The sequence below is a fragment of the Apium graveolens genome, chromosome 5, assembly GCF_009905375.1.
Source record: "Apium graveolens cultivar Ventura chromosome 5, ASM990537v1, whole genome shotgun sequence".
NCBI classification, from domain to species: domain Eukaryota; kingdom Viridiplantae; phylum Streptophyta; class Magnoliopsida; order Apiales; family Apiaceae; genus Apium; species Apium graveolens.
Window position 1 is genome coordinate 308,932,344 of NC_133651.1, and position 144,179 is coordinate 309,076,522.

The 144,179-nt window shown below is 34.7% G+C and overlaps 4 protein-coding genes and 1 non-coding gene across 8 annotated transcripts; 2 read left to right on the forward strand and 3 right to left on the reverse strand.

Moving 5' to 3' along the window:
• Window positions 1–15,055: 15,055 nt before the first annotated feature.
• LOC141662801 (small nucleolar RNA R71) lies at window positions 15,056–15,162 on the reverse strand. The gene has a single exon (XR_012550897.1). It is a non-coding gene; the product is annotated as a small nucleolar RNA R71 (small nucleolar RNA).
• A 22,621-nt stretch (window positions 15,163–37,783) lies between these two features.
• LOC141661217 (serine/threonine-protein phosphatase 7 long form homolog) lies at window positions 37,784–38,606 on the forward strand. Its single transcript, XM_074468203.1, has 3 exons — window positions 37,784–37,814; window positions 37,881–38,404; window positions 38,493–38,606. The coding sequence occupies exons 1-3, from the start codon at window positions 37,784–37,786 to the stop codon at window positions 38,604–38,606; spliced, it is 669 nt and encodes a 222-aa protein (XP_074324304.1).
• A 4,510-nt stretch (window positions 38,607–43,116) lies between these two features.
• On the forward strand, window positions 43,117–43,950 carry LOC141661219 (uncharacterized). The gene is made up of 2 exons (XM_074468204.1): window positions 43,117–43,269; window positions 43,390–43,950. The coding sequence occupies exons 1-2, from the start codon at window positions 43,117–43,119 to the stop codon at window positions 43,948–43,950; spliced, it is 714 nt and encodes a 237-aa protein (XP_074324305.1).
• A 4,613-nt stretch (window positions 43,951–48,563) lies between these two features.
• LOC141662083 (myosin-8-like) lies at window positions 48,564–75,624 on the reverse strand. Its single transcript, XM_074469136.1, has 35 exons — window positions 75,490–75,624; window positions 73,665–73,808; window positions 73,264–73,409; window positions 73,018–73,174; window positions 72,817–72,875; window positions 72,544–72,703; window positions 71,161–71,310; window positions 70,953–71,089; window positions 70,734–70,880; window positions 70,541–70,642; window positions 70,165–70,222; window positions 69,973–70,074; window positions 68,246–68,283; window positions 68,019–68,145; window positions 67,709–67,879; window positions 67,488–67,619; window positions 67,285–67,394; window positions 67,115–67,175; window positions 66,100–66,277; window positions 65,849–65,994; window positions 64,604–64,699; window positions 58,909–59,043; window positions 58,695–58,750; window positions 58,379–58,469; window positions 57,540–57,710; window positions 56,858–56,983; window positions 56,447–56,611; window positions 55,694–55,792; window positions 55,542–55,612; window positions 55,344–55,440; window positions 55,205–55,261; window positions 49,678–49,734; window positions 49,268–49,351; window positions 49,055–49,146; window positions 48,564–48,982 (listed from the first exon to the last, which is right to left on the reverse strand). Exons 1-35 carry the CDS (start codon window positions 75,622–75,624, stop codon window positions 48,868–48,870), a joined length of 3,972 nt encoding a protein of 1,323 aa, XP_074325237.1. The 3' UTR covers window positions 48,564–48,867.
• Window positions 75,625–95,108: 19,484 nt separating this feature from the next.
• Window positions 95,109–112,998, reverse strand: LOC141659372 (uncharacterized). 4 transcript variants are annotated; one of them, XM_074466210.1, is made up of 19 exons: window positions 112,601–112,998; window positions 111,873–111,931; window positions 111,153–111,234; window positions 110,942–111,009; window positions 110,388–110,460; window positions 109,227–109,308; window positions 108,803–108,867; window positions 104,423–105,541; window positions 104,205–104,267; window positions 104,081–104,127; window positions 103,250–103,295; window positions 103,042–103,121; window positions 102,080–102,193; window positions 100,818–100,899; window positions 100,140–100,265; window positions 99,599–99,679; window positions 98,067–98,192; window positions 97,910–97,961; window positions 95,109–95,350 (listed from the first exon to the last, which is right to left on the reverse strand). In XM_074466210.1, the coding sequence occupies exons 1-19, from the start codon at window positions 112,889–112,891 to the stop codon at window positions 95,280–95,282; spliced, it is 2,727 nt and encodes a 908-aa protein (XP_074322311.1). In that variant the 5' UTR covers window positions 112,892–112,998; the 3' UTR covers window positions 95,109–95,279. The 4 variants fall into 4 exon arrangements, with proteins under 4 accessions (XP_074322311.1, XP_074322314.1, XP_074322312.1 ...); XM_074466213.1 differs by lacking the exon at window positions 95,109–95,350 and adding an exon at window positions 97,466–97,639; XM_074466211.1 differs by lacking the exon at window positions 95,109–95,350 and adding an exon at window positions 97,466–97,724.
• Between the last annotated feature and the right edge of the window lie 31,181 nt (window positions 112,999–144,179).

Below are 144,179 nucleotides of genomic sequence, written 5' to 3' on the forward strand. Positions count from 1 at the left end.
CTAGATTCTTTATGTTATTGGCTAACCATGTTGCTGAAGGTTTGGTCATAACCAATGAGAATAACAAACTCAAGTGTTGGGCACAAGAGAAAAGAGTTCTTGCAGATTTATTGAGAATGGATCTCAACAGCAGTGTACCATTGGTATATTTACCAATCATGGAAGCACCTCAGGTGAGTGAGGTAATTGTTTCTACAACTCCTACTTCTTCCAACCCCTCTATTTCTTTATCTTCTAGTGTGCCCATGGAATCTGTGACATTGCCCCAACAGATTCCTACCAAGGTCACCAAAATTAAACTTTCAAAATCAAAGACAAAGAAAACCACCTCTGTTGTTTCTCAAAAGACAATAGTTGTAACACCTACCATTAACCCTGAGGGGAGTGAACAGGGTGTGAGTGGTGAGGGGAGGGGTGAACATCAAAGAAACCCCCAGGATAAGGAAGGAGAGATAAGTGTTTCCCAAGCTAGCCAAACCACAGTTTCTCAAAAAGCTGTGGTGGTTGAAAAGGTTACTAGCACATCCCTAGCTGCATTCTCCCAAAAGGATGTAACTATTGAAAATAGTTCCCAACCAGGAACACAGAACAAACGAGGGAGGGACACAGAAGCCAAACACTCACCAACAAAAGCTTTTATTAGAAGAAAGAGGGCTAGAACCCAATCTTCTACACAGGGTGCACACACTGCACAGATACATCCATCTGTATTTATGCCTTCTCAAACTCAGTTTGATGTGGCTCCAACAAATGTGGAGTCACAGCCCCATTCTCTCACAATTAACACACATCAATCACCACACACTTCATCACCATCTCTGGATGTGGATATGTTATTCCCATCAATTCCTGATTCTCCCTCTTTACAACTCAGGGAGGAGCCCCACTCAAATACAGGTAATCATCATCTTTTAGATGATTTGTTGGATCATCCGCAAATTCTTTCAGATGTAATTGAAGGATCTGTGTCACCAAAACTCAAATCAATCCACACAGATTCAACAGTTATATCACTTTCAATTTCTACTTCTTTTCCTTCTTCAACGGATATCACTCATCCGTTGACAAGTGGTTGTTCTTCAACGGATAAGCTTAACAGCAGTTATCCGTTGATACCATCAGTATCACCTTCAACGGCTATTTCATATCCGTTGATAGTCTCTACACACACAACTGAAACAATTCCAAGTGTAGAAGACATGATTACTGTACAATCACTTTTAGGATTGAGGGAAGGGAGTGACAATTTGAGTGAGAGGCTGGGTTGCTCCCAGGCAAAAGGAGAGATTGAGAGCTCAAATAAGCATGCTATTTCTTCCAGCATGGCAAAAGTAAGTGAGAGGAGTACCACCTTAGTAGGTGAAGGTGAGGGTGTGAGGAGTGTGAGCCAGGGGGAGCCCCTGATGCAAGAATATAGAGAAAAAGAGAGAAAGGCAGGTACAGCAGATATAAGGGTGGATCCAGCCATTGCTAGTGAGTCAATGATTGTGGATGATGCTGAAAAGGAAAGACAATTTCAGCAACATTACAAAGCTGTAATTGATAACATTTCCTTGGATGCTGACACTTTTACTCATCCTGTGTCAGCCTATCAGTTGTTGGCTGCTCAGGGTAATGAGGAGGCAGAAAAGACACTACATCTAGTACATACAACAGAATCTCTTCAAAGGGATAAAGCTGCTATTAACAAGATGCCTTCTACAGCTGGTGAGTCATCTGAGGAATTTGGAGTAAATTCTGATGATGATGACTCTGTTTCTTTTGATGGAAGCATGAACTTAAGGGGAGATGAAAGCCCTAGTTCTATTCCAAATTTACTTGAATGGGCCTTGACAAAGGAGTCTACACCAGGGCAATTCAATGTCTCCTTAGTCAAACAAATCAATACTATCCAACAGGCCATTCAGAAAACTTCACATGCTGGTACCAAGGCAATCCTTACAGCTCACCTGGACTCACTGCATCTCATGAAGTTGCAGCAAGTAAGCCAGAATCAGAGTATGGATGAACTCAAGAAGGATATTGCTGACTTGAAATCCTACAATTCTAAAAAATTGGATTCAGTCATGCCCTATGGTACAATGAAGGACTTATTGTTGAGATTGAAAAAGGATTCAAATACTGAAAAGAGGCTGGCTAAGTTAGAAGACAGAGTCCAAGTTATTGAAAATTCTGTGGCCAGCATTCTTCACAACCAACAATCTCAAACAAGTCTACTTATGCAGCTGGCAAAGGCACAAGGCTTGACCCCTCTCCTTGATGATAACAAAAAGGGGGAGAGAAAAAGGGAAGGGGAAGGAGAGCCATCTACAAAAATCCAGATATCTAAAGTGCTAGTTCCTGCCATCACTACTTCTCCAATTATACAAATCAAAGGAAAGCCTGATGGAATTGACCTAATCCAGCTAGCAGCAGCTGAAATTCAAGTCAAAGAGCAAAGGAGGAGAATTGATGAAAGGGTGCAACAAATGTTTGGCTCAACACAAGATAAATCAATATATGTGAAACATAGCACAAAGGTTGAACCAATCATTATGGAGCACAAGCCAGAAAGGAGGAATAAGGTTGGAGAGACTTCTTTCAAGAATCTAAAACCTATAGTTCTCAAGCCCAACACTAGATCCAGCAAGGACTCCACAAAGAACCCCCTAGACTTTGCTCAGATGAAAGAAGTGGACTTTCCTCTTCCAAATCCTGATGAAGACAAAGTTTTGGGTGCTAACATCATAAAGTACAAGGAGACCAAGGACATAGCTGAAAGAATGAAAATGGCCATTATCTTTAGAGAGGGAAAGAGTATCTGTGTGATGCAAGGACATCCCAAATTTCTAAAGGCCAAGAGGGAAGAAACCAAAAGGTTGAAGAAAGAAGCTGAAAAACTCAAGGCTGACAAAAGAGCACAAGCAAAACTTGAACAACAGCTAAAGTCAAGTCAAGTTGAAGGAGAGAAAGGAATTGAAGTCAGGGGTGAAGACAAGATTTTAAACCTAGATGAGGTTTTTGGGAGTATATTTGGTGAGAGTATGGAGGAAAGAGAGGAATGACAGAAGGGAAACAGAAGAAAGGCCAAGGCACATAGAAGGAGTGAAGATAACACTGAAGAAACTAAATCAATATCTAAACCACTACCTTCCATACCTGAACCTTGTGTTGCTGATCCCACTATAAACATCCATGGTGAACTAATCATCCCAAAAGAGGAACCTATTGATTGGGACACCATCAAATTGCCTACCTTTTTAACCACTCTTCCACTACCAAAGAAACAGAAAAGAAAATCCAAATCTATACCTCCCCTAACCTCTAAGAAATTCACTCAAAAATAAAAACCTAAGCCTAAGCCACCCATTTCTAAAGATGATTATGTTCACATCTGTGACATAAAAGAAATTTCAAACATTGAACTCTATCTGGATGAGCTGGAGGATGTAAGGGGAATAGCTGCCTACACACAGCTACTAGAGAGATTGGTGTTCAGATACAAAGGAGCTGGGGAAAGAACATGGCCTCTCTACAAGATTTTGAATGAAGGCTACTCTACCTTGATCAGAGTCTTTTCAGCCATATAAAAGGATTCTGGCTTTACCAGGACTGCCAAGACTGAAATTCTCAACAAGATTGCCAACATAAGGAAAACTTGGAGGGAGCCCAATGCTTTGCCCAGAACTTTACTCATTCAAGAAAGGGGAATTATAATTCACAAATCACCTCATTGGTTGATGGAATTTAGAGATGATAAAGGAGTCAGAAGATTTTTCAGACTTGAAGACCAACTCAAGATTGCCAGCAATGAAACTCTCAAGGAAATGCAATCTAAGTTGGATATCAGTGATGAAGATGAAGCTGAATTCTACAGACAACTCCAACTCCAAATTGAGGAAAATGACAAAGGGCTAGGAAAGAAAACAAGGGAACAAAGAAGAAAAAGATGATTTGCTCAGACTAGAGAAGCACCCTTGGAAATTCTGTAAATCTTCAATTACCTCCTAGTACATACACTTTTGCAGCACTTTTAAACTTCTACTTAGTTTCAATTCATATATTTGTTAAGTGTTTTGTTATCATCAAGTTAACCCTGAATTTATGTCTACAATTCTTATAGACATAAATAGGGGGAGATTGTTAGGAATATATGTGCATTAGTTTGATGATATGTTTAACAAAATACTTAAGTAGAAGTTTAGTGTTTGCAGCCTCAACGGATAAGACCATATTGGCTATCCGTTGATGGTGCAGCTTTACTTAGAAATAAGTCAAGTGTTGTAGCACATTTCAGTCTCTGTATTTAAGATATAATTCTTAGAAGTTGAGAGAAAATATAAGTCATGTTGACTACCAGAAGATATGCAAATAGGAAGGCCAATTGTAAATATTTCATGCCTTGTAATTTTGTATAAATGAAGTGGTATCAACGGATGTCTTAAAGACCTTCAACGGATGAGAAACAAAGCTTCAACGGATGTCTCTAAAGCTTCAACGGATAGAGCTTCAACTGCTAACACATCAACGGATAAAGCCATTAACGGATGAAGGCTTCAACGGATGTTCTGTTAAATAGCAGTTGATAAGTGGTAGATGTAACAGCAAACAGAGGCACATGGGTTGACAGAGATAACTGAAATGTGGAAGCCTAATTTCAGGAACATCAGAAAAAGCAGCCGTTCTACTCTAGTACAAAGAGGCAATAGTCAACAAAGTACTTGAGTGATATGGAGAAGAAACAAGTGGAGAACTTATTTTATTATTGTATTTTTATCTTTGTCTTCACTTGTACACTTGGTGATATATAAACCAAGTAGCAGCTAGTAATTAGAGAGAATTTTTTCCAGTGCTGTTTAGAAAAATCTTGAGAGAAAAATTATCTAGTTTGTACTAGGATGCAGCTGTGATCAACATCTTGAATCACAGATTTTCTGAAATACCATCTCTGGTGGAACAACAATCCACCAGAAAAGTTTTTAAGGTCTGTTGTGTTCTTAACATTAGTGCTTGAATATATATCTTTCTGTATTAGCTTAAAGCAATTCACACACTTGTTTATCTTGAACACAAAGCCTTTAAAACTGCTCAAAACTTGAAAAAGTTTTGAGATTTACATTCAACCCCCCTTCTGTAAATCTCATTATTAGTCCACTAGGAATAACAATAAGTAGTAACGTTGGGTTGAATAAAAGTCTTGTGTAGTTTGAATAAAAGTTGTGTGGTGAGATTGTAGATAGAATAAAGTTTTGTAACAAAGAGAGTTCTTGAGACAGGTTTTATTTATTTGGGTTTGTAATAAACTGTAGTATGTGGTTCTTGTTTTCAACTCAACCCTTAAAAGATCCTGAGTAGTAATAGTTCAGGGTAATTATTATATTTATATTCCGCTTGTGCAGGTTTAGTTGGTAGTTGTTGTTAATAATGCCCCTAATCTATACCCCGGATTTGGAGGGTGTTATAGACAGTTACAAGATTAAATTTAAAAAGAAAGCATTGCTTACATAGAGTGATGATAAATCTGATGTGGAGATCAACTCAGATGATGAAGTTGTTAAACAATGTTTTGTTGGACTCGAAGACGACTCCAGTGCTAATGATGAGGTACAAATGTTTAATATAGTATACATTGGTACTTATCTTCACTTGTACTAACCTTGCAGTCTCAGAATAAAAAGTTAAAAGAAAAGAATGCTTATTTAAAACAAGCATTAATTGAGGTTCTCAGTGAAATGGATGATCCTATGAAAGATGAAGCATTGGCTGCTGAAAATCGATCTTTAGTCGAGAAGGTTTCTAAGATTATAAAAGAAAATGAATTTCTCAAGAATGAGATTAAGATGAAAGACGTCTGTCTTGAAGCCTTAAAGAAAGATTCAACATCAGTTGATTTAGAAACTGTCAAAAGGGACAGTGTACCTGATCCTTTAGTTTTTAAACCGAAGCAGAAAGTTGCACAACTAGAGAAGGATCTCGCTCGGTATTTTAATGGTGAAGGCACTCTGAATGCCTTACTTGCAGAACAAAAATCTTCTCTTGATAAAGCAGGTTTAGGATGTGAATCAGTCAAGAAGCGTGCTTTCCAATGTGGTTACAAGAGGACTCTAATGAAGTACAAGATGTCGTATGAAATATATCGAGATTGTGGCAAACCTGGTCACACTACTTCTGAATCAAGAGTATGTGGTCTGAATCAAGATTATGTGGTATCAAGGGCCATTATTCTAACTCATCTACTATATATAAATCTACTCATGCTTCTGTTAATATTATTCAGATGTGGATTAAGAAATCGGATAGATAATTATATAAGATCTGTGATACTAACCAGCAAGGGACCAAAGTCAAGTAGGTACCTAAGAGATAGTGTAATAACCCCAATTTTTGGAATTTTTGAAACACTGATGAATAGTAACTTTTTGCTGATGATGCTGATTAAGGAAATTTATCAGACCACGCTATATAGGAGTACTGTTATGAAAATTCTAAGATCGTATTAGTATTCCATAAAGTAAATGAGTGTATGTAAAGATCGTCAGAATCAAAATTCGAACACTTTGATTTTTCCCGAAAATCCACCAGATACCGAAAAAATTGAGTATAAGGTAACATTATTAAAAGGATTTAAATTCAAGAATTATAAGAGAGGATCATAAAAGGAATATAAAATATTGAGAAAGGTTTAAGGGAACCCAAGTAATAAGATCTCGGATATGATCCCTCAAACGACGAACGAAAACGAAAGATAAGCGAACCGTATAACAGATCAGCGGTCATTAGCCAAGTAATTAAGGGATTAATCAAAAAGGTAGTGGATGATGATGTCATCACATGACACAAGCTTGCTTGCATAAGCATGACAAAGGAGTTTTTTTTGTTGGGTGATTTTGGGCCATACAAAATTAACCATGGTAAAAAGGTTAAAACAAATTTCAAGACAAAAAGAAGAATCAACAAAGCAAATAACATAAATCAAAAAGAGAAGAGTTGACCTTGCAAGAAGAAGCTCTCGGCCAAAACAAACTCAGAAACTTCAAACTGACATATCTCCTTCAATACTCACTCAAATGTTGTGTTCTATAGCTCGTTGGAAAGGTATTGAGATGGACTACAACTCTTGTTCACAAGTCTCGTCCAAATAAGCATGGTAAAACCCTCATTTGTACAGTTCTTTCAATCGGATTTTTAGAAACTTCAAAGCCTAACTTTGTGTTCTTGATTTCTTTGGAAAGATCAAGCTTGTAGGAGGTTCCCTAAGGCTTCCTAGCAACTTAACACCTCCCAATAAAGGTATAAACTTCAAACCCTAGCCTTTACTTTGATTATTAGTGAGTTTGATGGTTGGTTTTCTAAATGAGAAGCATGATCTTTGATTATTAGTAGTTTGATTTGAATTTGGAAAAATTTGGTGAATGAATCTTGTTATAGTTAATAGAACCTGATTGTGGTTGGTTGAGATGAAGAATATGGAGAATAAGGACTGGTATAGTATTATTTAGTTGAGGTTTTGATGTGTTGATAATTGTAGGTTGTTTGGTGAGGTTTTGGTGTAGTGAGAAACTTGGAAAACTCGTAAACATAGCCGTCGTAATGCCCGTTTTCCTTAGACTGTTGTACATGAATCTCGGACCATATAACTCACTAACCAATCTGTAACTTTGCCATGTTTAGCTAGATTGTGTCGTAATCTTCGTTTTGGTATGTGGTTCGCTTGAATCTGATGTACGATTTAGGAGAAACGACCGTTTTAAGTTACGGCGTTTTGCGAACGAACCTTTACCCCCTCACTTTACTTTGAGACCTTGTTTAAGGCTCTTAAAAGACTAATTGGATTACGAAACAATTATGTAAGGTGGGTTAGGCAGTTGGTAGAGTATTCGTGAAAGAGTTGCCTTAAAATTCGTAACGGTTAATTTTATGAAAATGGTGGAGCCGAGGTTACTCGAGCGACTTATGTGAATCGTTAAGCGCAAAAGCGAACGTTAGGGTCCAATCGGTTAAAGTCTAGTTTCTTAAGCGACCGTGGTTTAATTCTGACTTATGTTATTATTCATAGGTTATTGGACCCACTCTAAGCTTAAGTCTACCCCGAAACGCTCAGGCAAGTTTTCTACCCGTTATACTGTTGTTGTGATGTAATATATTGATGCATTATCTAGAGATAAGTGCATGGTTATTATTATAAAGTCTTGCAATATATTGGAGCATGTGATATGACATTTATATGCATGCCTGTTTCATAATCTTGATATTCTATTATCAATTCAATTGCTTATAAACTGCATAATACCTATGCTAGAGATAAGCAGTAGTTGCGTATACCCTTAGTATAGGGGACCCAAAGGTGAATATTTTTCTAAACCGGGAGTCGATGTTCCCGAGTATAATATATATATATATATGTATGTCTGTATGTATATATATAGTTTTCTATGACTATTAATCGGATAAGGTATATCCGATAGTTTTGAATAATAATCAAACTTATTTTCGATTATTCAAATAAAGATCGTACTTTCGTATAAGTATATCTTTGTTATTATTATTCAATTCAAGTATGAGTTCTTAAAACTTCTACTTCATTTATTTTTATAAAGATTATCCTTTATGGGAATATTATTTAAATAATAATATTCAGATATTTTCCAACATATTGGGACTTATTTATTTTATTAAATCAGCATTACTCCAAACATTCTTAAAAATATTTTCGAGTCTTCAAAATGATTTTAAAAGTTAGAGCGGATCCCAAAACTCATTTTCAAATTTAAGATCTTCCTTTCGAAGGGAATTTGAATACTCGCTCAAAAATCTGAGGGATCCAACTATGTGGTGTATTTTATATTCGCAACGAGGTTGTTGTTTTGAGAAAACAATTTGATTACTTGCCCAGCGTTCGGGAAGTAAGTCCATCTAATTGAGTCGGCATAAGCGACAGGTCGGGGTACGGTCTATGAAGGTGTAAGAGGCTGGGTGACAGTCCATCCACGCTTAAGTGGCCGGGTAACGGTCTAGCGCAAGGTCCTAATACGGCCAGGGTGATGACCGGCGAGGAATTCATCCATCTAAAGTAGAAAAGGTTACTTAACTAGTATCTTTGCCTGATCAACAAGATATCGGGTTTATGCCAAAGCTTTCTTCTTTCCAAATTCATTGGATATTAAAACTCTATTTATAATTTTCATAACAGAGGTTTTCAAGGAGTGTATGAGAGATATATATATAGGTGAATATATATATATATTTGGACTTAATGAAGTATCTCGTAACTTCATTTCTTTCAAATGATATTTCAAAGATTGAATGAAACTGATTATAACTTGAACGGTGGTAGTTCAAGTAGTATTTGGAAAAGATATAAGTATACTGGAGTATCTTGTAACTTCATCTTTTCAACTTATATCTAGTTAATGATTATCTTATGCATGGCAAAGATTTTCAGAAAAACGTTGAGACAAGGTTAGATATATGAGATCACCTTGCAATGATATTTTTATACAGTTATAAACTGGAACCCTGTGTATATTATACATGGAAGAGGATTTCCAAGATTTTGAAAAGTATATATACATATAGACTGATTATTTTGCGATTTGGTCACGTTAAGATATCAAACTTGGTTCATTTCTTCTTGACCAATACTTTCATGAGTACTATGAGAATGCTCATATATTGTAAATTATTATACATATTATTTCGGTGGGCTTGTTACTCACCCTTGCTTTCTTCTTTCATCACACAACCATAGATAGACAAAATGAACAGGACCAAGCTCCCAATTCGTGAGCGGATAGGAAACGTTCCGCAGTTTCCTGTAGGCATTGATGTCGTTGTGGCTGAGGTAGGAACTACCAATAGGCTAGGCTTTCAACTTTTGATGTACCAGACTTATGTATATTTATGAATTGTAATAATGGCAAAAAATATGTAAATTTATTCAGAATCCCTTTTGAGGTGTAATGGCTTATAATTGTGGAATAAAATGACTTGTGTTATTTTTGGATATTCATCTCTGAGACTATAACTTGTGGTGTGTGTGTATATTGTGGGGTCACAGTACGCAGTAGTTGGTTGATTATTAAGATTAAGTATTATTAAGGGAAATGGAACTCGTGACAACCCGGATCCCCGACCCCGGATTTGGGGGTGTTACAGAAATGGTATCAGAGCTAAGTGTTATAAACCTTAGAGATGATGTGACGTTAAAATAATAAGTTCACTAAGATAATAAGAACTCTTGTCAAGTTTATAGTCGGGCTACCTAACGTAGTACTGACAGTTAAACCCCTTATGGGAACCCTTATAAATATCGTGATAGAAGTGTAGTTCGTTATCATATATGGTAGCGGGACTCCGAACCCTGAGGTTGAGGAGCAACAACGTGAAGATATTTTATTACTTATTAGAGATCATATTGTGGATCCGATAGAGCGCCCTAACGCGGGACCGAATGATGTTCATATTGAGGATATAGCGGTTGAGGATGTTGTCCTTGAAGGGATTGTTGCTGAGAAGAATCCCGTGGAGGATCCTGACAAGAATGAATAAAGGACCACTGAGGAATTGATGACCATGGTTAGGGCGACTACCAGAGGTAGGATTGGCCGGTCACTACCGGAGGTTCGTTCAAGTTTGTAAAGATAGTAGCCCCTTTAACGCGGCTTATCATAAGACTGAGAAGTTCGAATGGACAGAGAAATGCGAGAACAGCTTTTAAGAACTGAAGCAAAGATTGGTGACGGCCCCTATGTTGGCATTGTCGGATGGAAAAGGAGATTTTGTGATGTGTAGTGACGCTTCGCATAAGGAATTAGGGTACTTCTTATACAGCACATCAAGGTAATCGCGTACGCGTCAAGACAATTAAGGGAATATAAAATTCGATATCCCCACCCATGAGCTTGGGCTCGTGGCAATAGTTTTGCCCTAAAGATTGGAGGCACTACTTGTATGGAGAGAAGTGCGAGATTTACACAAGCCATAAGTGCTCTAGTGCATTTTCACGCAGAAAGAGCTCAATATGCGCCAGAGGAGGTGGTTAGAGCTAATCAAGGATTACGATTATGAGATTCTTTATCATCCAGGGAAAGCCAAAATGGTGGCTAATGCTCTAAGTATAAAAGAGAGACTCAAGATGAAAATGTCATTGGGAGAGTTGATAAGAGATTTTGAGAAAATGGAAATAGAAGTGAAGGTAACCGGAGCTGGTACCGAAAAGCTGTTTGAGATTGCAATACAGCCCGAATTATTGAAAAAGATCATATTGTGCCAAGAAAAAGTGATGAATGAAGGCAGAGATCCAACAAATAGAGAAGAGATTAATACCGAGAAAGATGATAAGGGAATAATGAGGTATTCCTACAGAATTTGGGCTCCAAACGTTCAAGAGCTTAAGGACGAGATATTAGATGAAAGCCATAGTTCGAGGAATAAGATTTAGGGCAAACCCTGAATGTGATAGTCAGGGAGGTCGCCATCAAGAAAGAAAGAACCCATAACATAAGGAAATGGAAAACAAGGATTTTAACGTATAAGATAACCCCGATTATGGGAGCAGGATGAAACATTTCATACTGAGAAAACAGAAGTCGAGCAAGATAGGGAGAACCGGGATGGTACTCCTATGGGGAAATTTATGGACCTGCCTAAACAAAAAATTATACTTTTATTCCCAAACACCACCCTGAGGAAACAATGCGGTGAGAAATTCTTTCAGGACCTTTAAGTCACTAAGCTCTCAGAGTTCCAAGGAACAAGTTGACCCAGTCAAGGCAAGAGCCTGGCTAAAGGAAATAGAGGAATCATTTGAGATTCTAAATGATTGACGAAGTGCAAAGGACTGTTTTTTCACTTACCTTCCTAAGAGAGAGGCCACCCGCTGGTGAAAGGCCAAGAAAGGCACGGAGCCAGAGGTTATAATAAACGGATTAAAGTTCAGTCAATTATTTTCGGGAAAGTACTTCCCAAGGTTATGGAGGTAGTGTAAAAGCTTTAGAGCCAGAACAAAGGCGGACGAGTATGATGAATTATGAATCTAAATTGTAAAATTTGTCAAGATTCGTTCTGAGGACATGAATCCAGAATGACGGGATGTTTGAAATCAATGTTTATGTTGTGTTGGTTCATGTAATGATTGTAATAGAAACAAAAATAAAAGACCGAAAAGGGAATGAGTATAAAGGGATATAAAGGAAATAAAGTTGAGAAGTGATAAGGGAGTTAGGTATGGGAAACCCTAAGAAGCCCTTGCAATAAATATAGAGAAGTGTGTCATCATCAGCGCGATGTTGACTGATCATGAGATAAATTCAAGGTTTGAAGGCGTAAGCGATACGTATAGTTAATCCCCTTGAAGTTCAGAGTATTTGATAAAACTTTGAGATAGATCGATGGATTAATAAGGAAACACGGATGGACTGAGGAGACATAAAAGCAAGAAATTAGGAAATTGGATGAAGGAAGTGACCTTCAAGAATGTGAAGTGTATGTAAGACATGTGACTTGATACCTAGAAAAGGAGACGCCAGGTATAAAAGATGTCCCAACATTGAGGTGGCTGTTGACATAAATAACAGAAGTAAATGAGGATTTAGTAAAAAGAAGTTCACATTGAACACGACCAATATCTTTCAGAACATCCCTGTTATCATTACCAAATCAGGCAAGAAAAGTGGATAACCGTTGTTATCTTTTGGAGGCCACATGGATTGACCTCATTTTGGATAAGGATATTATTATGAAATTAGGCATAGACTATCGAGGTGAGAATGATTGAATAAGATAATCTATCAAGGATATATGACTTGATTTATCCATGGAAGAGTGTAAGTATCTTTTAAAGGTGGAATTAAGGATAAAACCCCGATAACTTGAGATGAACCCTAGGGTAATGTATAAAGGTTGGCATTTCACCCTTAATAGGGATATTATGAGTTTGGGTAGTGATAAGTGGCATTTTATACCACTTAGAACGTCTTAAAATGGCTTAAATTGGTGTCTTGAAATCAAGTATTTTGTGTATTTGATGCATTTTTCTAGTGTTTATGCATTTTAGGGTATTAGTTGCATTTCGGGGGAGGAATCATCAAGAATAAGCCTTGGCATGTGTTCACCATTGCGGGAGGAAAGGAACGGGCAGATTACGGCGAAGAAACGGAGCAAACTTGGATTTTTTCCAGTAGAGGCCTGCGCGCCCGCGCAGCTATGCTGAGCGGCCGCGCAGTAACCTGCGCACCCGCGCAGCTATGCTGAGCGGCCGCGCAGGGTCGGGAATTTTGCTGAATTATTTTAGACTTCTACTTTTGTTTGGCTTCCAACTTTTATGTAATCTGAGTTTTATGGGACTATTATATAAGTAGATTTGAGACGTTTTCACAGGGGGGATTGAAAAAAAAAAGATTGTGTTTTACGCAAGAAGCGAAGGAGATAAGGAGGAAGACCGATTTAGGACACCGCAACGAAGAGGAAGCATATTTTCTTGTGATTCTTGTTTCGTTGTAACGTTGGATGCTAGTTTTCTTGCTTTGACTTATTTACTCTTGTGACGTACTCTGTTTTAATATAATTAGTTTAGTTATTATTTTCTTGTGTTTGTTTATCATGATTTCATATGAACCCATGATGGCGATAAATTCTATTATGGGCTAATCGTGATCATGGGGTTGCAACGGAATTATTATGGAATTCTTTAGTTAATTGTTTAATACTTTAGTGTGTGATGATTGTTTGATATCTAGTATTGGTTGTGCGTATTCGTCTTATGTGCGTCGCGAACATATAAGATAGGGTGTTAATCTCTTGTGAAGCGACGGTGGATCTTGAGATTTAGAACTTGCCATGCTAGCATAGGTTCATGTACGTTGTGCATGATTAGTGGGTAACTCTAACAGATTTATTTGCCCTATGTAATCAAAAGAATAACTTGTGCTTAAATCGTTGTGTTGTCAATTTCTGTAGACATATGGGAACTCAATATAATTGATGACTATTCAACTTCTATCTTAATTGTGGATGCTTGGTAGAATGGTATTAGTACAATGAAAGTTGGCTTTTATCAGTTTCGTGTTATTCGATTAATATCATCACTGTCACATGCTAAAGGTAATAACAATGGCTATAGAAGGAAGTAATAATGAAGTTGTGATCTCATGAGTGTTTTATTATTGATAAATTGAAGTATTAGTTAAGTGGTTAATTAAGTAGTTAATTATAGTTAATATTTAATCAACAATTTTAAGTGTTATTATCTTAACATTAAGAAGTAATCATACATTGGTGAGTGAGTTTAATTAGACAATAATTTAGTCTGAGTCTCTGAGGGAACGAACTAGAAAGTATTCTATATTACTTGCGAACGCGTATACTTGCATGAATATTAGCGCGTGTTTTCGCCCTAACAAGTTTTTGGCGCCGCTGCCGGGGACTCGGCGTATTTGTTTAGTTTATGTACTTACCATCATTGGTCATTAGGACTCAGTGATTAGGACGTAGTAGTTACTTATTTTTTTCTTCTTTTTTTTCGGTTGTGTTTCAGGTACTTTAGCAAGCGTTTATGCAAACTCGTTCTCGTGCTCGCAAGAGGACTTTAGATATAGCTGAGGAGACAGACGAAGTTCTTGATATTCCGGAGAAGTTAGATTTTGAGGATTCGGATTCAGGAACTGAGCAGAAAGAACCAGTAAACATGGGAGATCGTATTGTTCAAGCTGATCCAGCTCTTATGGATTTTTCTCGGCCTAAAATTGATGACATTCAGTCAAGCATCCTTCATCCGGCTATTCAAGCTAACACCTTTGAAATCAAGCCGGGCAATATTCAGATGGTGCAGAATTCTGTTTCTTTTGGAGGAGCGGCAACTGAAGACCCCAACATGCACATAAGGAATTTTGTCGAGATCTGCAGCACTTTTAAGTATAATGGCGTGACTGATGAGGCTATCAAGTTGAGGCTTTTCCCATTCTCACTAAGGGACAAGGCTAAAGACTGGTTACATTCTGAACCAGCTGGGTCCATCACTACGTGGCAAGATCTTGCGCAAAAGTTTCTGGTGAAGTTTTATCTGATGGCAAAGACTGCTGCTATGAGGAGTGCTCTTACTCAGTTTGCGCAGCAACCTACGGAGTCTATGTGCGAGGCTTGGGAACGCTACAAGGAAATGTTGAGAAAATGTCCACATCATGGAATGCCGGATTGGATGGTGATAACTGGTTTCTATAATGGTTTGGGGGCTCAATCTCGGCCCATGCTCGATGCAGCAGCTGGAGGTGCCTTATGGGCTAAAAGCTATACTGAGGCATATAATCTTATAGAGACGATGGCTGCAAATGAGCATCAAAACCCAACTCAGAGGATGACGTCAGGCAAGGTAGCAGGTATTCTGGAAGTTGATGCAGCCACCGCTATTGCAGCCCAGCTCCAAGCACTATCAATGAAGGTTGATTCTTTGGCTACGTATGGAGTTAATCAAATAGCTATGGTTTGTGAGCTTTGTGCAGGTTCTCATGCTACGGATCAGTGTTCTCTTGTAAACGAATCTGTTCAGTATGTGAATAATTATCAGCGACAACAGCAGCCTGTGCCAGCGACCTATCATCCTAACAACAGAAATCATCCAAATTTCAGCTGGGGGAATAATCAGAATGCTATTCAGCCACCATATCAGCAAGGAGTGAGTAAACAGTTTAACCCACCTGGATTCCAGCAACCACAGCAGTATGCTACAAGGCAATCATATCCTCAACAGGGAAGTGCAGCTGCACCTACTAGTGCTGATTTTGAGGAACTTAAGTTGTTGTGCAAGAGTCAGGCGGTTTCTATCAAGACCTTGGAAAATCAAATCAGTCAATTAGCCAATGCAGTGCTCAATCGTCAACCTGGCACTCTTCCCAGTGACACGGAAGTACCAGGCAGGAAGGAAGCTAAAGAGCAAGTCAAGGCTATTACCTTAAGGTCTGGAAAAGTAGCTGATGCTGAAAAGGCAAAAGAATTAGAAGCTGAAATTAGAGGTGAAGAATCTAAGCAAAAGGAGAAAGCGGCGGAACCAAGAAAGACTACTGTTGAACACACTCTACCTGAGACTAATACAGGGGAGAAACAGCTCTATCCTCCACCACCTTTTCCTAAGAGATTGCAGCAACAAAAGCTGGATAGACAGTTCGGGAAGTTTCTGGAGGTGTTCAAGAAACTTCACATCAATATACCTTTCGCTGAAGCTCTTGAACAAATGCCTAGTTATACGAAGTTTATGAAGACTATTCTTTCAAGGAAGGTGAAACTGGATGACCTTGAAACCGTTGCTCTCACGGAAGAATGCAGCGCTGTTCTGCAACAAAAGTTACCACCAAAACTGAAAGATCCAGGAAGCTTCACCATTCCTTGCACAATTGGCAATCTGACGTTTGACAAGTGCCTTTGTGATTTGGGAGCAAGCATTAATCTGATGCCGTTGTCGATCTTTAAAAAACTGGATCTGCCTGATCCAAAACCCACATACATGTCACTACAATTGGCTGACCGTTCCATTACTTACCCAAGGGGCATAGTTGAGGATGTGCTCGTCAAGGAGGATAAGCTCTTCTTTCCTGCAGATTTTGTTATTCTGGATTTTGAGGAAGATAAGAAGATTCCCATAATCTTGGGAAGGCCTTTCTTGGCTACTGGCCGTACCTTGATAGATGTGCAAAAAGGGGAACTTACTATGCGGGTCCAAGATCAGGATGTGACCTTCAACGTATTCAAGGCAATGAAATTCCCTACAGAAGATGAGGAGTGCTTAAAAGTGGATGTGATTGATTCTGTGGTTACTTCGGAACTCGATCACATGCTAATGTCTGATGCATTGGAAAAGGCCTTAGTGGGGGATTTTGACAGTGATGATGAAGATAGCAACGAGCAATTACAATATCTGAACGCTTCTCCCTGGAAGCGAAAGCTGGACATACCATTTGAATCTCTTGGTACTTCTGACCTCAAGAACGCCGAAGGGAAGCTCAAACCATCAATAGAGGAAGCACCTACCTTGGAGCTCAAGCCATTACCTGAACACTTGAGGTATGCTTTTTTAGGTGATTCATCTACGTTACCTGTTATTATTTCATCTGACCTTTCAGGTAGTGAGGAAGACAAGCTCTTAAGGATTTTGAGAGAATTCAAATCGGCTATAGGATGGACCATAGCAGACATCAAGGGGATAAGTCCTTCATATTGTATGCATAAAATTCTGCTAGAGGAAGGTAGTAAGCCAACTGTGGAACAGCAGCGAAGACCGAATCCCATCATGAAGGAGGTGGTGAAGAAAGAAATTCTGAAATGGCTAGATGCAGGCATCATTTATCCTATTTCTGACAGCTCATGGGTGAGCCCCGTACAATGTGTACCTAAGAAGGGAGGTATCACTGTGGTCGCAAATGAAAAGAATGAGCTCATCCCTACTCGAATAGTTACAGGATGGAGAGTATGCATGGATTATAGAAAATTGAACAAAGCCACAAGGAAGGATCACTTCCCCCTTCCATTTATTGATCAGATGCTTGACAGATTGGCGGGTCATGAGTATTTTTGTCTTCTGGATGGTTATTCCGGGTATAATCAGATTTGTATTGCACCAGAGGATCAGGAAAAGACTACCTTCACTTGTCCATTTGGCACGTTTGCTTTTCGCAGAGTTTCATTTGGGTTATGTGGCGCCCCGGCCACCTTTCAGAGATGTATGATGGCTATATTCTCTGACATGATTGGAAATAACGTCGAAGTGTTCATGGATGACTTCTCCGTCTTTGGACACTCATATGATGAATGTTTGAATAATCTGCGCGCCGTACTCAAAAGATGCGTGGAAACTAATTTGGTGCTTAATTGGGAGAAATGTCACTTTATGGTGCGTGAAGGCATTATCCTTGGGCATAAGGTCTCTAGCAAGGGTCTGGAGGTGGACAAGGCCAAGGTGGGAGTCATTGAAAATCTTCCCCCACCTAATTCTGTGAAAGGAATCCGTAGTTTTTTTGGTCATGCGGGTTTTTATCGGCGATTCATCAAGGACTTTTCAAAGATATCTAAGTCGTTGTGCAATTTGCTTGAGAAAGATGTGCCGTTCAAATTCGATGATGAATGTTTGGCAGCATTCGAGACTCTCAAGAAGAGTTTGATCACGGCACCAGTCATTACAGTACCAGATTGGACAGAACCATTTGAGATGATGTGTGATGCGAGTGATTATGCGGTAGGTGCAGTTCTGGGACAGCGCAAGAAAAATCTCTTCCATGTGGTCTACTATGCGAGTAAGACTTTAAATGGTGCCCAATTGAACTACACCACTACTGAGAAGGAGCTTTTGGCTATAGTCTTTGGCTTTGAGAAATTTCGATCTTATCTGCTTGGTACGAAAGTAACAGTATTCACTGATCATGCAGCTATTTGCTATCTGGTTTCTAAGAAGGATTCGAAGCCGAGACTCATTCGTTGGGTGCTTTTACTTCAGGAATTTGAGTTAGAGATCAAAGATAGAAAAGGTACTGAGAATCAAGTAGCTGACCATCTCTATAGGTTGGAGAATCCCGATTCTACTTCACAAGATAGGACGTTAATCAATGAATCTTTTCCGGATGAGCAGTTGTTTGCAATTCAGGAGGAAGAACCATGGTTTGCAGATATTGTAAACTATCTCGTTAGCAATATAATGCCTCCTAATTTGACATCCGCTCAAAAGAAGAAGTTTCTGCATGAGGTGAAGTGGTATATGTGGGATGAACCATATTTGTTTAGACAGGGAGCTGACCAGATCATCAGGAGATGTATCCCGTTCTGTGAGACGGAGGGGATATTACGAGACTGCCATTCCACGGTTTATGGTGGACACTATGGCGGTGAGAAGACGGCAGCTCGTATTCTGCAAGCAGGTTTTTTCTGGCCTAATTTGTTCAAGGATGCTCATCAGTTTGTTTTAAGGTGTGATCGTTGCCAAAGAGTGGGAAATTTGTCAAGGAAGGATGAAATGCCATTAAATGTGATGCTTGAAGTCGAGGTCTTTGATGTATGGGGAATCGATTTCATGGGGCCTTTTATCTCATCTTACAATAATCAGTACATCTTGCTGGCAGTCGATTATGTCTCAAAATGGGTCGAAGTTAAAGCTTTACCGACAAATGATGCAAAGGCAGTGCTAAATTTTCTTCATAAGCAAATTTTCACAAGGTTTGGAACACCTCGGGTAATCATAAGTGATGAAGGATCACATTTTTGCAACCGTAAGTTCACTTCTATGATGCAGCGTTATAATATGAATCATCGAGTAGCTACTGCCTATCATCCGCAAACAAATGGTCAAGCGGAAGTGTCTAACAGAGAGATAAAGCGCATTCTAGAGAAGGTTGTTTGTCCGTCAAGGAAGGATTGGTCTTTAAAGCTCGATGAAGCTGTTTGGGCTTACAGAACAGCATACAAAACTCCACTTGGGATGTCACCGTTTCAGTTGGTGTACGGAAAGGGATGTCATCTACCTGCGGAGCTTGAGCATAAGGCCTACTGGGCATTGAAGAAGTTGAACCTGGATTTAGATGCAGCTGGTAAGAAAAGAATGCTTCAGCTTAATGAACTGGATGAATTTTGACTTCAAGCGTACGAAAATAACAAAATGTATAAGGAAAAGGTGAAGAGGTGGCACGATAGGAAGCTACATCCAAAGTTATTTGTGCCAGGGCAACAAGTTCTCTTATTCAACTCTCGGCTCCGACTTTTTCCTGGGAAGTTGAAATCAAGGTGGTCTGGACCTTTTATTGTCAAAACTGTGTTTCCACATGGAGCGGTGGAAATTTTTGAGAATGATCCGGACCAAGCATTCAAGGTTAACGGTCAGCGGTTGAAGCACTACTATGGGGACATGGCAAACCGAGAAGTGGTTAGCGCCATTTTGTTGACTACTTGAGCAAGGTACGAAACGTCAAGCTAATGACAAAAAAGAAGCGCTGCATGGGAGGCAACCCATGAATTATTGTTACAGGAACCCTTAGAAGTTAATAACCTATCCAAAAACACAAAAAAATCAGAAAACAGGGGCTGAAAAAAAAAAATTCCAGTGACCCCCTGCGCGCCCGCACAGCTATGCTGAGCGGTCGCGCAGGGGTTGAGTACCAGAAATTTTTTTACAGTTCAGAAAAAAAAAAAAAACACAAAAACAGTTTTAGCCCATAAACCCACGATTTGTTCCCACTACCCCATCATTTTATCCCTTAATTCCCAAACCCTAATCTAATCCACACCCTATATATACATACACCTATCCTACATATCTCCCACAAATCTTCCTACACTTAAACCCTCTCACAAACATCAAATATCAGTTCTTACACGCTTTTATTCACGAATCAATGGCACCCAAGAGAGCACGCACTATTGACAGCAGCAGCACAGTTCCTACTGCTGATTCATCGAGGGGTACTGCTGCAAGGCCTCGGTTAACTGACAGAACCGCGGAGGAGGAGTACACTAGGCTGTTGGGGAAGCCGATTCTGAAGGAGAGGGGGTTTTTGCCATCGGGGAGGGATGGTGAATTGCTACCCATGATTGCAGAAAAAGGGTGGATAGCTTTTTGTGAGTCACCCGAAGCGGTACCGATGAGCGTTGTTCGCGAGTTCTACGCGAACGCGAAGGCCGAAAAGAATGGGTTTTCTGTGGTCCGTGGGCTGACGGTTGATTATCATCCTGCGGCGATTCGCCGTGTGATTGGACAGCGAGAGAGGAAGCCCGAGGAGGAGAACTAGAATGAAAAGACTGCTGAGGATTTTGACTTGGATTTGATTTGTGCGACTCTCTGTCGCCCGGGCACAGTTTGGACCTGCAGTACAGGCAATAATGAGTATCGTCACTTTCCGGCGATCGCCATGAACAGGTATGCCCGTGGATGGAATGCATTTATTTGTGCTAATATTTTGCCTTCTTCACATGCACACGAGGTCACAGTTGAGAGAGCACAGTTGTTGTGGGGAATTCTGAATGAGGAGTACTATGTGGACCTTGGTGAGTTTATCTACCAAGGAATTCTGAAGTTTTTGAGGGGAGCGAAGCATATGAACATCCCTTATGCATCCACAGTTACGAAGCTATGCCGAGCAGTGGGAGTGAACTGGCCGGCTCATGAGCAGTTGCAGTTGCCAGCAGCTCCAATTGATTCTGGCACTCTGAATGGGATGCGGGAGTGGACTGGTGGTGAGCCTGAGGAGCATGGGCTGGGTTATCGTCTTCCAGGAGGGCGTCCAGCACGAGGTGCTACTATGGCCAGGCCAGGGCATGATGAGGCTGGTTCTTCGAGAGCTCAGGAGGGTGCTGGGATGGTTGATGCCCAGTATAGGAGGCTTTCACGGCGGATGGATGCCATGTATGAGACGCAGAGCAGGTTTGCTCAGGAGCTCACCCTTGTGTTAGGGACTGCTTTTAGAGGCCTTGGAGCTGATATCCAGTGGCCAGTTTTTGGTGAGGACTCTGCATACCCGCCGCCTGATACTCCACCCACTGAGGGTGATGATGATGATGACTCCGAGTAGGTATACCCTGTGTTCCTTTCTACTACTTTCACTGAGGACAGTGAAGATTTTTAGTTTGGGGGTGGTAGTTAAGGAATATTGTGTTTGTGTCATTTAGTTGCATATTCATGATAGTTTAGTTCATATAGTTGCATAATTTATGCCATATAGTTTTTTTTTATGAATGTCATGTAGCTCATGCATTTACCATGATCCCTTTTGCAATGATTTATCGACTGAATTGTGATATTGATGCGAGTGTAGTGATAGCATTAAAGTGATATTAAGTTGTGTAGGTTGATATGCATGCTAGAAACAATTGTAAGTCCACTAAGTCTTAGAGAATGCGTAAGGGCTAGATTGTTGTTATGATTTGGTTGTTTTCAAGGTCAATCTACTTATTATGCTTAGAATTCGATTATAGGTTCTTAGTGATAAAGCATGAAAAAGAAAAAAAAATTGGAGAAAAAAAATATGGAAGTTGTTGCTAGTTGTGGCTAGGCGTCAAACGGCTAGTAGCCGGCTCGCATATGTTGCGAGTAGTCTAGGGTTGAGCAAGATGGAGCGAAACGCACTTGCTCAGAGAAAAAAAAAAATTTGCATAATTGATCAAGAGTGGGCTCTTTGGTATTCGAGTTATTAAGTTCTTAGGGGACTTTATGCCTAGTGACCTAAGGCTTTTAGAGTTTGGGATCTGCTAACCTAACGCTCGTTACATGGATACCATTGTATAAGTCTTTTGTGGACCTCACTCATTGCACGGTCAAATAAGCATTTGAGTTGTAAATAAAAAGCACGATTCCGTAGTAAGCTCCAGAGTTCTTGTAGTGTTGAATATCACTTTGTGCCTAGAATTTTTTTATTCTTTGTATAATCGTAGGATTGCCTTGAGGATAGTCTAGTCATAGTAATTGGTCTAGTTCCGAAGCATATCTGTTAAGCATTTGCACACACCACGTTTCTGGCTGTATGTCCGTTTGCATGAGTTTATTGATCTTTAGTTGTCTAACTGCATTCGTTGAGATGTGGCAATTTGGTTGATTAATTGTAGTAAGGGGGATCGCTGCATTTTCATATAGATTGCATTCATGCATATTTTTATTTGTTTTGAGTCTGTGACGCTTGAGGGCAAGCATCGATTTAAGTTTGGGGGTGTGATAAGTGGCATTTTATACCACTTAGAACGTCTTAAAATGGCTTAAATTGGTGTCTTGAAATCAAGTATTTTGTGTATTTGATGTGTTTTTCTAGTGTTTATGTATTTCAGGGTATTAGTTGCATTTCGGGGGAGGAATCATCAAGAATAAGCCTTGGCATGTGTTCACCATTGCGAGAGGAAAGGAACGGGCAGATTACGGCGAAGAAACGGAGCAAACTTGGATTTTTTCCAGCAGTAACCTGCGCGCCCGCGCAGCTATGCTGAGCGGCCGCGCAGGGTCGGGAATTTTGCTGAATTATTTTAGACTTCTACTTTTGTTTGGCTTCCAACTTCTATGTAATCTGAGTTTTATGGGACTATTATATAAGTAGATTTGAGACGTTTTCACAGGGGGGATTGAAAAAAAGAAGATTGTGTTTTACGCAAGAAGCGAAGGAGATAAGGAGGAAGACCGATTTAGCACACCGCAATGAAGAGGAAGCATATTTTCTTGTGATTCTTGTTTCGTTGTAACGTTGGATGCTAGTTTTCTTGCTTTGACTTATTTACTCTTGTGACGTACTCTGTTTTAATATAATTAGTTTAGTTATTATTTTCTTGTGTTTGTTTATCATGATTTCATATGAACCCATGATGGCGATAAGTTCTATTATGGGCTAATCGTGATCATGGGGTTGCAACGGAATTATTATGGAATTCTTTAGTTAATTGTTTAATACTTTAGTGTGTGATGATTGTTTGATATCTAGTATTGGCTGTGCGTATTCGTCTTATGTGCGTCGCGAACATATAAGATAGGGTGTTAATCTCTTGTGAAGCGACGGTGGATCTTGAGATTTAGAACTTGCCATGCTAGCATAGGTTCATGTACGTTGTGCATGATTAGTGGGTAACTCTAACAGATTTATTTGCCCTATGTAATCAAAAGAATAACTTGTGCTTAAATCGTTATGTTGTCAATTTCTGTAGACATATGGGAACTCAACATAATTGATGACTATTCAACTTCTATCTTAATTGTGGATGCTTGGTAAAATGGTATTAGTACAATGAAAGTTGGCTTTTATCAGTTTCGTGTTATTCGATTAATATCATCACTGTCACATGCTAAAGGTAATAATAATGGCTATAGAAGGAAGTAATAATGAAGTTGTGATCTCATGAGTGTTTTATTATTGATAAATTGAAGTATTAGTTAAGTGGTTAATTAAGTAGTTAATTATAGTTAATATTTAATCAACAATTTTAAGTGTTATTATCTTAACATTGAGAAGTAATCATACATTGGTGAGTGAGTTTAATTAGACAATAATTTAGTCTGAGTCTCTGAGGGAACGAACTAGAAAGTATTCTATATTACTTGCGAACGCGTATACTTGCGTGAATATTAGCGCGTGTTTTCGCCCTAACAGGTAGTACGGAATGAAGGATTTAAGGGTAACCTTAGAGGTTTTACAAGGAGAAAGGTAGTATTCATAGTTCTCAAGCATAGAAATTTTGATAAAGGAAATATGACGTAATTATAATAATGCCAGGTGGGGCACGTGTTGAACCATAAGAAAGTATAGATCGATCCAATGAGGGTCGAGATTGGTGAAAACAAGAATGACCCAAGATAAGAGACGTCCTAAGTATGATCGAGAGTCAGACGTGGCAATGTTCACATCTAAAGACCGAGGCAATAATTTATGGAAAAACGGTGATTTTTTTTCACCAAAGCTTAAGGAAGAGCATTTTCACAAAAGCAGTGATTGGAAATGAAGTAGAAAATTTAGTTGGAGATCGTTCAAAAGACATTGATTATAAGGAACTATTACTATCAGGAAAGGCCAATGAGATGGCCGACACTCTAACTGTAAAAGAGAAATTATAGGCGTTCGTGCCATAGGAATATAGTAATGATGGTTAAAGCCATGAAGGTGGTATTATGGTGTGAAAGATTGAAATTCCTTCTGATGATTGTGCGATACTCAACCATAATAGCAGTCTGGTAAAGATTTAATTCATGTTATCGCTGTGAGCGGGCTAACTATCTTAGAAGGTACTATCTTGATAATAAGCTAGGACCATGTTTCAAAAAGGACTTAACAAACCTTTGAGTTAAGTCTTCTATTGAAGGCATATGATTAAGAATGGTATTAACCTGCTATCGTTGCTTTGATTGAAACTCTTCTGCAATTTTATCTGCTTCATGTCATGAATGTACGTCAGGATCTGGAGTGTTCTTCATGAATCATGAATGGTGATTATGTTAACTCCTTAAAAGATTTTTATACGGCAGATATGGACTCCGTATGATTAGATATTAAGATTCCGAGGAAAACAAATGACTACTGTAGGTCCGTGGTGGACTATAGTAATGCATCAATGATTCTATGAATATTAGACGATGACAACTGTGAGAGTTGTAATGTAATGAGCGTTGAGATTGAGTACAACTAATCGGGTCGTGGTGATGTATAAGTTATTAATGATAGACAGACTAAGCCGAACATTTACCTATGATATATTTATTCCTTCTTATCGATAAAGAGTAGTATTACCCATACGAAGAAGGTTGTGGTATAAAAATGGATTCTAGTAACGATGAGGTCTAGAATGAAATCCCAGATTCGATTTTCGTTGTCGAGGGAGTTTCAAGGGTGACTGTGTATAAGCTAGAGCAAGAGCATGGGTCCATAGAATGATGGACAGAATAGCAAAAATATTTAGGCATGTGAAATGTGATGCTATAATACTTGATATTGATATATATACGTATATGTTTTGTTAGTTCAGAGGTAGATTCCAAGCCAGATATTTTGTGGCAGTATATTTTTTATATATATGATTCTCTTCAATTCGTTCTTTTCTCTCCTTTTCATTTCATATAAGCTGAGAAGAACAACCCTTCCAGAAGGGGAGGTATTTCCGAATGACTATCTATCTGTGTGATAGAAGCCTAGTAGGATACCATCTATTGTTTAATTGTTTGTCAAGTACTAAAGGTTGGCCACCTTCTGCACTAACTATGCGATGTAACAAATGTTCATGATCATAGTGATCTCTCAATAAATTCTTTTACTTCTATATGAAGGACCAAGCTTTCGAAAATGGAGGCAGCTAGAGATGAAGTGGTACCAGTGCGGTGATATTCCGATTCTAACGCGTTCGTGATACTAAGGTTGACGCGATTATTAAAAGGTTATAGAACGCTAACGAGCAAAAGTGTAATCAGTATAAAATTTGGTACGGAAGATAGTAACGCTTACGAACAAGAAAAGAAGGAGTATTGAGAAGCAAAAGCTATAGTGCTAGAAGCTATGATGAGAGTTTGTGCAATAGACTTGAAAGAATTTGGAATGATCATTTATCGCGGATTGAGTTTTCTTACGACAATAGATCATATGTCATTATCGAGATGTCACCTTATGAGATCCTTGAGGGAAAATAATGTCGATCTCCCTTATGTTAGGATGAAGTTATAGAGCGCAAGATGCTCGGACCAGCAGTAGTCCAAAGGACCAGGGATATAATAGATCTAATCAGAGGACGGCTGGTAGTAGCCCAAAATGGACATAAGAGGTATGCTGATTTGACTTGAAAGGACAAAGAGTATGGAATAAGGGACCTAGTGTTGTTAAAGGTATCCCCTTGGAAAGGATTGTTGAGGTTTGGAAAGAAAGGAAAGCTATGTCCACGATTTCTTGGACCCTTCGATATATTAAGACGTATTGGGAAATTATCAAATGAACTAACCCTACCCCGAGCCTGTAGCAAATTCATAACGTGTTCCACGTATCAATATTAAGGAAGCATAATCCGAATGTCGGACATATATGAGAATACGAGCGCATGGACATGTAACCAGACTTGACCTATATGGAGCAACCAGTAAGGGTTATGGATTCAAAGGAGCAAGTGCTTATGAACAGGGTTATCAGACTAGTCAGAGTTTTTTGGTAAAACCAAAATATGGAAATAAATTGACTTGAGAGTTAGAAAGCGCAATGCTAGAAAAGCATCCCCAACTATTTTTTATCTGATTCCGGGACGGAATCCTTTTAAGGAGGGGAGACTGTAATAACCCCAATTTTTGGAATTTTTGAAACACTGATGAATAGTAACTTTTTGCTGATGATGCTGATTAAGGAAATTTATCAGACCACGATATATAGAAGTACTGTTATGGAAATTCTAAGATCGTATTAGTATTCCATAAAGTAAATGAGTGTATGTAAAGATCGTCAGAATCAAAATTCGAACACTTTGATTTTTCCCGAAAATCCACCAGATACCGAAAGAATTGAGTATAAGGTAACATGATTAAAAGGATTTAAATTAAAGGATTATAAGAGAGGATCGTAAAAGGAATATAAAATATTGACAAAGGTATAACGGAACCCAAGTAATAAGATCTCGGATATGATCCCTCAAACGACGAACGAAAATGAAAGATAAGCGAACCGTATAACAGATCAGAGGTCATTAGCCAAGTAATTAAGGGATAAATTAAAAAGGTAGTGGATGATGATGTCATCACATGACACAAGCTTGCTTGCATAAACATTACAAAGGAGTTTTGTTTGTTGGGTGATTTTGGGCCATACAAAATTAACCATGGTAAAACGGTTAAACCAAATTTCAAGACAAAAAGAAGAATCAACCAAGCAAATAACATAAATCAAAAAGAGAAGAGTTGACCTTGCAAGAAGAAGCTCTCGGCCAAAACAAACTCAGCAACTTCAAACTTCCATATCTCCTTCAATACTCACTCAAATGTTGTGTTCTATAGCTCGTTGGAAATGTATTGAGATAGCCTACAACTCGTGTTCACAAGTCTCGTCCAAATAAGAATGGTAAGACCCTAATTTTTACAGTTCTTTCAATCGGACTTTTAGAAACTTCAAAGTCTAACTTTGTGTTCTTGATTTCTTTGGAAAGATCAAGCTTGTATGAGGCTCCCTAAGGCTTCCTATCAACTTTACACCTCCCAAGGAAGGTATAAACTTCAAACCTAGCCTTTACTTTGATTATTAGTGAGTTTGATGGTTGGTTTTCTAAATGAGAAGCATGATCTTTGATTATTAGTAGTTTGATTTAAATTTGGAGTGATTTGGTGAATGAATCTTGTTATAGTTAATAGAACTTGATTGTGGTTGGTTGAGATGAAGAATCTGGAGAATAAGGACTGGAATAGTATTATTTAGTTGAGGTTTTGATGTGTTAATAATTGTGGGTTGTTTGGTGAGGTTTTGGTGTAGTGAGAAACTTGGAAAACTCGTAAACATAGCCGTCGTAATGCCCATTTTCCTTAGACTGTTGTACATGAATCTCAGACCAGATAACTCACTGAAAAATCTGTAAATTTGACATATTTAGCTAGATCGTGTCATAAGCTTCGTTTTGGTATGTGGTTCGCGTGAATCCGATGTACAGTTTAGGAGAAACAACCGTTTTAAGTTACGGGGTTTCGCGAACGAACCTTTACCCCCTCACTTTACTTTGAGACCTTGTTTAAGGCCCTTAAAAGACTAATTGGATTACAAAACAATTATGTAAGGTGGGTTAGGTAGTTGATAGAGTATTCATGAAAGAGTCACCTTAAAATTTGTAACCGTTAATTTTATGAAAATGGTGGAGCCGAGGTTACTCGAGCGACTTATCTGAATCGTTAAGCGCAAAAGCGCATGTTAGGGTCCAATCGGTTAAAGTCTAGTTTCTTAAGCGACCGTGGTTTAATTCCGACTTATGTTGTTGTTCATAGGTTATCGGACCCACTCTAAGCTTAAGTCTACCCCGGAACGCTCAGGCAAGTTTTCTACCCGTTATACTATTGTTGTGATGTAATATATTGATGCATTATCTTGAGATAAGTGTATGGTTATTATTAGCAAAGTCTTGTGATATATTGGAGCATGTGATATGACATTTATATGCATGTTTGTTTCATAATCTTGATATTCTATTATCAATTCAATTGCTTATAAACTGTATAATACCTATGCTAGAGATAAGCAGTAGTTGCGTATACCTTTAGTATAGGGGACCCAAAGGTGAACATTTTTCTAAACCGGGAGTCGATATTCCCGAGTATTATATATATATATATATATGTATATATTTATATGTATATATATAGTTTTCTATGACTATTAATCGGATAAGGTATATCCGATAGTTTTGAATAATAATCAAACTTTTTTTAGATTATTCAAATAAAGATCGTACTTTCGTATAAGTATATCTTTGTTATTATTATTCGTTTCAAGTATGAGTTTTTAAAACTTCTACTTCATTTATTTTTATAAAGATTATCCTTTATGGGAATATTATTCAAATAATAATATTCAGATATTTTCCAACATATTAGGACTTATTTATTTTATTAAATCAGCATTACTCCAAACATTCTTAAAAATGTTTTCGAGTCTTTAAAATGATTTTAAAAGTTAGAGCGTATCCCAAAACTCATTTTCAAATTTAAGATCTTCCTTTCGAAGGGGATTTGAATACTCACTCAAAAATCTGAGGGATCCGGCTATTTGGTGTATTTTATATTTGCAACGAGGTTACTGTTTTGAGAAAACAATTTGATTACTTCCCCAACGTTCGGGATGTAAGTCCATCTAATTGAGTCGGCATAAGCGACAGGACGGGGTACGGTCTATGAAGGTGTAAGAGGCTGGGTGACAGTCCATCCACGCGTGAGTGGTCGGGTAACGGTCTAGCGCGAGGTCCTAATGCGGCCAGGGTGATGACCGGCGAGGAATTCATCCATCTACAGTAGAAAAGGTTACTTAATTGGTATCTTTGCCTGATCAGCAAGATATCGGGTTTATTCCAAAGCTTTCTTCTTTCCAAATTCATTGGATATTAAAACTCTGTTTATAATTTTCATAACAAAGGTTTTCAAGGAGTGTATGAGAGAGATATATATATAGGTGAAAATATATATCGGGACTTAATGAAGTATCTCGTAACTTCATTTCTTTCAAATGATATTTCAAAGATTGAATCTATTCAAGTCTTATCTTGTAGTCTCATCTGTGTGATGACCTTTTGAAACTGATTATAACTTGAACGGTGGTAGTTCAAGTAGTATTTGGAAAAGATATAAGTATATTGGAGTATCTTGTAACTTCATCTTTTCAACTTATATCTAGTTAATGATTATCTTATGCATGACAAAGATTTTCAGAAAAACGTTGAGACAAGGTTAGATATATGAGATCACCTTGCAATGATATTTTTATACAGTTATAAACTGGAACCCTATGTATATTATGCATGGAAGAAGATTTCCAAGATTTAGAAAAGTATATATACATATATACTGATTATTTTGCGACTTGGTCGCGTTAAGATATCAAACTTGGTTCATTTCTTCTTGATCAATACTTTCATGAGTACTATGAGAATGCTCATATATTGTAAATTATTATACATATTATTTCGGTGGGCTTGTTGCTCACCCTTGCTTTCTTCTTTCATCACACAACAACAGATAGACAAGATGAACAGGACCAAGCTCCCAATTCGTGAGCGGATAGGAAACGTTCTGCAGTTTCCTGTAGGCATTGATATCGTTGTGGCTGAGGTAGGAACTACCAATAGGCTAGACTTTCAACTTTTGATGTACCAGACTTATGTATATTTATGAATTGTAATAATGGCAAAGAAACCCTTTTGAGGTGTAATGGCTTATAATTGTGGAATAAAATGACTTGTGTTATTTTTGGATATTCATCTCTGAGACTATAACTTGTGGTGTGTGTATATATTGTGGGGTCACAGTACGCAGTAGTTGGTTGATTATTAAGATTAAGTATTATTAAGGGAAATGGAACTCGTGACAACCCAGATCCCCGACCCCGGATTTGGGGGTGTTACAGATGGAGAAATTTTTGTATCTGTGCTTGAAAGTCCACGTTCCTCGCAACAAATGGATAATTGATAGTGGATGCTCTCTTCACATGACTGATGATAAGTCCAAGTTCTCTCAATCGAAGCTAAAGAGGGAGGTCTAATTACACTTGGGGATTCTAATACCTTCCGTATCATCGGTAAAGGTACCATTGATAATGACAGATTTTCTATTAATAATGTTCGGTTAGTTGGTTTAAAATATAATCTTATTATTGTAAGTCAACTTACTAATGCTGGTCATAAGGTTAATTTCGATAAGGATGTTTGTTATTTTGGTACTAAAACTAACGAGTTTGCCTTAGTTTCCAAAAGGAAGGGAAATATCTTTGTCTTAGATTTTGATGAACAACATGAAAAAATATGTCTTGCTTCTATTAAGAATAACAAAATATATGGCGTAGACGTCTTGGTCATGTACATATGGACTTACTTCGCATAATATCATCTCATGATCTTGTTCGACCAAAGCTGAAGTACAAGAAGGTGGAACCTTGCACAGAATGTAAACTTGGTAAACAGGTGAAAAATTCCTTTATAGCTAAGAATAGTGTGTCAACTACTGATCCCTTGCAGTTACTTTATCTAAATCTCTTTGGTCATGAGCGCTATATAAGTCTTGGTAATAAGAATTATACTTTTGTTATAGTTAATGACTATTCTCGTTTTACCTGGGATACTATTCCTACGTACTAAAGATGAAGTGTTTGTTGAGTTTAAAGATCTAATTTCTAATCTTGAGACCAAGTATTCTTTTAAGCTCAAAACAATTCGTAGTGATCATGGAGGAGAATTTGAGAAAGACTTCATTACATATTGCAAATCCAGAGGAATCACTCATGAATTTTCAGCTCCACGTACTCCTCAACAAAAATAGAGTAGTTGAATGCAAGAATATGACACTACAGAAAATTGCTAGAACTCTACTTCATGAGAGTAAGCTTCCTCGTAAATTTTGAGCTGAAGCAGTAAACACTTCCTGTTATGTTTTAAATAAAGTGCTTATTCTTCCTATTTTGTTTAAAAATCCTAATGAATTGCTTAAGAAAAAGACTCCTAACATCAGTTATTTTCGAGTTTTTGGTTCCAAATGCTTTATTTTAGATACTCGGAATAACCGAGGTAAGTTCGATCCAAAGATCGATATAAATAATTTTCTTGGGGTATACAACTACAAGCAAGGCTTATCGTGTTTATAATTCCCTAAAGAACAAATTGGAAGAATCTATCAATACTTCCTTCAATGAATCTACTCGAAATATCTCTCAAATTGATGAAGATGTTATTGATCTACCGTCTCTTTCTCAAACGAGACAGTCTCTTTCTCAAAAGAGTTAGTCTCCTTCAGGCAAATCAGGCAGTCAAGATTCTCCTAGTTTGTCTCTATTTTTTGGCGATTAACCAGGTTCTCCTTATGATTCGGATAATTCTTCTGGTTCCCCAAGGACTCCTGACAAACATTCAAGCGATTTCACTAATTCTCCATCAGATAAATCTTCACAAGCGGAAATGAGACAGTCTCATTCAAATGAGACAACTTTTATTCATTTCCAGGCCGACAATTCTAATAAAGAAGAAATGAGTAATATTCATCTTCCAAAATCTTCCAAAACAGTGAAGAATCATCCTCCAGATAATCTTCTTACATATTTAGATCAAGGAATCTCAACTCGAAGCAGAATTTAAAATTTATGTGCTTTCTGTGCTTTTGTTGCTGAGTTTGAACCAAAGAATGCTTAAGAAGCTGTTGCAGATGAACACTGGTCAGTTTCTATGCAGAAGAAATTAAATCAGTTCGAGCGTTGTGATGTCTAGGAACTTGTCCCATCTTCAAAGGATGCCAAGGTCATTGGTACTCGTTGGGTTTAATAATTATAAGAAGGATGAAGATGGCAATATTATTCGGAATAAAATTTGTTTGGTCGCTCAAGGCTACAATCAACAAGAAGGAAATGATTATGACGAGACTTATACTCAGTAGCTCGTTTAGAAGCTATTCGGATTCTCATGGCATTTACGGCTCACAAGAAGTTCAAGCTTTATCAAATGGACGTCAAAAGCGCAATTCTAAATGGCTATCTCAAGGAAGAAGTCTACGTCAAGCAGTCTCCAGGTTTTGTTCATGAAAAATATCATAACTATGTTTACATGCTTAAAAAATCTGTTTATGGATTAAGACAATCCCCTCGATGTTGGTATGCGCGTCTCAGTCAGTTTCTAGTAAACAACAGTTTCATTCGCGGTACACTTGATACAACTCTTTTATTTTTCTGATAAACATGATCACTTTCTTTTAGTTCAAGTTTATGTAGATAATATTGTGTTTGAATCTACTAACGAATCTTTGTGTAAGTGGTTTTCTGATTGCATGCATAAAGAGTTTGACATGGGTTTAATGGGTGTACTTCAGTATTTCCTAGGGTTGCAAATTAATCAATCTGCTCATCAATGATCTTCTTAAAAAATTTGCTCTTGAACATGTTATTCCTAAGGCTACACTTATGAGTACTTTTGTTAAGCTCACCAAAGATGAACAAGGTACACATGTAGGTGTCACTAAATTTCAAGGTTTGATCGGATCACTTTTATATTTAACTGCCTCTCGTCTAGAAATTATGTATAATGTATTTTTATGTGCTCTCTTTCAATCTCGGCCTAAAGAAACTCATTTGAATGTCGTTAAATATATTTTTAAATATTTAAAAAGTACGAGTAACTTGGGATTGTTTTATTCAAAATCCTCTTCCTTTGATTTAATTGGCTTTTCAGATGCAGACTATGCATGGTCACAAGTTGATAGAAAAAATACAAGGGGTGTTTGCGAATTTTTAGGAGATTGTTTAGTTGCTTGGCATTGTAAAAAGCAAACATGTGTAGCTCTTTTTATCGTTGAAGGTGAATATATTGCAGTTGGTAGTTGTTGTGCTCAGATATTGTGGATGCAACAAACTTTGCAGGATTTTGGTATTTCTTACTCTAATATTCCTATTTATTGTGATAATACCTCTGCAATTAATATCTCTAAAATTCTTGTCATGCATTATTATACTAAGCATATTGATGTTCGTCACCATTTTCTTCGAGATAATGTTTCTAAGGGTAATAGTGAGCTTATTTATATATCTACTGAGAAACAGTGTGCAGACATATTTAATAAACCGTTGGCAGATAATCATTTTTCTTTACTGCGTGTTATGTGTTCTTTGTGATTCTCTTTTGTGTTTTTATTCTCTGTTTTAATTCTGCACTTTGATGTTCACATGTTTTCATATTTTATTTATTTTTGGTTGTTTGTTTAAGATTGTTTCCATTTGTTTTATTTTATTTTTTTTATTTCCTTCTTTTGTGTGTTAACTCCGAGTTGCATGCATCAATACTTAGTGCATATGTTGATGTGACTTATCACTTCCTTTTTTTTTCGTTTCTTGCGCATGTCATTTGGTTTTTATATTCATCTTCTCTTTTTTCTGATAACTCATTACTTCTATTTGACTTCTATTCAACTTCCACCTCTTCTTATTCTATTATTTATATACATATCTTCATTTCCTTTTCATTTTCTTCATAATCTCTTAACCCCAAATCTCAATCTATACCCAATCTCTCTTTACACCCAAATCTCTCTCTTCTTCTCTCACCATGCTTCGCCAAAACACCCACAACACTCGTTCTCGATCGGCTGCTCCAAGACCCTCGACTGTTCTTAATTCTTTACTTGCTAAATTGAATGAAAGTTCTGAAGCCTTATCTTCTTTGAACCAACAGTTTGCCCCAGGCGAGTCTTTATGTTCTCTTACCTCTCAAGTTAGCATGATGCGAGCATCTTATGAGTTGTTTAATAAGCATGTTTGTTAGTTCCTGGATGCTATTAACTCCAAGCTTAACATTCTATATGCTCATGGCAAGATGTTGGCCAAATCAGTTGATTTTGAATTTGGTACTTTACAAGAAGGCATGTATTCTACTGCTAACACGTGGGAGAAAGAGTTTGTTAAGTTGTTCTTTCGGCTTGGTTCTGAGACCAAGTTTTTATCTCAGCAACTATTCGCCATGCAAGATAAGTCGAAGATGTACTTGCATAGGAAGAAAGATTGGATTGGTGACTGTACTTTGGAAGAGATCACTACACCCCTTCCACTCACTATGATCCCTCCACCATCGGTCTTTGGAATGACCCAAGAGGAATACAAGACCAAGATCTTCGAGTGGCTGCAGGAGCGAGATGGAACGACTCCCGACAAAGACGTTTTTGATAAGCTGTTTTCTGAGTATGAAAAAGAGATAGTCTATCCACAGTATACCCCGATCAAGAACAAGAATACGAACAAGGGAAAAGCTCTAGTTGACGTTTCTGATTCAGACTAAAGACCCTTTTATGTTAATGAAGGGAGAGGAAGAGTTTAAGACTTTCTCTTTTGAATAATAATGAGACTATTTATTTAAGACTAGGTTAATTTGGTTTTTTAATGATGGTTTCTATGACTTGGACTATTTAAGACTTGATTAACCCTGGTTTAATGGGTTTATGGTTTTATTTTAATCTGCATTTGTGTATACTTTGGTTTCTAATCTCTGTAACAAGCCTTAAAGTATTTTTTGATAGAGGGAGCATTTGTTCTCTTTGTTATCATCATAAAAGGGGGAGCATGTTGATATACAGGTTTATAATGATAAAGCTTTCTAGATAATCATCCGAGAATAACGCAACAAGAATTCCAAGATTGCAGATTATGAGATATAGTATTTGTAGGTGATAGAGTTAGTTGTAACTTCTTATGTCTGGATAAATATTCTTTCAAAACAAACTCTTTCCAGATAAATATTTTTTGAACTAATCAATACTTATCCTTAATTAGTTTTATCTATCGAAATAAACTAACGGTTTAATCTCAAAGATTTATTCAAATGATTTTCAAACACTCTGTTTAACGAACCCTATCTTATCTCTAGTTTGAAAATTTAAACCGTTAGTACTTGGTCCTATATATACAACTCCATTTTTCAGATTTCGGACTAATGCTTTTCGCGTCATATCCTATAAACATTTTGAAAACCTTTCTTGTTATATATCTTGAATATCTAGTCGGCAATAAGATAGTTTGAGTTGTAATTATTTATCTTTCTACATTGTGTGTATTCATATCAATTTGTGCCCGATTGTAGCAATATTTTGATTTCAAAGGATTAGCCAAGGTAGCCAGTGGGTTAGGTATCTATTTGTAATTAAATAAAAGATTGTAAGTTCTTTTATTGAAGTTGATATAATACATTCTCTATGCTAGTTGGTATGGGGACTTGGATGTAGGCCATAAACTAAGAGTAGGGGCCGAATCAAGTGAAAATATCTTGGTGTTCTGCATTGCATAATTGTTTTAATTACTGTATTTTATAGTTTCAGTAATTTATATTCTGCAGTTCAATTGAGTCTGTCTCATAGTTTGTGTCATTGGTGAAAGGGTCTATCTCATTTACAAAAAAGTCCCTCTCATTCGTCTTAACAGTTTCATTATCGAATATATAGATTGTGTCTTTAAATTTCAATATACAGTATAATTTACCTCCTTAATTTTTTTTTAATTTTTATACAGTGTACACTTCCAACGTATTGACATCATACAATATAATGGATCGATTCTTTGCATTACACTTCCAACGTATTGATCGATGATTTGCATTCACATGTATGTTTTTGAAGGGGATGAATCGATGCTTTGTTTTAAGCTGTAACAAATTATTTCTTGTTACATGGTTCTATTTGTTTCCTCTTTCTAAACTAATTTTTCAAACTCTCGTGCAAAATAGATATAATGTCACTTCGGGATCGGGGAGTGCTATCCTACCCTCGATTCCTGAATTTGAGACCGAACCCTCCCCCCCAACATGGATTGTTTTCCGAAAAAAGGCCCCAAATGTCACTATTTGGGGTCAAATTTTTTCTAACATTTGGCCCCAAATGTCACTCTATAACAGAGCCTCGTGTGCCGTTTTAAAAAACATAAAAAACGTAATCTCGTTTAACATTTTTTATTTAAACCCGACCCAATACTCTTCTCCCTCAAACTCTACTTTACTCAATCTTCTGTGCACGATTAATATAATATAATAATTACTATACTACGATTACTATAATATATATATATATAATATAATACTATCATACGATTACAGTAATCTTCATCGGAGCTGCTATCCTTCCACGATGTCCACGAGGATCCCACCAGAGCGCCTTCTACTTGCACCAGAACTGCTGTCCTCTGTTCATCCGATTCTCCCATCTCAATTCATCTTAGTTTCTATAATTTTCATGGATTTTAATGTATATTTTCCCTCCTATATCTTTTATTAAATATTTTTTCATGTTGTAGCTGATGTGATTATGTGTTTTGTAGTTGTTGTTGTGGTTATGTGTTTAAATTTAGGTTAGTTTTATGTATATTATATATATTTCCCACCATGTGTTTGTCAAAATGCTTAGTATTTTAGTATTGTTAGTCAAAGTTTAGCATACATAACAACTTTCATCAGCACACATTTGCGAATATACATAAGTAATTCATCTATTATTTATCTGATTTAGGAGGAAGAAGAAACCAAAAATATATATGCTTTACAGTTTATTAAATCCACATCTATTACTCTTGCTCGACTCCATTAATTTCCTTTTGCTGTGTACTGATAAAAGGTCAACTTATTTGCCACTGAAGTCACATTAATGTTTACTTGTGTAATTATGTACATGTTTATTTTTACAGTAATTTACAAACAATACAAGTTGGGATATGACTATTCAGGGAAACAAATAAATTTAGCCAGATAATTAACAGTCCCTAAAATCATCAGTCCCTGTTATATAATTAGCAGTCCCTGTTATATAATTAGTGTAAGAGTCTCTGAGGTATAAAATTAGCCGGATAAAGGATTCGTACTCTATGAATTAGAAAAACTTGGAATCCACTTGTGCCAAAACTGTTTCCAGACTTTTAACTTTCTTTGTGCTGTTGCTTGTTACTTGATCTTGGATATATAAAAAATAACAGATATAAAGATATACAGCAATCGCTTGTGATTATATTAGAACCATTTTCCTGACCTTAGACTTTGAGCTATATTTTACTTTATTATATTACGTGTCATTGCAAAACTTCTAATTCTGGTTTCTTTTTTCTCCTTTTTAGTTGCACTAAAAGGCACCACATTTTTATATATAATCTCACTCCATTTTTTATATATGGTCATCATGCTTACGTTGTTTTTGAAATGTATTTACTATGTTTGTGTTTTATTTGTTTGTTAATGTATAATCCGGGACAAATGTCTGTTTGCAGTCTGTTTGCAGTCTATTAATCCAGGACTTATTGATGGTACCCTTCTCCATCTACAGCCGAAGCATAGGTCTGCAGAGATTTGGAGAGTAGGTGGTGGTGATGCTATGAGATTTAGACACTTGAATCCTAACAAGGAAACTATTAACTTGGACTGTCGTATGATACCATTTTTACAGTCTTCAGGGTTTTATGGTGTCGCTAGGCTTTCTACATTACAGCTTGATTGGAGTTTATTATCTACTTTGGTGGAAAGATGGAGGCCGGAGACCCATACATTTCATCTACCTATGGGAGAGGTTACTATTACTCTTCAGGATGTTGGTGTCCTTCTTGGTCTTCCTATTGATGGGCGTGCTCTTATTGCTAATGATATCCCCGGGCCTGGTGATGTTTTGCTTGAGTTAGTTGCTTCTATATTTGGTTGTGCGCCTGAGTCGAGTCGCCTTAATGGAGCCAGGATTCCGTTGTCTTTTTTCACATCTCTTACTCCACATTATCTTTCAGAGGATGCATCATTAGATGAGGTTAGGAACCGGACCAGGTGATACTTCTGGAGGTTGTATTCATCCGATGTATCTACTTTTTCTTCGAGACTTGGACACATGTGGACAGTATGTGTGGGGAGCTGCTATCCTTGCATTTTTGTATAGGGAGCTATGCAAGGGATGCAAGAAAGGAAAAGAGGAGGTCACTGGCTGTCTTTTGTTGCTTCAATTATGGGCATGAGAGAGGTTGCCTACTCTTGCTCCGATTCCTACAACTATGCGTTTACATTATTCTCCTGTTTGGGATGGTCAGCTTGCGCCACCATACGGAGACAGGTATAACTACTTTTGTATTTTATTTGTTCTTTTATTGTTGACAAATACATTAGTTGTATTTTAGGGTTCACCAATCCCTAGGAACCGAACTTTATAATTTGTAACTTTATTTAAGGTATGTTTATTTAAGGTATGTTTACAACCTTAAACCCTAGGAACCGATCTTTAGAATTTGAAATGATAAAGCTACTGTAATTGTTTTAAAGATTTAGGGTTCACTAATCCCTTATTTGGGTTTTAGAAATATTTATATTTAATTAACATGAAGATAGTTGCAAGTTAAATTTACTGATTTAGGGTTTAAGATTTAGTGTTTAGGGCCTTTAGGCCCTGAACAATAGATCTTAAACCCTAATTTAATCTAGGGTTTAGGGCCGTAAGGCCCTAAACCCTAGGAATCGACATTTATAATTTGAAATGATAAAGCCAATGTAGTTGTTTTGAAGATTTAGGGTTCACCAATCCCTTAATTGGGTTTACATGAACAAAAAACTTTTAACCTTTTTTATTTTACCAATACTTTAAACGGTGTTAACATTAATATATTTAATTGCTATTTAGGTGGCTTTTCTATCTTTCTTTTAGAGAGATGGATGGGCGTACATCTGTTTATCGTACTGTTCTAGATGGGCTTGCATCATCCCATTTCAAATGTGAGCCTTATTTTGATATCATTGATGATTTGCCTGCTTATTGTTTGACTGATCGTCATATTTGGCGTTATCGTGGGCCTCTCCTCTGTATTTTTATTGTAGAGACTCATGTGCCTGACAGAGTTGCTCGTCAGTTTGGCATGGTTCAGTCTATTCCACCTGTTTTAAAATATACTACTAAGCTTCATAAAATGACTCTAAAGGGCAATCAGTTGATTAAGTTTAGTCAGAAACATGAGTCTTTTATCACTCTTTGGGACCATCGTTTGGATTATATCTTCCATTCAGATTTGATTGATGGTGGTGATAGTACAGTTCCTGACTACCATGACTGGTACTTGTAGAGGATAGTGAAATTTATTTCTCGTACTGGTGCATTTCATAGTTACATTGTAAGTTTTAACTTTGCATTTGTTTTTTTGTATTGTTTAATTTGCTTATTTCTTTGTTTATTTTGGTAACATATATTTCCTTTATTTATTTTTTAGGGAGATTTGTTGAGGAGTATAGCTGATCAGACGGTATCAGTTCTTCCAGATGTTCATCGTTTAGCTGCTGATGGTTGTAATGCTGTTAGGGATTTCAGATTATATGGTTTTGATGGATTGACATTGGATGAGCGTAAAGTTAGAGAGATGGATGTGAGGCAAGATCTCGGTCGTCGTCGTAGACGTGGTGGTGTTAGTGGAGGTGGAGGTAGTGGACGAGGTCGAGGTCGAGGCCGAGGACAAGGCCGAGCTCGAGGAGCTGATATAGGTGATCAGATTGTTAAAGTAGATGTAGTTGGAGATGTAGTTGGAGATGTAGTTGGAGATGATGTTCGTAGAGATGATCCTGTGATGACGCATCTTGGAGATGATGATGATAGTTTTGTTCATAGTAGCGGAGTAATTCATTCTGATCGGGTTGATACTGTCGTCATTCAGGAGAGACTGAGAGATCCTTTTCCTTCATTTGATCTCCATCTGACACCTACTCCATACATTCCCGAGCAGCCTATTCCACACTCTTCACATGAGCAGCATAGTATTCAGCGTGCTTGTACTGATGATATTCTGGAGAGGCCGGGGGATCCTTATCCTTCATTTGATCTCCATCTGACTCCTACTCCATACCCTCCTCCCGATGATACTATTAGTGATCAGCCTCCCCCTGTACGTCGTTCCGAGATGCCTACTGAGTGTCCAGCTAGAGATCATTCTCTTACTTCTTTTGATCTTGATGATGCTTCTACTATTGTTGGGTCTTCTCAGAGTTCCGATGGTAGTGTTGGAAGACGAAAGTTTGGCATTTGCTATATGTCCCAAAAACGTGAGAAGAGAGCTCGTAGGCATCCAAAGTGTGGGACTAACGGGGAGAAGGGTGCAAAGAATTGACTTATAAGTATTATTTTATTTTACATATTTTTAGTTTTTACATGTTTTATGAGTTTATTTAATTACATGTTTCAAACATCAAATATCAGCAAAAAAATTTATGGATTAAATGAAATAATATGGAAGATGAGTGTTGTTGGATAACTAGCACCTGCAAATGATTTCTTCAGTTAACCAAAAAATTCAGTCCAACAATATTGTATAAACATATATAACTAAGTTTTAGTTATGGATCAATTAGATGCTTTGTATGATTCTGCTATTGTCGGAGATGTTGATGCAATTGCTAAATTGGGAATGGAAGCTGATATTCTCAACGATGATGCATGGGGAATTCAAAAATTGGAAATTTAAATTATAGTGCGAACTACATAAACTGATTTGATCTATTTTCTGCAGATGTAGCACCGCAGCGACAATGGTATAGCATAACAACAACGCAACAACAATGGTTTATCATAGCACCAACGCAGCACCAGAACGCAGCAGCAGAACTTGATATTTTGGAATCGTTGTATATTTCAATTATGTTTTTAACGGTGCTTGTGAACCTGTGGCTGCTTAATATTTTTTGGATTGAAAAACAGAATTTTGTTTTTAGTTTTATAAGCTTTTCTGTCAAAAAGTTCATGTCATTTGCTGTTTTTCTTAACAGTTGAACAATAAAAGTAATTAATAGAACACGAAAGTGCATTTTTATATTATAAAATAGCATTTCGTCTGCCATTTTTAGTAATACTAATATGTAGTGTCAAACAGCAACTCAAAACAGAAAACCAACTTGTGTTTTTATATTATAAAACAGGATCCCATGTGCCGTTTCTACGTAATGCTGATATAAACAAACTCAAAACAACAAATAGAGTAATGTTTTTAAAATGAAAAACAGCTCGTGTACCGTTATATTTAAATCTAATATGTATTCTTGTTCACAAACTCAAAACATTAAAACAACATTTCGTGTGTTGTTTTTAAATTAAAATTTATTTTCGAAATAAAAGAGAAAACTTAACACGAGATGACGTTTTTAATATTGAAAGCAAAAACTGGAATCACGTTTTTGGTGAAATTATAAAGAATTAAAAATGTACAAACAGCACACGATTTCGCGTTTTAACTTTTGAAACAGAACCTCGTCTGTCGTTTTTCTTAAATAATAGAAAAAACAAAACGTAATACGGCTACAAGTTTTTAAATTGCATTAACATCAATTTGTATTGTGTTTTTCAGTTAATATCCCTGGGTGTGTATATCTTCTGCTTTCCTGTACTCTGTATCTGGAACTGCTTCTGTATATGTAATATACAGCTTCAGTAGATACAGAGACAAAAACAAAAACAGAATTGTATATTTTGAACTTTCATCTATAATAATATAACTAATTTGATTTTGATTTCAGAATGGCTTCGGGTTTGGGTTCGGGATCTAAATCGACATCCATAGTTGCGTGGATCTATATCGACGGTAATATCCAACATTCTCAATTAGATGGTTGTGTATATGATAGATCTGTTTCCAAGCATGTTAAACTTGATAGTGACATGAATTACCGTAATTTATGTGATTTATTATTTCTAAAAATGAAAATTGATATAGATAATTATGATTTAAAGTTATATTTTAGAAGTCAAAATCCGAATGATATGAAATTTGGTATTGTGCCTCTTGATGATGATGATGATGTTGAATTAATGTTTGGAGTTGTTCTTTCAAAAGGCCCCCCTTTCTTTGTGGAAATTTATGTAGAAAAAGTTCCAAATCGCCAATTTATTGAAAGTAACTCTAAGAATGTCGAGAAAAGTACTAGGGGATGTTTTGAGAATTATACAAGTAGTAGTAGTAAATATTTGGGGTGGCAAACGAGTAGTAGTCGAGTTGTGGATTCTAATGATGTTGTTGATAGTGGAATGATGATTGGTAAATCCGCATTTAATATTGCTTCTTTTGATGAGTCTATATTAGATACGGGAGATAATGTTTCAAACCCTATGGAGTTGAGGAAAGGGATGATATTTAGTTCAAAAGAAGATTTGATTCATGCGGCGAATCAATTTCATATAGCTAGTCATCAAGAGTATTATGTTACTAGATCAAGTGAGTTGAATTGGTATGTGGCATGTAGGTTGAGGGAAGATGATTGTGAATGAAAGTTAAAGGCTAGGCTTCGGAAGGCATTAGGTAAATTTCAAATTATAAAAACTTCCGGACCACACACATGTATGAGTACCACGATTACTCAAGACCACCATAACTTGTCCTCTTATAAGATTTTGAAGATAATTAAGGATCAAATTGTGGCCGATCCTAGAATTAAAGAAAAAGTCTTAATGGCAACGACAAAATCATTTTTGGTTACCTTCCGGGTAGAAAGAAAATTAGAAATACGATGCAACTTGTAATGGATGAAGTACATGGGTCTTGGGAAGGTTCATATGAAGATCTTCCATATTTGATGGAAACATTGCAATCATTCAATGTTGGTACGAAAGTTGATTGGCTTTTCAAAGAAAGTGAGTTGGGAGGACATGAGAATTTAGAGGTATATAAATTCTCAAATACTAGTACTTTATTCTTGTGTATGTATATTTAATTTCTATGATTTTAGGTTCATTATTTTAGGGATAAAACTAATGAACTGTATCATATATGTTTGAAACAGGAAGTCACGTTCAAGAGACTATTTTGGGCTTTCAAGCCTTGCCTTGATGGATTTGCGCATTGTAGGCCAGTTATTCTAATAGATGGGACTCATCTTTATGGACCATATCCCGGGGTACTATTGAGTGTTGTGGCAGTGGATGAATTTAGTCACATTCTTCCACTTGCTTTTGCTATTGTTGAATCTGAAAATGTTTCTAGTTGGGGGTGGTTCATGGATAGATTAAGAAGATTTGTTGCTGTTAGGAGACATGGGATTTGTGTCATTTCTGATAGACATGCTGGGATTATGGCTGTTATGAAACAGACGGGATGGTGCAAGCCCCATGATCATCATAGATTCTGCATTAGACACTTGACTTCTAATTTTGTTAATGCGCATAGGAGACCGGGATTGAAGGATAGATTAGTTGATTTGGCTTCTCAGGTGCAAGAAAAAGAGTTTCAATATCTATGGGAGCAAATGTTGATAGTTGAGCCTCGGGCGGAGGAATGGTTTATGGATAAACCATTGATGAAATGGTCTTTGACACATGATGGGGGAAATGGTTTGGCATCATGACCACCAACCATGCCGAAAGTTGGAACAATGCGATTCTTGAAGCTAGAAGCCTCCCTATTAGTTCATTGGTAAGATTCATATTTATGAAGACCGTCAAGTATTTTGATGAAAGACGGGTTGAGATTGCAACCCAAATATCTAGAGGTCAAGTGTTCACAAAACATGCACACAAAATATTGAGTCGGTCGAATAAACGTGCTACCGGGCATAATTTGACAGTATTTGATCGAGACTCGATGTTATTTCAAGTTGTTACTAGGATAGTAGGACAAAAAGGAGGAAATAGGCATACCGTCCGATTGCAAGAGGGTGTGTGTTCTTGCGGAAAATGGTAAAATTATCGCATTACATGTTCCCATTTGGTTGCGTGTTGTGCTTATTTGAATATGAGTCACGAAAGGTTTGTGGGAGATTTTTATAGGTTGGACAACGTTTCAAAAGTTTATGACGGCGTTTTTGAACCAATACCGACCAAAGGTGATCCTCGTTGGCCATCGGGTGTCGAGCTTCCAAAGGTGATGCATGATAAAGAACTTGAAAAGAAGAAGGGAAGAAGAAAGTCCACACGATTTAAGAATGCCATGGATTATTTTCAAGTATCCCGTGGAAAGAATTGAAGTAATTTGATGTTATTTATTTGGAGATAGTTTATTAGACATCAAAGATTTTAAATTCATTAGTAATTCGGAGACTTTATTTTAAGGTTTATTGCCGAGATTATAATGGTTATTTTTATTCGAATTTATGTTTTATTTCTAATTTTATTCTTAATTGGTTTCAATTTTTTTTAATTAGTTTTTTTAAAAAAAAATATTTCACAGTAGCTTCTTGTTAAAAATCATCAATTTTATGCATCATGAGTAATACATGATCTGAAACCACGTTTTTCAATATAAACATTATTTGAAACTGCATTTTTTTTGTTTTTTTTCCCGAGTAAAACATGATCTGAAATCACATTTTTTAATATAAACAGAAGACGAAACATTAATTGAAACTACGTTTTTTTTGTTTATTTTCGTAAACAGAAGACGAAACAGAATGTGAAATGTCATTTTTGCTAAAACTCAATCTCATTTGACGTTTTTGATAAATTTAATTAGAACACAGCATTTCATATCCTGACCAAAACATTATCTGAAACTACGTTTTTATTTACAAACATTAACTAAAACTGCGTTTTTATCAAAATTATTAAGCTGAGTTTAAACTAAAACTCAAACTACGTTTTTGCCAAAATCAAATTTTTATTTACAAAAACAGAAGACGATTTGCCGTTTTTTTGCTAAAAATAAAATCTGGAACTACTTTTTCTATCTATACAAACAGAATCAGGAAATACGTTTTTATAGTAAAAACAGGAACCGAAAATGCGTTTTTTGTTTCAATTAAAAAATTCAAATTGCCCGAGAACAGAAAATGATATTACATTTTTGATAAATACAGAAAATGAAACCACATTTTTGTTATTTTCTAAAAAAATAAAAAATATGCAAAACTGAACTTAGAATTGCGTTTTTAGTTTTCCAAAACAAAAAACAAAATCTGCGTTTTTATAGTCGAAAACAAAAACCGAAAGCGCGTTTTTTGTTTTAATTAAATTATACAAACAATCTGAAAACAGGAACAGAAATTTGTTTTTTTGTTAAAAACAGAAAACGAAACAACGTTTTTGCTTTATTTTATAAAAATAAAAAAAAACAAAACTGAAAGCAAATCGAATTCCACAACCCGAAACTGCGTTTTTGTTAAAAACTGAAAATTGTTTTCCTCCCCGAGATTCAGGAAATTCTTGATTTTTTAGAAATAATAAATAAATATTTATTATATAATATATATTCTATTAAAAAATAATCTAATAATTCATAATTTGTAATAAGTACATAAGTTTTATCTCACATTTTTAGCATCAGTTTATGTTAAAATTGATTTTTGATATAAATAAACGATAAAATTTAAATTATTTAAATTATATTATAATTAAAAAAATTAATCAAATAATGCTCTAAATTGTATCTATTTTTAATAATTAATTTGTATGAATTATTAAAATTTAATAATGCTCTAAATTTTTTATTTACTAAAAAAATGTAAATATACTACTCTTTTGATATACGAAGAATTGGAGATCAGATTAGGGAGATACTAATTCCCGACCATTTAAATAACTAGTCAAGAACATATCATTTTTCTGGTGTAAACCGTGTGATTCATGAGTAGAGATGCACAAAAAGCCCGGGCCCGAAAATCCGGTCCGCCCCAATCCGGTCAAAGCCCGGTCAAGCCCGGCCCGGTCAAAGCCCGGCCTGGTCCCGGCCCGAGCTTCGGGCCTCGACGGGCCCTATATTTTTAGGCATAGCCCGGTCCGGCCCGGCCCGGTTAAAAGCCCGGGTTTCGGCCCGGCCCGGCCCGATTAAAAGCCCGAAAAAACCCGGTTATAATCTGATTATTCTAATATATTTTCTTATATATTTATAAATTCACATTTACTATAAATATAAATAATACTTTAAACACATATATATTTACATATTTGTGATTAATAATATTATTTATATACTTCGTTGCATAAATAATGAAAGAAGATATAATAAGTACACTATATATTTTTGGATATCATTGTTATGAATATTTCGATATCATTGTTATCATAACAATAACAATGATAAAAGATATTATATATACATGTTTATTTTTTGCCGAACTTAAATGTTTTCAACGAAGTAATATTTTCATAAAATATTCCATGTAAACTAATACATTTTTACGATGATCTAGTTGCTAACACATTTTTCGGAATCTCTAATAATACTCGATCCGATTTAAATTAGAAAAAAGCCCGGCCCGATCCGATCTGGCCCAAAAAAAGCCCGGTTAGGCCCGCCTCGAGGGCCCAAACGGGCTTTGACATTTCCGGAAAGCCCGGCCCGGCCCGGTCAAAGTCAAAGCCCGAAAAGCCCAGCCCGGTCAAAACCCGGGCTTTTTACGGTCCGGTCAAAGCCCGGCCGGGTGAGCCTTTTGTGCATCTCTATTCATGAGTGATTGTAAGGTACGTATCATATTTTTATTGTACAAAACTGTATGACCACGAATTTTGATGTAATTTAGGACTACATCTTCAAAAACACTGCATCAATCATGTAAAACTTATGTTACCTGCATACTGTTAGGACTTCGGTTCCAAGAAAGATCATGAGTACCCGCAACCGACACGGGACCTTATAAAGCTGCAAATTAATTACGAAAACATGCACAGATACTGCACTGGCAAACAGAGACGAAAGAAAATGAACAACTCTTTTCTAGTTCTAGTCATTGCTATCAACCTAGTCTCTACTAAATGTGTTTCCAAAATAACCGTTGAGATCATCAGTGGCATTCATTCTCATGCTGAGCCTGTTCGCGTTCGTTGTCAATCGAAGGATGATGATCTCGGATATCACACTCTCGATACACGAGAGCATATGGACTGGCAATTCAAGCCAACACTTATTGGAAACACACTCTTCTTTTGTCATTTCTACTGGAATGGCAAAGATAAAAGTATAGTTGTGTACGACAACAACAAGATGTATGGTAAATGTATTAACAGGGTGCAGAGAATTATAAAATGTTGTTGGAAGGTTAAAGAAGATGGACTTTATTTCAGCAACATTAATAGAAGAGGAACTTATGTCAAAATGTATGATTGGTGATCAGTCCATTAAGCTATATATCATACCTAGTTTCGAGCTATAAATCAGGCAAGGAACTTCTTCTTCGCAATAATATATATGTACGTAATCTCATGCAATAAATCAAGCCCCAGGGTCTTTTCCAGTAAAATCTGGTATACCCACTTAGCTCTTATCAGTATCGACACTCTGTTAAACCCCAGGGTTACTACTCAGGGCACCGCCTTAAAATCCTGCTATTTCCCCCTTACATCGACACGTTGGAATTAAATTAAAAACTGCATAGGTGCGGAAACAAACCCCAAAACCTACAGAGTGAATCCTCCAGGTCCAGGACCCTTGAATTAAAATCCGAAAAACCTTAAGTTTATCTGTATCAATCAGTCCAGCATTGAGTACTATAGAAGACAACATCGAGTAAGAGAAAGAAGAAATTTCTGCGCCATGCATGACTTAACTACAAATGGAACATAAAGAACAAACAAACAAGACCTTAATAGATCAAAGCTAACGACTCAGCAGTCATAAACTCAAGCTCATTGGTCACTTAAAACAATGATCAGAAATTGAACACATCCTGCCCCAATACAGCAATAATTTATTAACTAATACAAAGAATTGCAGTAATCAATGAAAGATCGGACCTTCTAAAGTTTATAAAGCATAGGAAGTTAACAGACAGAAAACGATCCATTGCAGGTTTATTACAAAATTTTGCTTGTGTTTGATAAACCATTGTATATTTATCATTTAAAGAATCATCACTTAAATCTCGAAATTGTCATGATGGTAACTAAAGTGATAGAAGGTGAGTAATTATGGTATAGATTCTAGTTCATATTAAATTAACCAAAGAGATAAGACTAACCGAAGATGATCATCATTAACAAAACAAAAAGGATAAGATAAAAGATAGAAGAAAGAAGTTAGGAAGATATTACACTATGTTTTAATTAATATATTTCTCTTGTCAATCGACTACAAAAGAAAATTTAGCTAAACACAAAGAAAACTAACACATCAAAGACAAAACTTTCAACATGCCCTGCTATCTAATGCTAATCATTACATATTTTCCTTCCAACAATCTAAAAGATAACTATAATTTACACTCACGGACCTATATTCTACAACTAGGGTATATATATTTTGATACCTGATATTTGGGGTATATATACACGTGGTACTGGCAAGTAGTGAAGACATCCATCGTGTCATTGACATCCTTGGATCGTTTGAAACCTCACTCCCGTAAAAATTGAAAAGCTTCTTTGTCTAGAAGTTCTGAAGGAGGTTCTACCTTGGAGAAACTTTCCGCTTTGATAGAATCACTGATTTCGAGAACCGTGACAGGAATGCTAGAATTGAAACACACATTAGATAAAAGAACTCGGTATTCATAGCTTAGCTATAATTCTCAAAAGGATTACCTAGAATTATCATCCAATAGAATTGAGTTGACATTAGTATCAGAATCCTCCAAGTCCCCCGTTGTTATTACTACTTTCATACTAGAAAAAACCTGTGTAAAGCAGAGGATCTTAAGGCAAATGCAAAATATATAAATTAAAAAAAAGCAGCTTGTAGATAAAATAATCTGAAGAGACAAATGCGTAAGCATTATATAGCTTATATTAACTCACATCTGTGGATACACATGCAGTACGGTTGTTGATTCTGCTGTTAAAAAGCGTACATATTCGATGCAGTTGTTGAACACTCAAAACCTGCAAACAGAAACATCCCTAAGCAAGAAAAAGTTTCTCTATGTATTTCTAAACGATCAAATATAATATCCATCATGCACTGAAATTTCATGTATAAACATTGAGAAGTGCATCTTAAGCAGCTCATGAGACATACTTCACTCTACTTTCATTTTATTTATTCCACATTAGCCCAACAAGGATAGATAAAATAAACAATACAAGAAATAGATTTAAACATGGTGAATGGCGCGCGCGCAAACACACACACACACACACACACAGAGAGAGAGAGAGAGAGAGAGAGAGAGAGAGAGAGAGAGAGAGAGAGAGAGAGAGAGATTTACTGGGCAGAGATCAGTTGTTAGATAACTGTAAGTGAGCTTCGATTTGTCCTTCACAACCTGCATGTAAAATAGCATATAAATGAGGTGCCTAATGCTTGAAAGACAGTTGGCACAAATCTGTAATACCAATTTTCTAAATGGTTACATTGACTTTGAATGTTCAGAAACCTTAGTTAATAATTTTAAAGGAAAAAAACAGTGTTTGCAATCTATTAATTTTCTTTACACAAATTTTATTGTTGTCACATTCTACCAGAGCATAGTAGTTATACAACTTGAACATAAAATTTAGAAAACACTAGTTTCAAACTCGGGAATACATATCATTATGGTGGCCGGGAGTTGTTAAAAGTGAAAGGCACAATGGGAGCATAAATCACAAAGCAAAGTGCACATTTTACCGAAGAGAAAGCGCAGTGTACAATTAAAATTCAAGGGATGTTCTCAATAGTACCAGTTTAGTCAATGGTACTATAGACTTCTTCCACTGGTTCCACTACCTTTTTGCTTCTTACTTGTCTTACGCTTATACTTGCGGGTTTTTATTTCTACTTTTTACTAACATGTTGGTGAAATACTAATATATTACATTTTATATAGAAATATATCATATCGTTAGTTTATTGATTTTTAACGTAAATATATAAATGCATGTGTGTAGATTACGCTATAAAAAGTAAGTAAAATGACCATTTCATTTGTCAGTTTAGATTAGAATTGGGGAGATTCTAAGGGATAATGACTTTGATATCTTCTTCCATATTACCTCAAGAAACAACCCAACCGCATCTTCTTCTCAATTTCTTATCCTTTAAGGTCGAACCTATGTGAAACCTACGTTATTCCGACTCTTCTGTTTAGGTTGCCGTACCCATGTCGGATACTTGAACACTCGGACACGACACTTATTCCGTGTCGGATCCTTTGACTGAAACATAGACACTTTGACCAATTTATTGAGTACATATTAGTCACACTTAAAATTTAAAATAAATATATAAGAAAAATGAAAGAAGGGAGAATGAGATAAAAATAGAGAAGATGCCAAATTCGTAAAGTTTGTTAGAAAATTAACTTTAATCAAAGTTATTTTGTTACTTTATTCTTATATGTCTAACCTAACATACTTGTTTATTAGTAAAAATGTCGTGTCCTCATACCCGTGTCCAAAAATAGGACAGTGTCCACGTGTCCCCAATTTTTAGACTTCTAAAGTCCGACACTTAGATATGTGTCGTGTCCGACACTCCGTACCCGAGTCAGAGTAACTTAGTGAGAAACAACAACCACTTCTCATTTGCTTCTCTTGTAAACTGAACTTGTGACACACATGTATGCCAGGTATACCTATGATGCATTACATAACACTAATTGTATGTTTGTAAACTGAACTTGGTATGTTTCATTTTCTAAATATAGGGTTTTCTATTCGCAAAATGGTTGAGCACAGATTTAGAATTCCATGGACGCGTAATCAAACATACGAATCAAACATACGAATCCTGACCACACGGAACTTTGGTATCTTGATTTTACACGGGATTTACAAGAAAGAAGCCAAAATCCTTACCACAGGGAAATAGAGTTTCCTTTAGTTAATAAGGAATCTCTTAAATCCACATATGAATTTTTTTGAATCCTCTCAAATTGTAATTAACTCCGGTTTATGATATAATGATTGTAATCCTATTTATAGAACAATGATAAAAAACTGGAAACCAATAAAGATAGGAAAGATTAGACTCTAATAAAAATCCTAAATTTGGTAGAGTAAACAAAAATTCTCATCCATCATACAAAAACACAAGGAAGACTTTTAACAATGGAGTCAAAATATCATTATTTTCGAATGGGCACACAATATACTTCTCCTCATGATTCACGGAATCATGAAATCATTCATTAAATCAATTCCATCAAAATTCGAAGATTTATGTTTTCATATCTAGTTCTAGAATATACCTAAATCATAATCAGATAAAATAATTATTAATTACAATACATAAATATATCTAATCAATCAAATAATATGTAATGACTTATTTATTTATTCCTTTTTCCTTCTAAAACACAGTTTAATATTATAATAAAGAAAAATCAAGAATCCTTGAATAGGACTCCAGATGAGTGGGACATGAATTTGTAAAGCCATCAAAATATATCATCAATCATCATATTCGGCTTCATAAAACCATTCTAGAATAATAAAATCAATATAATAACCAAATTCAAAAACAACAGGCGTAGTTTTGTAAGTTTTTGAATATTTGGGGGCTATTTGATTATTTTGGAATGTGATGGGGTTGATATAAAATATAAAGATCCGGAACACTTCGACGACACTTCGAGGTGCTCAATGTACTATTATAAATTTATTTTTTCAAGACAATGAGATTATATATCTATTTATGTCATGAAATAGATTAGAAACCAAATGGAATACAAAAAGAAATAGGAAAGATCAGACTCTAAAGTACAACCTAAATAGAATTGTAAATATATAATAAATCTTAATCAAATAAGAATACGAACTGTCCTTGGTGAAGATTCATTCTAATTCCCCTAGTGGCAGGAGCCAACGCTCTAAACTGGTGTGAGCCAACAAAAAATACATTCCAGTTACATTGATTTAATTTGGTTTTTGAGGTCTGATTACAAATTATTAGAAAAGTTATGCAATATTTAACAAATTTAAAGAATATGTAAATTTGGCAAAAAAAAGAATATGTAATTCAATATCTTGTTAATCAATTAAAAAATATTAAAATATATATTTTCACTTGTGAAGAAAATCTTAATAACACAATCTAATAGACTAATAGACTAAGGCTGATTATTATAATTAACCTACTTCATACTTAACAAACTACTAGCACCAAATATAAAACTTTCATACAGATAAATATTTATCTCTACACTTTATGTAACTTAAAATTTAAAATAATTAGCAACATGTACAAATATTCTTCTTTATGTTCACAACTATCTCCTATTTATAATGATCTCATTTTTTATAACTTGCACAACATTTTTATTCCATTCAATAACATATAAAACAACAAACATATACACATTGTTAGAATATGGACAAGTTTACTTCAAATTAGAAATTTTAAAAATTAGAAGTAAATAAAAAACTTGTAGCTTAAAAAGAAACAAAAATAGGATGTTAAACAATAATTGTTTGACACTCCCCACCCCCATTTTGCTTACATATTAGAGAAAACAAGCTTAAGTGTAATAAAATAGTATTCTTCAATCCGTCAAACACCAACATCTGTCAATGTAACATATAAAGAATGAAAAAAGGAAAATGCTAGATTTACCAAAATTTTGTTCATTTAAAACTTTAAATGATATGAGTTCATGATAATTATATAAGTAAACGTATATGTTCATAACTTTTTAGAAGATTTAAACTTATTTAAAGTGATAGCATTAGTAAGGGGGAAATATTATTATAATGAAATTATTATTTTATTGAGGGTAAAAATATAACGTCTCCATTATGTTGGTACCTTAAAAAACTATTATTTTAGCATGGTGATTACTTAATCGATTAACTACAACTCTATAAAAGATATTTGAAAAAGGCAATATTACTGATTGAACGATATAGTTTTATTGATAATTCTAAGTGTATTTAAAAAAAAATTATGTTTTAAATAAAAAATTTGATTTTTTTTATTTCACATGAATAAGATACGAATTATACTTAGTCTAATATTAATTTGATTTATCTCGGATCAGTGATTTATATTATTTTATTTTATCCCAATGCCCAATACACCGACCAAATCAAACTAATTATTTTTAGTTTAATTTTATTTTTTTTAAATACCAGATCAATAAGATAATTTTGTTTTAGACTGAATAATTAGTATATATGTTTTTTTGTTGGTCGAATTGTATTTTTATTATTTTATGTTAGTCTGAATCAATTGTATAATGTATTTTTTTATCCTGGATAAATAAAACATATTATTTTGTTTATCCAAGTTGATTAGTATAATTTTTTTAGGAGGATTGATAGTATTATTATTTTATCTTAGCCCGGGTCACATTATATATCAACCAAATCTTAAGAATTATATTTAGTTTGTTTAAATTTAATTTAGCATGAAGTAACAAATTAGAATGATATATAACTCGATATGAATTAAAATTTAATTGGTAGAAGAAGTTGAATTTAACATAAATTATAGTGATATAGAGTTCGATATAAAATAGAATTGAAATAGGTAAATTAATAGAGGGAGTTGACTTCAATATCAATTAGAATTAGAATTGATCGACCCAATAATTAGAATTAGAATAATTAAGTAAGGGTAATTAAGTAATTTTAGCAAGTACCGAACGACCGACTACCAAACTTTTAATGTTTCGTCTATTATAATATAGTATATATATATATATAACATGTTAGGTGTTTGATAAAACTATATCTATAGAGATTAAGTTTACTATCTTTTAATGTGTTGAATAATCAATACTGTGTAGATATTATTGGGATTACTTTATTATTGTTAATTATTATTTTTCTCAAATTTCTAAGCTTAACCTATATCAATTATCGATGACTCTCTTTCCCATGCCATGCATTTGTTAATATATTACCATGCATAAGAATTCTCTAAACTGCTCAAAGACATCAACAAATTTAAGAGGATTTTAAAAATAACTCGTTTACTTTTTTGCAAGGAGAGTGCAAAACTGGGCCAAAAATTAATAGGGTTATCAAACTGCTCACTGAAGTGATGACCATATATCACCGTGTTCACTGATTTCATAGTGTATAATTTGAATCACAAATGCCATAATAAGTATCAAACAAGTACGTCTAAATATGTGCTTGGGAAGTTAAAATAAATTTTTATTGAGTTCTGCAAATTTTGTTTGAATGCTACCAAAATCAAATAAAAAGTTGTGAATTTAAGTATATAAGATAATATATTTAGATTTTAAGAAATACATTTACAATTTTTTTAATTTAAAGTTATTTTTCTTAGATTTATTCTTTTTAAATAAATTAAAGCTTTTGTTTTTTTGCACGGGAACCAAACTTTATATATAAGTTGATTGTTCATATTATTATTTTTATTTTAATAATTTTTAAATATATAACACAATTTTTAAATTTAAATCCGTCCAAATTGATCTTTAGACCAAATAAAGTGATGCAAATGATACCTCATTGGGATCGGTAAACAAAATGATATATGGTATCCATTTATGTTACTAGTTTGATATTTAACCCAAAATTTATATATTGGTATTCTGGTTGGTCACTTGACCTCTTCTTGCATTCTTTTTTGATCATTTTCTCATCTTTCATGTATTAGTAATAATTTGTGATTAAAAAATAACATCGCTCAAATTTAACGTCACTTATTAAACTTCTAAATTCAAATTATATGCTTCTAAAGCATATTGAACTGCTATGTTGGGAAAAACTAGTGGTAAGTTTATTTTTTTTGGCAAGAAAGCTAATTTAAAAGAAGATCCTATCAGAACAACAGAAATGTACCAAAAAACCGACTGCCTGCCTTAAGTGATTTAATTCGTCCCATGACGAGCCTGCATACTGTAACGAGAATTAAAAAGTCAATGTGTGATCATCATCTGGAGAAAATTGATATAGAAAAATGAACATAGTAATTATTTACCAAAGCTGCCCATTCACACCAATTCTCTATTTCATCTAAACCAGCCTTCAAAAATTCCCCATTGCTGGATGTGCAAAATTCTTGATGAAGAAGAAGACTGGAAGGAATATAAGAAAATAAAAATTATTAAACGAAATTCATGACCTAAAAAGTTTCTTGTGTAGGAATATATAGGAGGTTTGAAGATTGAGCAACTACCTATTAAAAATATGTACATTGATATAGGAAAATGTCTGAGTAAAAATTTTCTGTACAAGAACAAGATGCACCTGGAAAATGAACATAAAAAGTTTAAATATGAACCATCATCAGTAAATATTTTGGCAACTGCGTTGCACATACTAACTTACATAATTGTCCTTCAATGCATTTAAAGAATCTCTTAAGCAGTCAACCATCCTGTTCCAGGGACTATCTGGACTACTAACATTAGGAGGGGGTGAACCCGGCTGCAAAACATGTCATTTAGATCTTTTAGTACCCGAAAGATCAAGTAAAAAATATTATAGTTAACATTTTGCAGGGAAGAAGATATAGCAGAAGCAAACTGACATTTGGCCTCGACCATATATACCTAAATATTAAATTTAGTCCCTCAAAATATAGGTGGTACTTCATATGCATATTCGAAAATACAATTTGGTTTTTCCAACAAAGAGATTAACTTATAAAAAGGAAGTAGCCATGAGATATTATTGAGAAGCCAAAATAGTGTTTAATTATCAAAATTGTGCTGTGATTTAGTATCTCATAAAGTCATTCCATGTATTTTAACATTAAAGCAGTAGCAGAATCACTGAATTCTACAAGAGGCTGGTTTATAAATGAAACTATGTAGTCCTCACAGAATGCTTTCTATTTTCTAAATTCTTTCGCAGATATTTATTTCACCTTCGCAAGATAAAGTTCGACGAATAAAGTGCACAAACTTAAAAAATTGTCATGAAAAGTATTGGCCAAAAAATTGCATTAGGCATTAACTGCGGATGCCAAGAGACCAGTTCCTAGTGTCTCAGGATTTTTTTGTTAAAATTATTTAAATTGAAATCAAACCACATGGTGCATAGATCTGTAAGTGGACAATGAAAAACAAGGGGTAGTACCTTAGTAAGAGAATTAAGAGGTGGTGACAATTTCTTCTTCAAATTTTCCCTAACAATTCTATACAACTTTTCAACATAAGCTGTCAGTTGCTGCTTAAAAAGTAAAGCTGGATACTTGGGATCAACTTGTTGCCATCCATCAAGGCTTGAAGAAGTTGCGAATCCCTGGAAAATTGTTTCCATGTTAACAATAATCTTACTTATAGAAGCGTATAATTCTGAGCAATTATAGTACTAATCAACTGTATAATACCAAATCACACCACACATACACAGTATGTCCGACTTGGACGAATACTTCCATACCAATTTATACAATTATAGTTTAAAAGAAGTACAAGAGATAGAATCTGAAGCAGTATCGCAGATATAATAGTTCTAATTATCAAAATCCGTGAGAAATCAGAGCACCTGTGAAAATCTTCCAAAGAAACCTGTCGGTTGTGCAGGCTTTGGCTTATAGGTCCGTTGAAGTAAAAACAACAACGTCGATGTGTTAGAAAGATAATAAACCATTTGCTGAGCATTAGCCTCATTCTGGGGGACAACACAAAAATCAAAATGTCGAGTTACAACAATATTTACACTTGGGACTCCAAACTGAATGTCAAAAACTATTTTGTGCAGGCTTCAATACATATTGTGTGTCCATGCATTTGTGTGTGAAAATTAAATCAATTGGAGATTAAAGCTATCAGAAGTGTGATCCACGGTGAAGCTATAAAATATGTGTTGGTAGACTGTAGAAATAGGCTCTTCCATAAGCAGAGGGCACTATTGACACATCCATTTTCCATATACACGTGAAAAATATGTACATGCCATAGCTACAAGAAGGGTGCAAACCTAAAACATAAGAATGGAAATAATGATGGATGGTAAAGGATGCTCTGCTATCCTACTTCAACTTTCATTCCTTTAAATTTTTGTACAAGTAATAAATACGCTTTGGTGAAGTACCCCAATGCAAAGAAGACATATACTTGAAAAGCTAATCCACATGCTACAAAATATCTATTCTAGGGTTCAACTTTAAATAAAAGATAGTGATCACTGATGCTTTGGGTTTGAGTTGGCTTCCGAGGTAATTTACCTCTACGGAAGAACCAATCGTCTGAATGATACGATCAAATACACTCGTTCTATCTGTTTCAAAAGATTTCCACTGCATGAGGCATCTGAATATGGTAATTGCTGCAACTGGTTTGTTTTGACTAAAACCAACATCTTTTGTGACAGATAATAGAAGATCATCAACAATTTCCTGTAAAAAATAAATATATAAATATTAAATACACACACATATAAATAAATATACAGAGAAATTCTACGTACCCCAAAATTTTCCCCAAATGTTGAGTTGTCGATATATAGATGATGACTTTCTTAATAATAATATGGGACCCAACGTGCATACATATGCGCCCCCTAATTAAAATTTTACATGTGTTATGCCACATCATTTGGTAAAACATTTGGGAAATTTATTTGGGCCACATAGCATTGCTCATATATAAAATACATATTTGAAATATCAAGTAGCATACACAAGATATCTGCATTATTACTAAGAGAAGAGAGGGGGCGAGAGAAAAGAAAATGAGGGGTGCAACAACTTTGGAAATCATCCAAAAAAATTTCAGAAGTGTCCAAAAGAAAAAAAAATAAGTCAATTATCACACAAAATGTAAGAAACTGTTTTTTTAAAACTAGTAGCCTCCTTGCAGATAGTAAACACGCAAATGAAAATTTATAACACATACACGACTATATGTCTATTTATTTGTTTTAGTGGAGCATACATCTATATTGACATGTAGGCTAAACTTTGACACTTACACAATGACCATCCTGTGAAGGCTACAAGTGAAATAAGAATAGTAAGGGAAAATAGGCCAGATAAAGAAGCTAATGATAACGTGAAATGTTAACCTGGTCTGTTGCTGGTGGTGGAGCAGTTGTAAGTGTCTGTTGTCGTAGAACTTGTCCCTCCATCTCAATGTCAGACAGTTTTTCTTCAAGTCTGTCAGATGAATTACGGATATAAATAACCATTAAAAAAGTTAACTATATGTTACCCAGAATCCTAAAATTAACATGATGAAAGATCCTGCTTGTATGTTGAAAATAGTTGTCAAATCAGGAATATTAAATAGCCTTCTGAATTTGTCATAGATATACTGAATTCCTTCTGTAGACAAGTATAACATTAAGGTAACTGAGAAGAGATGAAATTCAATGTAACAACCGTTGCATGTCAGTCTTCAGCTGAATTATTCTTTCCTCCAGTGAATTAACTTGGGACTGCAAAATTAGGCAAGAAAAGAACAATATGAATGTTTATGAGTTATCCAGTAGAATACATGCATTCTATGTCAGTGTCATATAAATGCTGTTTAATACCCAAAATATTGTTAAGAATATTCGAACAAAGGTACTAAGGATCCAGTCAACAACCTAACCTTGAGTTCCTCATTTTCAGCAGTAAGTTTACTAATCAGGTCATGATCAACACTTGCACCACCTTGAAGTCGCATCTTCTCCAGATCAGATTTCAGCTTTGCGTTTTCCAATGTTTTCTCTTTCTCAAGATCTTCCTACAAAGATAAAGAGGAGACAATTACAAAAGCTTCTAATTGGATAGCAAGGTTAGAACAAACATCATTTTGACATTAAAAAAAGTATATATGCATCCCTTAATTATCAGATTATGGACTACTTTTAAAGTCCGACTTCTTTGTACCGCTGTAAAATGAAAATAAATCTACAAATCCAAATAATTTATTAAATATCAGCCAGCTCCACATAGAGCACACCAAGGTAATTAGCTAAACAACAACAGGGGTGTATTAATGGTTGATAAATTAGTACACGAAGGAGATTAACTCATGCCCCAGAATGACATTGTAACCACTTGTGCTTTTTTAAATTTTCAAAATAAGCTATCTAAAGTATCAACCTCAACAAGTTTTAATACACAATCCTTTACAAAACCCCGAATTAAGAAATAAAAATGGTAAATTGTACAGAAGCACAGCTTTAAAAATAAATTGAACAGACAGCTTTTTAAAAACTCTAAACACAAGCCAGCAAGTAACGAAAAAGATCCAACTAATCGAGCCAAATAACATTTATATGCAGAGTGAAAAATTATTGTGTGGATTTTAATGTCAACAGTCAACACTAATATTTGATTGATATGTAAGTACATATCTTAATACATGCACAAATTTTGATTGATGTAACTAGTTAGTCTCTAACAGATGTTACTCTAGTACTTGGAAAGCTGATGAATAACTATGAAGATCTCACAGACCAAGGCATGATTAGAGTCATGGAGACAGACAAAGGATCATCACTCAGACTAGTTGGTAGTATGAGATTAAAGACTAACAGTGTCTTTGGTACATTTGATCTCCCTATACAGAATTGGACGGAGGGGATTCTACAGATGGAAAACTTATCAACTAGAGGAAATCAATATTCAATCTAACTATATACGGTCAACCATGTATTCAAGAGAAAAAATAGAAAGATAATTCGAGAACCTGTTTGACTTGAAATTATCACTTATCAGTTTAGATTCATGTAGAAGCTGCATAAATCTCTTGTAATTAAAATACATGTATCTGGCAATAAAGAGAGATAGAGAGAAAAGCAGCAAAGAATATTTTATCTGATGCAGTGTAGGAGCTCTTACTTAAGCCTTTGTGGTTCTTCAACGAGTTGATAAGTTGCTATAAGACTTTTTAAATCATATTATTGGGACTTAAATGCACGTTGCACCCTCAAACTTTCTTCACACAAAAAATGTGTACAAGATTTATTGAAAACTCAGTTTACACCCCTTAATTTATACTATAGCATTCAACACGCACCCCTTTTCAGAATTTCATGAATTGGGCATGGGCAAAACCGGAAACTCAGCAAAAAAATAATTAGAGTAATTTTCATATTTTTCAAATTATATCAAAAACTGATTTATTTTTTATACCAGTTACAAAATAATAAATTTTAAATTTTCAAATCATATTAGTAATTTCAGTTTCAATTTTCACTTAATAGTATTAATGCCAATATTTTATAATTCAACTAAAAAGAAATTTTTTATCATTAATTTTGATTACATGCTTAAATTTAAACTTAATAGAATTGTAAAATTTTGAAATTATTACTATGAAATGAAATCGAATCTGAATTAATATTATGATTTGATAATTTAGATCTATTATTTTATAGTTGCAATAAATAAAAATTCAACTTTTAATATTATTTGGATATAAATATATATATATATAAAAATATATATATATAGAGAGAGAGAGATAGATAGATAGTAAAATATTTATATACATTATACTAAATTAATTATTAAAAATTAATAGCATTTATGATATATTTAGAATTTAAAATAATCTATAATTTATTGATCAATTTTTTAAATATAATATAATATAATTTATTTTTAAAATTTAAAATTTGTCCTTTATTTGTTTTATAAATCAATTTTAATATTATTTAATATAAAAAATATGAGATAATCTATACTTCTATACTATTATATTAAAGACGAAATATTGAAAGTTTGGTTGTTGGTCCTCTAATCACTCAATCCAGACAGATCAAATTAATAAGAACGGTTAGATATAATCTTAAAAATTATTATTCAACGGACATAAGATTCGAATCCCAAGAGCAACATATTAAAATGATAATTTACAATATATAATGATAAAAAAAATCGTGTCGTTTGGTACATGCTCTATTTACTTGATTACTCTTACTTTATTATTAATGTTATTTTAGTAACAAAATAATATTAAAATATAATTTGTTGATAAGTACAATGGTCTATTAACCAGGGTTAAAACAAAATTATAATTGAAAAGTAATTTGCTGGTCGATTCAATTATATCGAGAAAAAACAAAATAACATATACTACTTTATTTGGGATAAAACAAAATCATATTCAATCTAGACAAAAATACAATTAAAGACGAACTAAATACAATTACTTGAATATACTTAAGATTTAACAAAAAAAGAAGAAGCTATCTATCTATCTATCTATACTATTATATTAAAGACGAAATATTAAAAGTTTGGTTGTTGGTCCTTGGTCATTCTATTATTTAAAATAAGACACTTATATTATATTCCTATATTATATTTAAAAAAGGACACCTAAAAATAAAAAATATCTTTATATTTAGAACAGAAAATAAATTGTTCCCGGACACAAAACACAAGCTGCCGCACAACTCTCACATATCAATTGTCTCCGACCCCTGCTCTTGTTGTGTTCATACAACTTAATCTCCATCCATTATATAATCTCCATCAATTATATTAATTGCTTGCATTAGCTCCTTCCTCAACTCTCTGAAATCAACGAATAACCCAAGTTCACAAACACTTGCATCGACTCTCCGAATTTATCAAAATTGTCCAAGTTCTCAATTTAGTGCCCATTAGATATTTAAGATTCAGTTCATGAGAATAGTCGAATATAATCCTAATAAAAATTGTATAAGGGGATGCAAGGTTCGAATCTCACCAATAACATATTGAATTTATAATATAATCCCAAAATATTTTATACAGTGCAAGGTTCGAATTCCATCAACATGTTAAAATTATAATTTATAATATATAATGATAAATATAATTGTGCATCGCACGGGCTATATACTAGTATCAATATATTTATACAATACGAGTTAGCAGATTATCTTTTTATTAAAAAATATAATAGATAATATTACATTATTATTATTTTTAATTACAAAGCAAATTCCCTGAATCCCGCGGGGATGGGGGTGTGGATCGGGGAGGAAAAGAATCCTTGTTCGGGGTTCGAGCAAGGTGGGGGATCGATATCAAATTCGGGGATCGGGGGCGGGGATACCACTCCCTGACCACGAAATGCCCCCGTGCATACCCCCTGTATGCACAAAAATTCACACCAATCATAAAGAGCCGGTTCATGAAAAGTGTATGAAATTAGTGATTAGAGTGCACATAGGCACACATTAGACAAACCCATATATATAATGTTTTTTTTTAAAACCAAATTTTTGATTTAATTTTCAGTCACAACTATTTTTTTAACGTCATTTCATCTAATATGACTATTCCATTTAGGCGTATAGCTAAAATTCGTGTACCATTGCTAGACCCTGCTCAAGACCATGATGCACTGGATTGGTTTGGTTTATCAGATATGACCCTCAAGTGACAACAGACTTATGACTTCTCATACATTCGTTGCATGCTTATGGTTAATGTCATTACTGCACTAATTACATACTTTGTGCTTATGTTTGTCTCAACATCTTCCATAACATTTGAATTTTTTTTCCAAAAAAGAGGGTCTTTACGAAAACAGTCACCATTAGGGGAAAGGTAAGGTCTCCGTACATCTAACCATCCTAAACCATACTTCAAAGGGCATCTTTTGATTTATGTAGTATGTTTATATGAAAGTGTGCATGTAAAATTGCCTCTTTTGTTGACTCTAATGTTTACCTTACAAAACCAAAAGAGTAGCAGGGAAATTTTTTAGAAAAGAATAAATATACTTTCACTTCAAATGTAAAGGTCAACAATAATCAAAATATAAGAGCTTTCTGTTCTTCCACCATGTAGAAGATTATATTAGCAAGAAAAGTTACCATGCCAAATTATTGCACTACCTAATTCGATTTTAGAATGAAGAAGATAATCAAGAACGAGAGAGTTGAATCCTGACCAGAAACTTTAGCATGTGATGATAGAAGGATTGTCCATCACAAAAGACGTCAAGTGTGATTTATATCAAAGACATACGAGTATCAAGAAAATAAATGAAAGAACCAAATTTAGTTAAGTTGGCCAAAAAAGTTAGTTGATCCCAGGACAACTTTTCAAAACATGGATTTACTGAATGAAACAATAATATGATAGAACTTAAGCGGATTAATCGCAAAAATTCACTACTCCAAGGATTTACCAACCGCAAAAGAGAAAAAAATTATTGATCGCAACCCACAAAAGAGACTTAAATCAATATTAATATTATATTAGTAAACAAGTCCAGTGAAACTAGAGTACAATGTGAAGTATAAATACTGACCCTAACAGACTAAGGCACATACATAACTGGACTTTTACAAGTAAATTAATAACTAAAGCCTATATAACTATTATATATATAAGAATCTGAATATTAAATATATATAATCTGTATAAGAAAATAATATGAAAACTCCAATGTATAACCACTTTATTTCCTCATAATAAGCTGTTTTAGTTGTGCCCTGCATATTTAACATTCAGGTTGGTAAAATATTCTTGCTGTGCTTCCAAATTTAATGTCCTATACATGATTTCAACTAAGGCTATGTTCAGATCTAATCCGGAAGATTGTTTACTAACACTAGAAGTATCCATTATTTATCAAAAATAGAGAAGGTCTCGATTCATATTCAATGTAGTAGTAAACAGACATAATCGTTCTGAATTTATTTGTAATTAGATTTAGTTTTTCAATATGATTGTGGATTGATGTGATCATCATAATTAACTTCAAAGATAATCGAGTTTTCACTTAAATTTTAAAAATGTCATTGTTCAATTTAATTGTGAATCAAAGTATGTGAACATTTGTACATTGGAAATAATGGACAAACCAATAAATGATTTTAAATAGATTTAAAAAAAGAGTCGTAACTTTTGGATTGAGGTCTTGGACTAGATAGATGATCTAGTGAGCAAAAGACGAACAGAGTGACATAGTGACTTATTGGATAAAAAATAGAAGTGCATTTATAAACTGACGTCGTTTGATTAAAACTGGGAGTTGATTAAGCCACAAGACAACACTAGAATTTTGAATGTGTAAGATCAAATATGTTGCTGAATAGGACAGTGAGTGCCTTTCTTTATCTCCCATATAGAAGAGCAAGCTGCTATAGCACTTTCCATAGTTATCATTGTATTTTTGGGGAGATGATTTTCTATTTTTTGGTTGTTAAGCGTATATATGACTATGAGTTCTCCATAATGAGGGATTGATGAGCTATATTCAGGGAGAATTTCCCCCAAAAAATGTATGATGACATACAACGAAGCAGAAGGCAAAAATTATTCATAATTCAATAAAACAAATGAGTTACCCGCATGCGTTTCTCTAACTGCAGCTGTTCGGTCAGTTCCTCTATTTCCTGTTCCAAACTCTTAGCAACTTGAGGACGGACAGTTTTTTTAGCAGCCTGGAAGTAGAAAAAGCACCTGTAAACCCATTTAAATATTCAAAATAGAGGAGCCTAAGGCTCATGAATTTGACATTAAATTTAAATTTCATAATATTCTTCAAAGTGAAGACAATATGTTCTCTCATTCTTTCGTATTTGAAAAAACAGGATGTCACATCTCAATAACTTACATGCTTCAGTACGTGAACTATGTTCAATCATATCGTGTCAATCCTGAATCCAACTAATTTAATAAATTCCTAACTTTAGAAAATTGTATGTGCGTTATTTTCCAAGAGTTGAAGAAGTCGAATAAAATACTTAACAAGTCTTGTGATATCTGAATCAAGTACAACAACAATCCTAGCTTATATAAACTAGTTCTTTAGCTTTTAGGACTAGATAAGTCATATTCAAATTTATTCCAAGATATCCTCCTGCATTTTCTCTAGTTAAGTTCACAAGTTACTGTATAAACTAAGATTTGTTTATACTAATAATAACTAGTCTAGTTCTCTCAAGTCTATAGCCTATTCAGGCTGGTCAATGTATAGTTGTTTCTGTTCCCACTTTGACAACAGGATCATTAAGTTGATGGTTAGGATGAATTTAAATTGGAATTTGATTGTGATCTATCCCTTCTGTATGATATATACACATATTTTCACCTGCAGTATAAATGGAAAAAACAACAAAAACTAGCTGAGAGAGAAAATAAACTTGCATGCCATTCTTCCTCTCCACGCACATTGGGTAATTACTGCAGCATTCCTAATTTGACACTACAAAGACCAGTTAAACTAATCTAAATGACATGGAAAATGACAATAATGGTAGTTGTCACCATCCCTGGACATGGATATTATCACTACTAGGTGTCTCCTGATTTTAATATATACGACTGTCAAGTCAAAATGATCAGAGAGGTATGTGAACTGATGAAAAGTTAACACCAAGTAATAGTTGTTCATTACATTAACTAATATATTACCAACAGTGTATTCTCGATATAGGTAACAATTAAGGATTCAGTCTATGATGTTACAAGAAAAATGATACAACACTCTCAGGTTGATATTATGCTTCTAAAACAATGTGAAGGTTTATTGAGTAGGACAATTATAATTCTGGCATTAATTCTTTTCCAGCACCATTACAGGTATTTACCTGTGTTCCTATAGCTGCCTTAGACTTAGATTGCTTTCTGATGCGCAACTCATGCCGAGCAGACATCCCACGCATTCCAGATTGAATATAAAGTGCCGACTGCCGTAATCTTTCGGCAGTCTCATATCTCCGGCGTGCAACTTGCCCTGTATTTATCACAGTAGAAAGAAGAATAGTTGAAAATACATGTAGTAAGTAACAATAGAGCTTCTGTATAATCGTACAGCACGGGGCATGTTAAAAGCATATACTTCGGCAAATTGCTTGGATTTGTATGGCAGAGATCCGCAATTTCTTATATGTTTTATGAGCCTTTTTCGACCGAAATTTTGCCTGGATAATAGTTGAAGATTTTCCCAAGAGTTCAGTAAGATGAGCATCTAGCTCTGCCATCTGACCACCACGAAGAAATACTTTTGTCTTGCCAATCTGAAAAATTGATTAGATCAATTGTGGTTGACCCATTACTTGGTCTAATACATACGGAACTTCACATTTGTTTCTATGCTGCTAGATGGGTGCACAACTAGACTGGTGAAGAAACCAATAGAAGAACTATAAATGTATTTCAGGTGCTAATATTTTCAAGATATTATGTTTTGATTTTCATAGATTAATCATATATTGTTACTATAGTTCATTAATAATACTAAAATAGAATTTTCTAAGAGTAGGCTAAAAAACTAGAAGTGAAAATTAATAATGTTTAGGGCGAGATTTGTTTCTACTTAATAACACAGCCACATGCAATACTAGAAAACAAGTTCACGCCATAGAGCTAACAATTTTTGCAACAAGAAACTGCAACTGGGATGTTCCTTTTGGTTAATGAAAATGGAATGGGGAACGGAATGAAAGAATGTGAAAATACAAACGTATGGAAGGTGAAAGAGAGAAGATTTCCTATAGTGAATAATAATTCTGTGATGAGTTTATGAAGAAAATTAGTAAACATTTTCATTTTGTGGGTTTGAGATCTAGTTTAAATTGCTAAGAAAAAATCGGAGGAAGGGACAAAATTTATAAATACTTATCCATAAAACACACAAATTTCTTCCAACTAAACGGAGCATGTTTTCTAAACACTCGTACTAAGACATCAGTAATTACTCTTGAAGTTAAAATTTTAGATAACAAATTGTAGAGACAACTTGTGCATATATTTTCGCAAGATAAAACATATTTAATGAATTTATGTTTTTTTTTCTGGGCTATTGCTGCATGTGTATCAAGCATAACTTGAAATAACTGCTACTAGAAACATACCTGGTAACCTTTGAGGCCCACCTTCTCCAAGAGCTTCTTGCAAGCAGTAACTTCATCATATCTTTAAAGTAAAAACCACAAACAAAAAGCTATTTCGCATCAAACAAACAACAGACCAACATGACAAATAGAATACATTTCAATCATGTCAGCAGAGTACACAAAGTAACCTTCCACTCAAAATATCAGGTGCGAGTAATCTAAATCGGGATATGAGTTCATCAAATGTTTTCCTTGCTGGAAATCCAGCACTGCTGATCCTTATAGCCTCCATGACACCCTGAAAATAATAAAGTCATATTCATACTTCTGAGTTCTACTAAAATAACAAACTATCAATCAGATTACAGATGACTCCAAGAGCTAAACTGACCCCACACTGAAGCTGTTGCAGTACATTTTTATTCTCAAATATACCAGGCTTCAGAAGATTGTTTGGCTTTATACAACGAACATAATGTGGCTCTGTAGCATTAAGTGTCTCAAGCAAAGACTGAAGTTGTTGCTGTTAAAGGGACAATCCACAAAAGAAAACTGTAAAACTAAAATAGGAATTTCCAAATTATAAAAATTGGTAAGCAGTAACAAATATACCTTAAATCGGGTACCTATAGACGAAAATTTTGATTTGTTGGAAGATTGGTCAGGTAAGGGTGGAAACAGTGCTGACACAAAGGGGTCCCTGGAAGCACTCAAGAGCGAATGATGCTCTCCTACAACATAGTCTTTGTTTTTATCCAGAAAGAAATCACTTTGATAAGTGACCTGAAATCAGAATAAAAAGTACTCAAACCTTCAACCTCTTGTAAACAAGAGATACGAGTATCCACTAGGTTAATGCTAGGAATACGAATGAAGTTATGAGAAATACACTAAAGGAGGTCCTATGAAAAGAAGTGCATACATCACCAGCATAATGGCGTATCGTAAAATCAGACTGTGATAACTTCGGCTTTGTGAATCGTTTATGCTTGCTGAATGTTTGATACATCTTTTCTGCAAACGTTTTATGTGTTGATCTGGGGAACATGCTAAAATCAATAATTAAGTTAGCCTTAAACAGTTTGGTCCAATCACCTTGAAGAAATAATTGACAAGGGCAGCAAAACTGCAATTCAGATGCAGACATACCAAGCCTCATCCAGAAGAGCAATTATCCCACCAGGTTTCTGAAATATTAAATATAATATATTAGTAGATAAATTTCCACAAATTAACATACATGTATGCGTGTGTGTGTGTGTATTAAGGGAATATTTGGCCAGCCATACCCAGTGCTGGTTAGAATACTACATTGACTAGTTTAATTTAAACATTTTAAGCCCAAAACTTCAACTTCTAGGGATGAGTAACTTTATCCTCTAGGGATGGGTTCCATAATTCCATCTTCTAGGGATGTTGCAAACTTGGTTTCTATCGCATGTTTCCATCTTCTAGGGGTTAGCTTTGGTCTTTTTCTTTGTTTTCCCACCCCAGCCTTATATACATTTTCAGCTGTAATAATTTTATATTCCTGACATAATTTTAAAGAATATAAACAATTATGACTCTAAATAAGCATGTGCAATAATTGAAAACATAGTGACTTGCGTTAAAATTAATTTCTTTTCCAATTCATCATACAAATAAAATTTTAAATTATTTTTAATGTACAAAATAAAAATTAAGTCGCCCCATACTATTATTTTCCTCTACATCTGCCACTGGTTGGATAAAATCGCGGGAAAATTATATGCTTTCCATATTAGTGGAAACCAAAAACTCTCATGATTGATTGAAAGAATGGGTTATAGGTTGGGAGAAAGAATGGTAGCTAGGTTTTACTAAAGTACTATGAAGTAAGGGTGCGGTGTGTGAATACGCGAATACAACAAAATTAAAAATATGGGGATTCGGGTATGGGAGATTCAGCAAATATTAAAATATTAAAAAAAATATTTATAATTAACTAACAAAACTAATAAATTAACTTTCATTAAAATATTAAAATTATATATTTTGTGTGTGTGCTCTCCATTGGTTTGTTTGTGTGCATCCTCCTAACGTGATATAGGTAGATTCTAACAGTGAGACTAGGATCTTCAAGGGGCTCAAACAAGAACTTGCAATGAACTTAATATTTGATTATGTAGAGAAGCCCAATGGTCTTGCACTTCATTGTGCCTCAAATTTTGAGATAAAATGCACTTAATTTACTCGAGCTCCGCCAACAACATTAAATTGGTTGTTAGTTTTGTCTTCCTCCAATCTATTTTGTTCTTATTTGTCATTAACCGTAATATCATGGGACTTCATCGGAGTTGGTTGTATCAGTACTAATAACCTGGTCCAAGTACAAAAAGTCATCATGTATATCTGTTTTCAGTTATCAAGTTGGCTAGTAGCCCAACACGGATACATGTTCGTACAACATGTCTGCTTTAAGCAAAGCTTCACTAGGCAGACCTATTTTCATATAGTAAGTTCCCCATTTCTGCAAATTACATGCCCCTTGGTCAGATCTGAACTCTTTCGTATGATACAGTTTTCAATGTACAGGACGAAGTAATTTACATTAATTTTGCACTTCTCGTTTCCTAAGTTAAATTAAGTCATTCACCTTAATAGTGAATATCCATTAGGTACTCTAACAAAATAATTGTCAATATGTTGATATACATATGTTGCTTGTCCCCTTAATTACTTGTGATAGGTTTAAACCTCGGGGCTCTAGCCACTTACTCTTCCTTTTAAACACCTTTATCTCCGGACCTAATACATCAAATTCTAGTAGGAGACCTTCACATAAAATATTATAAATTTCATTAGGTAAACAGAAACAAGGAAAAAATACAGGAACATCATATGCATTCATTAACCTTTTCAATGAGATCAAGAACATCTTGATTGTCTTCAAACTCGATATAACTCCAATCAATTTTTTCTTTTGTGTACTCCTCTTGTTCCATCTTAAAAACGTGCTGCCAAAGAAAAAATGACATGCCAAGCTAGTTTAACAGGGTTGCTTTGCAAATTCTCGGGAAAAGAATAGGCATAATTTATGCATGAACCTGATTGAAGTGTTGTTGAAGTTTTTCATTGGTTAGATTGATACAAAATTGTTCAAAGCTGCATAAAACCACAGTAAATTATTTAACCAAATAAGCATCATACAATGTAAGAAAGTACATGTACACAGCATCAAGCTATTTGATAAAAGCCCCGCAGAATAAAGTACAGTATACATTTGAATTGTGAATAGTTCTTGATCAAGCTAACATGTAAATATAGTAACAACCCACAATTAAACAGATTCCAGTGTGTAAGACACAATAGATATTTGAAGTTTCTGTAAATCACTCCAACATCTTTCAATTGCTAATTCAGATACAAGATTTTCCTGTAGTATTTTTAAATGTTGGAAACAAAGGCGTACCGGCTAAGCACCTGTTTGTCTTGAAACTCTCAAATCCATAGATATCCAGTACCCCGATCAAATATTTTGAGCCAGGATCTTGACCAATAGAACCATTAATCTTGTTCACAATCCTGTGTCCCCAAGTAAGTGAGTTTTTCAATTTAATAAAACTGAGGCACCAATCACTTTTAATTCAAGACCTGCTAGACGCATCATACTCACCAATCAAATAATCTCGAGTAAACAGTTTTTGCCAAAGCATCTCTACTGATTGCAGCAGCGGTCGGGTCTAGGTGCTTTGTTATGGTGTCACCCCTAGTTACCATCATGCGTTTGCACAAGGAGTCTTCAAGTGACTTCTCATCACACCTGAACAAGAGTGACATGTTATAGAGGTACACATATACACGAAATATAAGTGGGCCTTAAAACATCAATTACTTGAATAGCTCAGCTGCCGTTTTTAAATGTGACAGAGATTGCGCATCCTTGGGTTTAGAAGAATCTGCCTCCCCACCCTTACCGAACTCGATATTTCCCAAGTGGAGTACAGCTGCCACCACTCGGAAAATAGCGTCCTACTAAAAATAATATTAGCAAGAGATTGTCAGAAAATAGAAACATTTTTACAAATCATCTAGACATGAACCTGTTCATCTGGACCAATTCCCACAACATTCATGGCCCTTCTGGTTTCAACATACTCTTTAGAATCATCCATTGCATCTACTTGAATGCAATTTGATTGATTCAGATAACGGTACGACCGTGGATTGCCTACCTTAAACCTTTGAGCATCCTGAAAGCAACAACGAGGAGATTTAAATAGAGATATATCTACATAGATACATGTCTACACATATCTAAAGAAACTATAGCAATTGAATTCCAAAGAAATAAATCTTCATGGAAACACAAATATGAAGATAAGAAAAATACACCATAGCAGATATATGAAATTCTAATAATAACTACAAGAAATCTGAGTCCTGAAAGAAAATGTATAAGAAATATTTAGAAGTACAATTGTCATCTTAATAATAATTTTCTTTTCAACGTAGAAATTACAAAAAACACTAAAGTAGTTGATCTTTTTTTTCCGTCAACCCAGATCAAAATAAATCTACAAGGTATTTCCAGCTTTTGAAGAGAAAGTTTACTCAACAATTTCATCTTCATGGGGTGGAGTAAAAAAAAGACCAAAGATAGAAAACTCAAAGGGATAAAATAATGACCGAGTTCACTCAACTGGCAAGGAAAATGCTGAGTTTAGGAAAATGTAAAGATTATTCATAATTCACAGTTCATGTATGTAATAAATATGAGAAGATCATGAGATTTAGAACCACCAAATCATCAATATCTTAGATGCTAGCCTTAAGTGATGGTACAGCCACCTGACCAAATTTAAATTGATTTTGAGTTTCAAAAATATCTAGCAAAGATCAAAGTTATTTGTTCTTTCTATGTCACATGTCACATGTCACATCATGACTTTTTAAAGACTACACTAAAAGAACAAAGATATGAAATGTGGTAAGATTTGGTGGGCCATTTTTCATCTAAAGCCCTATGATTTTAGGTATTATTGTGCTTTATAGCTCTTTCTCTTGCACATTCCCAAGTTGCTTGTCATTGTAAAATGTGCCTAATAAGCTCTTTTAGATGCTCTTTGTGCTATTTATGGGTATGGGAAAAGCCAAGGGAAAATGGGGAAGTTTCAGAGCCAAATAAATTTAGTATTAATTTTAGCTTGATCAGTTCGAGAGTAATTACGGTCTTGGGTGTGTTTACTCCTACGAGGATTTTTCCATCATCAACATAATGAAGCCGTAGAAGTTGGCGTCGGTTGACTCGGAGTTCCTAAAGTCTGGTCATATGTATTATTAAATCCCAAGGCTATGAGGTTAAGCTTCACATATTGACATCTCTGTGTGTGTGTATTTATATTCATTGGAATCGACCCTAACCTAAATAAAAACTAACATTTATACATTCCTGATATAGTATAATACAATCAAGCATAAAATACCTCTGGTGGTGCAGCACAAATCATATAAAAGCAGTGATAATTTCTTTCAGGATCTGACACCTGGCAAACACGGGACCTTTCCAACAGATAGGTTCTGATAGCAGCACCTGAGATCTTTCCCCGATCATTAAATTGAATCTCGACAAACTTACCAAAGCGGCTACAATGCGTCACATGTGAGTACAAAGAGTTTTAAACAGTCAAAACAAAAATACATGTAACTATTTATAAAATTCAAAGGCTAAGAAAAAAGTTTAAAAACAACTATGACACCTTGAGTTATTATTTCTCACAGTCTTTGCATTACCAAATGCTTCAAGAACAGGATTGGACTGCAAAAATAAAAGCTTTGTATGTAATTACTTAACATATTTAAGAGAAAGTAAAAACCTAAACCGGATTCCATACACATCTTGTACACCAAGTTCCGTAAACTATTAAGTAAACAAATGGGACTTTCAATGATCTGCATACTTTTAAGACTTGCTGCTCCACGCTCCGTCCATCAGCATCCGCTTTGCCTCCCATATATGCAAGATACTGCATAAGACTTTTAGTGCTCTCTGTTTTACCAGCTCCACTTTCTCCACTAACCAAAATTGACTGGCTAATTCCCTCCTTAATCATTTTCCTGCAGAAAAAATTGCATTAATTTGTGAAGCATAGTAACAACAATATAGCTATCTACTGAGTAAGAGACTATAACGATTGTAGTTTTACCTGTAGGCGGAGTCTGCAATGGCAAAAGGGTGTGGACTCAGCTCATGTAAAGCAACCCCTTTATATTGTTGCATCAAATCGTTGCCATATAAATGTGGCAGTCTTTGGAAAGGGTTCACAGCAATCAATATACTACCTGTATAAGTCTACAAGCAAGAAGAATATTGTCAAAGCTAAAAAAAACTATTATAAATGAGAAGCAATAATTAACTGCAGCCTTTCTAGAGGTATCAGATAAAAAGATATCTAGAAATGCTAGAATTTCATGTCATATATATATTATGTGTAGAAACATAGAAGCTGCAGCCTAAGGCAAATGTCATTGGCAGAAGTCACAACAAAAACCTCCATAACTAGGGCGAGAAAAAGTAAATGCCACTATAAAAAAGAGAGATGCTTACATATATTTCATTCACATCAAATCGGAAACGTATATTCTGCAAAACACCAGGCTCGTGCAGATACGTCAGCTTTGTCATATCTTCTACACCCTTTTCAGGGAGCTCAGTATCTTTGGGATGGACAGTGGATATTTTACATTTAGCCTAAAACATAAAAGTGATGAGTACCATGAGGAATAATCTAATATCCAGTTCTGGCATTCAATGAATGAACAGGAGAAGGACAGCAGAGTGTAGTTAACGCAATTTATACGTAAAGCTAAATTTTTGCCCAGGTAATGGGAGCTAGAGCCACAGTTGGACTGGATAAGTACTGAATCAGCAATGCTTATATTATACTAAAGATTTCAATATGATCTTATGGTTATATTTTATACTACTGAAAGTCTATGACATGTACAGAAGATGCAAACCATTGTAAAGGTACACCTAATTTAATGATTAAGGGCAAAGTAAAGTAATCTCCATTGTAAATTTACTAAGCTCCTCGCCAAATAAATGCAACAACTGATAATTTATTTGTTCCCAATTATTGATATTTATTAATTAACTTTTACATTGTCATAATGTAAAACAACTATAGAGGAATGATAAAAGGGATTAGAAAAAGGAGAGAAATAGAGTATATTAGGCAACATAAAAACCTAAACGCCAAATGTGACTTTGACATATGTATGGTTATCACGGCGCCAAGTCGAGCCTCTACGCCCGAGTACCTTCGAGAAGACAGTCAACAAGTCTCCTGACTAGTCGTAAAAAGTCCACAAAATGTTCATTGTACATATAGTACTAGATTTTATATATAAGATATCTAAACATGTCAATATCATCATTTAATCAAAAGTAATAGAATAGTGAGCTCAAAATAACTATAGTTAGTACACAATAACATGATTAGAATTTCAAGCAAATTAAAGCATAAGTACGATGGCTATCAAGCAAAGTTATCCATCTTAATATCATTTTCAACTCCATTTTTTTCTTCAATAATGTCATTGATTGAACCGAGTCATGGTACACCATAATCGCCCCAAGTCGGGTGCCGACCCGAGTACCTCCGGACAATAGCCGTCAACAAGTTGGGCTTCGAGGCTCTCCGCGCTCGAGTACCTTCGCATCGACTAGTCGGCCTCATGATAAAAATAGACATATCAATCCAATCTTAGTGATATAGCCCTCAAGAGAATCCTAATTTAAACGAAAACTAACTCTAGTTAGTTGTGTAATTCCAATGGTCAAGGGAATAAGATTCGCAATTTTAACATTTTTTTAATATTTAATTGCAAGCCCGAGCTAGACCTTAGTTCTCTTTAAAGAAAAAATCAACTAGCTCAAACATTCGAAAGGGTAGTCATGCCCCTCAGCTGCAGCCATTACTTCTAGTAAATTTGAAAGCTTATTTCCATTCAACATGTCCAATGTAGGAATGAGATAATGCACTCGTAGCAGATATATTAATCCTGCCCATTGATAATGCGGTAAACATTATCCTCTACTTCTCTTAATCCCTTTACTCACCGAAGCAGATATATAATCCTGCCCTTTTGCATTGATAATGCGATAAACATTATCCTCTATTTCTCTTAATCCCTTTACTCACCGAAGTTCCGAAAAGAAAAGCCTTATAACCGCTACTTCGAAACTTGGTTTCTTGCACCATTTTTACAGTTCATATTAACATAATAGACACTCAGAGTAATAAGAGAACAAGTAGAACCTTAACAAAAAGTAAAGCAGAAAATTCAAAATTTTATTCATAAGATTTAATCAAACTTAATAAACAGAACGTTCAAATTTTAATGTAGTTCACATTGAAATTACAAACCGTTTCTCCTGTTGAGCATTTTACTGTAATCACATCTTTCTTAACTTCCACAACGTCCCCATCTTTCCAAGCGACCTCAGGATCCGCCACCCATACATGAGATCCAACTACCACAGTTTTTGAGGTAGTCTGCATAAGAAATTAAAATGCATCAAACTTGACATTTCATTGTGTAGTTTGAGTGCCATTAGCAGCCAACACGAATGGAGTGGTGTTCGTTGTTTTCTTTAATAATAATCTTAATGGCAGAGAAGTAAATCATTAACACCGCATAAAATGTCCATGCCATAAATTTATCCAGAAGATCACATATATTTTAGTTTAGAAGTGGAAATTTCACTGATCAATTCACTCATTACAGTGCGAAAAACTACAAGCTACAGCAGTCATTTGAGCAGTTTTAGTTATTTGTTGCTACAATTTTTCTTTTTCCAGCAAAATTTTTCTCTAAAAGCAGTAGAAAATTGAGAATGCTCGATCAAATTTCATCTTGTCATTATTCTAGCAACAACAAATATGAAATGCTTTAATTTTAAACCTATCAACAGTACCTAATTTAAGTACAGAAAAATCAATTATTAATCCTTAAACTTTAAAGAGTCCCTGTTTTGAGTTTTTTATTTTATCTGATCACGAAATAAGACTGATATATATATCAGTGAAGTAAATTTGCCACGTTCAAACTTCAAAATGCACCAAACTGATGTGTAACATTTGTCAATATACGAACTAAAATAAATAATCACGAATAAATAGACTCGGCAATGGCAAGTCGATAACCACTTAACAACAAAAAAGCATACAAAATTTGAGAATCAAGAAAATCACCAAAATGAAGCTGAAATAGGCAAATAAAATGCATTACCATTTCTCGGAAATTGAGGACGAACAAAAGGCTAATTAACAGACAGAGCCACGGGAACCATGGATTCTTCACATGCAGAAACAATGTAGTACGTGTATAAATCACAAAACCATTGCTGCTGCATGTGTTTGTTTTATAACTCAAAGCCGTCTTCTTTTGTCTCTATATTTATTTATATACATAAATGTATATAATGAAACGTTGCAGAGGCTGATATTTAATCGTGTCTAATTTGAAGTCCCCTCTGCAACCTTTTTCTCTGCCGAGACTTTTTTTAATGCAATCTCTCTCTCTCTCTCTCGCTCTCTCTCTCTCAATGCAATCTCTCTCTCTCTGATTTTCTCGCTTTAGGATACAAAACAGAGCTTTACAACACAGGTGTAGAAACGTCGGATACCAAGTCCCGTAATGTTTTTTCCAGATCTACCTGCGAAGCTATAAATGTATTTTTCCAATTTAGGTTTTGGCGATTTGTGATTTGATCAAATTTTGTGAGCTCCAATTGAATTGATTCTTATACATTGATTTGGAAAGAGCAGAGTATTAAAAAAATATTGAAAAAATGACAAAAATACCTCTTTTTTTAAACTTTGTGACAAGAATACCATTTTTTGGAATGTTTGGCCAAAAATACCTACCTAATACGTATTTTAAAATTGGGTATTACTAATACGCATTTTAAAAATGGGTAACTTGTATAAAAAAAAAATTTAAAAAAAAATTTAAAAAAAAAAATTATGGATACGCATTCGTGAGATGCGTATCATGCCTTTACAAAGCATGATACGCATGTCAGTAATGCGTATCATGATTTTACTTCTTTTTTTTTGTTTTTTTTTAAATAATACTCATTTGTCAAATGCGTAATAACCTTACCCATTTTTGAAATGCGTATTAGAAATGTATTTTTGGCCATATCTTTCAAAAACGGGTATTCCTGTTACATTTTCTAAAAAAAAGGTATTTTTGGCCATCACCCAAAAATATTTTACACGCATTTGGATTTTTTTGGGTAAAGAAAAATATTTTAGAAAACATGTATTATATAAAATATTTTATTAAAAAAATTGAATTCAATTTTAAATTTTGTTCATTTAAAACTTTAAATGATAAGATTTCATAATAATTATATTAGTAGACGTATATGTTCATAACTTTTTAAAACATTTAAACTTATTTAAAGTGATAACATTGGTAAGGAGAAAAATGTTATTATAACGAAATTATTATTTTATTAAGGGTAAAAAATAATATTTTCATTATATTGGGACCTTAAAAACATTATTTTAGCATGTTGATTACTTAATCGATTAACTGTAACTCTATAAAAAATATTTGAAAAAGACAATATTATTGATTGAATGATATAGTTTTATTGGTAATTATATGTGTATTTTTAAAAAAATAATATTTATGTTTTAATTAAAATTTGATTTTTTTATCGTAGGTAACCCGTAGCCGCTACCCTTCGGGTGCGCACTGGGTAAACATTACGGGTTCACGCAGTAGCCTGCAAACCACGTGAAATAAGGTAAACTGCATTTAAGCGACAGACTCTGTCTCCGGAGGCATAATCATAAATTTTTCTCCTGTGGGATTCGAACCTGTGACCAAATTATACTTAATCTAATATTAATTTGATTTATCTCGGATCAATACTTTATATTATTTTATTTTAGCCAGATGCACAATACACCGACCAAATCAAACTAATTATTTTTAATTTAATTTTATTTTCTTAAAGTGTGGATCAATAAAATAATTTTGTTTTAGACTGAATAATTAATATACATTATTTTATTTTTGTTGGTCGAATTGTATTTTTATTTTAGTTTTGTATTAGTCTGAATCAATTGTATAATGTATTTTTTTATCCTGGATAAATAAAATATATTATTTTGTTTATCCAAGTTCATTTGTATAATTTTTTTAAGAGGATTGATAGTAATATTATTTTATCTTAACCCGATTCACATAACATATCAACTAAACTTTTAATAATTAAATTTAGCCTGCTTATTAATTTAGCCCGAAGTAACAAATTAGAATAATATAGAACTCGATATGAATTAAAATATAAATTGGAAAAAAATGTTGAATTTAATATAAATTATAATGATATGGAGTTCAACATAAAATAGAATTGAAATTGGTAAAGCAATAGAGGAAGTTGACTTCGATATCAATTAGAATTGATCGACCCAATAATTAATATTGAAATAATTAAGTAAGTGTAATTAAGTAATTTCACCAGGTACCGACCGACCGACTACCAAACTTTTAATGTTTCGTTTATTATAATATAGTATAGATATGAGTTATTTTATTAAAGCGAGGTGGGGTAGATATTAGGGTTTTTTTGAAAAATACCCAAATTTAAAAATATATTTGCAAAAATACTGTTATTTTTAAAAAAATTGCAAAAATACTTTTTACTTTGCAAAAATACTATTTTTTTTTTTTGCAAAAATACGGTTTTTGGCAACCGGAATCAACTGGATGCAATCTTTGACGAGTTTCTGCAATTACCTGCAACCTCAAATGCAACCAAAAAAACTTCATTCAACTAGTTGCATATCTGGTTGATTTTGGTTGAATCCGTATATTTACAAAAAAATCAGAAGATAGCAAAATCGCAAAAAAACTTAGAAACGTTAGTATTTTCGGTAAATTCTCTAAATATTTTTATGAGTTATTTAAGGCGGCTAGAGAGACAAGTTATTTGGGATCAAGAAGTCATTAACATAGAGGGAGTTAACTCTGGTATGGGTCAAAATATTATTAGCGATGAAGTGAGAGCAGCATTTGTGTATGATGGGTAAAGACAAGGCAATACGTGGGGATGAGATACCGATTGAAGTGTGGTATTGTTTGGGAAAACCTGGTATACAATGGTTGACAAGTCTCTTTAATAATATGTTTCGGACGGCTAAGATGTCAAATGAGCGGCGGTCGAGTGTTGTGATACCTCTCTAAAAAAATAAAAGGGATGCTAAAAAATGTGGTAACAACCGTGGTATTAAACTACTTAAGCACTGTTTGGGAGTGCTGTTAAAAACTGTTGTGCTGTGAGAAAAAGTGCTAGTGGAAAAAGTGTTGTTAGAAAAATTAGATGACTGTTTGGTAATTATTTTAAGTTATGCATATTTTGAGATATATTATATAAAAATAATATTTTTGAGAAGTTTTGATGGTGAAAATGATAGCTACTTTCTACAAAAGTTAAAAGCAGCTTTTTTCAAAAGTATGGGGGATATGTTTTTGCTAACAGCAACTTTTAAACCAAAAGCGATTTTCCAGACAACAGCTTTTAGAATTTATTAAACACCTTTCTGACAGTTTTTCAGCAAAAAACTAATGTAGTTGTCTGCAACGGCAACACCAAAGAGGGTCTTAGTCATACAATGAAACTCTAGGAGCAGGTTATTGAGTTCAGGATTCGAAGGATAGTTGATATTCCGACAAATCAATTTGGTTTTATGCCTTGTCGATCAACAATTGAAGCTATATAAGTGCTTCGATGTCTTATGAAAAAAATATCGGGAACGTCATAAAGATCTTTATATGATGTTATAGATCTTAAGAAAACTTATGATAGTGTACCGAAAACGGTTATTTGGAGGTATTTAAAAGCTAAATGTTCGCCTTTAATATATATCCGCACGATACAAGATATATATTCGGAGGGACGGACATGTGTTTGAACACTAATAGGAGATACTTGCTTTTTTCCGGTTGAGGTTGGACTTCATCATGGATCAGTGTTAAGTCCATTGCTATTTATCATTATCTTGGATGTGATCACTCGTGATATCCAGACTCATGTGCCCTAGTGTATACTTTTTGCTAATGATATAGTGTTGAAAACAGAAATTAGGAGTGAGGTTAATGTGCACTTAGAGCAGTGGCGTGAATTATTGGAGGTTAAGAGGTTGCGTTTAAGTCGTTCTAAGACCGAATACATGTGGGCGGGGAAATTAATGAGGCGGATGTTGCAGTTTGTATTGCTGAAGACAGAGTTCTGTTGACAAATCATTTTATGTATCTAGGTTCGGTCATCGAAAGCAGTGGAGATATTACTCATCGTATTAAAGTCAGATCGATTAAATGAAGGGTTGTCACATGGATATTGCGTGATAGGCATGGACATGAAGTTGAAGGGTAAATTCTATAAAATTGCAGTCCGACCGACATTATTATATTGTTCAGAGTGTTAGCCATTGCGGATATGATACGAGAGAGCCGGTTACGTTGGTATGAATATGATAAGAATTTTAAAATATTTCAAATATATCTGAATAAAATCAAATATATATTATTTTATATAAAATTGAGCTTGTTGTAATCTCTCAAATTATAAGAATAAATTCAAGAGATTAAAAAATTGTGAAAATATTTCAAATAATTTTCAAATATTTAGTACTTTTGTAAAATTCATAGTAAATTGAACTCTTATCACATTTCGATTTTTTTAAATAATTTAGAGACCCTTTCAGTTGCATATTCATGTGTTTCCCCGTATATGTTTAGAAGTAATTTGAGAACTGAATAGGACCCATTTATATGTAAGAACCGAACCGGAACCAAATCGTAAATTTTGGTTCGGTTCGGTTTCGAACCGAAAGAACCGAATTTATATTTTATTTCATATTTATTTATTTTACATATTAGTTTACATTATAACTTTTTAAATTATGACTAGTTTTGATTATTTATTAAGTGTAATTTAGTAAAAGAAGATTTTTATTAGTGATAAATCATTTTGAATTCGATTACTTTTAAATATTTAAGAATATAAGATTTATAAAAATATTCAAAATTTCAATATATATTTAAAGAAACGAGTAATACAATAAAATTATATATATTTTTAAAATTTATTATAAAAGAAAACATAATGTGTAATATATATATTTATATATATTTCTGTATTTATTCACTTATATACGATTCGATTCGGTCCCTACGGTTCTAGTATGTTCAGAACCAAACCGAAGTGAAAACCGAAATTTCTGAAAAAACAAAAATCGAACCAGACTCGAATTAGTTAAGAACCGAACCGGAATCAAAATTTTTAATCGGTTCAATTTGGTTATCGGTTCTGAAACGGAAAATGCGCTCACTCCTAATTTTCTACATTCTAAAGTACTCATTGAGATTGAAACCGTGACTTCGTATCACATACTTGAACCCTCACTACAGAATTTCAACAACATCCGCTGTGAATCATCAATTGTCTTCATTTTCCGAATTTTCAAGGAAAAATGCGGAATATTTACAACTTTTACGAGTAACTATCAGAATGGACAAACAGTTACAAATACTGTATATGTATTTCTAATGTGGGTATATTTGATATGATATCAAACACACAATATTTTTTTAAGACTTAATTGCACGAAGATGACCTCAATTATAATATTTTTGCACAAAACTGGCTCACGTTTAATAATAGGCACCCGCATGACCCTTGTTTATATTTTTTAACGCCCGATTGCATTCCGTCTGTTTCAACTAACGGACGTTAAATAAGAAGGGTAAACTTGGAAAAATTAATTTCCAACGGCTATTATCCTAGAATAGAGAGATGTGTCTCTATATAAATACATACAAAACCTAAAATAAACACTCCCATCCTAAACAACTTACACTCCCATCCTAAATAACCTACTCAGCCAAATACCATGGCATACAAATGCTTTTGTGGAGGTTGGGCTATGGAGAGGACTGCTAGAATAGAGGCAAATGGGGGGCGAAAATTTCTTGGTTGTGTTCTTGGTAGTCGAGGTTGTGGGTTTTTCAGATGGGTTGATGGTTGCCAAAGATGCAGGGTGCTACAAGTTGAAGTGGAGAAGAGTAAATTGGAAGCTAAAAGATGGAAATTAGTCTGCCTTTTTTTAGTGTTTATGTTTTTCTTTTTTGTTTAGAATGTACCAGCAGTTGAAGATGTCAAAGAAGAAATTTAAATCTTGTAATAAAGTCTAATGTAATGGTTTATGTTTATGAATTAATTGTTAGCCTATCACTACATGTTTATACCAACTAATGCAATATAAAAGTACCTTAACTTTAATATAAAGACATAAAAGTGTTTGATTAGATATCATAAATCCAACATACGACATTGTTGGCAATACAATAGCCTGTCCTGATAACCAAAAACCAGTTGACAAAAGGAAGGCTTGAAGCCTTTAATACCAGCTATTACATGCCCAACAAACTTAATGGCAAACAAACGAAATTAAAAGTTTAGCCATACCATATGCTAACTACCAGACCCAACCACAAAATAAGACAGTCATAAATATGTTCACCCACATTGCTACTACACCACCATTCTTCTTGGACACAACATAAACCATAAAACATGACATTTATCTCTTTCTCTTTGGGGTGTTTTTCCTGGTTTGTTCTTGAAATGCAAAGGTTGAGCTTCCTTGGGTTCCATGAATCTGTCTGTCTTCATGTTGATGCATCATCTCAGGTATTCTTTGCTGGTCTTGATCTGTTGATGGATTTGTAGAAGAATTGCCCCCTTGCATCATATGTTTCTGTGAATTAATTGAATAAAAGCAAGTTAGCACAAATCATTATCTTAAGAACATGAACTGTAGTATACACACTTGTACCTTAACTGAACAAGTTCTTAAATTATGACCAGGTTTATTGCATGTTTTGCACACACAAGTTGACTTGGCTATATTAGGCACAGTTCCTTCCTTAGCAGCCTTTTTAATTGCATCATTTTTCTGTACATTTTCAATGAATCTAAGTAAGTCTTGAAATTAAGTCTTTAAAATTGCAAGAAAATATTTCATGAATCTAAGTTTACCTTGGCAACACAAGTCCTAGCATTGTGACCCCTTGCTTTGCAATAATGACAATTCACAATTGTCCCAGCCTTGCTTAGTTTTGTGGCATCGGGAGGGATATCATTCTTTGTCACCCTTTTTTTCTTTGGCCTTCCTGCAGGGGTCTTAACATTTGGGGGTAAGGGCTTTGGTTCAGCACTTGTTTGCCAAAATTCAGGCCCCACAATGGGGTCCAGTGTGCAATTGTATAGCTGTTGAACAAATAAAATACTTAATTTTTAATTGTATAGATGTTGAACAAATAAGGAGTACTAATTATTTATGAAAAATACATACCTTCATGTACTCTTCCTTGCTATAACAGTTGTTTATATGCATTTCCCATGGTTCATTCTTAATAGCTATACATGCACAAGCATGATAGCATGGGATCCCAGTGAGATCCCATTTTCTGCAAGTGCATGTTTTGTTATATAGGTCAACCACTAGTTCATGACCCCCATTTGTGCAAGTTACCAAATATTTGGTGGCTCCAAACCATGATACTGCACAATTCCCAGCATACTGAATTGCTCTACATATAAGCCATGACAGAAATATTAGAAAATGATAGTAATGTAAGGCTTAGACTAGTTCAGTAAAGTACTTACTTTTCTAATTTCTTAAGGGCACTAGGACAAATGATTGTTTCTCTTGAAGCCAACTTATCTCTCCTCACTTGGATTCTTTTCATCACAGCCTTGTGCAACTCTCTGAACATTGTTATGATAGGTAAGTCCCTGAAATTTCTTATAGAGCTATTAAACACCTCACAGTGATTGTTAACAAACATATCACTGTGAGCATGTGTTCTAAAAGCTGCCCTTGTCCACTGTGTTTTGGGCTTGGTCATTAACCACTCATGACACTTAACATCAATCTATGAAAAAACAAATATATGTAAGATAAAGTTAAAGATAACTACCTAAACAAGTATAATGACATTTATACCTCCTTCATCTTATTCATATGTAAATTGAACTCCCAATCAGTGGTAGACCTTGCAGCCTTCCAAAGGAGTTGTCTCAATGCCACACCTTTGAATTCTTTATGCATATTTTGGTACAAATGTATAACACAAAATCTGTGTTCTGCATTTGGTAACACCTCCTCCAGTGCATTTATAAGTCCCTACATTATGCATAACAAATAATTACTATGTTGCATCAATGTACATACAATTTATATTTTGAAATTGTGTAAAAATATTTACCTTCTTCCTATCAGAGATGAAGGTCCATTCTGCATCATTTTGAATCTTCAAGTCTTGGCTCAATATCTCCATGAACCACTTCCAGGATTCTGTAGTTTCAGATTCCACTACTGCCCATGCAATCGGGTACATGCCATCATTGGCATCTACCCCAACTGCTGCCAAGAGTTGCCCACCAAATGGTCCTTTAATGGTCCTTTAAGGTGGCAACCATCTAGGCCAACTAATTTTCTGTAGAACTGAACAAAAGCCTTCTTTAATGGCCCCAAGCAAATATACATTCTCATAAACCTCCCACTTTGTTCACCTGACTCTAAATCTTCACATAATATCTTAATAGTGCTTTCAGGCAAAACCCTCCTCACTTCATATGCATAATCCCATACCTGACCAAACTGTTATTTGTGAGTGTCATTGATCTTTAACAGTGCTCTAGTCTTAGCCCTATAAACAGCATGCTTTGACACTTTCACTTTCAAGTCATTGAATATTTTTTTATGAAAAGCCTTAACAGGCCAGCCAGGGTTCATCCTGATTTCCTTCTCATAATGCTCTGCAAGCCAAACTGAATTTTTTTGTTTTTGTTTAAATGTACGCATGCAAGTATGTTTTCTGACCAATGTTTTAATCTGAAAAGTAGGATTCTTGTTAAATGGAGAAGCATAAACAGTCCATTTACAAGGTTTTTTGCACACATATTTTATTTTTCTTCCATAATTTTTGACAAGCTCAATTAGTCTTCTCTCCATGATTGCATGATTCCTTACAGCTTTTCTAAAAATCTGGGAACTTTTGAACAACATACCCAACTCAAAGACGGGTCTCTCCATATCCACATTTTCGTTGAATTCTGGAAAATGTGGCTCATCTTCATCTGTAGAATTAGGGGCCATCCTCTCATCATCACTCCCAGCATAGACACTCTCCTCATCTGTACCCACATTGTATCCTTAACAGGCTCTTCAGGGGTGTCATGATCTTCAAATACCATTCTATCAACATTATTTTCAAACACCAGATCATCATCACTCTCATCCTTATTAGAGGCATCTGAGTGCCAAGACTCATCATCACTGTCACTCACATTCAATTCATACTCATCACTATCCTCGGGATCTGAAAAATCTTTATAAATACCCTCCAATTCCCTTAACTGTTGTTCCTCATCTATTTCTTGTTGTGTAGATTGTCCAAAGGGATTGTCCATATTAATCTCTTCTTGGCTAGGAATAACATCTAATGGCTCCAGAGGCTGAGTTACAAATACCTCTACATACCTATTAGTCTTAGGTCTTTCCTTATTAGATATCAATATACACATTAACATTAGATCATCATCTATCTCTAACTCAAACAACCCATTCTTCATTGTTGTCCCTGGTATCTTATTGTATATTACATCATACCCAACCTTTGATCCACTTTCAACAAGCATAGATTTAATCTCTAATAGACTAATTGCATCACTATCACAAAAATCAACATACACAACAGGGCCACCATTATATCTCTTAGGGTTATCTAGCAGTTCACCATCATAGTACAGTTTAATTGAGAAAAGATCATCATCTGACATTATAAATCACCCAAAAATCAATCAATAAGTTAACATTACCATTGTATGCACAATCGAACACAACAAATAATTGTACAAATTTTCACTTATTCAAGAAACATACAATAATCAAATCAGTACAAAGACGTAATTAACACACAATAAACCATATGACATTAACATTTTTTCTTCAAGAAACCCTAAACACCCAAATTTATGATCCCTAATAACTAAATAAATTAACATTACCATTGTTTGCACAATCGAACACAACAAATAATTAGTACAAATAATTAGTACTTAACATACAATAAACCCTAAACCCCCAAATTTATGATCCCTTACAACAGAATATGCATGCACAGAGGGATAATAGAAATTACCGGTATATTCTGGACATTGGTACGGTTTGAAGACATCTTCATCTTCCTTATGCCTCAATCTCCACGCCATTTTGCTCTGATTGAAGTCCCGGTTACGATTAGATTTAGGGTTCTTTGTGAGTGGGTTGGGGGGAATTGTGAGACTTCTTTTGGAGGGAAATAAGATGATCGACTTGACAATAATACAGGGGTTATGTGTGTATCAACTGTGATTTTACTAATTTAGCCCTCTGCTTATTTTTAAAAATGATAATATGTAACGTCCGTTAGTTGAAACAGACGGAATGCAATCGAGCGTTAAAAAATATAAACAAGGGTCATGCGGGTGCCTATTATTAAACGTGAGCCAGTTTTGTGCAAAAATATTATAACTGAGGCCATTTTCGTACAATTAAGTCTTTTTTTAAATATAGATAACATCTTAATTTTGAGTATACCAATAAGCAAATGTGTACCATGGTTACTCTTCATCCTCCCATATTTCCAAATTTTATCTTTAATCGTTGATATGCACAAATGTAGGGAAAACCCTTAATATAGGTTCCAGTTGATATTCTCACTTTAAAACACCCCATTCACATCCAATAAGCAATATTTAAAATCTATTATTTCAATTTTTGTTATAACTTACTGGTTTTACAAAATTTATTTTCATCGAGAAGTATCTCTTGGTTATATTTCTCTTTTTCTCTTTCTCTTCCTTGTTGGTACTCATATTAATGTATTGAAGTGTATTACAAATTTAAGACTTAATTGCACGAATATGGCCTCAGTTATAATATTTTTGCACAAAACTGGCTGACGTTTAATAATAGGCACCCGCATGACCCTTGTTTATAATTTTTAACACCCGATTGCATTCCGTCCGTTTCAACTAACGGACGTTACATATTATCATTTTTAAAAATAAGCAGAGGGCTAAATTAGTAAAATCACAATTGATACACACATAACCCCTGTATTATTGTCAAGTCGATCATCTTATTTCCCTCCAAAAGAAGTCTCACAATTCCCCCTAACCCACTCACAAAGAACCCTAAATCTAACTGTAACTGGGACTTCAATCGGAGCAAAATGGCGTGGAGATTGAGGCATAAGGAAGATGGAGATGTCTTCAAACCGTACCACTGTCCAGAATATACCGGTAATTTTTATTATCCCTCTGTGCATACATATTCAGTTGTAAGGGATCATAAATTTGGGGGTTTAGGGTTTATTGTATGTTTAGTACTAATTACTTGTACTAATTATTTGTTGTGTTCGATTGTGCATACAATGGTAATGTTAACTTATTTAGTTATTAGGGATCATAAATTTGGGTGTTTAGGGTTTCTTCAAGAAAAAATGTTAATGTCATATGGTTTATTGTGTGTTAATTACTTCTTTGTACTGATTTGGTTATTATATGTTTCTTGAATAAGTGAAAATTTGTACAAATTATTTGTTGTGTTCGATTGTGCATACAATGGTAATGTTAACTTATTGATTATTTTGTGGGTGATTTATAATGTCAGATGATGATCTTTTCTCAATTAAACTGTACTATGATGGTGAACTGCTAGATAACCCTAAGAGATATAATGGTGGCTCTGTTGTGTATGTTGATTTTTGTGATAGTGATGCAATTAGTCTATTAGAGATTAAATCTATGCTTATTGAAAGTGGATCAAAGGTTGGGTATGATGTAATATACTATAAGATACCAGGGACAACAATGGAGAATGGGTTGTTTGAGTTAGAGACAGATGTTGATCTAATGTTAATGTGTACATTGATATCTAACAAGGAAAGACCTATGACTAATAGGTATGTAGAGGTATTTGTAACTCAGCCTCTGGAGCCATTAGATGTTATTCCTAGCCAAGAAGAGATTAATATGGACAATCCCTTTGGACAATCTACACAACAAGAAATAGATGAGGAACAACAGTTAAGGGAATTAGAGGGTATTTATAAAGATTTTTCAGATCCTGAGGATAGTGATGAGTATGAATTGAATGTGAGTGACAGTGATGATGAGTCTTGGCACTCAGATGCCTCTAATAAGGATGGGAGTGATGATGATCTGGTGTTTGAAAAAAATGTTGATAAAATGGTGTTTGAAGATCATGACACCCCTGAAGAGCCTATTAAGGATGACAATGTGGGTACCCCTGAAGAGCCTGTTAAGGATGACAATGTGGGTCTACCACTGATTGGGAGTTCAATTTACATATGAATAAGATGAAGGAGGTATAAATGTCATTATACTTGTTTAGGTAGTTATCTTTAACTTTATCTTACATATATTTATTTTTTCATAGATTGCTGTTAAGTGTCATGAGTGGTTAACGGCCAAGCCCAAAACACAGTGGACAAGGGCAGCTTTTAGAACACATGCTCACAGTGATATGTTTGTTAACAATCACTGTGAGGTGTTTAATAGCTCTATAAGAAAGTTCAGGGACTTGCCTATCATAACAATGTTCAGAGAGTTGCACAAGACTGTGATGAAAAGAATCCAAGTGATGAGAGATAAGTTGGCTTCAAGAGACACAATCATTTGTCCTAGTGCCCTTAAGAAATTAGAAAAGTAAGTACTTCTTTACTGAACTAGTCTAAGCCTTACATTACTATCATTTTCTAATATTTTTGTCATGGCTTATATGTAGAGCAATTCAGTATGTTGGGAATTGTGCAGTATCATGGTCTGGAGGCACCAAATATTTGGTAACTTGCACATATGGGGGTCATGAACTGGTGGTTGACCTACATAACAGAACATGCACTTGCAGAAAATGGGATCTCACTGGGATCCCATGCTATCATGCTTGTGCATGTATAGCTATTAAGAATGAACCCTGGGAAATGCATATAAACAACTGTTATAGCAAGGAAGAGTACATGAAGGTATGTATTTTTCACAAATAATTAGTACTCCTTCTTATTTGTTCAACATCTATACAAATCAAAAAACTAAGTATTTTATTTGTTCAACAGCTATACAATTGCACACTGGACCCCATTGTGGGGCCTGAATTTTGGCAAACAAGTGCTGAACCAAAGCCCTTACCCCCAAATGTTAAGGCCCCTGCAGGAAGACCAAAGAAAAAAAGGGTGACAAAGAATGATATCCCTCCTGATGCCACAAAACTAAGCAAGGTTGGGACAGTTGTGAGTTGTCATTATTGCAAAGCAAGGGGTCACAATGCTAGGACTTGTGTTGCCAAGGTAAACTTAGATTCACAATGCTAGGACTTGTGTTGCCAAGACTTAATTTCAAGACTTACTTAGATTCATTGAAAATGTACAGAAAAATGATGCAATTAAAAAGGCTGTTGAGGAAGGAACTGTGCCTAATATAGCCAAGTCAACTTGTGTGTGCAAAACATGCAATAAACATGGTCATAATTCAAGAACTTGTTCAGTTAAGGTACAAGTATGTATACTACAGTTTATGTTCTTAAGATAATGATTTGTGCTCACTTGCTTTTATTCAATTAATTCACAGAAACAGATGGTGCAAGGGGGAAATTCTTCTACAAATCCATCAACAGATCAAGACCGGCAAAGAATACTTGAGATGATGCATCAACATGAAGAGAGACAGATTCATGGAACCCAAGGAAGTTCAACCTCTGCATTTCAAGAACAAACCAGGAAAAACACCCCAAAGAGAAAGAGATAAATGTCATGTTTTATGGTTTATGTTGTGTCCAAGAAGAATGGTGGTGGTGTAGTAGTAATGTGGGTGAACATATCTATGACTGTCTTATTTTGTGGTTGGGTCTGGTACTTAGCATATGGTATGGCTAAACTTTTAATTTCTTTTCTTTGTCATTAAGTTTGTTGGGTATGTAATAGCTGGTATTAAAGGCTTCAAGCCTTCCTTTTATCAACTAGTTTTTGGTTATCAGGACAGGCTATTGTATTGCCAACAATGTCTTCTGTTGGATTTATGATATCTATTCAAACACTTTAATGTCTTTATATTACAGTTAAGGTACTTTTATATAGCATTAGTTGATATAAACATGTAGTGATAGGCTAAGGACACAATTAATTCATAAACATAAACCATTACATTAGACTTTATTACAAGATTTCAATTTCTTCTTTGACATCTTCAACTGCTGGTACATTCCAAACAAAAAAGAAAAACATAAACACTAAAAAAAGGCAGACTAATTTCCATCTTTTAGCTTCCAATTTACTCTTCTCCACTTCAACTTGTAGCACCCTGCATCTTTGGCAGCCATCAACCCATCTGAAAAACCCACAACCTCGACTACCAAGAACACAACCAAGAAATTTTCGCCCCCAATTTGTCTCTATCCTAGCAGTCCTCTCCACAGCCCAACCTCCACAAAAGCATTTGTATGCCATTGTATTTGGCTGAGTAGGTTATTTAGGATGGGAGTGTAAGTTGTTTAGGATGAGAGTGTTAATTTTAGGTTTTGTATGTATTTATATAGAGATACATCTCTCTATTCTAGGATAATAGCCGTTAGAAATTAATTTTTCCAAGTTTACCCTTCTTATTCAACGTCCGTTAGTTGAAACAGACGGAATGCAATCGGGCGTTAAAAAATATAAACAAGGGTCATGCGGGTGCCTATTATTAAACGTGAGTCAGTTTTGTGCAAAAATATTATAACTTAGGCCATCTTCGTGCAATTAAGTCCAAATTTAATATGTGGATATTGAATAGATAAAATACTCTCAATTCCGAGAATTGATATTTCCATCAAAAAAATATATTCACCCATCACGCTGAGAATTGATATTTTCACACTGTCATCTATATCCCTAGTCAGATGGGAAAAAACTCTATGACTGACTCACAAAATTAGGAACATGATTTCAAAAATGACACGATCTGAGTGCATAATAATTTACTAAGATAATGTTAATAGAATTTGACCGATTTTTAGAAAATCGCTGATAACGGTTAAAAGTATTTGATCATTTCGAGAAATTATAGATAAATTAATGATAATTTATCCTATTTTTTAAAAAACATTCAATAAATCATAATTCTCGGCCAAATTAAGATTTTTGAAATTTATAAATTAGTCGGTAGTTTAACCGACTAATTCTGATTTTTGAAATTTATAATAATAATTAAGAATTAAGAATTGATAATTTATATTATATTGGAGAGTAATGTAAGAAAATTGAACATGATGCGATAGTAGGAGATAGCTAAGAATCCAATGATGTACGTGCGATTCATGTGGAGCGAAATGACTAACGTTTGAAGACAATTCTATATAAATAATTTATGATTGTACACTAGTATGGACTGGGGAGTATACGGCAGTATCAATCATTCACCCTACAACAATGCATGCAACCCCAATTTGCAATCTCAGACAAGACAGGGTAACTAAATTCTGATGTTAACATTTCACCTGTCCTGACCAACACCTTTCGCGTAATAAGCTCTTATATACGTATATTTACGGATTTCGGAATTTGATTTAGATATTAATTTGCGATTTATCGAATAATTTTTAAAAGATTGAATAATATATTGATAATTTATCATGATTAATTTGGAGAATTTTTTTAATTGATTTTTGAGCGATTTATCGATAATTTTCAAAATCAACCGATTTTTATAAACATGTTTACATATAGTTTTTGTAGAAATTTTCTTAAATTAATAATCCGTTAGAAGTCATATTTTATTGATCAAGTAAATTTTTAATTTTATTCTTTAAGTCCAACCTAGCTAGCAAAGTATTGTAACAAATTACTGTCCGCAGTTATTTTCCATCCCTTCTTTAATTATTACTAATATATGACCCATGCGATTAGGGATATCAATCGGGTCGGTCGTAACGGATTTTGTAAAATTCAAATCCGAACCCGATTGTCTTTGTCAAACCCGAACCCGAAAAAACTTGAATCACCAAACCCGAACCCGAACTCACCGGATTTTATTCGGATTCGGTTCGGGTTTGTAGATCTCTATCAAATTGCACCTTGATTCCCACAAATTTTATTGAAAGATTAATAGGATCTTATTCGAGCAAAGGGCTCATAAATCTAACGATATTAGAATTTTTGGAGTTAAATTAGAGGATTGAGAGTAGGCAATTGATCAGAATTCTAAGGATGAAATTGTTGGTTAAAAAATACAACAATCTTGGCCTATAGTTATTTGTATCGAACCCTACTAATGTAAACATGGTTAATGATAATAGTCGAATAATATTAGATTGTAATGCAATAGTTTTTACAAAGTATAATCTTTTTACCACTAATATTAGTAATATATGATATCATATATTATATTAATACTTTCAAAATATAAAATATTATTTATATGTTAACACGAGTTTCAGGTCGGGTTCGGGTGGGAACGAAATGGGTTTCGGGTTTTCGGGTTGGATTCGAAACGATGTGCCTTCAACCCAAACCCGACACGAAGAGAGTTCGAGTTTAAAAATTATACACAAACCCGAACTCGAATATTTAAAAATCATACCCAAACCCGAATCTAAAATATTCGAGTTCGGTAAAATTCGATTGGATCGGTACGAATCGGGTATCCATCAGTTCGGTACAAATTGCCATCCATATGTGCGATGTACGATTATTTTTATCCTTATATATTGTAAAATATAATTTTAATACATTGTTATTGGGATTCGAACCTTACCCCTTATATAATAATTTTACAATCCACGATTGTTTTATCACTATATAATTGTAAATTATAGTTTTAATATATTTATGATATGATTCGAAACTAATGCCCCTTTATTAATAATTTTTAAAATTATATCTAATTTGATCAATTAATAAGACGGCTCTGAATTGAGTAAATAAGGATTAACAATCAAACTTTTAATGTTTCGTCTTTAATATAACAATATAGATGGATGACTGGAATCTATATTATACTATTATAAGCGAAACATGATTTCGTTTGATCGGTTGATTAACACTTTCCTAAAAAGTTTGTTACACCTTCCAAAAAATGTTTAAATAAATATGATTTACTTAAAAATTAAATTATATATCTAATATAATTGTAAACACAATGAATTATTATCCAGCATAATTTATAATCACACTCAACTTCTTTCTTATCGGGGAACCAAAAACTTCTAAAATTAACTTTTAATATTTCAAATTAAAATACAACAAAATAATAATAAATCAAGAAAAAAATAAAAAATAATATCAAATCATCCATATATATCATTGCTATTCAAAACTCCCACTTTTCTGTAGGCTCTCCACCAGCGCAACAAAACGTAGGATAAATTGCGAAAGAACTTTTTAAGATTTTAACTATCTAAATTTTAAATCTTTCAATAATATAATACATACAAAATAATACATAAATATTTTAACTTAATTAATCTCAATATAATATAATTATTATCTTTTATAATTTACTTATATACTTCTATAAAATAATAAAATTACAAATATTATAAAGAGTTCGTGCATCGCACGGGTTATAAGTTAGTATATATTATGAAGGAGAATCAAATTCAAAATCAGGGAACCCTAATCAATTGAAAGCACTCCTCGTCCTTTTTAATAACCTCTCATATTATTTGTTCATTTTTAATTGTAAATAACCGGAAAAATGCATTATATTACTCCATTATCATGGCTTCCCCAGTCCCAAAAATAATCAGATGTGATTGCTCTATTTTAAGTTTTGGATGAAAATTACCAACGAGTTCTCTATTATGTGCCCGTGTGCACATATTAAGTGTAAAATTTCATAATTTTACAAATTATTATTTAATATATTTTTAACAATTGCTTAACCGTAATCATCTCGTAGATATTCGTTTTACAAAATGTTACGTATGTACCAAGATTTTTTCCCAAATAATGCAGAATAGAATGAAATTTTTTAAATTGGTTTGATTAAAGTGAATGTAACTTCAAAATTCATTTCACTTATCATTTTCTCACCCAATTAAAATGAAACATGTGATATTTGGGAAAAAAATTCGAAATAAATTTAGGAGCTATTTTATTTTTGAGATACCTATATAGTTCACGAGCCATTTATGATTTGAAAAATGAGAGCGTATGTAATTGCAGCATTGAATTAGCATCAATTCACTGTCTCCTTGAGCCTTTGTCAAGTATTTACATCTTACACTTGAGTACATTATCTTTTTTCTAAAGCAAACATGTCTAAAGTTTCTACCTATATAAATAGACACACAAGTAGCCACATTTGAGTGTTGAAAGCTTGAGTGAATTTGATGGGAAGTTTTCAAGCCAAACAAAGAAGAACTAATATTACTAAATCTCCGAAAAACAGAGAGATTGCAGCTCTGAGGACAAAGGTGAAGCTGCAGAAAGAGGAACTGAAGGAGATAATGAACATGAGAGAATTTGAGTGTCAAACATATGAGCAAGAGAAGATGATTTTCGTGTTAAAGGAAGCTGAGTGGAAGATAGAAAGGAAGCGATTAAGGGACCAAGTAAACGAGTTTTCGAGGCAGTTGGAGGAGAAAGAAAGGAAAATAGAAGGATTGATGATAGATGAGGAGTTGCAGGGAGATATATATGAGAATGACAGGATCAGACTCTTGGGAAATAGTTACTTAATGGAATGCATGAGAGAGGAGAGATCTCGACGAGACGAGGCAGTGGATAAGTGGAAAAGACTGTATTTAGCAATCAGGACTGAGCTAGATCATGTCATTAAGATGACACATCAAGGTACAATATTAAACAATTTTTCAGACTTCACATTTCTTAGCTTGGTATTGTTTGATTTTAATTTTGTTTTGTTCTGCAGAGGAAGAAATGAACTGGAGGCTAGGCGAAGCGAATTTGATAAGTGAGCTGTACAGAGAGCTAGAGGCCAAAGAAGATACCATTGAAGTGTTGAGGGAGCAGTTAGCTTCAAAGGAACAAGAAAAAACAAGGATGGAGAGAGAGGCAGACATACTTAAGCAGAGCTTGCGGATAATGAGTCACAGAAAGGGCAAAAACAACGCGAAGTATCCGAAGAACAAGTCCCTGGCAAAACAGAAATGAGATTCAACTTAAATGCCAAACAGACAATGCTATCTATTGTAAAAGAATGCATGTATTTGTGATGTATCATGTGTAAAAGTCTAGCTGCAGCCTGCAGCATAAGCTTATTAGTCTAGCTGCAGCCTGCAGCATAAGCTTATTACTGATATTCTTTGTTTGTTTTTGTCAAGTTCTTTATCGTATATGTTAGAGAATGGCCCTTTACAGGATCTTATATTATATAAGATCCGGGAAATAAGATCCTGCAAAGGATCATTCTCTAACGGTACAGTATTTGTATGATTTATCAGAAAAGGTGTCTTAGAATGTTCAGCATAAGAGTTCATCCAATTAAGTTGCCTAATAAAGGAGAGGTGACGTTTGCAATAACTGTCATAAATATACAGACAAAAATGTTTGAAACTTATTTAGTTTCTTGCAGAGAACCAGAAGAATATTCAAGCATGATGCTGGAAAAACAGGAAGAAGAAGACAAACATAAAAGGATGTTCACCTTTTTAACAACAATTTCAAATTACCTGAGTTGGGTGCATTTCAAATAACAGTTTCATGCATCTCTAAAGCATTTTTTATTTTTAACTTCAGTTAAATTTTTTGTAAACGCAAGAACTGTTACTTTATACTGTTAATAGTTATCTTTACTAGATAACTAGGCAAATTTTTACGTAACACCACTTAAATCTTAGATCATTTTATACCGTTGATATAATACTGCAATATGTGGTGCATGACAATACAAATGGTCTCGGACATATGATTTAAGTGGTCTACACCGAATACAACTCGAAATAACTAATAGGCGGGCACTCAGAGGGTACCAAAAAACTGTATCACTCCATACACATGTACTGTGACAATCTTGTACACTACCCATGTATGATGGCTGTTTTGGTTTTTTCCCCAAAAAATTTGTATCATTACCAACACAATCTGAATCTGTATTAGATGGCAGTGTCCTAAATGCATCCTGAGTTGATTGAATATAGGATGAGACAGGAATATCTTTGGCCCTGATACTGATAGGATCCAATGCTTTCTGTTCTGGTGATAAAATTTCCTACTCCCCAAAAAGGACAGTACTACCAGAAATGCCAACAAAATAGCACACTGCTGAAACCCATGGTTTTGTTCTCTAAATAATCTCTGTCTCTATTACTCCACCGACAACTTCACAATGATTCAAGATGCCTAAGATGTGTATTAAATTCCGAGTTCGTTGGACTAGTTAAGTGTCATTTTCCGTTTTAAAATTCATAGACTTTCTAAAAAATATACTTCCAAGTTCCAATTTACATGTCATATTTGACTTTTTTATGGTTAAATTGACTCAACTTTGATTGTAAATTAAACGTCAAACTTTCATTATTTCGAAAAACTAAAGAATGCATATTAAAGTAGATTACATGGTGATATAATTTTTATAATTTTTTTCGATTATATACTATATGAAATTTTCGATTAAATTTGAGTTAATTTGACCACAAAAAGTCAAATAAGATATATAAATTGGGACAGAAGGAGTATTATAGTTTCTTCCAGAACTATGTGTTAATTTCATTTATTGCGAGTTTGTTTTGCTTTAGGCTAACATTGATTGTTTTAGGTGGTTAGTTTGTATAGTTACATTTTTATTTCAAAACCCAGCACTCCGGAGTTTTGATTTTTCTATAATTTTTTCTCCGATATCAATGATTCAAAAATGAAATTTACGTTGAATCCGATATTTTATGCCAACACATTTGTGAAAAGATATGTTCATCACTGTCTCTGAAACACTCTTATTTAGCACAACACAATTTTTTTCTGTGACACAGAATGTCCTTGCAATACAAAGGCCGTCATAGGCCTTCGTTGGACTTCAAGCCGGTTAACGGGAATGGTAACAAAGTTCTAATACATTTTCGTATTGAAATTTCAATATCATTTTTCTTAACTGGATTGAAATCTCATGATCCAAACAGACACTTGTGTTCTAGTCTTCAACAGCTTGAAGTCAAATTGTATTGACTTGATTAGGCGTTAATATTATCTTTTGCTTGTTTTTTTTGTAACTCTGCATAAAGGATTTATGGTTTATTTTATCCTGATCTCGTTAATCTTGGTCATAATTTCCGTCTTTATGTGCTGACTCGGTTACCACTAGGCGTAACAAAAATCTTATAGATTGCTAGACTGGAAATTACTTGCATGGGTTTTAAATCATTTAGTCTCTTGATCATGCATACACAACGGATAAAATCGACCCAGTGCAACAAGTTCAAGTTCAACCATCTGCAACAAGGATCATTGGACTCAAGTGTGTAATCACAGAAGAGATGAACAAGGAAAGCATTTTACAGAGTGAAAGAGACATCGGCTGCAAAAGGGAACCTTAAAAAAGGTCAACTTCTTTGCCACTGAAGTCACATGAATGTTTACTTGTGTAATTATGTACATGTTTATTTTTACAGTAATTTACAAACAATACAAGCTGGGATATGACTATTCAGGGAAACGGATAAATTTAGCCAGATAAGCAGCATTAGCTAATAGATACCTTACCTTCTTCTCTTGGTTTTGATCTAGCAACAGTCTGGTAATTTGATCTCACATGCTGTTTTTGTTGGGAAAAAAAGGAGAAACGAACAGACACTTGGTTAGTTATTTAAATGTGTTACTGAACAGGCATTGAAGCACAGTAGTGATATAAACTTGTTACCTCCAGCAGAGTAATGTAATAAAAATCTTCCATATGCTGCATTACTGCAGTCCCATCTCTGATTGACCGGAAAATATTTATTTCTGTGCTCAAAATTTTATCAAGAAGCTCCTTTTCACCTTTAATCTGCAATATAAAGTGGGTCAATATTGTACATTTGTTAGGAAATAAAAGTAGCAGTCCCTGTTATATAATTAGCAAAAGAGTCTCTGCTATATAAAATTAGCAGGATAAAGGATCCCTACTCTATAAATTAGCAAGATAAAGTCCATGCAAAATGATACAGTTAATAACTTCAGAATTTGTCAGCAGAAAGATCAAAAGTGTACAGCATTTGTCACCAGCCACCAACTCAAAAACTGTCCATATAACCGATAATCCATTAAACAATCCAGATCTTAGCCAAGATCACTCTTAATCTGCTGAGTTCTTGTTAGCATGCACATCATTTATCTACTATACTTCTCTAGACATATGCAAGTTCAAATAATGTAAAAAAGTTGAAGTCACAAGTTTTAGATAAAGTAAGAGTTTACAAATAAAGATTTTGAAATAGAGAATCTACTACAATTTACAATATGTTGTAAAATCCACATTAATAAAGGCATTTGCTTCTATAAAAGTTGAGGGTCCCGGACATTTATGCACCCCTGATATTTCACATATTTGTTTAATATGTACAGTGATAGCTAAAACCAAACTCTAAACCTCTTCTAACACTACGACCGCCTTTGTTACCATTTAGCACTCCCTGAATGTTTCTATTTTCAATCTGAAATAAAGGTAAACAAGGCATTTTTCCGTTTTCATCATTTATTTCAGGTTAATAAGTCATTGTGGGCCATAAGGATCGTTCCAGGTCAATTTGGGTCGTGCTCCTCGAGTCAAACAGGTCAATTCAGGTTCGGATTGACAAACTTTTTAAACTCTTTTTGGTAATCAGACACAAACCCATTCCATGTTCCGCAATCACCACCCCTTACTATTGGTAGCAGTAGCGGATACCGGATTTGAGGAATAGTGTGTCACATTATAATGTAATGCATGAGATTGTCCTTGGTTCAAGAGTATATAATCTGATCATTCACTTGCTTTAAAAAATTTACGACAAACCTCTTTGAGTAAAAAAATTTCCAACATTTCCCATATTTGATCTTTTTCATTCCACATGACACAGTTATTAGTGTTGTTTAACACACTTATGCAACAATGTAAGCAGATTATATAATCTATAATTTTGAATTGAAATTTGGAATGAAAATGATTAGATGAAGAATGGAGATGAAGGCTGTTTTTGTTAATGACTTAATGAGATGGAGGCTGATTTGTATATGTAAGAAGAATTTTTTTTTAATGGTGTGTCACATATAGATCCGCCACTTATTGGTAGGACTGCACAACACAATAGTATAACGTTAAGAATGTGTTCTCACCAATCACAGTAACTAAAGTCAAATTAGCATACAGAATCAGCAAGCTGGTATATTGACAAAGGTGACGTACTAGAGAGAAACTAAAATTAGAAGACATACAAATTCATTAACAAGGGCATCAGGCGTTGACTCGCCAATAACATCAGCTTCGTAACCATCACCCAGAGGCTCCAAATTCTCCTGCAATACAGTGTTTGTTGATTACGAAAAAATTCTTTGGCCGACTAACTTGGCTGGTTTTGTTACATAGACAAAATCTAAATTTACTTTGGCAGACTTGGAGATTTAATTACTTTCTCTATGGACAAGAACCTAAGTTCCAGCAAGCTAGCCTGATGTATTGATATTATGAAAAAAGAGGATGAAAGATTAAAGATTTTGCACAGTATTGATTTTATGAAAAACAGGATGAAAGATTAAAGATTTTGCACATTTGTTTCTGCTACAAGAAAACCTAGTTCTACTTGATTACTGCGTTATTTCTATGTAGCAAGCTAATTACTACTGCAGATTTCCTCATCAATGATTTTAGTATGCAGACTGCAGTTAACTTCTTAGTAAAGGATATAATGGTTGCTTGTAGTAGATTTACAAATGAGATAACGAATAATTAAAGACCATTTTAAAAAGAACAACCTACCAATGCATTTTTCATATATCCAGCTGCAAGATATATAGGTTGAGCGACATGGCAATAACCCATTAAACGTGGGATTGTAGGTATGATATCTCTACGGTTTATAACTCTCCAGCTGTCTTTGACTTTCTGCGATAGAAGCAAAGGTCTTTAAAATTTTTAAAGAAGTTTCAAAAAATGTTCTAAGTAGACTTTAATCATGTAAGTACAAGTAGATCAGATAATCATAGTTCAAAGAAGTTTCAAGAAATGTTTTAAGTAGACTTTTTGCCCTTTTTATATAATTTAGTATGTCATCTCATTTTCTATATTTCTAACACAGAGTTTGCAGTTCTTAGATAAATATATACATTGGCTAGATGTGTTCCGTCTCTATACAGGAAGCTGCAGTAAGGACAAAAGGGGTACATAATACTGACAGAGTAGAAACTCACTGCTCATCTGTGCATGTCCAAGTATGCAAGATAAAATTGTATTTATTAGGGTGACTGAATTTGGAAGATTAAGAAGATTGTTGGAACACTAATTTGGCATCATTGGGGCACAATTGATATACTTGGCATATATATTGCAAAAAACCCAGAAAAATGTTCTTCTGTACTGTCTTTCAAGTAAATGCATCTCGTACTCGTTGAATTTTAAACAAAATTGAACTCACTAATAAATGTAAATATTGGTTACCTGGTTGTAAACGTCTGCAAAATTTCTGTTTCCAACTCTTGGTGATCCAAAATTATACATAGTCACAGAAATATTTCCACGCCTAAACCCAGTAGTAGGAGCATACAATAGTTAGCCAACATGTAGAAATAATTATAGCATCTGTAATGTAGCATCAGATAAGTGGCATACTGATACATTAATATCATGTTCATTTGAAAAGTTCAAAAATTATTCTCTATCAAACATCTATAACGTGTGCCAAGGGCTTGTGCAGTGCGTGTATATGTTTTTAGTTCTCATGTTGACCTGAAATCCATATTTTATTTATGATCTGTCATCTCTTTCATTCTTTCTTTTATTAGTTATATCTTACCTCACCCCCGGTTCTTATTTACATCGAGTACCTGTCTCTGACACTTGACACTTCATTTTGGGCCCAAATTATGCAATATTTCATTATATCATGGAATCTATTCATGTTGGAAACTTTAATCCCGATCTGATCAGTTCAGGTAATATAGGTATTTTCATTTCGAAAATTTACAAGAGTGAGTTTCATCGCTTCAATTCATCATTTTATAAATTTTCAACTACTAGAATTTCTTTGTTGTTCAAACCTAATAAATTCCAGGAGCATTATTAGTCATTATATTACTAGGTTTGTAAGAACAAAGTATTTAACAACACGTGTCAAGTAAGAAAAGGGAACCATCTCAACAACCAATTACATATAACGATGAATAATAAACAGAGAGGATTTGTTTTACCCAAAAGTAAGAAGTGATCAAATTATTTTTCAAAATGAACCAGTGCACAAACGCTACTGCCCCTCCACAACTTTATAGACAATCAAGTCATGTAGTGATATCAGAGAACATGAAGCATAAACTTAAGACTCTCTTAATAAAAACATATTTTCTTTTTTAATTAAAAAGAAAATTTTCCTTCTGTGCATGTAAGGTTTAATTTGCTCAGAGAACACACAATGATAAATGCTTCAATATAATTACGGTGCAATGAAGTGAATATAATAGCAGATCTTATATCAGCTAAATCATTTAATTAACCCATTAATCTATGTAGGCAACCAGTAGATAGGCAACCAGTAGAATAATTAACTTTACATATCTAATGGCCCATTATATCCCCAGGAGACCAAGAAATTAATGCATGAATATTCTACGGTTACACTATTAAACATTTAGTGAGTAAAGAAACAAGCTATGACAATATATAAGAAAAAAAATAATATCATAAAGAAAAAAATTACAAGCACTCACTTTGCTAATTGGCTGGACGATAACTCAAGAGCAAGTAGGGTAGCTAATGCACCACCTAAACTATGACCAGTCACATAAACATGCCATTTGGACATCTGCTCACCACCATCATTACTGTGAGAAAACATGATAAACTTTTAAAACCTGCAGGAGAAGTCTCTATGCAAATCATGAATAATTATGTAATAATTGATAATCACCTGGGTTCTCCAATTGTGTAAGGGAAACATAAATCCTTAAGTAAAAGTACTATTAGGACATTTATGATGGGCTCATTATTCTTGGATATTAATCATGTTGAGGAGTCTAAAACCAACCAGAAAAGTGGGGGCAATAATTTGGATGAAAAGCAGAAGGCATAAGCGCTGAGCTCTAATTGTAGAGGGGTTAAAAATATAATTCAAATTTTCTTGGGCTACTTAATCAAATTTAGTATTGCAGATACAAAGGGTAAACCTTATGCCGTTCAGGAACATGTTGAACTTTATTTTCATGTAGCACATATTCTGTGTTAGCATCCAATAACGCTAAATTAAAAATATTTAAAAGAGTAATTGTTTTGGACAACCTTAGAAATCTTCTCTTGTAGCATGTGCTTGTTGTGTTAATTTGCAGTCTTTCATCCGGAAAATTGAGACTAAAGATAAAAATGATTTTCCTGTTTTAGTCTCAGGAAAAAAATCCAGATCTCTATAAAGGGACACACTTGGAAGCAATTTATTCAACCAAATACAAGCTAAAATTAACATATTAAAATTAATGACTCAATCGACTTTGACTACAGACAATATTCGTATATTCTCCAAAAAGGTTTCAGCATATCTTGAAATTCAACAAAGGTGATGGTTAAGGTGATTGTGATAACATGTGAAGAATTTTTACGAAACAGCTGCACACTCTAAATTCAACAGATTTGAATCACTTATATTGTTACTTGCAATATATGCATAATCATAACATACATGTAGCCCGTTGCCAATTTGATAAGCGACAAGATTCTGGTCCTGACTGAATCATATGCACTCAAAAATCCACTGTGAACCTGTAAAAGCATATAAATGGTTCTTAAATCTTGAAAACCATGAAAAGTACGTGAATGTTTTACAGCTCGTTGTATCCTTCCCTAAAGGCCTTATGAATTTTAGAAACCTTAACAAAATCAACTCATACTTGAACTTCTTTTTTAAAATCACCACCAATCCTTTCCGGATTAAGCCTGTCAATAAAATAGTCACAGATTAGGAAGGAGCTTTGCACTGACCATATTTTTCATGCAGTCTAGACTAAGAATAGTCCCAATGTAAATTTAGTACTTCAAATATGCCTAAAGTAGTATAGCAAATAGACAGACTCTTTATCCATTTCCAAATGTACATGTATGACAGAGAAGCTAGAAATACTGAGAAATTTAAACCTGTAGAAATATTACCCATTCATCTGTAATCTTTATTTATCGAAAGAAAACTATTTCTAGATCGGGAACTTTGGTAGTAGCTCGTTTCAATAGATCATATTATCCATTATCATATTTGTTATAATTTCCTGATGCCAAGTCAAAGTGAAAGTGACACACATTAACATATGCAACAAATGTAGAACTTAGTAGGGTGACAGTAAATATTGTCCATCTCAAGTGTACAATGAGTTGCCGCGGAGCTAAATAGAAGTGAATTGGTGGGGAAGAGGAAGATTTGAATAGAATATACATATAGGAATATAGATTTTTCAAAGAGAGTCAGATGACATATGTGGATTAATTATGCAGTGAGAGACTTGAGGATTGTTGTTCAACGGTTATCATGTAGAGCAGTACAATTTCATCATCGAAAGGCGGAAATTGATTTGGCAACTAACTTGCGTGGACCACTGGAGAATCATGTAATAAAGAGACTCAAAGAAATATTTGCAGGGGACCACAACAAATGATTAATATGGAAAGAACTTAAATATGAAACATTTTTTCCAGCCACCAAGACATTTTGAAAGGAAGTCTACTTTTACCCTGTAGGAACTAGCATTAAATCTGTCCGCAAGTCCTTCCACCTTACCTGTTTAAATTAGCAATTTAGCAAATTTAAAATGATGATTGTATATTTCCTAGCTTGTAAGCATAGAAATGACCTACTTGTTCTGTTCCTCTGAAAGCAATTACTAATCGTTTTCGACTATAGTCACGCCAAACTGCAACCTGTAATGGCCACGAGACAATATCACAAATATAAGGTATTATTAGAAAATGTTCTGTGTCTTCACGTTCGCGGAAAGAAATTCTAAAAGGTAATCACCTAGTCAGGAAATGATATCAGAAAATATTCCTACAGTATGCAATACAAATATACTCACCTGAGTATCTGTGGTCTCGTTATCTAAGAAACATATTTTTTCAAACTCAGATTTAACAAAACTGGAATGACCCAATGAGGTTGATAGCAATGCCCATGCCTCCATAGCACTCTCTGCAGTTGAAAATAGTTCTTTCATTTCCGCAGCTTTTTCCTCATCCAGTATTGGCGCATCTAGAGGACCTGAGAGATTTCCTCCCTTGGAATACTCAGAATCATCATCTAATTTGACAGAATCATCGTTTTCTGTATTAACTTTTGCTGAAAGTTGTGCTTCGCTCTCTATTTCAGATGCCGTGGCATTAAGAACCATCAGCCCCCCTAAAATGGAGTCAGTTTGGGATAATACATCTTGTGTCATCTTCTTAATATCTCTTAATGAGGACTGAACATCACTCATAGATAGGTGGCCAATTGTAGCATTACTCTCAGAAACATCCTGACCTTGTGCAGTTGCAAGACCAGATTCTATGTAAGCTGTTTCTGCAATTTTTTGGGACTGTAGGCCTATACGATCTAACAGTTCAAACCTGTCCCACTTCATATTTTCAGGAATAGGAATACCAAGTTTCTGAATGACGTTTTCATTCACAATGTCTAGAAGTTCAAACTTATCCCACTTCATGTTCTCGGGGATTGGAAGTCCAAGTTTCTGAACAACATTTTCATTAACAACGTCAGACAAATTCTTCCAAAAATCTCTATCTGACTGTGAGGAAGCCTCATTATCTAGCGAAACTATTGAAGCGGGTTGCCCATTATCAATATTAATATCGTCAGAATAAGACTTTGGTAGACTACTATCTTCCTTAGAGCTTGTGCCATCTGCTGGTAATTCTGATTTACTACTCTCAGATTGTGGACGTATGCTGTGGTCAATCATAGAATTTCCAGACGTTTCACTGCTTTCTTTTTTAAGTTTGTCCAAGTCATCTGGTAAGTTAATAGACTTTAACTGACCAAATACATTCTGCACGAATTGACGTGCTTGTACAGTATCTGAGCCAACAGCATTTCTCAATGCAGAGTCAAAACCACCTTTTCGGAGAAATTCTGTGACAAGGGGAATATTCCACCAATTCTCTTCTTCTGTTGCATCTTCAAAACTCCTATACTTTACCTATAACACGGATAGGAAAAAGAAAACATGCATATTAAGAAAAATGTAATTATTATATAAGAAATCTGTGAAAGCTTTTAACTGAACAATCTTGCAACAATGAAACACATACGGAAGTACAATTTAACGGAAAAACTATGAAGCCTGTTTATGGGAACTGGAAAACTATGTCAAATGGTATCTAAATTGAATGATATCATAATGTATACTAGTTTGTCAGGATTATGTATTTTTATGGCTTTTATGTAAAAAAAAGTGGGGAATTTTTGTTACTGCTTTAAATCATTATAACCTTAGTTACCCAGACTCTTTTTGCTTCGAGTACCCTTGTCGGAAACTCGACACCCGAACATGGGTATGGACACTTGGACACTTATTTTAGGCCAAAAACATGTAAATTTTTCAGAATATTGCCGAGTCCGACACTTGGATACGAACCTGTGTCCGACACCCTTACCCGAGTTAGAAACTGTAAATGGTAAAAGTTCATAATTAGTGTACCTAAACTTTGAGTTTCGACCCAGTAAAAAGGTATGAAAATATAAATTATTAATTAAAAACGAATGAAAACATATTTTTAAGTTGTGTTTTATTGTTAAAAACGTAACATCAAGTGTTGTTTACGGGTCTCAAAACGTGAAAGTTATGTAATAAATTAAAGAAAAAAAAAACAAAAAACGGCAACCGAAGTTGCGTCTTCAATATATACAAAAACGTGACTTTAACCTTGTTTTGGAGTGACATTGAGGGCCATTTGCCTCAAAAATAGTGACATTTGGGGCCTTATTTCTAAAGAATGTTTGTAAGAAGAACAATTACTGTGGTGTGTAATTAGTACTTAAGGATCCTAAAGTTAGATAAATATCTAAAATAAAATGAGTTTTCAATACAAAATTAAGGCTATTTTTGTAAATACATGGGGTTTGTATCCATTATTACAAAAATATCAAACTTTTATATGCAAAATCCTAATAACTTTAGGAACCTTTTTCTCGTGTAATTATATGTATACATATATTTTATGAAAACGATTTTAATTTTGGGCGCTTCCTTATGCTCCTACTCCGCTGCGAACCCTAATCCTGGGAATTGGATCTCATATCGCCCTCTTTAATTAAATCATGTAATTGATTGATTATTATTGACCTTCAAATCTCTAGATTGATTCTGCTAGCAAACTGGTCAGAGGGAAGGGTTTAACAGATCTAATGAGCGAAGATTTTCACAGTATATATAAGTCCCATGTGAAGAAAACCATGGCCAAGATATTATCTCACTCACGGCATAGGTGAGTATATATAAGTCCCATGTGAAGAAAACCATGGCCAAGATATTATCTCACTCACGGCATAGGTGAGTCCCATGTGAAGAAAACCATGGGTTAAGGCCTTATCTCGCTTACTTTTACGTATTTTTATGTATTATTGTATATCACCTTGTACTTAAAACACACATATATGTGCACACAATCCGAGGGTCTTTTGTGAAAATAGCCTCACGTACAGTATACCCTCTTTATGCGGTATACATGTTGATTGATTGGTTGATATATTTTATGAAAAAACAAATTAATTAACACTTTTATATTAATTAATATTATAAGAAGATTTAGAAATTTAATAAAAAAAATTAAAATTTAGCCTAAAAGATATTTAAACAGACGATCAGGAAAATGTGTTTCCGTTACTGCCAAAAAAGGGTATAAATTATTTAATCACTTCACAACATGTTGGTACATTATTATAGCCGCCACTTTCTTGGAAAATAACGAATACTTCATATAAAAAAATCAGCCGGCAAGATAAATCAAATGACCCAATTTTTTGAGAAATTGTAGAGTCTTTAGTCTTTGCCCGGCATAGTTACACACTCTCTTCTTGAACTACGATAATTTTGTTTATTAAAGGAAATACTGCAAACAAAAAATAACCAAAATAAAGAAATCTATGGACTGTTCTGAGATAAATGTGTTTAGAGAAAGAAGGTACTTGATCATTTACACTACAAGCTTCAACAGACACCTCAGTAGAAGACACTTCCAAAAACTGTCAGGTACTTTCCGATCATAAATTTTCAGAATCCCGGCCGAACTTGCACCAAACACCTCATGCATTATACATAACTTATGACCATCTGACAATGACAGAGTATTTGCTACTAATGTTCTAAAATTCTTTCGCCCGTATATATTTACCAAGCATTGGACACCGGGCGACCAACACAGAAAATTAAAAGTGTATGTAAAAAAATGGTACCTTAATTTTTTTTTGAGGCACTTAAGGGAGAAAAAGTGTTGAGTAACCTAAATGTAAGAGGATTACAGTCACAAGTTCGGCTGTACTCTAAATAAAAAAGCTGATAAAGACTAAAAATTCAGAAATTTGGCTAAAGGCTTTACTTAATATTATGGAATAGTATCATGAAACTTTTGCTTCAGTGGCTAAAAAATATTTAAGTTGAGTTTCATTATTTCTTCCGGTCAACTACTATTTTGGTCTTTATATCTTAGATATTTAGATGTGAAAAATGCTTTTATTATTACATGTCAAGGTAAAGATGTGTTTAACACGGAGAACAATGTGTAAGTTCCAAAAGTCCTTAATGATGGTGGAGGCTGGTGTAATTAGGGATTTGGGGGTTTCAGAACATTCTAAAAAGAGAATTTTCAGTTTAACGCAATATAAAATCCTCAAAAATTATATTCTCTCTATAATTGAAGGTACAAGTGCTATATGTATGAAGTCAAAATTACTATACTAGTCCATATCAATCCCTAAAAGAAATTATTTCCTGAACTTTTAGAAACATATACAAATTGTCAAATTCTAATTAATTGGACTGGGCTTCTAATTGTATCCTGTATTCTTCCCATAACTATTTTTTAGGCTTTCTGATCACTTACCCTGCATTACTAAAGCAATGACCTAGGGCTTGGTTTGAATGTTTTAATAAAGACATTAAACTTTATGGATAAGTGCAAGTCCATGTGGATCGTACTATGTTCATCAGACACGTAAAAGAAATAAAAATGTTGTTTTAATAGCATGAGTTAATGAAATTATCTTAACAAACAATTGTATAGATTAGGAGGAAGCTTGATGCGGACTTAGATGTTAAGGTATTGGGAAAATTCACTAAATGAAACATACACGGTTAACAAATATACATTAATCGGAAGCGCTACGAGCCTGCAAAAAAAGAGATGAAAAGAATTCTGCTTCTCAGAAATTCAAAATCGCGCAATAACTCTTGAAAGCGTACCTCCAGTTGAATTTGGCCACCACCTCCCATTCCTTCCAAATCAACCATCACCTCATGCACATTCCCTGGCAAAAAAAATATTGTGAAACAATATTGCAAAAGTTGAACCAAAGTTGTGTATCCTAATTAAAACATTATGAATTTTTTATTTATATAGATATTATCCATTTCTGGACACTGTAACTTCAACAATTGAGGAAAACAAGGAGATCTTATTTGATCACTTGTAACTAGGGGAAACTCTAAGATGGGCATCATCCGAATTGAAAGACTCTACAATATGGTAAATAAAGTAAAACCCTTAACCATACTAGGGTAAGAATATATTTAAATGTTTATCAGTCTATGTTTTTATTTAATTTCTTAAAATCTATATGTATGAACGTTAAGTATATATACATGTGTGTGATATTCAGATTCTTACCATCACAAAAGCACTCCAAGCTAATTTCAGCATTCCCCATGCGCTTATGTGGGGTCACAAGATTTGCATCCCAAGCTGCAATCTAATATTTAGCAGTCACTCATAAAGAAAAAAGATTCAATGTTTTGAAGTATCAAGGTAACCTGTAACTATAAAAATGATATGATTGTCACTTAAACCTATATGCATAAAGTATTTCTTAGAGAGAGTAATATAAAAGAACCTATCTATCCTCTTACGGCTATCTAAAGGCCCATTTAGCAGAGGAATTACATGATGTTCAACATTTTCTTTGATACAAATTTTAGTACACAAGTTTAATAGTGACTAAAAGGCTCACCAAAGAAAAAAGAGTAAGCTACAGCAACCCGAAGATGAGGAAAAATACCAAATATGGCACGAGGCAGAAAAACCCTAACAAATAATACAATAATCCACTGGAATTAAGAAAATAGTGTCTTCAAAAGATTTGGAGCATGTTTGGTACATCTTATCTCCATTCCCCACCCTAAATAAAAAGATAAAATTGCTTTTGGAAATTGAACATCCTTCCTTGAAATTTTCAGCCATCAAGTGTATGGATGTTAAAATGCAATCAATTTTAACGTTCTTCATGATTTCCTATAATAACATGACCACATATTGCAATTTGAGTTTTTCAGGTGCCCTGTTCTACCATTATTTAGTTTACTGTGGCTAAAATTAAATGCATTTTTGTAATGAACTTCATATGCAAATTCCGTATATGATGGTATGCACCATCTAAGAACGAAGATTATACTTAATCAGACAAAAGGCAACTGTACATATTAATGCAAGCATGCCTATATATAACCTTGTGTGGCACATATGATGGTCGAATCCTATAAATTTGTTAATATTATTCACTATTCTATGTTCTAACAAATTCTTTCCTTCTAGATCTACTCAGTTCCCCCATTCCAGACTTATAAAGAGCATAAACTATTAAGAATGTTTCACTGATGCTCTAAAATAACAATTAAGATACTATTCAAGGACAGAAAGGTATGATGCTCCCTGAAAAATTAAAATTCCGTTTCAACTATATAGATTGATAACTTGCATCAAAACTTAACGAAGTATTAGCACCTTGGTTCAAAGATAATAATGCAGACAATTTAAAAATAAACGTGTTATTACCTGAAGATTCTTCTTGTTTGGGGGTATCTTGAAGTTTAGAGTAAGTTCTTCATTCCACGTGGGTTCCCTTGTCCTAACACAATTTAGTTTTCCATACAAAATAAATCTACTTTCGAATGCAAAAGACTTGCTGATGATATTTTAGGATATAGAAAAAAATTAGAAGTAAACTGCCATGGAATTTCATATATTGTTACTACATTCAGCTGCATTGTTCTTAATTAGAAGTAAACAAGAGATCTAGAATGAAGCAAGATTATAGAGAAACCATGACATCAGAGACGGACTTTTTCCAGCTGGGATATTCTTAAAATGTACCAGCTGCTATTAGTTACCGATCCAGAGTCCGGAGACTTTACCGATCCAGAGTCCGGAGACTTATATTATTTAACTTACTTTTTCAATGGATTGCTTGACCTTTTAGGGGGAGTAAGTATCTCAACTACCATTATAAAAGATCATAATCACGAACGCATCATCATTATCTGGATTAGACCATAAACGGTATAAAGTAATTGACAATGTAAATTTTGAAAGGAATCTCATAAACTAACCCCCATTTAACATTGCTCTTTACCACCTGACTTTCTAGTTGGATGACAACATATGGATCACTTGTTCCCTGGTAACAGATATAGAAAACGACAATTCACTGACAAAGACCGACTTAGCAAGTCATAAGACAGACTATATCGGAGGAACATATGCAACTTTATGTAACATATTCTTATGACATGAGATGGTAGCTTGAGAAAGATGATATACCCAAGGATCTAGAGCAGGAAATTTAGAGCCTTTCTTTAGCTTTATAAACAACTGACCATTATATATCTCACGGAGGAAAGTCCTGCAGATCAAAGAGAAACTCGAACCTTTTTATTTTATATATATATATATAAATATCACGACTTCAAATTAGAATAAAGAACATTTCCAAATGCAGATTTTTTTGACCTCATAACAACAAACAACTACTGTGTTTAATAATCAAATATATTGTAACCACATTTCATTAATGTTGTGCTATAATGTATCCTACTATCCTTATAATGTATCCTACTATCCTTTCTTCAGTTGTCTATTACCTATGGTACCTAGACTCTTAATTTTGCGTCAGGGTACCCGTGTCGACTGTCGAACATGGAAACTCGGGCTAAGACATTTATTTGGGAAAAAAAATGTAAATTTTCAAATTGTTGCCGAGTCGGACACTTGGATATGTATCCATGTTTGAGCTTCAAAGTAGTGATGTATAATTTGCATATGAACTTAAATAGGTTCGACTTCTAAAACTTAAAAACCGTTGATTTTTGTGGGACGGAGGAAGTAGTATTTAAGATATTAACAATGAGCCTATCAAGTGACTATGACTACAGTCCAAAGCTTGAGCAGCTTAGTCTGCTACCTTATCAACCTAAATGTAATACATCAAAAGTACTCGCTCCATGGTCAAAAAGTAAAAATTGACAGCAACAAAATACATACTCTGAGAGATAAAGTGTACGACAATCTGCTGCATCGATTTCGCGCTTAGCCACATTTTCCTGATCAAAGCAAATAAAAATAACAATACATTTCAGTACTTTAGTAAGATAATGAATAAGAAATTGTAGAACTAAACTGAGCATACATAATATTTCTAGGCAAATTTAATCCTGATCTTTGGTCATTTGTCTAGCTTCAGGAAGTCAAACAAATGGAGGAAAATAAAAAATTCAGGAATGTTTTCCAAAGAAGAAGAAAATTCTTCAAAAAATGTTACGAATTTCTGAAAAATGACTTCCGCTTTGATAAATAAAGAACATCTTTCCAAATTGAATATTTTTCCACAAATTTTCATAATTCTAAAATTTCCAGACATAAAAATATTTTCCAAAATCAAGTTATTTTCGGCTAACAAACGATTAGATCAACCACTAATTCGTCATTTGACAAATATAATTACACTTGCAAAGATAAACAAACATAATATAAAAAAGCATAATGCTATTAAGTACGTGCTCACCTAACATAAGGCGAGTCAAAGAATTTTTAATACGAATGCATAGGGTTATTTTTGTAATTATAAAATTTGATTAAAAAAATAGAACTCCGCCGATGTAACACGTACCTATGGAAATTCTTCTCAATAGAAAATAGAGAGAAACGGATACTCAATTATAAGTCATATAAATCCGATTATTCGAAAAGTTAGAGAGAAACGAAAGAATTACAGGTGGACTAATATAGGCTTCGAAAGCAAAACCAGCCAAAATAACAGCAAGATTGATGTCGAAAGGCGGGCGTTCGATCTCGTCCTCCTCCAAAACCGTCTCAATTTCGGAACTCCGTCTATAACAGCAACAAAACGAATGAAATTCACGGTCAAAATTCGATAAATTATCGAATTTTCTGTGAATTGTGGAGGCGTTTCTAAGAAGGCTGAGGTTTCGAAAATTGGGGAGCTTGGGAGAATGGAAAGAGTAACAGTGGAGGAGATGGTGGTGAGATTGGAGAGTTGCCATGGAGGATGATTAGATAAGAGAGGAGTGGCAGATTTGTAATTATTTTGAAATTGATAATGTGGAAACTACTCTAGAAGATACTATAATGTGTGAGTGGTGTTATTTGTAATTTGTGGTGTGGGTTTGAGAAGGCTTGGCGCCAAGCTGCTAACGGTCAGTCTCGGAGCTTATGTTAACCGAATAATGATTACCCAAAATTAATCCCAATTGCATCTCCAAAGAAAATAGTTATATGACCCCTTAAATTTAGAATATAAGAAATTTGACGTTAATTTTTTTTAAAAAATAATTATCTTATTTTTTAGTAATTCTATATTACCTCTTATCTCATTTTCATATTTAAAATATTCATTTTTCTCTATTTTAAATTCACTATTTCCTCTCTTTTTCTTTATAATTTTAATATTAATAAACATATATAAAGAATGTCTTGTTAATTTTTTTTTCATATAATGTCTTAAAATTAATTATTTATAATATTTATAAATAATGTACTAAGGGCCTCCCGGAGATACTCCAAAAGCTTATTAACATTCCTTGTAATAACAAGATGAGATAAGCCTTCATATATATATATATATCAAAAGTACGTTATAGGACCAACAAATATTAATATAAACAGTATGGAGAGTAAAATAGTAAGACTAAGAAATGATAAACATATTATATATAACTAAGTCATGGCAAAATATAAGAATTAACACAAAATATTAAAACATGATATGAACAAGAATAGGATTTGAAATTACTTGGAAACACTTTTGATTATATAACTGAAAACAATCTGCTAGTCTTTGTGTATAATTTGCGAAAATTTGAGAATAAACTTCGGAAATATGAATTGCTATCATTGGTACAAGATGTGTATATTATCTGCTCTCTAATTTCAAGTGTGTTTATTACTCTCTTCTTCTCCTTATTTATAAAAGGATGAGGAGTCTAAATTCTTGAAACAACATCATTCTTTTTCTTGTAGTGGAGTTCTGCTTTCCTGAGTGGGCAGCTTGACTTGAGTGGGAGGTCCTCTTTTTCTTAGTGGAGGGGCTGCTATCCTGAGTGGGAGGCTGCTTTCTTCACAGGATTTTGAGTACGATTCCTCTTCCACCGAAAGTTGTTTTGTTTAGAGAATAATGCTGAGTTGGTCTCAGTGGGAATCTTCTTTTGTGTCTTCTTTGTCCTCTTGTGAATAATGCTGAGTTAGTCTCAGTGAGAATCTTCTTTTGTGTCTTCTGCTTATTTTACGGATTTTTGAGGTAGAAATGCCGATATAATGAAAACTAGATACAAAATTTAAATGTTGTACACTATCCTTTTTTTAAGTACTTTTTACCTTTTTACCCCTAATAATTTGGAGTAAAAAAGTATCTATACAAACTGATTACAATAATGAAATAAAGGAAAACTAAACAATATGAAATGATGTAAATTTGCATAAAATTTATGGGGGTATTTTGGACTTTTTTCTTTTTTTTTTCTTTTTTCTTTTTTTTCTTTGTGTTTTCAATTAGTGGAAACTACAGGGGAAAATATCCCGTGACAGTCATCTTCGGTATCATCTCCTAAATGAACCGGACTACTGTCATTGTCGGAATCATAAATTGAATTTGCGAGTTGAAAGATTCTTTGTATTGGCTTTTGGTTTTTGCTTGGGCTAATAATGCTTGGGCATTTGATTTTTGGGCAAACAAAAGTGGTAACTTCTTTGTTGGTAATAAAATTTTGACTTGATAACCATTTTTGAATGATCTCTTTGAAAATCTTTTGGTCTTTTTTGAAATTGCTCCATCATTTGACTTTAAAGGATCGAACAATACAGGACTGTATTTGGTTGAAATAAATTTTAAACTCCCAAGAACAGACCCATGGAAGAAAGAAATTTGAACATAACATTAAAAGAGGAGGAAAACGTCTTTCGTATTCTGTGGGTTTGAAGTGTGTTTTGAACAGTTTTAGACATTCAGATGCATTTGGAGTAAGAATTTCTTCAATTGCTCCGAAGAAATCCCACCATTTAAGGAACCAAACAGGGAGTTCCTAAACTTGGATTTTGGTGTTGAAATAAAACAACCAGGGATGACAATTCTTCTGATTTTGGATAAAGAATGAATTGTGCCATGCTTGCTGGTAATCCCAGTAGGAATATGAGGAGCAGTGGTTTAATTGTCTTTTGAAGTTTAAAGGAAAAAATTTTGGACGGTGGAGTTCTTGGCCCCATTGACTTGGGTGGATGACCTTTTGTATTTAACATGTTGTGTATGAAGGCGTTGAGCGTTCTCTATCCTGAGCGTTGTAAAAATATTTGAACGTGACCGATTCAGTAGACAAGAGAATGGCTTGATAATAGTCATTATTTTTTGATAGATCACAGGGTTTGAACATCCATCCTTTAGGGAAAATATTTGAAATTTCTAGGGAGGCATCGTCATTTAAAAACATTTGATGGTTTGAAGGGCTAGAAATAAGTTATTGTCTTATTCATCTGCAATTACCTTATCGATACAGGATGTGATCGGTTTTCATGAAGAAGTACTCGCTTTGCTTTGTTGAGTGACCGGGAATTATCCGGGAAAGGCTGGGGGTTTTCCCCCACCTCTGCCTTTTCGAGGCATGACACTATCTGTTTTGTAGAAACTCACGGGTCAGGAAATCAGGGACACAATTCATATCTCCCTTAATGTGTTCAATATCAAAATAAAAAATGCTTAATAATGTTTGCCATCTGGCGAAAATTTGTTTTGATGCAATATTTTGGAGATTCTGCAAACTTAATAGGGACACTAAATAGGGATTTAACAATGACGATGCCTCCCTAGCAATTTCAAATGTTTTCCCTAAAGGATGGATGTTCAAACCCTGGGATCTATAAAAAATAATGACTATTATCAAGCCATTCTCTTGTCTACTGAATCGGTCACGTTCAAACATTTTTACAACGCCCAGGATAGAGAACACTCAACGCCTTCATACACAACATGTCAAATACAAAAGGTCATCCACCCAAGTCAACGGGGCCAAGAACTCCACCGTCCAAAATTTTTTCCTTCAAACTTCAAAATACAATTAAACACTACAAGAAAAAAGTCCATAGACATCGGTTTTTGGCCGATGTCTATGTTGTTTGGCAACCGATGTTGATGTCGGCGATGTCTATTCTAGACATCGGCCATAACCCGATGTCTTTACTGGCTTATACATCGTTTCTGGAAAAAAAGCTGATGTCCATGCATTATTTTTGTACAAAAAATGTTAGAAATAAATAATTTAATAAATAAATTACACTTATTACAACAGATTAAACATATAATGAGCTATGTTTTTTTCCACATAGACATCATATATTTTTTTAGGTGATGTAAAATCAGATATTAAACATCGATTTATTCAGTAAAAGGCGATGTCTATATTTGCACATAGGCATCAATTTTATCCCAAAAAAAGTGATGTTTATGTTCAATTTAAACTTGAATATGTCTATCTTTGATATCAGTTTTTTATCAAAAAACGATGTACATTAACTTTTTTGACATCATTTCTTCTTCTTTAAAAGTGATGTATAATTGCTTTTAAGATATCTGTATTTATTCATTAAAAGTGATGTATAATTGTTTTTTTGACATCAATATTAATTCATTAATATGCGTGTTTGCATCTCATTATTTCAGCACTATTTCTATTTTTGAAGTTAAATGCTGCAATCGGAAGATCTGAGAATTACTATATATTTGAAATTCTACAATGCCAGTGCGAACTACAAAGATTCTTTGATGAAATATTTACATAATTTTTAGCAAGATCGGATCAACCAAATCAAGAGTCACACTAGTTCCCCCTATTATGATACAAAGTTGTGTGCACTAGTAAGCCGATTTTGCAACACATTACAAACAGTGATTCACGCATCACTAGAACCTTGGGATGTGCTAGAAAATTTTTGATAACACCCTACATGAGGTCCAGAAAGCTATTGAAGCTGCTCTAAGGAGAGCTGGATTTTGGTAAATCCTCTTAAAAAAATTCTACCTCCGGATAATACCTTATCTGTCTCAATTTGAGCAATTGGCTCGTCAACATCTACTTTATCACCAGGCTCTGCTCCAAATAAAATAGGTGAAACAACCGAACACTCAAATTTCACATTGACAATCCTTCATTAGTAAATTTCCTACTTAATGATAAAGACTTACATTTCAGAAATGTTGTCAGTGTGCCATCACTAATTGATTCACCCATGAAAGGAACAACAACATCAACGAGACCACCTATATCACGTAAACATAAATGGACACAAGATGAGAGAACTGTCATCACATCAACCTTAAAAAACTTAGAAAAGAACAATGACTATCAAGTAAATAAGTATACTGAAAGCTATATCACAATCAGCTGATTCAAGACATCCGTTAACTAGTACATTTGGAGCCCATTTAAGATATATTGTATTTATCACCACAATTGAGTGCCTATGGCTGGTCACAGGTAACAAAAAACCCACAAAACTAATACAAGTTAAAAAATATCAGGGTGCGTGAACTTGCATAACATCTTCAAACAGGTACTGTTGAGAAACAAATTCATAGAAAATATGGAATTTAATTTTCTGCTGGTTGGAAGAGAACAACTTCTTTTCCCTATCAAATTAGAGTAAAAAACTAAAGTCATTACAAAAAATAATAAAATGCAGAAATAACAAACCAGAAAAGCCTGATATTAAGCTATGAATCAGTTAAGAAACCATCCTACCTTAATGGCAACAACTTTACTTTGATGTTTGGGGACTCCATACTTTAAACACTGTAATAGAGCAACTATATCCAGTCCATGACTCCTAGCATAATACATATTTTCTAATCTTACAAAGTCATATACCTGAAATACTAAATTGTAAGGAAATCTAATTTACTTTACAGTAAGAGATATATAAGTTCATATTCAATTTGTATTTCCTTTCCTTTTTGCAGCAAGAGATAGAAGTGGCCAAAGAACAGCTGGATGGAAAGGTATACTTTTAGCTATACTACCTGTGTTAGACACACATACGCACCAACCCACACACACGCCCAGACCCACAACCCCCCTGCACTCACACGGAGAGTCACATATGGACTTGGAAATTTGGATTTGCCATGGTTCTTGGCCTGGAAGTTCAAGAATAGACTTTTATAACATGTTTACGACGAGCACCCTATTTCTGTATCTGAGTACTTGTAAATCGAGGATATTGGTATTTGATATTACACAACTTCTGCATATGATAGAAAGAACTATTTTTATTAGATTTATACAGATATCTATTCTATTTACTCTATTGCGATCCAATTTACAGACCTGTATCTACAGGTATTATTAAAATATGTGTGACCTCTGTTGTGAATAAGACTTCAATTTTCTCCCCTAATCATCATATATCGATATTATATCTAAAAGAGATAAAGTCCCAGATTTTAATTTGTATCATATTTACAGAACATTTTCAAAATGACTTTTTTAAGCACTGTCGTACTAGTAGTAACTGCATCTGTGATACAAGAAGGAATGAAGTGTCAGGCTTAATGTGACATCTTCTCTGAATGTGATTACTGTATTAGTTTATGTCCAAAATATTCGTAATTCTCGGAATGAGATTATTGTATTGTTTGTTTACTATTACCAAATCAATGTTAACAATATATAAGCCCCTCTAGTTAAAATTCTACTGAGAATTGAAATCATACTATCAAATAAATGTCAATAATATACAATCCCTTAGGTTTAATTGTATTTCAATCCAAGCAAAAGTACTAATCAAATCATTAGGCGTAATCATAATTTAATCCAAGCACAACTACTAAGCAAATAGCATAGTCACTTCAGTCTAGAATCATAATTAGAGTCAACTAACATTTATTTATAAAAAAAGCCGAGCTCGTCAATAACTAATATATACACAGGACCTATCAAATAAACTCTAGTTCTCATAATTGAACATATATGAATATGAATAGAGTAAAATGTGATGTATATGAAGAACATGATACCTATAGTCTTGAAGTTTGACAAATTTTTAATTGATAGAATCACATACCTCTACCAGCCGAATTTATAGAATCTGTATCCTGGTTTATTTTTAAGTTTGAGAGTCCTGAGTGGCTAATAGTTCCTGATGGCCTGCGATGTCCAGCCCGTGTTTGGTGGCTATGGTTTGATGAGCTTCCGTTACGAGCATCTGCTCGGGAAGCCAACTTACGTGATGATTCGTTGTAAATTGTACATACTGAAGTGTTATATAATGGGACAACACATATTCTATTGAATATTGATATTTTAGGCTAAAAAGACTTCACTGGTTAACTCGGAACCGAATGTGTTTGCCAATGGTGGAATAACTCTCTGGCTCTGAGTGGTAGTCATTGTTGGGCTTGGCTTGCCTAAATCATTATCTGAAGTAGATGCTCCAGTAGAATTCAAGGGAATCTGATCATACATTGACCTAACCAAGTTTAAATCCCAATCAAGCTCACTATCATCATCTGATGAAATGATTTCTACAGGTTCCATTTCCATTTCATCCATGAGATATATGCTCCTTCGCTACTAAAACTCACCTGTAGACTGTAACTAAAATCACTACAGTTCTGGAACATAACAAGAAAAATAAAATCCACTAATTGGACCATAATATTAAAAATATTAAGCAAAACAGCAACATTTCCTCCATGCCTAGAATACACTACTAGAATTTTGTCAATAGACATCGGTCCTTAGACATCGGTTGCTCAGACGACCGATGTTAAAGTTCTTTTAGACATCGGTTATTTTAAAACCGATGTTACTGCTTATATTAGACATCGGTAAAGAAAATAACCGTTGTCTATAGTTATTTTTCAAAAATGAGAAATGTTAGTTAGACATTGGTTTTTTATATAACCGATGTCTTTGTTTTATAGACATCAGTTGTAGTTTACAACCTTTATCGATGGTTAACTTAAAAAAATTAAAAAAACACGCGGAAACTTTCCCCCCTTTATTCCCCAAATATTCCCCCTTAACAAAAAAAAAACCCGTTTCCTCCCTAATTCTTTCCTTGTCTCTCTCTCACCTCACTCTCTCTGCTCTCTCTCTCAGCTCACTCTGGTTCTCTTTCTCTCTCTCTTCCATCTCTCTGCTTCTCTCCCTCTCTCTCTTCCATCTCTCTCTCACACACACCATATCAGTTTATTGTAAGTACATAGGGTTTTAATTAAACCCCAAAATGAAGAACAATATCAATTAATCAAACTCCATCTACGAGAAATCCTAATTTCTGAACAGGTATGTTTGTTCATTAAGGTTTGTATGTTCGATTAGGTTAAATTTGTTGTTATTCCTAGTGAACTAACAATGAGATTTACAGAAGGGGGGTTGAATGTAAATCTCAAAACTTTTTTCAAGGTTTGAGCAGTTTCAAAGGCTGTGTGTTTAAGATAAACAAGTGTGTGAATTGCTTTAAGCTAATACAGACAGATATATATTCAAGCACAAAAGTACAGAACACAACAGACCTTAAAAACTTTTCTGGTGGATTTGTTGTTCCACCAGAGATGGTATTTCAGAAAATCTGTGATTCAAGAAGTTGATCACAGCTGCATCCTAGTACAAACTAGATAATTTTTCTCAAGATTTTTCTAAACAGCTCTGGAAAAATTCAAATCTAATTACTAGCTGCTACTTGGTTTATATAACACCAAGTTTACAAGTGAAGACAAAGATAAAAAATACAATAATAAAATAAGTTCTCCACTTATTTCTTCTCCATTTTACTCCAGTGTATTATTGACTATTGCCTCTTTATACTAGAGTAGAACGGCTGCTTTTTCTGATGTTCCTGAAATAGGCTACCACATCTCAGTTGTCTCTGTCAACCCATGTGCCTCTGTTTGTAGGTACAACTAGCACTTGTCAACTGCTATTTAACAGAACATCCGTTGAAGCCTTCATCCGTTGATGGCTTTATCCGTTGATGTGTTAGCAGTTGAAGCTCTATCCGTTGATGCACTCATCCGTTGAAGGATGTTATCCGTTGAAGCTTTAGAGACATCCGTTGAAGCTTTGTTTCTCATCCGTTGAAGGTCTTTAAGTTATCCGTTGACACCATTTCATTTATACAAAATTACAAGGCATGAAATATTTACAATTGGCCTTCCTATCTGCATATCCTTTAGTAGTCAACATGACTTATAATTTCCCTCAACATTTAAGAATTATATCTCAAATTCAGAGACTGAAATGTGCTACAACACTAGACTTATTTCTAAGTAAAGCTACACCATCAACGGATAGCCAAAGTGGTCTTATCCGTTGAGGCTACAAACACTAGATTTCTACTTAAGTGTTTTGTTAAACATATCATCAAACTAATGCACATATATTCCTAACAATCTCCCCCTATTTATGTCTATAAGAATTGTAGACATAAATTCAAGGTTAACTTGATGATAACAAAACACTTAACAAATATATGAACTGAAACTAAGTAGAAATTTAAAAGTGCTGCAAAAGTGTATGTACTAGAAGGTAATTGAAGATTTACAGTGTTTCCAAGGGTGCTCCACTAGCCTGAGCAAATCATCTTTTTCTTCTTTGATCCCTGGTTTTCTTTCCTAGCCCTTTGTCATTTTCCTCAATTTGGAGTTGGAGTTGTCTGAAGAATTCAGCTTCATCTTCATCACTGATATCCAACTTAGATTGCATTTCTTTGAGAGTTTCATTGCTGGCAATCTTGAGTTGGTCTTCAAGTCTGAAAAATCTTCTGACTCCTTTATCATCTCTGAATTCCATCAACCAATGAGGTGATCTGTGAATTGTAGTTCCCCTTTCTTGAATGAGTAAGGTTCTGGGCAAAGCATTGGGCTCCCTCCAAGTTTTCCTTATGTTGGCAATCTTGTTGAGAATTTCAGTCTTGGCAGTCCTGGTAAAGCCAGAATCCTTTTGTATGGCTGAAAAGACTCTGATCAAGGTAGAGTAGCCTTCATTCAGAATCCTGTAGAGAGGCCATGTTCTTTCCCCAGCTCCTTTGTATCTGAACACCAATCTCTCTGGTAGCTGTCTGTAAGCAGCAATTCCCCTTACATCCTTCAGCTCATCCAGATAGAGTTCAATGTCTGAAATTTCTTTTATGTCACAGATGTGAACATAATCATCTTTAGAAATGGGTGGCTTAGGGTTAGGTTTATGTTTTTGAGTGAATTTCTTAGAGTTTAGGGGAGGTGTAGATTTGGATTTTCTTTTCTGTTTCTTTGGTAGTGGAAGAGTGGTTAAAAAGGTAGGCAAATTGATGGTGTCCCAATCAATAGGTTCCTCTTTTGGGATGATTGGTTCACCATGGATGTTTATAGTGGGATCAGCAACAAAGGGTTCAGGTATGGAAGGTAGAGATTTGGTTCCTTCAGTGTTGCCTTCACTCCTTCTATGTGCCTTGGCCTTTCTTCTGTTTCCCTTCTGCCATTTCTCTTTTTCCTCCATGCTTTTACCAAATATACTCCCAAAAACCTCATCTAAGTTTGCAATCTTGTCTTCACCCCTGACTTCAATTCCTTTCTCATTTTCAACTAGACTTGACTTTAGCTTTTGTTCAAGCTTTGCTTGTGCTCTTTTGTCAGCCTTGAGTTTTTCAGCTTCTTTCTTTAACCTTTTGGTTTCTTCCCTCTTGGCTATTGAGAATTTGGGATGTCCTTGCATCACACATATGCTCTTTCCCTCTCTAAAGATAATAGTCATGTTTCTCCTTACTGCCTCATCCATGGTCTCCTTGTGTTTTATGATGCTAGTACCCAAAACTTTGTCTTCATCAGGCTTTGGAAGAGGAAAGTCCACTTCTTTCATCTGAGCAAAGTCTAGAGGGTTCTTTGTGGAGTCCTTGCTGGATCTGGTGTTGGGCTTGAGAACCATAGGTTTTAGATTCTTGAAAGAAGTCTCTCCAACCTTATTTCTCCTTTCTGGCTTGTGCTCCATATTGATTGGTTCAACCTTTGTGCTATGTTTCACAGATATTGATTTATCTTGTGTTGAGCCAAACAGCTGTTGCATCCTTTCATCAATTCTCCTCCTTTGCTCTTTCACTTGAATTTCAGCTGCTGCTAGCTGGATTAAATCAATTCCATCAGGCTTTCCTTTGATTTGAATGATTGGAGAAGTAGTGATGGCAGGAACTAGCACTTTAGATATTTGGATTTTTGTAGATGGCTCTCCTTCCCCTTCCCTTTTACTCTCCCCCTTTTTGTTATCATCAAGGAGAGGGGTCAAGCCCTGTGCTTTGGCCAGCTGCATAAGTAGATTTGTTTGAGATTGTTGGTTGTGAAGAATGGTGGCCACAGAATCTTCAATAACTTGAACTCTGTCTTCCAATTTGGCCAGCCTCTTTTCAGTATGTGATTCCTTTTTCAATCTCAACAAAATGTCCTGCATTGTACCAAAGGGCATGACTGAATCCAATTTTTCAGAATTATAGGATTTCAAGTCAGCAATATCCTTTCTGAGTTCATCCACACTCAAATTCTGTCTTACTTGCTGCAACTTCATGAGATGCAGTGAGTCCAAGTGAGCTGTAAGGATAGCCTTTGTACCAGCATGAGAAGTTTTCTGAATGGCCTGTTTGATAGTACTGATTTGTTTGACTAAGGAGACATTGAATTGCCCTGTTGTAGACTCCTTTGTGAAGGCCCATTCAGGTATATTTGGAATAGAACTAGGGCCTTCATCTCCCCCTAAGTTCATGCTTCCATCAGAAGAAACAAAGTCATCATCATCAGAATTTACTCCAAATTCTTCAAATGACTCACCAGCTGTTGAAGGCATCTTGTTAATAGATGTAGTGTCTTTTCTGCCTCCACATTGCCCTGTGCAGCCAATACTTGATAGGCTGAAACAGGATGAGTAAAAGTGTCAGCATCCAAGGAAATGTTATCAATTACAGCTTTGTAATGTTGCTGAAATTGTCTTTCCTTTTCAGCATCATTCACAATCATTGACTCACTAGCAATGGCTGGATCCATCCTTATATCTGTTGTACCTGCCTTTCTCTCATTTTCTCTATGTTCTTGCATCAGGGGCTCCCCCTGGCTCACACAACTCACTCCCTCACCTTCACCTACTAAGGTGGTACTCCTCTCACTTACTTTTGCCATGCTGGAAGAAATAGCATGCATATTTGAGCTCTCAATCTCTCCTTTTGCCTGGGAGCAACCCAGCCTCTCACTCAAATTGTCACTCCCTTCCCTCAGTCCTAGAAGTGATTGTACAGTAATCAAGTCTTCTACACTTGGAATTGTTTCAGTTGTGTGTGTAGAGACTATCAACGGATGAGGGATAGCCGTTGAAGGTGAAACTGATGGTATCAACGGATAACTGCTGTCAAGCTTATCCGTTGAAGAACAACCACTTGTCAACGGATGAGTGATATCCGTTGAAGAAGGAAAAGAAGTAGAAATTAAAAGTGATATAACTGTTGAATCTGTGTAGATTGATATGAGTTTTGGTGACACAGATCCTTCAATTACATCTGAAAGAATTTGCGGGTGATCCAACAAATCATCTAAAAGATGATGATCACCTGTATTTGAGTGGGGCTCCTCCCTGAGTTGTAAAGAGGGAGAATCAGGAATTGATGGGAATAACATATCCACATCCAGAGATGGTGAGGAAGTGTGTGGTGATTGATGTGTGTTAATTGTGAGAGAATGGGGTTGTGACTCCACATTTGTTGGAGCCACATCAAACTGAGTTTGAGAAGGCATAGATACAGATGGATGTATATGTGCAGTGTGTGCACCCTGTGTCGAAGATTGGGTTCTAGCTCTCTTTCTTCTAATAAAGGCTTTTGTTGGTGAGTGTTTGGCTTTAGTGTCCCTCCCTCGTTTGTGTGTTCCTGGTTGGGAACTATTTTCAATAGTTACATCCTTTTGGGAGGATGCAGCTAGGGATATGCTAGTAACCTTTTCAACCACCACAGCTTTTTGAGAAACTGTGGCTTGGCTAGCTTGGGAAGCACTTTTCTCTCCTTCCTTATCCTGGGGGTTTCTTTGATGTTCACCCCTCCCCTCACCACTCACACCCTGTTCACTCCCCTCAGGGTTAATGGTAGGTGTTACAACTGTTGTCTTTTGAGTAACAACAGAGGAGGTTTTCTTTGTCTTTGATTTTGAAAGTTTAGTTTTGGTGACCTTGGTAGGAATCTGTTGGGGCATTGTCACAGATTCCATGGCCACACTAGAAGATAAAGAAATAGAGGGGTTGGAAGAAGTAGGAGTTGTAGAAGCAATTACCTCACCTACCTGTGGTGCATTCATGATTGGTAAATATACCAATGGCACACTGCTGTTGAGATCCATTCTCAATAAATCTGCAAGAACTCTTTTCTCTTGTGCCCAGCACTTGAGTTTATTATTCTCATTCGTAATGACCAAACCTTCAGCAACATGGTTAGCCAATAACATAAAGAATCTAGCATAATAGATGTTATTAGGTCTATTAGCTTTGTTACCTAATCTAGTACCCAATTCTAGCATAATATAGTTGCTAAAATTAAAATACCTATCAGAAACAAGCATATAGAGCATATTAACAAGAGATGAAGTTATGGCATCAAAATTGCTAATTTTCCCAGAAAAAACCTTGATAAAGGCATCCCCAAGAAAACTCCATTCTTTCCTAAGGCCTTTTCTTCTAATACTCCCTAAACTAGCAGAGTTAAGAGAATAACCTATGGAATCTAACATGCTGGATACATCATTATCAGTGTGTGGTGTCATGGCATTGTTCTCAGGTAATTTAAAACATGCTAGTAAGTCATCACAGTTAACACAGTGATTTTTACCTTTGAGAGTGAAGGAGATAGTCATATCTATGGAGTTGAACTCAGTAGATGTCCAAATCTCCTCAACTACTTTACAGTAAATCGTTGGGGCTTCCAGCATTGCATAGCTAAGTTTACAGTTTTTGATGAAGTCCATCATTTTGTGATAATCTGAGTGGGCTTCATTTTTTTCTACCAAAGCTATGAAATTGTTCTTCTCATAGATGAACCCAGATTGAGACATAATCTTTACTACTGGTGCCATTGTTGTGAGTAGAAATTGCAGAGAATAACTTGAAGGTTTTGCAGAGAGAAAATGGTAAAAGCTTTGAAATTTCAAGAAAGCGTAAAGTAAAAATGAAAAATCAGAAGGGCTTATATACTTTCTCAAAAATAAAAAAAAACATAAATAAGAGATTAAACAATAAATATGTGTAAGTGAATTTCAGCCGTTTAAGAATAAACTATAAGTATTCTGAAAACTACCTTTAAAACAAATACATACAGCTGTATGTATGAGTATCAACGGTTAAGACAATAGAATCAACGGCTGTGAAACACTTGAATCGACTGATGTGATATTTCAACGGATAAGGTAAACTGTCATCCGTTGAAGAGCACTTCAGTTTTATCCGTTGACGGATAAAAATTCCAGAAATGTATATGACTTTCAACGGATAATGAACATCCGTTGACAGAACAATTTTGACTTTCAACGGATAGGGAATATCCGTTGATGGAATAATCTATGTTAAAAATCAAATTTGTTCTTGCAGCTAATACATTTCAGGCTTCAATTCAAATTGCAATGAGGACATGAATTTTAAGAGTAATTAAGCATACCTAGCTCACTTACCAATCTTGTGAATGTTGATTCATCAAGTGGCTTGGTAAATATGTCTGCAATTTATTGTTCACTTGGAACAAAATGAAGTTCCACTGTACCTTTCATCACATGTTCCCTAATGAAGTGGTACTTGATATCAATGTGCTTGGTCCTTGAGTGCTGCACAGGATTCTCTGTTATGGCTATGACACTTGTGTTGTCACAAAAAATAGGAATTCTATCAACATGTAGTCCATAATCAAGGAGTTGATTCCTCATCCATAACACTTGAGAGCAGCAACTTCCAGCAGCAATGTATTCAGCCTCAGCTGTAGAAGTAGAGACTGAATTTTGCTTTTTGCTAAACCACGATACAAGCTTGTTTCCCAGGAATTGGCAGGAGCCTGTTGTACTTTTCCTGTCTATTTTGCAACCTGCATAGTCTGCATCTGAGTAGCCAATTAGATCAAAACCAGACTCTCTAGGGTACCAAATTCCTAGATTTGGAGTCCCCTTGAGATATCTGAAAATTCTTTTAATAGCTACTAAGTGAGATTCTTTAGGGTCAGCTTGAAATCTAGCACAGAGACATGTAGAAAACATTATATCTGGTCTACTGGCAGTTAAATATAAAAGTGAACCAACCATGCCTCTATAACTTATAATGTCCACAGACCTTTCAGTCTTATTTAATTCAAGTTTGGTGGCAGTGGCCATGGGAGTTTTTGCAGATGAACATTCTATTAAGTCAAACTTCTTTAAAAGATCATAAATATATTTAGTTTGACTAATGAAAATTCTATCACTAACTTGTTTAACTTGTAAACCAAGAAAATAGGTTAGTTCTCCCATCAGGCTCATTTCATAATTACTTTGCATTAGCTTAGCAAACTTTTTACAAAGCTTATCATCTGTAGATCCAAATATTATATCATCTACATAAATTTGAACAAGTATACTAGAGCCATTAACATTCCTAAAGAAGAGAGTTTTATCAACAGTACCTCTAGTGAAGTGATTCTCCAAAAGGAATTTTGATAAGGTTTCATACCAGGCTCTAGGTGCTTGCTTCAGTCCATAGAGTGCTTTCAACAGATAATACACATAGTCTGGAAAATTTGAATCTTCAAACCCTGGAGGTTGACTTACATAAACTTCTTCCTCCAATTTCCCATTTAGAAATGCACTCTTGACATCCATTTGATAGACTTTGAAGTTGGCATGGGCTGCATAGGCCAGAAAAATTCTGATGGCTTCAAGTCTTGCAACAGGAGCATATGTCTCATCAAAATCTATTCCCTCTTGTTGAGAATAGCCTTTAGCAACCAATCTGGCTTTATTCCTTATGACAATGCCATTTTCATCCATCTTGTTTCTGAATACCCATTTTGTGTCAATAGGACATTTGTTCTTTGGTTTGGGTACCAGCTTCCAAACTTTGTTTCTCTCAAATTGGTTCAGCTCTTCCTGCATAGCTAATATCCAATCTGGATCCAATAAAGCTTCTTCCACTTTCTTAGGTTCCTCCTGAGATAGAAAACTACTATACAGACATTCATCTTGAGTAGCTTTTCTTGTTTGCACTTTAGATGATGCATCACCAATGATCAGTTCAAAGGGATGATTCTTGGTCCATTTCCTTTGAGGTGGAAGATATACTCTAGATGAGGTGGCCTCAGTATTGTCATGATGTGAGACAGCGTGTTGATTAGTTGAAACTCCCCCTGAGTTGTTGGTCCTTTGCAGGGAACTTGGAGTTCTATCAACTGATGATGTAAATCGATTATCCGTTGATGAACTATGATCAACGGATGCTTCATTTTGTACTTCAACGGATGATGCATTATGTCTTTCAACGGATACTGTATTGCCTCTATCAACGGATGCAGAATTTTGTGCATTATCCAAGGGCATGTTTTGAATCCCTTTTGAAGTGTCATCTCCATCAGTCTCCTCTTCACTATCATCACAATATATCTCAATGTTGTCAAATTTGAGTCTCTCATGGTGTCCCTCATCTGTTAGTCCATCAATCTTTTTATCATCAAACACAACATGCACAGATTCCATAACAATGTTGGTTCTTAGATTGTAGACCCTATAAGATTTTCCAGCTGAGTAACCAACAAATATCCCTTCATCAGCCTTTGCATCAAACTTCCCTTTATGGTCAGATTGATTTCTCAGTATAAAGCATTTACATCCAAAGACATGAAGAAAGTTTAGAGTTGGTTTTCTTCTCTTGAACAACTGATAAGGAGTCATGCCTTTAGCTTGATTGATCAAAGAAATATTCTGAGTGTAGCAGGCACAATTAACAGCTTCAGCCCAGAAATATGTTGGTAACTTTGATTCTTCAAGCATTGTTCTAGCAGCCTCAATTAAAGATCTGTTCTTTCTTTCAACTACCCCATTTTGCTGAGGTGTTCTTGGAGCTGAGAACTCATGCATGATTCCATTTTCTTCACAGAACAGCCTCATCGTCAAATTCTTGAACTCAGTTCGATTGTCACTCCTGATATTCCTAACCTTCAAGTCAGGATGATTATTGACTTGCCTAATGTGATTGATAATGATTTCACTTGCTTCATCCTTTGATCCAAGAAAATAGACCCATGAAAACTTTGAGAAATCATCTACAATCACTAAGCAATATCTTTTTCTTGCAATTGACAATACATTGACTGGTCCAAACAAATCCATATGTAGCAGCTGTAATGGTTCATCAATTGTTGTTTCAAGCTTCTTTTTGAATGATGCTTTCCTTTGTTTCCCTTTCTGACAAGCATCACACAAACCATCCCTTGAGAATTCAACAAGAGGAATTCCTCTAACTAAGTCCTTTTTGACTAGATCATTCATTGTCTTGAAATTCAAATGAGATAGCTTCTTGTGCCATAGCCAACTTTCAACTGGACTTGCTTTGCTGAAGAGACAAGTAATAGATTCTGCATCAGTAGAGTTGAAGTCAGCTAAGTACACATTTCCTTTTCTAACTCCAGTTAGAACCACTTTGTTGTCTTTCTTACTGGTGACAACACAGGCTTCAGAATTGAAGGAAATTGTATTCCCTCTATCACATAGTTGACTGATGCTCAGTAAGTTATGCTTGAGACCATCAACTAATGCAACTTCATCAATGATGACATTCCTTGTTGAAATCAAGCCATATCCCATAGTAAACCCTTTGTTGTCATCTCCAAAGGTTATGCTAGGGCCAGCTTTCTCCTTAAACTCTGTGAGCAGGGAGAAATCTCCTGTCATGTGTCTTGAACAGCCACTGTCCAAGTACCATAGATTTCTTCTATTTCCATGCACACCATAAAATCAATCAAGTTGATTTTGGTACCCAAGTTTCCTTGGGTCCATTCATGTTAGCCTTTCTCCTAGACTTCATTCCTCCTGCATCTTTAGACTTAGGTAACTTTGAGTCAACCTTAATCTTAGATGTAGTTGGTTGAGGTTTAGGGTTAGTCACAGAATCATTTAGCACATTTGGAATTTGATAAGGCATGGATTGTGCAAACATGTTATTCCACATAGGCATATTGTATGGCATTTGAGGCATACTAAATGCAGCAAGATAAGGATTGTTAAAATATGGCATGTTTGCAAAATGTGCATAAGGATTCTGTTGAGACATAACAGGCATAGCATGCAGAGGTGATGTAGACATATTAGGCATGGAAGAGGGTACAGGTATGGGAGTTTTCTTAATAGATTTGCAATTAGCAGATAGATGATTAACACTACTACAATGCACACAGCTTTTTCTAGGAGCATACTTATCAGGTGTGTAATTGTTATATTTGTTAACCCCTACCTTCCCATTTCTATTAGATTTCCTTTTAGTTTCCTTTTTATCCTCAACCACTTTGAGCCTATTCTTTAACTGTTCTAAGGTCATGTGTCCTATATTCACCTTACTAAAATCTTTGGATGTGCTTGCTTCTTCTTTGACAAAGTTCTTGGAAGTTGAACCAAACTTTTTGTTGAGTTTCTTTAGATTTTCACTTTTAGAAACATCTGCCTGTTTTAATTGAGGAACCTTCAATGGATGCTCCTTTTCTTCCTTTAACGGATAATTTTCATCATCCGTTGATTCCACATCCGTTGACAGCCCATCAATTAATTCCATTTTCTTTTTGTTTTTATCCCAGGCAGCCTCACAAAATGATTCAATTCCTTGTACCTTGACAATTTGAGCACTAACATCCCTAGATGTCTTCCAGGCTTTAATCACCTTTTGCTCTCTCTCTAATTGATTAGAAAGTATTTCTACTTTCTTAACAGATTCAGCTAGTTCATTTTCAACAGATATACAATGTAGCTTAGTTTTCTCTAGGTCAATCAACTTATCTTCTAACACAGCATTTCTATTACTTAAAAACAGATTGTTCTCTTTAATCCTACTATTTTCTTTAGCAAGAGATTTAAGAGACACACGCAAGTGATACAATTCAGTAGACATGTCATTAAAAGCATCATTGCACTCTTCTTTAGTAAGCTGTGTTAAATCAGTAGTGATTACCTGGTTGCTTGATGAACTAACTTCATTTTTCTCAGAATCAGCCATGAGAGCCAAGTTGACATATTCCACATCTTCATCCTCTTCTTCTCCATCAGCTGCCCAGTCTTTTTCTTGAGTAATGAAAGCCTTCTCCTTTTGCTTGAGCAGATCAAAATATTTCTTTTTGTAATCTACTTGGTCAAATTTCTTCTTTTCAGAAGTTGGCTTTCTGCACTCACTTGCAAAGTGTCCACTTATACCACAATTGAAACACTTGAACTTGGATTTGTCCACCATGTTCTTATGAGGTTTAGTGGCTCTAGTGTTTTTCTTAAATTTCATCTTTGCAAATCTTCTGGACAGAAATGCAAGATGCTCATCAATACCATCAGAGTCATCTTGGCTGGAGTTATCTTCATTCTCAGCAACTTGCTCCTTACCCTTGCTTGATTCTGATTTGCTTGTGCCATCTTTGGAGTTTAATGTTGATCTCACAGTTTCTTGTCTGCATTCTTTCTCATTTTCAGCTACCAAGGCAACTGAACCTCCTTTCTTTCTTCCCTTCTCCAATACCTCATCCTGTTCCAGCTCTAGTTCATAAGTCTTCAAGATTCCATATAATCTTTCAAGAGTGAAGTCCTTATAATCTTGAGAGTTTCTCAAGGAGACAGTCATGGGTTTCCATTCCTTTGGAAAGGATCTTAAAAATTTAAGATTTGAATCCTTCACCTGGTACACTCTACCATACATCTTCAGTCCATTCAACAGCTTTTGGAATCTATTGAATGTGTCATTTAAAGATTTATTTTCTTCAAAATGAAAATACTCATACTGTTGAATGAGAAGCTGTATTTTGTTTTCTTTTACTTGTTCTGTACCTTCACACAGTAGCTGAACTGTGTCCCAAACCTCTTTGGCAGTTGTGCAATTTATCACATTATCAAACATATCCTAGTCAAGACCATTAAACAAAATGTTCATAGCCTTCTTATCCTTGTGGACTTCTTCTGTGTCTTCCATTGTCCATTCTGCTCTAGGTTTTGGAATGGATTGACCAACAACAATTGTGGCTGTAGCAACTGTGGCTACTTTGTGGGGAATGTGAGGACCATTTTGATGTAAATATGAAAGGAAATTTGGTTGATGATCAGCCTATTAATCTGTTGCTCACTACAATGGGGTTTGACAATGACAATGGATGATATAAAACTTGTGTTTTGAGATTAACTATGAGTAGTTTTTCTTTTCTCTAAACTTCAATTACTGGATTGTTTTGAAGGTTAGATTCGAATTACTTAGTTTCTGGATTGATCTAAGCAATTTGAGATTCAAAGTTCACGTTTCTGGATTGATCGTATTCTTTTGAAATATCCTCTTCTTCTCTTATCCCTTTTCTTCTTCTTCTTTCTTTATTTGTGGAGAGATCCACATCAATTTGGTATCAAGAGCCAAGGTTTTTTTTTCTCCAATTTCCTAATAGTTGGGAGATCTAGGTTCTGAAAAAAAAAAATACTATTCACGGGTACTGTTCACGGGGTTACTGTTCACAGGTTACTGTTCACGGGGTTACTGTTCACGGGTTACTGTTCACGTGCACTGTTCATCAGAATTTTTTTCCCCCTTCGTATTTTTCATATGGCTACCGATGAATTACTCATGAAATTAATTAAAAAATTGGAGGATATAGATGTACGAACAGAAAAGCTTGCTGATTCAACAGAGTCTAGATTGGAAGCGGTTGGTAAACTTTTACTTAAGGTGCAAAACGACAAGACACATGATGAACTTGTTGATTCTGGTGATTCTGTTTCACCTAAAGAGAAAAGCTTTAAAATTGATGACCGTGGGATTAAACTTGATGATTTTACAGGATTAGGCAGCCCAGACGATTTTCTTGAATGGGTTCGACAAGTTGAGAAGATTTCTGATTATAAGCGGTTTGATGATAAGACACGATTTCAAATTGCTACGATCAGACTTACAAAGAATGCAGGATTATGGTTTGAGAACCTGAAGGCAAGAAGAGCTAGATCTGGAAAAGAAAAGATCATGACTTGGACAACTTTAAAGAAAAAACTTCGTGCAAGGTATCTTCCGGATGATTACGAACAGGTACAATACTTGAAGCTCACCTCCCTTTCTCAAGATACAATGAGTGTTTCAGAGTATGTTGCTGAATTTGATAGATTATGCTTAATTTGTGACTTGGCGGAAAAAGAAACAATGAAAATTGCAAGGTTTATTCGTGGATTAAAACGACCTATTGCTAAAAAGGTAGAATTACATTCATATAGCTCGTTTAATGATGTTTGCAAGCTAGCTATGAAAATAGAATCTCATCAAGAAGAGGAGAAACTGAAATCTACTTTTAAAGGGTTTGGGTCTGGTACTTCCAAAGGGACTGGACAATTTAAATCTAATTTTTCTGATGACTCTACACAAGCTTCGCTGAAAAGTCAATCGACTGGCTTTACTGCACAACCAGAGACTTCTTCATCGGCCGAGAAGAAGGCTGAAAGGCAGAAAGTGTATGTGTCTAAAGAAGAGTTCGATAGTCGACGAAAGTGTTTTAAGTGTCAAGGTAAAGGACATATTGCAAGTGAGTGTCCTTCTAGAAGAACTCTTACTATGAAGCAATACATGGAGTGGGATGCAGAGGAACAGTTCTTACAATTTCTCCCAGAAGTAACTCAAGAGAAATTAGTCAATAATGACGGAGATGAACTTGCTTATGCGGAGAATGATGCTAATTTGCTTGTTGTTCGTAGGATTTTACACACAGAGACTACACCAAATACTGATCAACGAGAAAACTTATTTCACACAAGGTGTAAAGTTGGGGATCGGACTTGTAATATGATTATTGATAGTGGATCATGCACGAACGTTGCATCCATTGACATGGTCAATAAGCTAAATCTTCCAACTCGTGTTCATGAGAAACCATATAAGTTGAATTGGCTTGATGACTCGAAGGGTTTAGACGTGAAAAAGCAAGCCTTGGTGAGTTTTTCGATTGGTAGTTATAAGGATGAGTTATGGTGCGATGTAATTCCTATGAGTGCATGTCATCTTTTACTTGGAAGACCATGGCAGTTTGATAGAAAGGTAATGCATGAAGGTGATACTAATGTTTATTCGGTACAAGTTGGGAGTAAACGTATTAAACTTCAACCTTTGTCTCCTAATGAGTATTATGAACATATGCGTGATTCAAAGAAGAAAACTAGCTTATTTTTGTCAGGAAAAGAATTTGAAAAGGAGGCGGCTACAAATGGGGGTATAGCATATGCTTTGTTTATAAAGAAAATAACTCCTAATCAAGGCGATTCAGATCCACTTCTTCATGATTTGCTCGCTGAATTTGGTGATGTTTTTCCAGATGAGTTACCTACTGGTTTACCTCCAGTACGAGGAATCGAGCATGCAATTGATCTTATTCCTGGTGCTCCTTTACCTAATAAACCTGCTTATAGATGTGATCCAGAGGCCTCTAAAGAGCTTCAGAGACAAATTGAAGATTTGATTGAAAAAGGTCTTGTACGCGAGAGTATGAGTCCTTGTGCGGTTCCCGCTTTGCTAGTTCCAAAGAAGGATGGAACATGGAGAATGTGTGTTGATTCTAGAGCGGTGAACAACATTACCATCAAATATCGTTTCCCTATGCCTCGATTAGAAGACATGCTTGATGAGTTGCATGGTGCGACAATTTTCTCTAAGATTGATCTTCGAAGTGGATATCATCAAGTGCGGATTCGTGAAGGTGATGAATGGAAAACAGCTTTTAAAACTAAACAAGGATTATATGAGTGGATGGTGATGCCTTTTGGTCTTTGCAATGCCCCTAGCTCCTTTATGCGGCTCATGAATGAGGTACTTCGTCCTTTCCTAAACAAATTTATCGTTGTCTATCTTGATGATATTCTGGTTTATAGTAGAGATAAATTTGAGCATATGCATCACCTTAGACTTTTGTTTGAAAAGTTGCGAGACCAGAAACTTTTTGGTAAACTCGAAAAGTGTTCTTTTATGGTATCGCGTATCTCGTTTCTTGGTTATATTATTTCTGATTGTGGAATACAAGTTGATCCTGAAAAGGTTATAGCTATTTCTTCCTGGGTTGTTCCTCAAACCGTGCATGAGGTGCGGAGTTTTCATGGATTGGCTTCTTTTTATAGAAGATTTATCAAAAACTTTTCTTCTATTACGGCTCCTATTACCGAGCTACTCAAAAAGGGTGAGTTTGAATGGTCTAATCAAGCTCAAAAGGCATTCGATGAGATTAAGGAAAAGCTTTGTAATGCTCCAGTTTTAGCCTTACCAGATTTTAATACACTATTCGAGGTTGAGTGTGATGCAAGTGGAGTTGGTATAGGTGCTGTTTTGATTCAAGCAAAAAGACCTATTTCATTTTTTAGTGAAAAGCTGACTGGCGCAAAACACAACTATTCTAATTATGATCGTGAGTTTTATGCTATTGTCCGAGCATTGGATCATTGGTCGCATTATTTGCGTCCCAAACCTTTTGTGCTATATTCTGATCATGAAGCGCTAAAGTTCATTAATGGACAGCAAAAGTTGAACTATCGTCATGCTAAATGGGTGGAATTTCTTCAATCTTTCACATTTTCCTCAAAATACAAAGAAGGAAAGTCTAATGTCGTGGCAGATGCTCTTTCAAGGAGGGCATATTTGTTAGCTATGGTTGATGCTCGAATTCTTGGTTTTGAGCTTCTTAAAGGCTTGTATGCATCTGATGTTGATTTTGCACAAGAATTCAGTTCTCCAACTCGGAATTACACCATTCAAGATGGGTTTCTTTTTAAGGGGAATAAGCTTTGTATACCTCATTGTGGTGTGCGTGAGTTACTTGTTCGTGAAGTACATAGTGGTGCTATTGCCGGCCATTTTGGGGTGCATAAAACTTTGGATTTGTTAAATGAGAGTTTTTTCTGGCCTCGAATGATTCGAGATGTTCAATCAGTGGTTTCTAGATGTGCTACTTGTCAAAAGGCCAAAAGTACATTTTCTAAGGGTTTGTATACTCCACTTCCTGTTGCTGAAGTTCCGTGGGATAGTGTAAGTATGGATTTTATCATTGGTTTGCCAAGAACGCAAAGAGGGAAGGATTCTATAATGGTTGTCGTTGATCGTTTTTCAAAGATGGCTCACTTTATTCCAATGACTAAGACGGATGATGCACAACATGTTGCTGATCTCTATTTTAAGGAGATTGTTCGTTTGTATGGTATTCCATGAAGCATTGTTTCTGATCGAGATTCAAAGTTTTTGAGTCACTTTTGGAAGTGTTTATGGAGATGGCTTGGAACTAAGTTGCTATTTAGCACATCTCATCATCCTCAGACGGATGGCCAAACTGAGGTGACTAACAGGACTTTAGGTACCTTACTTCGTGGATTAGTAGGCAAGACTCAAAAGGATTGGGATATCAAGTTATGTCATGCCAAGTTTGCTTATAATCGATCTCATTCTTCTACTACCTCCCGTTCTCCTTTTGAAGTGGTTTATGGTATTAACCCATTTCTTCCAATTGATTTGCTTCCTTTACACAAAGATGATATTCACACTGATGCCAAGAATCATTTGGATGTCTTTAAGAAGACCTGTGAGCAAGTAAAAGAGAGGATTGAGAAGATGAATGCACTTTACAAGGCTCGAGCCGACAAGAGGCGTAAGCAACCTGTATTCAAACCTGGAGATCTTGTTTGGGTTCATTTGCGAAAAGAAAGGTTTCCAAGCAAAAGAAAGAACAAGCTTATGCCAAGGGCAGATGGTCCATTTGAGGTACTTGAAGCTTATGGAGATAGCGCTTACAAGATAGATCTACCAAGTAACTTTGGCGGTGTTAGTGCAACTTTTAATGTGGGTGACCTTTCTCCTTACTTGGATGATGTGAATTTGAGGGCAAATTTTTTTGATGAGGGGGAGAATGATGTGAATATGAAAGGAAATTTGGTTGAGGATCAGCCTATTAATCTGTTGCTCACTACAATGGGGTTTGACAATGACAATGGATGATATAAAACTTGTGTTTTGAGATTAACTATGAGTAGTTTTTCTTTTCTCTAAACTTCAATTACTGGATTGTTTTGAAGGTTAGATTCGAATTACTTAGTTTCTGGATTGATCTAAGCAATTTGAGATTCAAAGTTCACGTTTCTGGATTGATCGTGTTCTTTTGATATATCCTCTTCTTCTCTTATCCCTTTTCTTCTTCTTCTTTCTTTATTTGTGGAGAGATCCACATCAATTTAATGATGTGAATATGAAAGGAAATTTGGTTGAGGATCAGCCTATTAATCTGTTGCTCACTACAATGGGGTTTGACAATGGCAATGGATGATATAAAACTTGTGTTTTGAGATTAACTATGAGTAGTTTTTCTTTTCTCTAAACTTCAATTACTGGATTGTTTTGAAGGTTAGATTCGAATTACTTAGTTTCTGGATTGATCTAAGCAATTTGAGATTCAAAGTTCACGTTTCTGGATTGATCGTGTTCTTTTGAAATATCCTCTTCTTCTCTTATCCCTTTTCTTCTTCTTCTTTCTTTATTTGTGGAGAGATCCACATCACATTTTCAATGCAGTTTACATAACCTTGATCTTGGGAGAGTAGATGAAGGTGCATTTTCACCTTCCAATGGTGATAACTGTCTTTGTCAAGAACTGGGATTTTTACTCCAATATCCTTCTTACTCATCTTTGTTAGTTTCCAAGAACTTTAAACTCTTTGTGTGTCAAGAGCCTGCTCTGATACCAATTGTTATTCCTAGTGAACTAACAATGAGATTTACAGAAGGGGGGTTGAATGTAAATCTCAAAACTTTTTTCAAGTTTTGAGCAGTTACAAAGGCTGTGTGTTTAAGATAAACAAGTGTGTGAATTGCTTTAAGCTAAAACAGACAAATATATATTCAAGCACAAAAGTACAGAACACAACAGACCTTAAAAACTTTTCTGGTGGATTTATTGTTCCACTAGAGATGGTATTTCAGAAAATCTGTGATTCAAGAAGTTGATCACAGCTGCATCCTAGTACAAACTAGATAATTTTTCTCAAGATTTTTCTAAACAGCTCTGGAAAAATTCAAATCTAATTACTAGCTGCTACTTGGTTTATATAACACCAAGTTTACAAGTGAAGACAAAGATAAAAAATACAATAATAAAATAAGTTCTCCACTTGTTTCTTCTCCATTTTACTCCAGTGTATTGTTGACTATTGCCTCTTTATACTAGAGTAGAACGGCTGCTTTTTCTGATGTTCCTGAAATAGGCTACCACATCTCAGTTGTCTCTGTCAACCCATGTGCCTCTGTTTGTAGGTACAACTACCACTTGTCAACTGCTATTTAACAGAACATCCGTTGAAGCCTTCATCCGTTGATGGCTTTATCCGTTGATGTGTTAGCAGTTGAAGCTCTATCCGTTGATGCACTCATCCGTTGAAGGATGTTATCCGTTGAAGCTTTAGAGACATCCGTTGAAGCTTTGTTTCTCATCCGTTGAAGGTCTTTAAGTTATCCGTTGACACCATTTCATTTATACAAAATTACAAGGCATGAAATATTTACAATTGGCCTTCCTATCTGCATATCCTTTAGTAGTCAACATGACTTATAATTTCCCTCAACATTTAAGAATTATATCTCAAATTCAGAGACTGAAATGTGCTACAACACTAGACTTATTTCTAAGTAAAGCTACACCATCAACGGATAGCCAAAGTGGTCTTATCCGTTGAGGCTACAAACACTAGATTTCTACTTAAGTGTTTTGTTAAACATATCATCAAACTAATGCACATATATTCCTAACATTTGTTCAATTAGGTTTGTTCATAATTTTTAATGGGTTTTTTCCTTTTTTGAACAGGTTTTGAGATTCATTGAGCTTCATAAGGTTTGTACTCTAATTTTTTATTTTTTCTTGAGTTGTCTTAAATATTTTTTCTTGAGCTTCATAAGGTTTTGAGATTCATTGAGCTTCATAAGGTTTGTACTCTAATTAGGTTAGTTCATAATTTTTAATGGTTTTTTTTCTTTTTTGAACAGGTTTTGAGATTCATTGACCTTCATAAGGTTTGTGTTTGATTGCTCAATTTGGTGTGGGATTATACTCTGCTTATCTTGTTGCGGAGAAGGTTATTCTGACTACCAAACACAATGATGATGAGCAGTATGTTTGGGAGTCACAGACAGGAGGTTCGTTTATGGTTACGAGGGATGTGGATGGAGAGTAGATTTGTAGAGGGACTAAGATGACTCTCTTTCTCAAGGAGGATCAGGTATTATATTTCTTATTGTTATTTATAAATTTGTTTATTAGGAACCAGAGTGTTTTTTTGTTTTGATTATTTTAGTCTTGTTGATGATACATGTGCCATTTTCGGAAGTTAGTTAGTTACCTGTTTTGATTTTTGTATAACATGTATAGAGTGACAGAAGTTTTTAATTTCTTAAACATTGTTTACTTTCGTGAGGTTAAGTAGAATTGGTAGCAATTTCATGTGATGTTCTGTGAAGTTAAGTACTAATTATTTATGGTTCTAATCCCATAAGCATACATATTTAGGCAGGAGTTATAGTTTTTCTATTCTGTGTTCATTTATGTCATTGAGGATTAGGAAATCATGGCATATAGTTTAGTGTAGGATTAGAATTGAAAAAACTATTTTATGCCTGTAACTTTTACTGATAACGTTCTTGTGTTTATGCAGTTGGAATATTTGGAAGAGGTAGTTGGAATGTTTATGTCGTTTCTTCCGTTGTTGGAATAACAAGTGGTAGCTCCTTGTGAGACCACAAATACAAAGGTTTATTTGTGGTTTGAAAGTAAACATGCTTTCTGGTTTATCAAATTATTCTACCCAGGGGGTTGACATGAGATGCAGAGTTCTTGTAGTTTTCCACCTGCTAAATGACTCACAAACATGGTCTAATCTAATCATTATCAAATTTTTATGTATGCGTATACATCAGAATTTGTGATATCCATAAGTAGTGGATGTCTTGGGTGCGTTGATCAAGAATTGTCAATTCTTGTTGGGTACTTGTATTTTTACATTGCAGATTCATGACAACACCTGCAATATATATGGTATAGTTCAATAATTTGCATTCTTTTGACGTAAAATTTATACTATAGATTACCTTATAGTAGAGCAGCTTCTAAGAGAGTTTCAAATGCTTTGTTGTGGCAGGGCATGCAGTAGACCACACCTTACACGGCCACAAGCTTCCTGGGTGGAAAATGGTGATTAGACGCTTGATTAGTTCATTACTACTAGCTTGTTCTTTTATGCCTGTTGGAGCAGCGGATGCACGTGGGAGGCTACAGACCGTGAATAATGTAATTTATTTTAATGATAGAATGATAGACGTATTTGACATTAGTGGTATACATTGAGATTTTATTTGTTGATTTTAGATTCAATTAGGTTATTATATATATGTATTTGTTGAGCATTGAGAATTAAGTTTTTTCAATTTTGTGATTAATACATTGTCTAATTGCAATAAAACCATTAGTAAACATTCAAATATTTTTGTTTAAAACATGTTTACTAAATCAATAACAATTGACATCCGAACGTTTTAAAACCAATGTTTAATATACAAAGAGACATTGGTTTTTTCATCAAGAATCGATGTTAATTCCTCTTAATAGCTTGTGTAATAACGAATAAGACATCAGAAATATTTCCAAAGCGTTGTGTAAGACTGCTTTAGACGTCGGGTAAAAACCGATGTCTATGAAAAAATACCTTTAACATCAGTCGTGAAGACATCAGTCCGTTTTTACATAGACATCGGTTTTTAACCGATGTCTAAGGTTTTTTTTTCTAGTAGTGATACTACATTCCAATTACAAAAATATAAAACCTCTACAATTCCGCAACATAGCTATAAAAATCATCAAACCAAATTAACCATCCGATAAATACAAAATCAAACATAACATCAGTCATCAAGCAAAATGGCTTCAGGATGCCTAAGTAAAATGTGATTTCTTCTCAACACCGAGAACAATACTATCGCTACCTCTAACACCGACGCAGGCGTTACCTTTATGGACAGCTTCGAGAGCGTATTCCACTTGAAGTAGATGACCGCCCGGTGAGAACACGGTCATTGCTCTGTCATATCGAGCCATCTCTCCTTTCTTAATTCTAACAAATCAAAGTAAAAAACATAAAACTAAGTATGACATTAAACGGACCTAGATCGCAAAGAATTTCATACTTAGCTTTTGTGTGATAGAGTGAATATCCAGAACTTGAAGTCACGTATCAGGATTGGTTTGCAAGTCCTGTATAAAACAAATTCAAAATAATTAGTAACACTATACAGTACTTCAATTTGGACTTTTATTTTAAAAAATTCCCAATTCTAAAAACTAGGGTTTTGATTTAAAGAATTTTGATTAAAAAACTAGGGTTTCGATTTAAAAAAAACTAGGGTTTCGATTATTGCAAAGAAGACCAATTACTTTTATTTATAATATGAAAAAGAAAATAGAAATAACCTAATTGAAAGAGAGAGAGCTGATGAGCGAAGAGAGTAGAGAAAGCTGAGAGGAAAAGAGAGCGTAGCAAATGTGGTGAGAGGTGGTGAGCAGCAGTGAGTGAGAGATGAGAAGGGTGTGTTCTTGACTGAGAGAGAGCTATGAGAGAGAGACAGAGAGATGTGAGAGAGAGACATGTGAGAGAGAGTGAGAACGAGAGGGTTTTTAGTTTTTATTTAATTTGAGAGGGGGAAACCAAAAATTGTCAAGGAGGGAATAAAAATTTTGTTAAGGGGGAAAAGAATTGGGGAGGCCGCATTCAGTTTTTAAAAACTCAACTTAAGACATCGGTTTTCAAATAGACGATGTCTTAAAAATAGAAAGACATCGAATAAACGCGGGGTGATGTCTATTATGTTTGAAACATCAGTGGCATCAGTGACCGATGTCTAATGTGTGATGTCTATTAACATTTTTCTTGTAGTGAAATCACTGCTCCTCGTATTCCTACTGGGATTACCAGCAAGCATGGAACAATTCATTCTTTATCCAAAATCAGAAGAATATTCATTCCTGATTGTTTTATTTCAACACCAAAATCCAAGTTCAGGAACTCCTTGTTTGGTTCCTTCAATGGTGGGATTTCTTCGGAGTAATTGAAGAAATTCTTACTCCAAATATATCTGAATGTCTAAAACTGTTCAAAACACACTTCAAACCCACAGAATACGAAAGACGTTTTCCTCCTCTTTTAATGTTATGTTCAAATTTCTTTCTTCCATGGGTCTGTTCTTATGAGTTTAAAATTCATTTCAACCAAATACAGTCATGTATTGTTCGGTCCCTTAAAGTCAAATGGTGGAGCAATTTCAAAGAAGACCAAAAGATTTCCAAAGAGATCATTCAAAAATGGTTATCAAGTCAAAATTTTATTACCAACAAAGAAGTTACCACTTTCTTTGCCCAAAAATCAAATGCCCATGCATTATTAGCCCAAGCAAAAACCAAAAACCAATACAAAGAATCCTTACTTCAACTCGCAAATTTAATTTATGATTCCGACGACGACAGTAGTCCGGTTCATTTAGGAGATGACAGCGAAGATGACTATCACGGGATATTTTCCCCTGTAGTTTCCACTGATTGAAAAAAAAAAAAGAAAAAGAAAAAGGAAAAAAGAGAAGAAAAAAGTCTAAAATGCCCCATAAATTTTATGCAAATTTATATCATTTCATATTGTTTAGTTTTCCTTTATTTCAATATTATAATCAGTTTGTATAGATACTTTTTTACTCCAAATTATTAGGGGTAAAACGGTAAAAAGTACTTAAAAAGAGGATATTGTACAACATTTAAATTTTGTATCTAGTTTTCATTATATCGGCATTTCTACCTCAAAAACCCGTAAAATAAGCAGAAGACACAAAAGAAGATAAAGAAGACACAAAAGAAGATTTCCACTAAGACTAACTCAACATTATTCACAAGAGGACAAAGAAGACACAAAAGAAGATTCCCACTGAGACCAACTCAACATTATTCTCCAAACAAAGCAACTTTCGGTAAAGAGGAATCATACTCAAAATCCTGTGAAGAAAGCAGCCTCTCACTCGGTAAAGCAGCCCCTCCACTAAGAAAAAGAGGACCTCCCACTCAAGTCAAGCTATCCACTCAGGAAAGCAGAACTCCACTACAAGAAAAAGAATGACGGTGTTTCAAGAATTTAGACTCCTCATCCTTCTATAAATAAGGAGAAGAAGAGAGTAATAAACACACTTGAAATGAGAGAGAAGATAATATACACATCTTGTACCAGTGATAGCAGTTCATATTTCCGAAGTTTATTCTCAAGTTTTCTCAAATTATACACAAAGACTGGCAGATTGCTTTCAGTTATATAATCAAAAGCGTTTCCAAGTAATTTCAAATCCTATTCTTGTTCATATCATGTTTTAATATTTTGTGTTAATTCTTATGTTTTGTCATGACTTAGTTATATATAATATGCATATCATGTATTAGTCTTACTATATATATATATATATATATATATATGCGCCTAAAAATTTTAAAAATATTTTAAGCATTGTGTCACGATATCTCAAAAAAAAACGGAAATTAATTTGAAACACTTAATACTACTCTTTAAAATTTTGAAAGTAATGAATTAAGGTCTAAACTTAAATAGGTTTTAGACTTTAAGATTTAAGTTCTAAACTCCAAATCATAAATCAACATATTTTTTATTTAATTTTTCAAATATTACTAAAACTCAAATACGAAATTTTTAAATTCCAAAATACAAAAAATTGTACAAATAAGTCTACACTTAAATTTTAAAATTATTAAACAAACATTTTAAAAAATTTAAAAAATGAAAAAATTAGGATGGAGTAAACAAAAGTTATTAGGCAAACCGCCGAAACCGCATAAACCGTTCGCACCACATCATACCATAATACGCGATTTTTAATTGCCGTGGTGCCGTTGTGATTTGAATTTTTCATAAATAGCACAACAAGGGTATAATATTTTGAGATTAAAAAGTCTCATTTAAAAGACTAAACTATCCCTGTTTTTAATATTTATATAAAAGTTATGTTTTGTGGGAATCGAACT

What these genes read in the sequence shown, in the direction of transcription:
- LOC141661219 (XM_074468204.1), top strand. Translation starts at nt 43,117, where the DNA reads ATGCAACTTGTAATGGATGAAGTACATGGGTCTTGGGAAGGTTCATAT. An exon ending in GAGGACATGAGAATTTAGAG is followed by an intron (nt 43,270 to 43,389) that starts GTATATAAATTC and finishes TGTTTGAAACAG; the next exon opens with GAAGTCACGTTCAAGAGACT.
- LOC141661217 (XM_074468203.1), top strand. Translation starts at nt 37,784, where the DNA reads ATGGTCATCATGCTTACGTTGTTTTTGAAAT. An exon ending in GCTTACGTTGTTTTTGAAAT is followed by an intron (nt 37,815 to 37,880) that starts GTATTTACTATG and finishes GTCTGTTTGCAG; the next exon opens with TCTGTTTGCAGTCTATTAAT. An exon ending in AGGATGCATCATTAGATGAG is followed by an intron (nt 38,405 to 38,492) that starts GTTAGGAACCGG and finishes ACATGTGGACAG; the next exon opens with TATGTGTGGGGAGCTGCTAT.
- LOC141662083 (XM_074469136.1), bottom strand. Translation starts at nt 75,624, where the DNA reads ATGCAGACTACCTCAAAAACTGTGGTAGTTGGATCTCATGTATGGGTG. An exon ending in AATGCTCAACAGGAGAAACG is followed by an intron (nt 73,809 to 75,489) that starts GTTTGTAATTTC and finishes TTTATGTTTTAG; the next exon opens with GCTAAATGTAAAATATCCAC. An exon ending in AGTTAGAGAAACGCATGCGG is followed by an intron (nt 59,044 to 64,603) that starts GTAACTCATTTG and finishes TTATCTTTGTAG; the next exon opens with GAAGATCTTGAGAAAGAGAA.
- LOC141659372 (XM_074466210.1), bottom strand. Translation starts at nt 112,891, where the DNA reads ATGGCAACTCTCCAATCTCACCACCATCTCCTCCACTGTTACTCTTTC. An exon ending in AAGAGCAATGTTAAATGGGG is followed by an intron (nt 110,461 to 110,941) that starts GTTAGTTTATGA and finishes AAATTGTGTTAG; the next exon opens with GACAAGGGAACCCACGTGGA. An exon ending in ATTACATTACTCTGCTGGAG is followed by an intron (nt 97,962 to 98,066) that starts GTAACAAGTTTA and finishes CAACAAAAACAG; the next exon opens with CATGTGAGATCAAATTACCA.